The 144,179-nt window shown below is 47.0% G+C and overlaps 1 protein-coding gene across 3 annotated transcripts; it reads left to right on the top strand.

Moving 5' to 3' along the window:
* Nucleotides 1-80,820: 80,820 nt before the first annotated feature.
* On the top strand, nt 80,821-143,722 carry BMAL1 (basic helix-loop-helix ARNT like 1). Of its 3 annotated transcripts, none has more exons than XM_063946401.1 (19): nt 80,821-80,910; nt 118,287-118,384; nt 118,569-118,716; nt 120,354-120,374; nt 121,024-121,068; nt 121,924-121,959; nt 123,216-123,373; nt 123,531-123,610; nt 125,511-125,603; nt 127,495-127,612; nt 128,882-129,031; nt 129,701-129,947; nt 130,796-130,902; nt 134,590-134,740; nt 134,900-134,988; nt 135,565-135,673; nt 141,951-142,044; nt 142,257-142,359; nt 143,106-143,722. In XM_063946401.1, exons 3-19 carry the CDS (start codon nt 118,577-118,579, stop codon nt 143,264-143,266), a joined length of 1,902 nt encoding a protein of 633 aa, XP_063802471.1. In that variant the 5' UTR covers nt 80,821-80,910; nt 118,287-118,384; nt 118,569-118,576; the 3' UTR covers nt 143,267-143,722. The 3 variants fall into 3 exon arrangements, with proteins under 3 accessions (XP_063802471.1, XP_063802473.1, XP_063802472.1); XM_063946403.1 differs by lacking the exon at nt 143,106-143,722 and adding an exon at nt 141,805-141,871 and having other exon boundaries at nt 142,257-142,345; XM_063946402.1 differs by lacking the exon at nt 80,821-80,910 and adding an exon at nt 80,947-81,146.
* The last annotated feature ends 457 nt before the right edge of the window (nt 143,723-144,179 follow it).

Here is a 144,179-nt window from a genome sequence, read left to right as displayed (position 1 = left end):
GCATTACAGGGAAGTAGACGCACTCAATAAACTACAGCTCCCAGCAGCCCTTAGCGCCAAAGCATTCTGGTGCTAAGGCCTGCTGGGAGCTGTAGTTTATTGAGTGCATCTTCTTCCCTGTAATGCGGCGCGTTGAGACACCGGATATATCAGTGTTATTTCCAATTGTAAAGCGCAACGTAATTTGCTGCGCCATATAAGAAACTATTAATAAATATCCAAACTGTGATTACAGCAAATGTGTTCTAACGGTTCGGAATTTTATTCCTTCAGGTTCTTTGAAGAAGGTTTAAAATTCAGAAATGTTAGAACACATTTGCTGTAATCACAGTATGGATTATTAATGTATTGAAGTCAGTTTCAAATGCCGTTTCCCTATGTATTATCGCTGCTTCCAGGAGGAGAAGAATTACCTGCCCCTCCCCCACTCACAGTACCTCCGTGCCCCCTCCCCTGCACCCCCACACCTGCCCCTCCCCCACCCGCTGCACCCCCACCCGCAACCGCTACTCCCCCACCCGTGGCAACCAACCCAATGCACCCATCCCTCCCCCACCGGCAAGAACCAACGTACCTGCCCCTCCCCCATCCGCAGCACCCCCGGACCCCCTCCCCCATCCGCGTCTCCCCCGCACCCGCTGCTCCCCCAACCACAGCACCTACTATGTGATTCATCGGTCCATGCGGGCGCTGTTCACGCCGTCGCAAGGGGCTACTGCCCCTTAACCATCGCACGCCCTTTGTCCGTGCAGTATTTAACCACTCACAAAATTATGATTGGAGGTAATACTCCATATAATAAAAATATTGCACGCCTCAAGGGCGCACAAGGGTTAAGGGGGCGTAGCCCCTTGCGACGGTGTGAAGAGCGCCCGCAGGGCGCGATGAATCACCTAGTATTACATAATCTTCAAAGGTCAAAAATGTATCTGACAAAATGGCAGAATATAACCTTAACTAGGAATTTAGCAAGTATGACACAATGATTTTAACATGGTTTTATTAGAATCTATCATAAAAAAAAGAATGGAGAAAGAAGAAGAAGAAAAGAGGGGAGAAAGAAATTGGCTAACAGAAAGGGGGGTGTTGGAAGGTGGGGAGGTGTAGATCGATAAGAAAAACACTTCCATATTAATAAAAAAAATAAAGTTTGTAAATAGATGTATTAATTATGTTATGGATCCCAAGTGTAACTACTCGTATTGTCAAGTATGAGATATTAAAGTCTTAGGTAAGACAAGTATGTGGGAGATTCTTTAAATTCCACCCATGGCAGCCAGATTGCCAAGAAATTTGAGGTTTGCCCTAATGAGAACGTTACGTCCATCTCCATGAAGTCATCTATCTTCTTGAACTATCTTTGTAACAATCTTGGTTTTGTTACCATACTTTAACTAATGGAAATAATCAACCAATATATTTGATATTATATCAGCCTTTAAATTGGACCTTCCCCCGTGTGCTGACATTGATTAAGCAGGTTTTCTAGTGATTTTAGGACTATTATTGGTGGTAAATCATACATACAGATAGAGCCATCTTTATCTTGGCCTTTAATACGATTAATTGAGACAGGGCAGTCAGATTTAGGGGTCTATTTATTAACATTATTTTTACTAAAATAATGTGAAAAAGGGTGTTTTCTGTTTTCACACCCTTTTCACATTATTTTAGTATCACCTGAATGTATTAAAGGTCATTTGGAGCAGTTTTCATGAAAAACTGTTCCAAACCCTTTAATTCACTTTTTTTTTAGTAACCCACATCACATTCCCCCCATACTTATAATGGGAAATGTGATGTGGCCACATGTACTAAAAACACAAACTGAACACAAACACAAACTACTAAAAACACACTAAACGTACTAAAAACACAAAACACAAACTGATCACAGTGTAAAAAAAACTTAACCATACTCACCTGTCCAGGGAGCCAGTATCCGCTGATCCGGTGAGCGCTGCCGGGTGACGGGTCCCCCATATGCTGTGCTGTGACCCCAGTGCAGTAAAGTGACGCTGCAAAGCGGCAGCGCACTTTACAGCACCGGGGGTCACAGTGCAGAAGAAGGACCTGACGCCCGGCAGCCTCCTGAAGCAGGTGTCTATATTATCCTGCTAAGGGTGTCCACGGTGCGCGGGGGTAGTCGCGGCGGGGAGGGGGGGTCGACCGGGCGGCGTTGGTAGCGGCGATGTCGCCTGGGGAGGTGCATGCGCAGCAGGACATCAGGGTATTTTTTACGAAAAATACCCCGATGATGCTGCAAAGAGGCATCGCAGGGACAGAGCTCTGTCCGCAAGCTCTGTCCCTGCATGCGATAATTGATACATCCCTGCGATGTAATCAATTATCGCACTGCGAGTTGGGGCGATTTTATCACCTGTCATCCGCATCCTGGATAAATAGGCCCCTAAATCCCCTGCTGTAATGACTTAATCCCCTGCTGTATTGTTCTCTGTATTGTATTGTATTGAGAACAATAGATGAAAGGCTTATGCTAATAAACCTTGGTGCTCCTAGGCGCAGCATAGAAGCCAAGATGATCCTGGCTCCATCTTTATGAACATTTATCAGTTTGGTACCGGACTTAGCGGACTATGCAGACTAGACTGCGGCCTATTTTCGCCTTGCAGAGAAATAAGGTGGAGAGAGATAAAGTACCAACCAGTCAGCTTCTAACTGCCATGTTGAAAAATGACAGGAGCTGGTTGGTTGGTACTTTGGGGTCCATTTACTAAGCTTGGGTGCACATCTGACCGATGCGCAGAACAAGCAGCCGATCAAGGCAAGTCTACACACTTACCGATCATACCCTCGACGTGGCGATCAAGATCCCCAGCTGGGTGGGCATTTGAATTTGCCTGCCCAGCTGTGACATTAGCCCCCGCAGTAAGTGTACAGGCGGTCAGAGGCGTAGCTAGGGTTTTTGGAGCCCAGGGCAAGATCAATAATTGCGCCCCCCCCCCCCCTTTCCCCCCCCCAAAAAAAAAAACCTACAAAAGGAAAGTATGTGCACACGTCACCGGTGTCACTGTATATAAAGATGTCAGGGTGTGTATGTATAGATGTAGGTGCAGTGGTCGAAGTGGAATTTTTGAAGGGGGAATGAACAAGTGTAGACTGCACTCCGGAAAAGGGGGCGTGGTCACTCAAAAGGGGCGTGTCCTTCAGTGTAGTAGGACCCCTTATACTATCTAGTACTGGTGCCCCTTTCACATTATAGCACACGGTATGAGCCGAAATTCACAATACCCCACACGGTATGAGCCGAAATTCACATTATAGCACACGGTATGAGCCGAAATTCACATTACCCCACACGGTATGAGCCGAAATTCACATTATAGCACATAGAATGAGCCGAAATTCACGTTACAGCACATGGTATGAGCCAAAATTCACATTATAGAGTGAGGGAATCCTACCCCCTTAATTAACAAGGCCTGTGGGGCACTGTGGTGAGGGGATCCTACCCCCTTAATTGACTAATTGCAGAGTTTAGCAGCGGAAGGGCTGCAGCGGTTTCTCACCCCAAGCTGCAGCGCTTCTGCCACCTCCGACACTCCACGTCTTCGGCGCCACCCGGGATGCAGAGCACCGCACCGGGTATGCACCCTTTTCAGTGTGGTCTGCTGCACTCCGAAGGGGGATCTTCTCTCCTGCTGCAGGATCCCGATCTGCGCCGTCCTCCCCGCTGTTACTGCCACGGTAAGCATTAGTATCGTTTACCGCAGAGGCCATTTTCTGAGGCATATGTATTAAACCTCGGGAACTGAGATGCCCTTCTCACCGTACAGCTGTGTGGCCGAGCCAGGCGGGGGAACAGCCAGCAGCAGCAGCAGCATGCCGGATATCAGCAGCCATGGGTGCGGGCTGTACATACTTGAGACAGCTGGATATTCAACAGCTGCAGTACACCGGCAGAGGACACCCATCCCCCGAACCCTGCGTAGCCCAAAGCCGGAAATCGGCAGCATGTTCAACGCGGAAGCAGAAGCTGGTTGTTGCCGGTCAACATGCTGCCGATCTCCGGCGTTGAGCTCCGCACGTGCCTTACAGCCCGCACCCTCGGCTGCTGATATCCAGCATGCTGCCCCTGCTGCTGGCTTTCCACCCGCCCGGCTTGGCCACCCAGCTGGATGGTGAGTGAGAAGGGCATCTCAGTGCCCGTGGTTTAATACATATCCCTCTTCTGTAAATGGCCTCTGTGGTAAAGGGTACTAATGCTTACCGTGGCGGTAAGCATTAGTACATCCCGCCCACACACACACACAGACTGCCCCACCCCCTTACTTACACACACACACACACACTGTAGATTACACACACACAGACTGGCCACCCCCAAACCCCACACACACCCACTCAGACTACACACACATTCTCATACTTTCCCCTCCCCCACACACACTGGACTGCAAAAATTGACACACACTCACACTGTCCCACACACACAATTAACACACACGCACTCACACTGTCCCGTAAATTTGGAGGCACCCCGGATCCTACATTATGGCACTACAAGGATCAGCATACCCTCCAGCTACTGATCCCATCCATGACTCTCAGAAATTAAATACACAGAATGGTGGTTGCTCAAAGCAATTTTGTTGGTCCATCACAGATGCATGTAAGCAGGGCCGGACTGCTCATCTGGGTTGGTGGGCCGGTCCTGTCATTCAGAGTGCTGGGAAGGCCGTGTGCAGCGCAGCCTCCGGCTCTCTGTTGTGGAAGCCCTTCTGCCCGTCTCCATGGAATTGGAGGCGTGCCACGAGTCCACACCCCCTTCGCTAGTATCCGCGCGCCCCTGTTACGTGCGTGCATGCCAGTGCCTATTTCGGTCCCCAGTCTGTCCCGGCATGTAAGGAAGGGGTTAATCTAGACAAGAAAAACAAACCATAATGGGCCAGCAAAAGAGACATCTTATATGTTAACAGAAATGCAGAGATCTCAGTTTTTGCAAAGATATGGTAAACCACCAGCCATCTCTGCTCTGGTGGTTCTACACTACATGGTGATAGCACCCACTCTGGGTCATATAGAACATAAAATGGGGTGTAGTTAATATCCCAGTGCTCACTACCAGGATCCTGACTTTTGCCCGGGGCGCCGCCTTCCGGAGGGCGCCGCACCATGGCAAGATCCGCTACTGTGCCCCCCGCTGTGTCCCGCTGTGTCCCCCGCTGTGAAGGGAACTAGACGCTGCCCGTCTAGTTTCCCTTCGTGCAGAGGTCCTTTGCTGTGTGGTGCGCGATGACGTCATCAGACAGATGCTAGGGGTCATATTTGACCTCTAGTGTCTGTGTATGCTGTGCTATGGGAGAGACGTCATGATGTCTCTCCCATAGATCCGAGGAGAGGAGCGGCGCCGGCGGAGGTCTGCAGCGGTCAGGAGCGAAGATTGTAAGTATTATTATTTTTTTGTGTGTGCAAGCGGCACTATGCTACAGGGGGCACAAATAGGGGCACAACTCTACAGGGGGCATAACTGACCATGCCCCCTGTATGAAGCCACGCCCCTATTCTCCGCCTGGGGCGCCAAAAGACCTAGAACCGGCCCTGGATACTGGGGTTAGGTTTCGGGTCGGAGGGGACGGTTAAGATTAAAATACTTGCCAAAATGTTAAAAGTTGGGATGCCACTCTGCATTCTGACTGCGTGGAATATCAATACCAATTCCATAAAATACATGTCTACACCATCAAAAACTTATCTAAACATTATAAACAGATCTTCAGAGAAAACAATCTAATCCTGAAGTTTCATTTAATCTCCTTGGTGATAGAGTGTTGTAAGTGATGAAACCACTTCGCCTCTACCTGAAGCCGTAGCCTAGGGTGATTGCCATCTCCTTTAAATGACCGTATTGGTCATATGAGGCAATTCCGGGTCTGTTTGTATGATAGGCCACAAAGATGCAATGTCCTACCTGGTGTGTGGCTGGCTGTGTTATAAGTGTTCGTACAGGTCAGCATGGAAGATACATTCATAGAAACGCCAGGTTTAAGTGTACTTCTCTATCATGTAACTATCAGGATCACTACACATATTGAATAATGATAAAAGAAAAGTTCATTGTGAAGACAAAGTTCAGGACAATTGGCAAGTCAGTCATTTTTGTAGCTGTACTTGTGTGCTGTCTCTTTTATTGTGATTAAGGGGGACATTTACTAAGCAGTGATAAGAACGGAGAAGTGAGCCAGTGGAGAAGTTGACCCATCAACCAATCAGCAGCTCTGTATCATTTTATAGTAGGCAAATTATAGATGTTACTTCAGTGCTGATTGGTTGCCATGGGCAACTTTTCCACTGGCTCACTTCTCTGCTCTTATCACTGCTTAATAAATGTCCCCCATAGTCTCCAGAGAGCTTTTAGTTATGGGCAAAAGTGCTTCACACACAGCGCAGGTGACAGAAGTGACTTCAGGCTGTAATTAGCTACTACCTGCATGAAGTATTATACAGTACATGATACCTTTCCTTTATGTCGTTGAAGAGTCACTAATTGGATGAGCTGTGGTGGGAGGAGGTGTGTGTATGTGCTACAGGCCTGGTGTCCTCCAATTACATCACATACAAATCGTAAGACCTGCTTGTTGCATTTAGACCACTGAGCGGCAACAAGACATTTCTAATTACAAGTTGCCTCTTCAGGGGTGCACATGTTACCCAGGCAGAGAACCATCAGGGTCACATTGTGAAATGTGATCAACAGCAGGAAATATCCATGCAACCCAAATAAACGCTTCACGTCTATTTCCTTAGAGGCTACGCCAAGAAATACAGAGTAACCTAATCCGTGGGCCCTGCAGAAAAGAACAGCAAGGAACAGGGGGCAGATTTATTAAGCCTGGTGAAGTGATAAAGTGGAAGGTGATAACGCACCAGCCAATCAGCTCCTAACTGTCATTTTTCAAACCCAGCCTGTAACATGGAAGTTAGGAGCTGATTGGCTGGTGCGTTATCACCGTCCACATGATCACATCACCAGGCTTAATAAATCTGCCCCAGGGGGTATTATTCTGTCCATGTGCACGGATAAGAGGAGGGCTATATATCTTGCACCAGTGCAGAGCGTTTCCTCTCCTAGATAACGGATGCTACAGTAGTTGTATATAGTGGACTCAATGTATGCAGAAGTGTATAAAAGTATAGATTGCAGACAATAGCAGGCGTGTAGAACCAGAGGGGGGAATGCGACCTCAGATGAATCAGATGGGGCTCTGCGGGATGAGGGTAGACGTACAGAAAGTCTGATGTATACAGCCCCAGAACACTGGCACCAGCCCTGTGTACTTTTTCAGGGTCTGTGGCTGACTGGATCTGTCCGGGCCTGGTATATTGCTTTTGTGGTTCCATAGATGTACAGACATCAGCATATGAGCTCTAGGCTACCTAGGTGAAGTCAATAGTCTGATGTTGTTGTTGGCTGCTGTAACTTTTATATTCGTACTTCAAATAATTTCTAAAACAAGGGTAGATGACTGGAGATCATTGCGATTGTCGTTTGGATTTGTTTCCACATGGAATAGACCCAGCATAATAACAACGTATTGGATCACACTTTAAGCAATTGTGTGTCCTTTTTATTCACGTTTTTATTCACATGCTCTCGCGATGCACATATAAGATATAATCTCCAGACAATCAGAAATAAGCTGATATGCGTTAACTACAGATCAGTAACACTGGGTATATTCAATTGAAGTCAAAAGCTGCTGTCTGTCGAAAAGACGACAGCTTTCAACTTTTTTAGGTCGGAAGGGGTTCCGACCTATTCAATCTAACCCCAAATTATTCGACAAGTCGAAAAGCACTTGGATCGGCGGAATAGCTGCCGATCCACATGCTTGTGTCGAAAACGGTTTTGGCCCCCTTTTCGACCATCTCAATTCGACTTTAAAAAAGTTGAAGTGAGATGCGGGAGCAGAGACCAGGAGAGCCGGGGGCAGCCAGATGGGGAGATCAGCGCCGGAGGATGACACAGCCGTCGTTCGAGACTTCGCTTGCTGGAGCCAGGTGGACGTTGCCGTGAGCAGCGGCTGTGATGCGGGGACGGGGAGAGGAGGAACATGGAGAGGCAGAGAGATGGGGGGGGAGCCGCGGGCAGACGGTAGAAAGCAGCGCTACAGCAGCGGCTATATAGCCGCTGCTGTAGCGCTTCTCTCCCCCGTCTGTCCGCGGCTCTCCCCCGTCTCAGCTCCCGTATCTCAGTTCGACTTTTTTTAAAAGTCGAATTGAGATGACATTGAATAGCCCAGGTCGGATCCATTCCGACAAATTAATGTAGGAATGGATCCGACTTCAATTGAATATACCCCTTGGCAGTGGCGTAACTAGAAATTTTTCTCCCCCAAGCCAAAAAATTCTTCGGCCCCCATATCCCCTATAATTGGCACTAGTAAAGGGACAAACATGTGCGTGCTGCCAAAAAGGGGGTGTGGCTTTGTTTGAATGGGTGTGGCTACGCATAAAGGGGCGTGGCATTGCAGGAAAAGACTACCTTATACCCCAGTTTTGCAACCTGCACGCCCAGACGTTAGCCACCACAGAAAAGAACAATAATCCTGATTCATGCCCCTTACATTATTTGTCATTTCTCTGACGTCCTAGTGGATGCTGGGGACTCCGAAAGGACCATGGGGAATAGCGGCTCCGCAGGAGACTGGGCACAAAAGTAAAAGCTTTAGGACTACCTGGTGTGCACTGGCTCCTCCCCCTATGACCCTCCTCCAAGCCTCGGTTAGATTTTTGTGCCCGAACGAGAAGGGTGCTCACTAGGTGGCTCTCCTGAGCTGCTTAGTAAAAAGTTTAAGCATAGGTTTTTTATTTTCAGTGAATCCTGCTGGCAACAGGTTCACTGCACCGAGGGACTAAGGGGAGAAGAAGCGAACTCACCTGCGTGCAGAGTGGATTGGGCTTCTTAGGCTACTGGACATTAGCTCCAGAGGGACGATCACAGGCCCAGCCATGGATGGGTCCCAGAGCCGCGCCGCTGGCCCCCTTACAGAGCCAGAAGACTGAAGAGGTACGGAAAATCGGCGGCAGAAGACGTCCTGTCTTCAATAAGGTAGCTCACAGCACCGCAGCTGTGCACCATTGCTCTCAGCACACTTCACACTCCGGTCACTGAGGGTGCAGGGCGCTGGGGGGGGGGCGCCCTGAGACGCAATAAAAACACCTTATATGGCAAAAAATACATCACATATAGCTCCTGGGCTATATGGATGCATTTAACCCCTGCCTATTTTTCCTTAAAAAAGCGGGAGAAAGGCCGCCGAGAAGGGGGCGGAGCCTATCTCCTCAGCACACTGGCGCCATTTTTCCTCACAGCTCCGTTGGAGGGAAGCTCCCTGACTCTCCCCTGCAGTCCTGCACTACAGAAACAGGGTAAAACAAGAGAGGGGGGGCACTAATTTGGCAGATAAATCTATACAGCAGCTATATAAGGGAAAAACACTTATATAAGGTTATCCCTGTATATATATAGCGCTCTGGTGTGTGCTGGCAAACTCTCCCTCTGTCTCCCCAAAGGGCTAGTGGGGTCCTGTCCTCTATCAGAGCATTCCCTGTGTGTGTGCTGTGTGTCGGTACGTTGTGTCGACATGTATGAGGAGGAAAATGGTATGGAGGCGGAGCAATTGCCTGTAATAGTGATGTCACCCCCTAGGGAGTCGACACCTGACTGGATGGTCTTATGGAAGGAATTACGTGATAGTGTCAGCACTTTACAAAAGACTGTTGACGACATGAGACAGCCGGCAAATCAGTTATTACCTGTACAGGCGTCTCAAACACCGTCAGGGGCTCTAAAGCGCCCGTTACCTCAGATGGTCGACACAGACCCAGACACGGACACTGACTCCAGTGTCGACGGTGAGGAAACAAACGTATTTTCCAGTAGGGCCACACGTTACATGATCACGGCAATGAAGGAGGTTTTGAACATTTCTGATACTACAAGTACCACAAAAAAGGGTATTATGTGGGGTGTGAAAAAACTACCCGTAGTTTTTCCTGAATCAGATGAATTAAATGAGGTGTGTGATGAAGCGTGGGTTTCCCCCGATAAAAAACTGCTAATTTCTAAAAAATTATTGGCATTATACCCTTTCCCGCCAGAGGTTAGGGTGCGTTGGGAAACACCCCCTAGGGTAGATAAGGCGCTCACACGCTTATCAAAACAAGTGGCGTTACCGTCTCCTGATACGGCCGCCCTCAAGGAACCAGCTGATAGGAAGCTGGAAAATATCCTAAAAAGTATGGCCCTCATTCCGAGTTGATCGGTCGCAAGGCGAATTTAGCAGAGTTACACACGCTAAGCCGCCGCCTACTGGGAGTGAATCTTAGCTTCTTAAAATTGCGACCGATGTATTCGCAATATTGCGATTACTAACTACTTAGCAGTTTCTGAGTAGCTCCAGACTTACTCTGCCTGTGCGATCAGTTCAGTGCTTGTCGTTCCTGGTTGACGTCACAAACACACCCAGCGTTCGCCCAGGCACTCCCACCGTTTCTCCGGCCACTCCTGCGTTTTTTCCGGAAACGGTAGCGTTTTCAGCCACACGCCCCTGAAACGCCGTGTTTCCGCCCAGTAACACCCATTTCCTGTCAATCACATTACGATCGCCGGAGCGATGAAAAAGCCGTGAGTAAAAATACTTTCTTCATAGTAAAGTTACTTGGCGCAGTCGCAGTGCGAACATTGCGCATGCGTACTAAGCGGATTTTCACTGCGATGCGATGAAAAATACCGAGCGAACAACTCGGAATGAGGGCCTATATACACACATACTGGTATTATACTGCGACCAGCAATCGCCTCAGCCTGGATGTGCAGTGCTGGGGTGGCTTGGTCGGATTCCCTGACTGAAAATATTGATACCCTGGACAGGGACAGTATATTATTGACTATAGAGCATTTAAAGGATGCATTTCTATATATGCGAGATGCACAGAGGGATATTTGCACTCTGGCATCAAGAGTAAGTGCGCTGTCCATTTCTGCCAGAAGAGGGTTATGGACGCGACAGTGGTCAGGTGATGCGGATTCCAAACGGCATATGGAAGTATTGCCGTATAAAGGGGAGGAGTTATTTTGGGTCGGTCTATCGGACCTGGTGGCCACGGCAACGGCTGGGAAATCCACCTTTTTACCCCAGGTCACCTCTCAGCAGAAAAAGACACCGTCTTTTCAGGCTCAGTCCTTTCGTCCCCATAAGGGCAAGCGGGCAAAAGGCCACTCATATCTGCCCCGGGGCAGAGGAAGGGGAAAAAGACTGCACCAGGCAGCCTCTTCCCAGGAACAGAAGCCCTCCCCCGCTTCTGCCAAGTCCTCAGCATGACGCTGGGGCCTTACAAGCGGACTCAGGCATGGTGGGGGCCCGTCTCAAGATTTTCAGCGCGCAGTGGGCTCACTCGCAAGTGGATCCCTGGATCCTGCAGGTAGTATCTCAGGGGTACAAATTGGAATTCGAGACGTCTCCCCCTCGCCGGTTCCTGAAGTCTGCTTTACCAACGTCTACCTCCGACAGGGAGGCGGTATTGGAAGCCATTCACAAGCTGTATTCCCAGCAGGTGATAATCAAGGTACCCCTCCTACAACAGGGAAAGGGGTATTATTCCACGCTGTTTGTGGTACCGAAGCCGGACGGCTCGGTGAGACCTATTTTAAATCTGAAATCCTTGAACACTTACATACAAAGGTTCAAATTCAAGATGGAGTCACTCAGAGCAGTGATAGCGAACCTGGAAGAAGGGGACTATATGGTGTCTCTGGACATCAAGGATGCTTACCTCCATGTCCCAATTTGCCCTTCTCACCAAGGGTACCTCAGGTTTGTGGTACAGAACTGTCACTATCAGTTTCAGACGCTGCCGTTTGGATTGTCCACGGCACCCCGGGTCTTTACCAAGGTAATGGCCGAAATGATGATTCTTCTTCGAAGAAAAGGCGTCTTAATTATCCCTTACTTGGACGATCTCCTGATAAGGGCAAGGTCCAGAGAACAGTTAGAGGTCGGAGTAGCACTATCTCAAGTAGTACTACGACAGCACGGGTGGATTCTAAATATTCCAAAATCGCAACTGATTCCGACGACACATCTGCTGTTCCTAGGGATGATTCTGGACACAGTCCAGAAAAAGGTGTTTCTCCCGGAGGAGAAAGCCAGGGAGTTATCTGACCTAGTCAGGAACCTCCTAAAACCAGGCCAAGTGTCAGTGCATCAATGCACAAGGGTCCTGGGAAAAATGGTGGCTTCTTACGAAGCGATTCCATTCGGCAGATTCCACGCAAGAACTTTTCAGTGGGATCTGCTGGACAAATGGTCCGGATCGCATCTTCAAATGCATCAGCGGATAACCCTGTCTCCAAGGACAAGGGTGTCTCTCCTGTGGTGGTTACAGAGTGCTCATCTTCTAGAGGGCCGCAGATTCGGCATTCAGGACTGGGTCCTGGTGACCACGGATGCCAGCCTGAGAGGCTGGGGAGCAGTCACACAGGGAAGAAATTTCCAGGGCTTGTGGTCAAGCATGGAAACGTCACTTCACATAAATATCCTGGAACTAAGAGCCATTTACAATGCCCTAAGTCAGGCAAGGCCTCTGCTTCAGGGTCAGCCGGTGTTGATCCAGTCGGACAACATCACGGCAGTCGCCCACGTAAACAGACAGGGCGGCACAAGAAGCAGGAGGGCAATGACGGAAGTTGCAAGGATTCTTCGCTGGGCGGAAAATCATGTGATAGCACTGTCAGCAGTGTTCATTCCGGGAGTGGACAACTGGGAAGCAGACTTCCTCAGCAGACACGACCTCCACCCGGGGGAGTGGGGACTTTACCCAGAAGTCTTCCACATGATTGTGAACCGTTGGGAAAAACCAAAGGTGGACATGATGGCGTCCCGCCTCAACAAAAAAAAAAACTGGACAGATATTGCGCCAGGTCAAGGGACCCTCAGGCAATAGCTGTGGACGCTCTGGTAACACCGTGGGTGTACCAGTCAGTGTATGTGTTCCCTCCTCTGCCTCTCATACCCAAGGTACTGAGAATCATAAGAAGGAGAAGAGTAAGGACTATACTCGTGGCTCCGGATTGGCCAAGAAGGACTTGGTACCCGGAACTTCAAGAGATGCTCACGGAAGACCCGTGGCCTCTACCTCTAAGAAAGGACCTGCTCCAGCAGGGACCCTGTCTGTTCCAAGACTTACCGCGGCTGCGTTTGACGGCATGGCGGTTGAACGCCGGATCCTGAAGGAAAAAGGCATTCCGAATGAAGTCATCCCTACCCTGATCAAAGCCAGGAAGGATGTAACTGTGCAACATTATCACCGTATTTGGCGTAAATATGTTGCGTGGTGTGAGGCCAGGAAGGCCCCTACAGAGGAATTTCAACTGGGTCGTTTCCTGCATTTCCTGCAAACAGGACTGTCTATGGGCCTAAAATTAGGGTCCATTAAGGTTCAAATTTCGGCCCTGTCGATATTCTTCCAAAAAGAACTAGCTTCAGTTCCTGAAGTTCAGACGTTTGTCAAGGGGGTACTGCATATACAGCCTCCTTTTGTGCCTCCAGTGGCACCTTGGGATCTCAATGTAGTTTTGGGGTTCCTAAAATCACATTGGTTTGAACCACTCACCACTGTGGACTTAAAATATCTCACATGGAAAGTGGTAATGCTGTTAGCCCTGGCTTCAGCCAGGCGTGTCTCAGAATTGGCGGCTTTATCCTATAAAAGCCCTTACCTAATTTTTCATACGGACAGGGCAGAATTGAGAACTCGTCCTCAATTTCTCCCTAAGGTGGTTTCAGCGTTTCACTTAAACCAGCCTATTGTGGTACCTGCGGCTACTAGGGACTTGGAGGATTCCAAGTTGCTGGACGTAGTCAGGGCCCTGAAAATATATGTTTCCAGGACGGCTGGAGTCAGAAAATCTGACTCGCTGTTTATCCTGTATGCACCCAACAAGCTGGGTGCTCCTGCTTCTAAGCAGACTATTGCTCGTTGGATTTGTAGTACAATTCAGCTTGCACATTCTGTGGCAGGCCTGCCACAGCCAAAATCTGTAAAAGCCCATTCCACACGGAAAGTGGGCTCATCTTGGGCGGCTGCCCGAGGGGTCTCGGCTAAACAACTTTGCCGAGCAGCTACTTGGTCAGGGGCAAACACGTTTGCTAAATTCTACAAATTTGATACCCTGGCTGAGGAGGACCTGGAGTTCTCTCATTCGGTGCTGCAGAGTCATCCGCACTCTCCCGCCCGTTTGGGAGCTTTGGTATAATCCCCATGGTCCTTTCGGAGTCCCCAGCATCCACTAGGACGTCAGAGAAAATAAGAATTTACTTACCGATAATTCTATTTCTCCTAGTCCGTAGTGGATGCTGGGCGCCCATCCCAAGTGCGGATTGTCTGCAATACTTGTACATAGTTATTGTTACAAAAATCGGGTTATTATTTGTTGTGAGCCATCTTTTCAGAGGCTCCTCTGTTATCATGCTGTTAACTGGGTTCAGATCACAAGTTGTACGGTGTGATTGGTGTGGCTGGTATGAGTCTTACCCGGGATTCAAAATCCTTCCTTATTGTGTATGCTCGTCCGGGCACAGTATCCTAACTGAGGCTTGGAGGAGGGTCATAGGGGGAGGAGCCAGTGCACACCAGGTAGTCCTAAAGCTTTTACTTTTGTGCCCAGTCTCCTGCGGAGCCGCTATTCCCCATGGTCCTTTCGGAGTCCCCAGCATCCACTACGGACTATGAGAAATAGAATTATCGGTAAGTAAATTCTTATTTTTTCCTCCTTATAGTAATGCCCAGTATACATTATGCCACACATATACAGTATACATTATGGCCCTTAGACATTATGCCACACACAATAATGCACATGACACAATATGCACACACCGTAATGCCCCCGACACATTATGCCACACACTGTAATGCCTGTGACACATTATGACAGGAATCGCAATGCCCGTTATACATTATGCTACACACTGCAATGCCCCTGATACATTATAGCACATACAATGTCTGTGACACATTATGACACACACCGCAATGATTCTGAGACATTATACCACATACCACAATGCCCGTGATATAGTATACAACACACCGTAATGCCTGACACATTATGACACACACCGCAACGTCCGTGATACATTATGCCACACACTGCAATGACCCTGAGACATTATACCACATATCACAATGCCCGTGATATAGTATACAATACACCGTAATGCCTGACACATACCGCAATGCCCGTTATACCCTATGCCACACACCGCAATGCCCGTTATACATTATGCCACACTGCAATGCCCCTGAGACATTATACCACATACCACAATGCCCGTGATATAGTATGCCACACACCGTAATGCCCCCGACACATTATGCCACACACCGTAATGCCTGTGACACATTATGACAGGAATCGCAATGCCCGTTATACATTATGCTACACACTGCAATGCCCCTGATACATTATAGCACATACAATGTCTGTGACACATTATGACACACACTGCAATGACCCTGAGACATTATACCACATACCACAATGCCCGTGATATAGTATACAACACACTGTAATGCCTGACACATTATGACACACACTGCAATGCCCGTTATACATTATGCCATACTGCAATGCCCCTGAGACATTATACCACATACCACAATGCCCGTGATATAGTATGCCACACACCGTAATGCCCCCGACACATTATGACACACACCGCAATGTCCGTGATACATTATGCCACACACCGTAATGCCCATTACACATTAAGTTCTACAGTAAGGCTTCTAATTACTTTTAAATTACCTGCTCGTTGCCAGGGGTTTCATGCTCTTGGTTCCATGCACGGTGCCAGGGATTTTCATGCTCAGGGTGTCATGCTCGTTGCCAGGGGTTTCATGCACTGGGTGTCATGCTCGTTGCTAGGGGGTAGTGCTTGTTGCTAGGGTCGTGCTCCCAGTGTCACATATGCCCCCAGTGCCAGGTATTCCCCCACAGTGCCAGGTACTCACATGCCCCCAGTGCCAAATATAGCCCCCCCCCCCATGTGCCAGGTACACATATACCCCCCACATATACACGCTCGTCCGCATGTCAATCTGCGCTAAATCAGTGGCGCCCCTGCAGCCCTCGCCCCCAAGCCACCGCGAGGACTGCGGGGGCAGTAGTTACGCCACTGCCCCTTGGGCAGATGTATTAAGCCTGGAGAAGTGATAAAGTGGAAGGTGATAATACACCAGCCAATCAGCTCCCAACTTTCAAGTTACAGGCTGGGTTTGGGAAAAAAATGACAGGAGCTGATTGGCTGGTGCGTTATCACCTTCCACTTCATCACTTCTCCAGGCTTAGTACATCTGCCCCACTGTGTATTATATTATACTAAAAAGAGTATGCCTCTCAAAGACGCTTTATCCAGAAAAACCCCCCCATTATATTTCTCATCTTGTTACTTTTAAAATAGTGAGGTATTATAATGTTATCCTGATCTGCCATGAGACTTCTGGGTGCATGGGTCAAACAGGAATATGTACAGAGATCCCTCATAAAGCTAAATAATAATAAATATTAAAAATCTTGGAACTCGTATCAAAATGTTTTATTTCTTTTATATTTTGGGCTTCCTTAATTGTGCTATACTTTCAGCACAGTGTCCTACAGTCATTGTTACAGAAACAAAATGACCATTTGTTTTATATAGTTCTAGTATAGTTCTACTTCAGATGATTCTTTATCCTGTGAGGCTGATTATTTACACTGCTCTGTGACAAAGTTGGTGCTAACCTGCCCCCTGCTGGCTGATATACAGTAATGCCACTAAAGACGTCTTTTCTACATAGCTGAGACTCTCACTGGTTTCAGTAAAGATCATATATTTTTATGTGTGTCACTCCTGCTCTCTGCTGCATCTTGTTAATGCTTCAGGCCTTGACCACTGACCATCCCTTCCCCCCAACACTCACACAAAGGGATTTGGGGTTTGCTGACATAAGGCTCCCCAGGTCGCGGCCGTACAAGGTTTGTTTGTCTGGTCTGGTATACAAACAGACTGCGGATAAGCCTGGAGGGTAGCCAAAAGTGAATGTCAAGGCAATGCAGGTCAAAACCAAACAGATGAGGAAGCTGAGCCAAATCAGGAGACAAGAACGACATCAAGTATAAGCAAGGATACAGGGAATTATGGGACAGTCAGGCTATGGGGAACTAGGGAACACTCAGGCTATGGGAACTAGAGAACAGTCAGGCAATGGGGAGACTGGGCACAGTAAGACTATGGGGAACTACGGACAGTCAGGCTACAGAGGAACTAAGGAACGGTCAGGCTACAGGGGAACTAGGAAACAGGCTACAGGGGAACTAGGGAACGGTCAAGCTACAGGGGAACTAGGGAACTGTCAGGCTACAGGGGAACTAGGAAACAGGCTACAGCGAAACTAGGGAACAGTCAGGCTACAGGGTAACTAGGGAACAGTCCGACTACAGGATAACTAGGGAACAGGGTAACTTTCATTTTCTTTTCATCCAATCCATCTCTGTTTATTAATATCTACACATTAGCGCTGCTATTCTCTATTTGTTTTATGTTTTTCTGTTCTACAGGACCGACTAATCCTGTGTTTTTAGCAGCAGCATTAGAACAGTGATCCAGTCTGCTCCCAAGCACCTACCTTGGTTATTTCTTTCTTGCGGCTACAGGGGAACTAGGAAACGGTCCAGCTACAGGGGAACAGTCCTGCTACAGGGGAACTAGGGAACAGTCCGGCTACAGGGGAACTAGGGAACAGTCCGGCTACAGGGGAACTAGGGAACAGTCCTGCTACAGGGGAACTAGGGAACAGTCCGGCTACAGGGGAACTAGGGAACAGTCCGGCTACATGAGAACTAGGGAACAGTCCGGCTACAGGGGAACTAGGAAATGGTCAGGCTACAGGGGAACTAGGGAACAGTCCAACTACAGGGGAACTAGGTAACAGTCTGGCTACAGGGGAACTAGGGAACAGTCCGGCTACAGAGGAACTAGGGAACAGTCCAACTACAGGGGAACTAGGGAACAGTCTGGCTACAGGGGAACTAGGGAACAGTCCGACTACAGGGGAACTAGGGAACAGTCCGGCTACATGAGAACTAAGGAACAGTCCGGCTACAGGGTAACTAGGAAACGGTCCGGCTACAGGGGAACTAGGGAACAGTCAAGCTACATGGGAACTAGGGAAAAGTCCAACTACAGGGGAACTAAGGAGCAGTCTGGCTACATGGGAACTAGGGACCAGTCCGGCTACAGGGGAACTAGAGAACAGTCAGACTACAGAAGCACTGGGAACAGTAAGACTATGGGGAACTGCAGACAGGCTACAGGGGAACTAGGGAACGGGCAGGCTACAGGGGAACTAGGAAACGGTCAAACTACGGGGGAACTAGGGAACAGTAAGACTATGGGGAATTACGGACAGTCAGGCTATAGGGGAACTAGGGAGCAGTCCGGCTACAGGGGAACTAGGGAACGGTCCGGCTACAGGGGAACTAGGGAACGATCCGACTACAGTGGAACTAGGGAACAGTCCGGCTACAGGGGAACTAGGGACCAGTCCGGCTACATGGGAACTAGGGAACAGTCCGGCTACAGGGGAACTGGGAATAGTAAGACTATGGGGAACTGCAGACAGGCTACAGGGGAACTAGGGAACGGTCAGGCTACGGGGGAACTAGGAAACAGTCAAACTACGGGGGAACTAGGGAACAGTAAGACTATGGGGAATTACGGACAGTCAGGCTACAGGGGAACTAGGAAACAGTCCGGCTACAGGGTAACTAGGGAACGGTATGGCTGCAGGGGAACTAGGGAACGGTCCGGCTACAGGGGGACTAGGGAACGGTCCGACTACAGGGGAACTAGGGAACAGTCCGACTACAGGGGAACTAGGGAACAGTCGGGCTACATGGGAACTAGGGAACAGTCTGACTACAGAAGAACTGGGAACAGTAAGACTATGGGGAACTGCAGACAGGCTACAGGGGAACTAGGGAACGGTCAGGCTATGGGGGAACTAGGAAACGGTCAAACTACGGGGGAACTAGGGAACAGTAAACTATGGGGAATTACGGACAGTCAGGCTACAGGGGAACTAGGAAACAGTCCGGCTACAGGGTAACTAGGGAACGGTATGGCTACAGGGGAACTAGGAAACGGCCCGGCTACAGGGGGACTAGGGAACGGTCCGACTACAGGGGAACTAGGGAACAGTCCGACTACAGGGGAACTAGGGAACAGTCAGGCTACATGGGAACTAGGGAACCGTTGGACTACAAAAGAACTGGGAACAGTAAGACTATGGGGAACTGCAGACAGGCTACAGGGGAACTTGGGAACGGTCAGACTACGGGGGAACTAGGGAACAGTAAGACTATGGGGAATTACGTACAGTCGGGCTACAGTGGAACTAGGGAAACAGCCAAGCTAACAGAAACTAGGTAACAGTCAAGCTACAGGGAGACCAGGAACGCTGGAGCACAAGTAGAGCGTCTGAAACTCTGGTACAGATCTGTTCATAGAACTGCTTTATATAGGCAGAGCAGGTGAAATACAGTGTTTTTGGTGACACCAGCTGTCATGTGACAACCTGTGTAAACTAAATTCCTGTCCAATTTGCAACCTTATAGCGTGCTGGCTGTCATGGAGTTGGAGGAAGCTGCCAAAAGTGGGCCAGAGGCAATCCACCACAGAAGCATCCATCAGACCCAGTAGGAGATGACCAGTTGTCAGATCTGGCAGCTCCTGGCCATTTTTAATATTTATTAACAGTATTAATTTGCTGCTGTTCTCTGATATTGATGTATCGGATGCCCAGCATCACTACCAATAAAACAATGCAAAATACAGGTTGTCCTCTGCTTTCTTTGTTGAAAGATATTACACTTTTATACACAGAGGCTGTATAGTAAATAACTCTCTTCCCATGATTAGTCTCCTGATGGCAATATTCTTTTTTCACTCCCACGGACTGTTCGGTAATTGTGCCCCAAAAAGAAGAAAAAATAGGATTATTTGGAGCACTTATGTCTGAATGACAGACAATCTGACTCCCAACACCATTGTTCTGTTCCTCTGCACCCAGAGAATGGGCAAGTGAGATATTAGTGTGTCTCTCATATAGAGTGATCTCATTAAGGTGTTACATTTGTCTGCTCTGCTCATTGTGTGGAACATACTGTAATTCCAGCTCTAGGCCGAGTTCTAAGCCTATAACTATCTGCCCTGTTCAGTTCAGACAAGACCCCTTCAAAGCACATCTGGATTATCCCCTGTGGGTTCAATTAAAAGCTATCACTTCATATTTAAATACTTATTTGTAGTTCAGCTTCCTCAAAGGGTTTATTTGGAGAATTCTGCGTTTCTTGGCGACTTTACTGACAGTTAGCAAAGCCCGTCATAAATCCCGTCAATCTTCTCTGATAGCGAAAGTATAGCAGGTGATGAGGATTATGATGTAAAGTTTCACTGAGAGAACAAGTGTGGAGACTGCACAAATACTATGACTGTCTAGGAAAAGCATTCTTGGTTTGCATTATGTGTAAAGGTGACTGTGACCGTCCTCACTTTTTAACTAATATCATATTGATAGCACAACAGAATATGCTTTACTTCAATGTATTATTGAAACCTCACCGTGGTGGCTGTACGATACCGTGTTGCTGTTTATTACTGATATTAAATGTGGGCCTTTTGAATAGTAACCGCAGTAGGGGTCTACATGTGCATTGTTGTGGTCACTGGTAGCAAGATAGCTGTGCAGGGGAAAAAGGGTGATGTTGCCATATCAACCCAGATCCTAAGGAGAGGCATAGGGGGAATTCAATTAGCCTGAGGCTATCCAATTAGCCCTAAAGCCAGGAATTATCAGACTTTTTTTAACCAGCCTCAGTGGCTCAGGTAAAAAAAAATCCCCTCCAAAGTAGTGGGTTAATTGATGCTACGACCCTGTTAACACTCAAATCTGTAAACTTTTCACGAACTCTGTGCGATAACACTCATTAACCCGTGTTAATGCCCGTTAGAGTGCTACTTTAACATGCGTTAACAATGCTGTCAAGTGAAATAGGGAGTGCAATTGAATAGCCCCAGGTGTTAAACCCCCGAGGCTAACTCCCTTTTTCACCTGTGATTATTTACCACGGGTAATTGAATTCCCCCTATAGAGATCAGTCCAGTTAACGCCGAAAGGGGCGGGTTGTCTTTGCAGCGGTGCAGAACCGCCAACAACGGCACTACAATTCAACCCCCATGTGCCCCAATCTCACTCGGACTCGCAGATTTTTGTACGCAGCCCTATGGGACAGCAAACAAAACTCTGTTCATCGGGTGGTACCTAAGTGCAGCATTCAGCCGCACTCGCCCACTGTTTATAAATATGCTGATAAGAGAAGCCCCAGCTAATGAGTGGCGATGTACAGAACAGAATGAGGTACCACTGACGCTTAGACAGGGTGACTATAGAGAGGTGTGGTGAGGTGTCAGGACAAAAATGTCTGCCAGTATATTGCAGCCAGACTACGGGTGAAGAGGGGACAAAGCCACAGACGTCATAGGGAGATCTGTCTATTAACTGAGGGTGCTGATCCAGAAACCTGGAACAGGTCTAGTGTTGGAGGAACTCCACTCACACTCACACACATCATTCAGTGAGACACATCAATTGTTACAGCACCAATTTTGTTCTCTCCAAAGCTTGATACATTTCCCTTCCTAAGAGTTAATTCTGGAAAACAGCCTGCAGCAATTTATTCTAGGTATTTAGGTGCACTACTGAGTAGCTATGGAATAACAGGTTGTAAAGTCTAGGAACATTGGGGGTAATTCAGACCTGACCGCTGCTGTGCGTTTTTGCACAGCGAACGATCAGGCCTAAACTGCGCATGCGTATGCACCGCAAAGTGCAGGCGCGACGGGGAGCGACAGGATGGTGCGAGAAAAGCGATCGCAAGGTGATTGACAGGAAGAGGCCATCTGTGTCCGTTTTCAGGGAGTGGCCGGAAAAACGCAGGAGGGACCAGGCATATGAAGGGAATGTTTCTGACGTCAGCTCCGGCCCGATCATCGCACTGGTAGAGTAAGTCCTGGGCTCTGCAAAGACTGCAGAAACTTCTGTTTGTGCAGCTCTCCCGCACATGCAATCGCACCCCTGCACAGCGAATTCCCCCTCCCCCTGTAGGCGGCGACTACCTGATCGCAGGGATGCAAAACACGCACCCTAGCGATCAGGTCTGAATTAGGCCCATTCTTTTGACATTTTCAGTGTTAATGTATGTCCCAGGTCCAACTGACCTTTTCCTCATGTGCACCAGCAACTTTTGGCCAAGTTATACTGCAGTTACTACTATATTATTATTATTATTATTATTATTAACACATAACACATTGTTGAAGTATTTATTTATTTATGGGAGTTAAATGTGAGAGGTGAATGAGAGTTGATATTCAGCATATAGGTTTATAATATTTAATGTAGGCAATAAGAAAAGGATTTATGGGAGGCATATAGTACGACCTGGAATACTTACGGGAAATTAGGGTCATTCCGAGTTGATAGCTAGCTGCCGTTGTTCGCAGTGCAGTGATCAGGATAAAAATCGGCATTTCTGCGCATGCGTATGCTCCGCAATGCGCACGCCCGTCGTACGGGTACAAAGCCCGTTGTGGTTGTGCACAGGTTGTAGCGAAGTTTTCAGTCGCACTGGCGTCCGCAAGAAGATTGACAGGAAGGGGGCGTTTCTGGGTGTCATCTGACCGTTTTCAGGGAGTGTTTGCAAAAACGCAGGCGTGTCTGAAAAAACGCAGGCGTGGCTGGGCGTTCGCTGGGCGGGTGTAGGACGTCAAATCCGGACACGAATAGGCTGAAGTGATCGCAAGCGCTGAGTAGGTTCAGAGCTACTCTGAGACTGCACAAACTGTTTTTGCAGAGCTCGGCTGCACAAGCATTCGCACTTCTGCTAAGCTAAAATACACTCCCCCGTGGGCAGTGACTATGCGTTTTCAGGGTTCACTACGGTATGCCGGCGGTCGGGCTCCCGGCGACCAGCATACCGGCGCCGGGAGCCCGACCGCCAGCTTACCGACAGTGTGGCGAGCGCAAATGAGCCCCTTGCGGGCTCGCTGCGCTCGCCACGCTACGGGCACGGTGGCCGCTATGCGCGTCACGCTATTTTATTCTCCCTCCAGGGGGGTCGTGGACCCCCACGAGGGAGAATAAGTGTCGGTATGCCGGCTGTCGGGCTCCCGGCGCCGGTATACTGTGCGCCGGGATCCCGACAGCCAGCATACTGAAGACCACCCGCGTTTTCACGGCTGCTAAAAGTAGCGAGCGATCAACTCGGAATGACCCCCATTGTCCAGTGTTTATCAGGGTCTGGCTGGCCAGGTAGCAGGGGGGATGCACCTTCAGGGTCAGACAGCCGCAGGATGTGTTCAGCCTCCCTGCTGATCCTTTGGTGCAGTGAACGGTGAGGATTATGTACTCTGAATCTGAAGGGCTGAGCACAATCATGTGAGTTCTTGTGTTACTATCCGTGGCACATCACCTCAGTTGTCACTAGTACAGGAAGTGCTGCGAGACCACCCCAACACCCCTTTTTTTTACCTGGAGTCTCCTCTCTATTTCCAGAGGCAGCGACAATGGGGAGAGGGGGGCAGGTATGTTGATTAAAAGGGCCAGGCTTCTTAGAGGATCTTTTGGCGGGAGCCTGGTTTAGCTATTGACAATGGGGGTCATTCAGATCTGATCGCTGGGCTGCGTTTTTTGCAGTCCTGCGATCAGATAATCGCCGCCTACAGGGGGAGTGTATTTTCGCTGTGCAAGTGCTATGTGTTAGCAGAGCTGCCAAAAATCAGTTTGTGCAGTCTCTGCGCAGCCCAGGACTTAATTACTCTTCCAGTGCGATTAAATCCTGCTGATCCGGGTCAGACCTGACGTCAGACACCCTCCCTCAAAATGTTTGGACATGCCTGCGTTTTTCCGACCACTCCCTGGAAACGGTGAGTTGCCTCTTCCTGTCAATCTCCTTGCATATGCCCGTGCGAATGGATCCTTCGCACCATCCTGTCGCTGAACGGCGATACCCGTTGTAGCTGTCCGACGCGCCTGCGTATTGCGGTGCATACGCATGCGCAGTTTGGACCTGATCGCCCGCTGTGCGAAAACGCACAGCAGCGATCAGATTTGAATGACCCCCAATGTCCCCCTTTACAGTGCATGGGCTGCAAAATATTATTTAATTTTTTGAGAGGACATGGCCACCTACCTGATTCAGCCATGCGCCCCCCCCCCCCCCCCCCCCCCGACCTCTGGGCAGCCCAAGCATTTCCAGAAGTAGGAACAAGCATCCTGGGTGCCAGGACAGTAGCCCAGAGCTAGGACCGTCCTGCAGGATGCAGAGCTATAGCCAAGGAGACGGCTGTACAGTTGTACACCAGACTCTTACGGATTTTTGCCCTGTGTCATGACCCAGCGCACATGTACGGAGGAGATGCTGAAGTGTATGCACTATAGTCACATCTGCACTTGAGTTGGAGGGAATAAGTTCGGGCATACATCTCTTAATCAGCCTAAGTTCTCTAACACATAAACGGTATCCGTTCACATGGTCGACCATGTTATGGTCGACAGTCAGGTTGACCACTATTGGTCGACATTGACATGGTCGACATGGACACATGGTCGACACATGAAAATGGTCGACACGTGAAAGGTCAACACATGAAAAGGTCGACATGAGTTTTTTAACTTTTTTTTTTTCTTTTGGGGAACTTTTCCATACTTTACGATCCACATGGACTACGTTTGGAACGGTAAAGTGTGCCGAGCGAAGCGGTAGTGGAGCGAAGGCACCATGCCCGAAGCATGGCGAGCGAAGCGAGCCATGCGAGGGGACACGGTGCACTAATTGGGGTTCCCAGTCACTTTACGCAAAAAACTACACCAAAAAAAGTTAAAAAAATCATGTCGACCTTTTCATATGTCGACCTTTCATGTGTCGACCATGTGTCCATGTCGACCATGTCAATGTCGACCAATAGTGGTCGACCTAATGACTGTCGACCATAACATGGTCGACCATTCATACCGGAACCCACATAAACATAGACACCCACACAACTACACACTAAGGCACATTCTAATCAGCAGCCAATTTTACTCGGCCCTGTGATTTTGGCATGTGGGAGCTCACTGGAGCACCCGGGGTAAACCCACTCAAGCACAGGAGAGCCATACAGACTCCACACATATAGGGCTATGTTCAGGAATTAAACTCATGACCGGGTCGCTGTCCCTGCACTCCGGACGCGGCTCCGCTGCACACACAGACAGACACCTGCTGCTGAGGCTGGAGGAGGAGAGCGCCAGCCGCCGCTGCTCCACTACTGACGCCGGCCCCAGGAGCGCTGCTGCCGCTGTCTTCTACACAGGGTCCCTGACATGATCGGCAGCAGCAGGTGATGGACTACGGGGGAATGAAGGGAGGGGAGCAGCTTACTGTCCCGCCGCCTCGTATGGATGATTGGACCAGCGGATCCAGCACTGGATCCGCTGTCCAATCATTTCTGCCTTGCTGACAGTGATGTCAGCGAGGCACTTCTATAGGTGCCGCTTTGCCTATGTTTTTCAATGGGCTTTTACAGCCCACTTCTTGGCCCCACCCCCCGCTCGATCCCCGTTTCCATTATCTACGGGAGGCACTGCTATCAGTGCCTCCCAAACCTATTTAAAGCCCTAAAATTATTAGAATAACATAAAGAACATACTTATGACACAGAACATGTGTCATAAGTATCTTCTTTTTGTTATTTTAATAATTAATTAAAGGGGAGGCACTGCCTCCCCTGCCTCCCCTGACTGCACGTCCCTGCATGACCCCAGTTCTGTGAGGCAGTGATGCTAACCACTATGTCACATATTCAAACAAATCTGCATATGGGTGAATATACGCATTTATTTTTGTGCACGCAACGCTGGAACAACTACTGCCAGCGTTTCAACTCTGCATTGTCCCCAATGTGCATACAGGACAAAATGACGTATCCGCATTTCCTGAGGGGCCAATCTGTGGTTATAGTGACCAGTGGGAGCACACACCATCACTTTAATGTTCCAACAGGTGAGCAGGTATACTGTAATACAGAAAACAAAAATAGAAAGTGCTGGCAAGCTGTATATTTAAAAAAAAAAAAAAAAAAAAAAAAAAAAATTTTTACATTTATTCAATCCACTTTAAAAATCTTTTATACCAGAACATAATTATATTAACAAGGATCACACATTTCAGCTGATAATCATTAGTGAGTATATTTCTGGCTTGCAGAGACCAATTTCACCTCAGTACTATGAGGGTAATTCAGAGTTGATCGCAGCGGCAAATTTGTTAGCAGTTGGGCAAAACCATGGTGGTCATTCCGAGTTGATGGCTAGCTGCCGTTGTTTGCTGCGTAGCAATCATTGAAAAAAACTGCAAAGAGCAGCGTTGTTTTGCACTGCTTCTAGCGACGATTCCATTCGCACAGCAGATCACAAGGAGATTGACAGGAAGTGGGAGTTTATGGGTGGCAACTGACTGTTTTCTGGGAGTGTTTGTAAAAAAGCAGGCGTGTCCAGGCGTTTGCAGGGCGGGTGTCTGACGTCAATTCCGGGACCTTCGTCGCTGCAATCATCGGCTGCACAGGCGTTCGCACACTTGCAAAGCGAAAATACACTCCCCTGTGGGCGGTAACTATGCGTTTGCATGGCTGCTATAAGTAGCTAGCGAGCGATCAACTCGGAATGAACCCCCATGTGCACTGCAGGTGTGGCAGATATAAAATTTGCAGAGAGAGTTAGATTTGGGTGGGTTATTTTGTTTCTGTGCAGGGTAAATACTGGCTGCTTTATTTTTACACTGCAATTTAGATTTCAGTTTGAACACACCCCACCCAAATCTAACTCTCTCTGTACATGCTTACATCTGCCCCACCATGCAGTGCACATGGTTTTGCCCAACTGCTAACAAGTTTGAGGCTGCGATCAACTCAGAATTACCCCCAATGTTTCTTAATAAGATTTTTATGTATCTTATTTGTCTCTGATTTATAGAGATCAATTGAATTTTATACTATGTTTCTTTATAGAGCCTCTATATATCTTTCGGTCTCTGCGAGTCAGTAACACCCTTTTTCTATTAAAAGCTTAGAATACAATCAATCCACAATTGCTTTCAGATGTAATTATAACAATTCAGACATGTCTACACAAACAAACTATTAGTATATCTACAGTTTTTTTCCACAGTTTAGCTTATTAATGCTGGAAAAGTTTTTTTATCAGCAGTGTTTAAATGTTTGTATGGTTATTGCACCGACAGTCTGGACAAAAAGCAATTAGTTAGGACGTGTTTGATCCGTATTTAGCAAGTCAGCAGTCTGTTTAGATGTATACAAATAATTTGTAGCATGCTTAGATTCTTGATCAATATTTAAAACATGGCCATGTTATTACAGTAAAAGTGAGTTACCGTGTCCTCCCTCTCTGGATGGTTACTGGTTTCTTTGCTCCCGGCTCTGGTTGCTAATTCCATTAGAGAGCCATATCTGGAGATCCAAATGAGATTCCACAGCAATGCTTCACAGGTCCGGTAGGTAAAGAAGTCCACACTGGTAAACTCAGATAAAACGTGTTTCTCCGCCTAAGTACTTCTCAGCGGCTTCCTCAGTCAGTGGAATACAACAAGAAGATTGGCTAAACTACACAGCAGCGGCCAATCTCATTTTTCACACAGCAGATTCACTTTATACAGAAAGTAGTCTAAGCCAAGTTTTATATTGTGTAGAACATTAAATTACAGATTTTCAGCAAGTACCCTCTAATATGTCTGAATTTATCCCAGGTAACTTCCTCAAAGTGTTTTTATTTATTTACCTGTGATGGATGCACACTAGTACCCCTTTCACATCGCACAAATAACCCGGTATCGACCCGGTATGTTGCCAGGTCCACACGGGTCACTGTGCGGTGTGAAAGGGTCCCTTTAGAAATCCTGTGTCGCCTGGCCCGGTAATTCAACCCGAGTTATAAGAAGGGTTATTCCCAGGTTGAATACCGGGTCAGGGGCAGTGTGAACGGGTTGCCTGGTCGATGTAACCCAGGACCCATTCACTACATAGGGAGAGGTGGCGCGGGGACGAGCTCATATCCCAGCACCACCGCCACTATGGCAAACTGACCCAGCATATTGCCGGGTCGGGAGGGCAGTGTGAGAGGGGGTAGGGGGGGTAGGGGACGGCCCAACCCCACTAAGGGTTAATGGTCCCGTTCCACACTAACAGGACGTTAGCTCCTGAGGGAACTATTCGCAAGCCCCACCACGGCGAGTGTACATTCCCGCAGCATGCCGCCACCCCTAACAGAGCCAGAAGAAAGAAGAGTGGTGAGTACTAAGCCGGCATCCCAGTTAGCAGGTCACCGGCCATTATGGTGGCACAAGGGTACGGAGACGCACAGATTCTACACGGGGCGGAATGAGTTTCCAGACTTAGTACACTGTAGTGTACACAGTAACCCAGACTGGCAATACAGGCTTGAAAGGGGGCTTACTCCATTTTATGCACTCAGACACATAAAGCCAGTATAAAGAAGAGTGGGAAGACTGTACGCCATTGAAGGTTCGGGGCTTCACTATGAGCGTATCCAGCAGCTCACAGGTGCCGTTTTACCCTACTGCAGCTACACAGATGCTGACTACAGGGACGCGCAACTCCTCCGGAAAGCCTACAGATTACCTCAGCGGTACCAAGGGGTCATAGCAGTGGGGAGATATACTAGTGTACCAAGTCCCTAATCTAGGTACTTAGTCTGCGTCCCGGCCTCGGGAAGGGCTCTTTGTAGGTTAATTGTGCATATAATCTTTTCCTGTGTGTGTGCTGTCACTGCTGCAGTATGTCAGGCAAAGAGTGTGTTTCATGTAAGGCACAGTGTTCCTCTTCTCCAGGGGGTTCACTAGTGTGTACTCAGTGTAGTATCCCTTCTCAGGCTAGTGGGGCGGAGCCAGCATGGCTGGAATCCATTAGGGGGATGATTTCCACCATCTCTACTAAATTATCTCGTAATAAGAAAGAGACGCAATACTTAAGACAGTCTATGGCTGAGTTTATGCAAAAGGACTTCGTACTCAGATCAGCGTCTCAGTCCTCTACCATTTTTCCGCAAAAACGTACTTTGGCCCATATCCTGCTGTCAAAGTCGGAAAAATATCATGCTACATGTTGCCATATATCCACCCCATGCGCGTGCCTGCTGCACGTGCACATTCTCTCCCGTGCGTGCGGATACTCGCAGTTGCGTAACGGCGCCCCTACGGGCGTGCGCTCGAGCGCATGGTATGTGCATTTACGGTAGAGTTTGTGTGCGTCTAGCGGGCGACTCAATCGTTAAATAATAAAACCAAATGGTATGTTTTATAGGTATTGTTCCCCTTAATGATAACTGTAAGTTTGTTTAATGTGACTTGTTCACGGACTTGGGAATCCCTCTTTACGTGGTACAAAGGGTCTGATTAAGGTTGAACAGTGGTGTCTGGTACCTAACCGAAGAGTATTTTAACAGCAACAATCCGGTGTTGGTTAGGTAAAGATTAATCGCTCCTGCATATAGTTATGCCCATTAGTAGTTTCTGGACATTTCTCATATTTGCAGTTCATTATCCATGCGGCGGGAATCCGGCGATTCCCTCCCACCTGAGCAGTTTGTAATAGCCACAGCCCACCTGTTCAAATCCACCTATGACCTTTTGTTACAGTGCAGAGAGACATTCCTGTGTCCAATGAACAATAAGATTGTAGGGCCCTTTGTAGTACACTGTATGTTGTGTATATAAGGGTCACTGTCCCCAGACCGGCCAGTACTCTCTCTCTTCAACATTTATCTCTGATAATTGGAGGACTGGATTCCGGTTGCGCTTGCGAGTGTTCCCCGTATGGTATGTTTCTCTGTGGCCACTTTGTTACCCATTTTTATGTTAGCCATTCATTCTTAGTCGATGTATTTGTGTTTGCGATCGTTCGCTATTGTGTATATTTTTGTTTAGTTATTCTGTTAGATATTAATGTTAGCCTGTAGTGTATGAACTGTTCACTGTTTTCTTTTCCCTTTTACTTAGCTAAATATTGTTAGTAAAGGTGTTGGAACCTTAGCAAGGTATTGTGTGTTTATTGCATTGCTGAGGGTAATCGGAGCATCTCAATCGCTCAAACAGCTAGCTTACAGACCAAGGTTAAACAGCATTATATCATTGCAGTATCTCAACACTAAGATTTACAGTATAAGCATACTCTGTGTAAGGTTTAAAAAGGTTATTATCTGTGTGTACGCTCGCTGTGTGTATTCCGTACTCACAGCGCAGCGTGTGTACGTAACTAGCGTACCACGTGCGAGGTCTTTGTACGCAAATAGCATACAAAGTGCGTAGCACGTGCACGAGGGACAGCGGCCATTACGGCTTCACGATATTAATAAATAGCTTGTGTTCTAAGGTAAACAATCAGCTTTATCAATTGAGGGCTCGTCCGTCCTCCACATATCCGCCACTAGCGAGCACAGACTTTATCTGTCAGCAAAGGGCGGGAACGCAGTATCCCTTCGTATCCGTATTGGTGGTGAGGGATACAGTGGTGCTGACTAGATAAGCGTCTGTTACGCTACGCTGTAGGAGTGCTGGGGTGGAATCCGAAACCGGAAGGTAGGAAGGTAAGAACAAAACGCTATTATCTTTTAAAACTGTTTATTTCTGTATTGCGTATGCACACACGCACGCACACATATACATTGTTGCGACTCACTCTCTTGTTGCCATTAGAACCGATTATTAAGACACGTGCTGAGGAAATCTGGTGCTATTTAGTTGAGATTATAAAGGATAATTTTTAAGGGAATAATTGTAAAGGACACGCACACAGCATAGCAAATACTGTGTGGTGTACGGTAAGCGATTACAGTTGAACATCGTTTACATTTATAGAAGCGTGTTAGTTGCGTTGCTGTGGGCATATCTGGACTTTGTGCATACGTGTCTCGGGCAACGTGCGAGATTACGTACGCAACACAAAGGCATACGCACGTGGCGTCTTTACGCAACGGAGCGTACGGATACGCCCACCGAGACTCAAATCACACGATAACATTGTTTTAGTGGGGGCGGTATAGTATAGCCACCTGATAATAGCACAGGTTTGTTCAGTTTCCAAAAAAGCTTAGTTAAAAGAGAACCTTTTTCTATTACAATACTCAGGGATTGAACTACTGCCTGTATGAAAGGAATTTCTGTACAGAAAGATCAGTGTATATGAGTGAGTAGGAGTGAGTGTGGAAATAAAGGTATTATTTTTTGTGAACCCACAAATCGGGATCCCGTCGGAGACCACATCAGGTGAGTGGACACTTGGTGGCGTGGGACTGGCTTGCCCGTGTTAACAGTATACAAGGTAAAAGGAGCAAGTAGTATCCGCAGACAAAAGGACTGCGAAGGTTTAAGCGCAGCCCGGGGGGTTTTGCGTATTACCCATATAGATCGAGCTCCGGCTGAAGGTTTCGCAGCCTAAACAACTGATTCCGTTGGTCGTACAGCGTATAAATATTAAGTTACTTATACGCAGTGCGACTGGACCGCACGTAATTGTGTGCATTAGTTTGTTACCTTGATACCCATTAAAATTTACTGTGGGATCATAAACGCTATTTGTACATTCTAACGTGATTTGTGTAGGTTTTTGTTATTTTAAGGGAGTTTCGCTGTTCACTCAGGAAATCTCCAACAACCAATACTTACTGGGGAGGGTAGCATACTCCCACACGCCCCAGTAAATAGAGGTTACAAAAAGATCCCGCGGATTGGGTACGTCCAGTGGTGGGCACATTGCTGGAACTCGTACTGGCCAATTGGGGCGTAAAGTGAGTGAAGGCACTAGTTGAACTTTCACCGTCGCCTTACCGCGGGCAACTTGGTTTGTTTTGTAAGAATTTGCTGAGACAGCAATCTCTACAAACAATGGGGGCCAGTTGTTCAAAGAAGGGACGTCCAACAAGGGTTCACGTTGGTAGTTGTTGGCCCAAAGGGTCAGCACGGTATATAATGTGTGAAAAATACGGATCACACACACACAGGTATTTTGCAAAGAATGGGAACGAATGACAGAGGATGATGGGGAGCAGTTTCCCCGGGTAGGCAGTTTGAACCCTGAGGTATTGCAGAATCTAAAAAAAAGGATAGGTCTAATAAAATCTGCAAAGCAGAGGATTAGACATTATGATTGTTTACAGGTATGGCAACAGGAAAGTGAAATACAACAGGAATTAGCTCAGAAAGCAAATTCAAATCCTGGTAGGAGTCTGATAGCAACGGCACCACCACCGTATATAGTAGGGGACAGTGGCTGCAGAGAATGACATGCGGGTGTACGATAAGGGTGCACTTAACCAATGTAGTAATGATAAGAATAAAATGAAAGTTAATGCAAATGTTGCTACTAACGCTAACCCATGCAAGTTGTATCCCATTTTAAACTTCCCCCAGGAATACGACCAGGAAGATGAGCCCACTACGATTTCAGCTCTCTCTCTAGCGGCCACCATAAACGATACTTCAGTGGGCATCGCCCAACCAGTAAGAGTGGTATCAAAGGCACATAGTTCAGGGACAGGTGAGGTTGTATCTAGAGGTAAGTACGGCACTGTACAATATGCTGAAACTGTTGCACCACCCACTGTAGAATCAACCCAGAGTGAAGTAATTAATATTAATCCTGTTAGAGTGATAGCGGTCCCCAATGGGAAGACCGACACAAATGGGGTCACACCCATCAGGAATATTGCAATGCACTGTCCCTGGTCCCGAGCAGAATTAAGAACAATTTTGTCTGAATTTCCTGATCCCAGAAAAGATTTAGCTGCATGTCAGAGGTTCATTAAGGACCTGGGTAACTCCACTGAACCCAACAACAAAGATTGGCGGACACTACTGAGGGCATGTCTGCCCTCTAGTATTGATCTTGTGAAATTTATAGCTGACTGTAAATTAGATGAAGAAGTACCCCTTACAGATGAGTATAATCAAGATAATGTAATCAGGATCAATCTGCAACTGGGAATATACTTCCCAGCTGTGGTAAAATGGAGCAAAATTTTCTCCATCAAACAAACGGAAGGAGAAACTGCCTCTGAATATTTCCACCGGGCACTGGAGGAAATGGCTAAATATACTGGGATCGTGGAAATTGAGGCAAATGTACACCATAGAGAGGTAGCGGTGTCCGTCTTGATGGACGGTTTAAAGGAGGTATTAAGGAATAGGGTGCAAACCACTCAACCTAACTGGAGAGGTATGTCGGTGGCCGCCTTAAGAGAGACTGCTGTTGGGCACGACAGGAACATCACAAGACGCAGGGAGTCACAGAGTGATAGACTGATGGCTATAAGTATCCAAGCCCTTACAACAAGGCCGCCTCAGTCTAAATCTCAGACCCCTGGTGGTAAGCCACATACGGTAAAATGTTACAATTGTAATAGGGAAGGTCATTTTGCACGTAACTGCACCAGTAATCCACACAATGCATATAAAAACCCTAGACAACGACATGACATACGAGATTGGGATCAAGGACCGCAGAGACGGAGTTATGAGCCACACGCAGGGGAAACAAGGAGGTATCCCCCAAGAAGAGACTGGCAAGTCTCTGATAATTCCCATTTACCTCCTTCACAGGTAATAGCTGCCAGCGCAATGCAGGTAGTTCACCACGCACCATAGGGGTGGGGCCACACCTGTAGTCTGCAGCCAGTGAAATTAATTGCGAGCCTTGGAAATGAACCTGAGGTCACAATTGATGTAGCTGGTAAATCTCTAAATTTCCTTGTAGATACGGGGGCGGCCAAGTCAGTGATAAATTCGACCGTGGGCATGAGAACCACTGGTAAAAAAATTCCAGCCATGGGAGTAACAGGAGTAGTGCGACAATACCCTTTAAGCAAACCAGCAGAGATTACGATAGGGCCTTTGCATACCAAGCATTCTCTTCTGCTGGCTGCATCGGCTCCGACTAATCTCTTAGGGAGAGATTTACTGTGCAAAATGGGATGCGTCATATACTGTACTCCTGAAGGTGTGTTCTTGGACATACCCGAAAACCACGCTCAGGAAGCGCAGGATATGCTAGACTCCCCAACAAGATTAATGTCACACACTGTTGTTGTAAATAGGTGTCCGTCCAAGGTAGAGGAAATGATTTCCCAGATACCGGAATCACTTTGGACCAAGGATGGACAAGACACTGGATTGATGGCATACATAGCCCCAGTAGTTGTGCAAGTAAAAGACAGTAGGATAGCTCCAAAAACCCAACAATACCCTCTGAAGCCAGAGGTGGAGTTAGGAGTTTACCCTGTAATAGAGCGCTTGCTACAACAGGGCATTCTGGTAAGAACGTCCAGCACTGCCAATAGTCCCATCTTCCCTGTTAAAAAGAGTGGGGGGAGGGGTTACAGATTAGTGCAGGATCTAAGAGGGATCAACAAAATAGTTGAGAGTCAATTCCCCGTAGCGCCAAATCCAGCTGTCATCCTTATGCATATCCCTCCCACTGCCAAATTTTTCACTGTGATTGACCTCTGCTCCGCCTTCTTCTCGGTACCTCTGCACCCTGACAGCCAATACTTATTCGCATTCACATACAGAGGAGTTCAGTACACTTGGACTCGATTACCACAAGGTTTCATAGACAGTCCAAGTATTTTCTCACAGGCCCTACATGATTGTTTACAGTCTTTCCAACCAGAGAGTGGATCAATATTGATACAGTATGTGGATGATTTACTGCTGTGTTCAGATTCACTGGAAGCGTCCCTGAGAGATACGAAACAACTCCTGTTTCATCTTTCAGACACAGGACACAAGGTTTCCAAGGACAAGTTACAATTATGCCAGACCCATGTGAAGTATTTGGGACACTGTCTAACACAAGGACTGAGACACCTTACCGCTGATAGAATTCAAGCAATTCGTGACATGACCCTGCCACAAACCCAGCAACAGATTAGAACGTTTTTAGTAATGTGTGGGTATTGCCGTAACTGGATCCCAGGTTTTTCCATACTAGCCCTACCTTTGCAGGAGATGGTCTCCTCAAACAAACCTGATCGGATTTCGCACACAGACGAATCTGAGATGGCATTTGAGAGACTTAAACAGTGCCTAACGCAGGCACCGGCATTAGGTATGCCTGACTATGGGAAACCCTTTGAGCTGTACGGAAAAGAGAGTGCTGGGTGCGCAGCAGGTGTCTTAACCCAGAAGCATGGTGATGCCAGCAGGCCGGTAGCCTACTATAGCGCTCAGCTAGATACGGTAGCGCGATCTCTCCCCACATGCTTGCGAAGTGTTGCAGCAATAGCATTGCTAGTCACAAAGAGCGAAGATGTAGTGCTAGGACACAACCTCACAATTCATACACCACATGCAGTGTCAGCCTTACTGAATTCGGCCCAAACCAGACACGTCTCATCAGCGCGGTTTACAAGATGGGAATTGGCATTGATGGCCCCCGTAAACATCACCATAAGGAGATGCAGCGCATTAAATCCTGCAACGTATCTCCCAGGTGTGCCTGGACAGGCACAAAGGGTGGAGGATGAGAGTGATGGTGAAGGAGGATTTAATACAGGGGATGACACGCATGATTGTATGGAATATTTGACCCAAAATTTCACGGCAAGGCCTGACATCAGTGACAACCCACTGGAAGATGTAGATTTTACTTTCTACACTGACGGTAGTTGTCACAGACAGACGGACTCGGGAGACTTGTGTACTGGATACGCAGTCGTAGATGACCAAGGTACCATAGAAGCAGAACCGCTAGGCCAACCACATTCAGCACAAGTTGCTGAACTGGTTGCCCTAACCAGAGCATGTGAATTGGCTAAGGGCAAGTCAGCCAATATTTACACAGATTCTAGGTACGCCTTCGGAGTAGTCCATGATTTCGAAGCCCTATGGCGCCTCAGAAATTTCATGACGGCAGCTGGCACACCCGTAGCGCATGCAGCCCACATCAAAAGACTTCTAACAGCGATACAGGAACCCGACAGAGTGGCTGTTATCAAGTGTAAAGCTCACACATATAGCCAAGCCCCGGTATCACTTGGTAACAGCCGAGCAGACGAAGCTGCTAAATCAGCAGCTAGTAACCCCATACAAACAGATAGTACACGACTGATGGTATTTAATACTGTAAACACACAGAAATTGTGTGAAATGCAAAATTTGTGTTCCCCACAGGAAAAGGCAGTCTGGAGGTCAAAAGGATATGGCCAGGAGTCCTCAGGACTCTGGACAGATGGACATGGTAAACCAGTGGCACCCAGAGCATACCTTCCAAGTCTAGCGGAAGCGGCACATGGGCTGACTCATGTAGGCAAAGAAGGAATGTGTAAGCTAGTAAGAGCTTATTGGTGCGCCCCAGGATTTTCTTCCCATGCGGGTAAAAGAGCAATGACATGTCTCACCTGCTTGAGGAAGAATATCGGAAAGGCAATACCGAAAGAGCCATCCCATATCCCTCCGACAGATGGCCCTTTCCAGGTAATACAGATTGATTTCATACAATTACCACCTTGTAGAAATTTAAAGTATGTTTTGGTCTGTATTGATGTATTCTCAAATTGGGTCGAAGCATTTCCCGCGGCCACAAATACCGCTGTATTTACTGCAAAGAAAATTGTGCAGGAATTTGTGTGTAGGTACGGTATCCCTAGAATCATTGAGAGTGATAGGGGTACCCATTTTACAGGTGAAGTCTTTCAAACAATGTGTAAGTTGATGGGAATTAATAGTAAGCTGCACACTCCGTACCGCCCCCAGGCGAGTGCGAAGGTGGAAAGAGTGAACAGCACTATTAAAAATAAATTGAGCAAGGTAATGACTGAAACAGGACTGTTATGGCCCGAAGCTTCGCCAATTGTATTATACAGCATCAGAACCACTCCCAGGTCCCCTCTTAATCTGTCTCCTTTTGAAATTCTGTTTGGTCGACAACCCCATGTTATGATTAACCCCCAGGATGATTTGAAATGTAACAATGAAGTAACCGTAAAGTACTTGGTTAAGATGAGTAAGCAATTGAGGAATCAGAATGATAATCTAAAGTTGGTGACTCCTGATCTGCCAGACAGTAATTGTCATGACATTGAATCTGGGGATTATGTAATGATACGGAATTTTCTACGCTCAGGTTGCCTTATTGACAGATGGGAAGGACCATATCAAGTCTTATTGACCAGCACAACAGCATTGAAGGTTGCCGAGAGAGAGACTTGGGTTCATTCGTCTCATTGTAAAAAGGTCACTGACCCAGAGAGGTCCCGTGATAAAGAACAGACGGTAGAGGTTGTATCACTAGAGTGTCTGTTCAGGGAGGATTAAGACGACACCTGAGCGCTGAGAATAATAAGACCAGAAGCTTGTCGAGCCAGATTTCTTTTTCCCATTTGTTATTTTCTCCAGTTCCCACCTCCCTCCTATTTCCTTTCCCCTTTCTTATTTTTCTCCTTTTACTCCTCTAAGATGGACTTGCCCCAAGAGACAGTGATCCGGATTTTCCTGTTGACCATGATGTTGACCAGAGCAGTCTGTTTCGGTGAGAGTACCATGGAGGTCGAGAAAGGATCGGGAATGGGTTCTGATGACCAGGATGCAGGCGTAAATTTCCAAGAGCAACATAATCACCGAGTAAAGGCGAGTATCAGAAAACGATCTGGTAGCATTGACAATAGAAGGAATTGTGAAGGATTGTTAGCTGAAGAGAACTGCATCTGTAGGCATTGTGACAATATAGTTGAGGATGGGTGCATAAAGAAATGTCAGTCCAGTTTTAATGTCCACATGGACCGGCATCCATTGAGTGACTATCACTCCCTAGTGGGTAAAGTGTTAAACCAGACAGACTGTTGGGTATGCTCTCAAGTACCTCAAGGTCATAGCAAATCAGGACTAGTACCATTCCCTTTAACTATAAGAGAGGTACTTGAGCTAAGTGGTGGGAGGCCGGTGGACAAGAGGTTTAATATCTCTAGTCCTCCTAGTTTGAAGCTCCACCAATATCATGTGGATAGGTCCTTAGTGTGCTTTAACATTTCCAATCCCCGGAAGCCGGGAAATTGGGAAGTGTCATGGAGTAATCAAACCATGACCTTTTCATACAGAGCCGACAGAATGCCCATAGACACAGAACTTATACGCCAGATAGCCGACCATGGAAGATTTTTCCGGTATAGGTACACTCTGGGAAGTAAGACCATGCGAGTTGGAGAAGTATCACCAGGATACTGTGCACATATCGTACAAACAGATATGTGTACTAAACAGATGGGAGAATTAGGGTTAGGAGATTTCACATGGAAAATTTGTAACATGATAATGTCATACTCTGTCCCATTTGTTCTCCCCGATGATGCATATTTCATATGCGGGAGAAAGGCGTATAAGTGGCTTGCCCCAAACTCAGAGGGATTGTGCTATATTGGAAAAGTACTGCCTGAAGTAATGACTGTATCCCATAACAAAATGAAAGATATTCACCGCAGTGCCCAAGCTCCTTATACTCACACTCATTATGAGCACGTCGTTAAACGGCACCTGATAGAGAGGACAGAGCATTAAGCCTCTGATCTGATCCATGAATCCACCGGGATTCAATTCCTACTCGCGTTAGATATCACTCGTACCGCCAGAGGAGTGATAAATTATAAATATATATCTGCGCTTGCAAATTTATTAGACAATATCACCGAAATGTATGACGACACATTCAGGTACACTGGGAAAGAGTTACAAGCCTACAAAACAGAACTGGTTCAGCATAGGATGATTCTCAATTACCTCACAGCTGTGACAGGCGGGTATTGTGTTACCCTAGCAACTCAATATGGAATAAAGTGCTGCACGTACATTACAAACAGCACGGAGGACCCAGCCGAGATCATAGACCAAAAGATGGATGACATTTTACAATTAAAATGGGAGTTTCGAAGGAAACACAATCTCACACTCACTACTGTGGGTAATGAGCTGACCAGTTGGGTGTCATGGTTGAACCCACGAAATTGGTTCTCGGGTTTAGGAGAATGGGCCCAAGATATTATTATGGATGTAGGAAAATTTATTTTGTGTATTCTGGGGGTCGTCATATTGGTTGGCCTGATATTTAGATGCGTTCGGGTTTTAACAAAGAGTAAAAGCAATACCAGGGTGATGAGCTTAAGGAGCGAGGACACTGTAATAACAACAACTAATTTGATTTATGACCCAACGATAGAAACAATGTTGTGATGAAAATGTGATTCCACAGTCCGTTTCTTTCACCCGTTTCTCCTTTGTTTTCCTCCAAGGTACAAAGACATCCGCTTGGAAGAAGAATTTGACAACCTCTTTTATACAGACCATTGATGAACTATGCTACAAGCCCCATTTTCCCTAGTGACTTTAAATTTTACGATAGCCCAAATATTTTAGTGACTAACTTTCTGGACAATGGAAAAACTTTTGCCGTCATTTATAGCAAAAGCATCAGGAGACTACAGTCAACATGTACATCGAGACAAGACACAAGACAAGACCTCAATCGGCAAATGTATATTAAACTCACATAGTTTATGACTGCATTTACCATAATTGCTTCTTATCTTCATTTCTACAACCTTCAGGTAATGACACACATAGTCGATAGGGAATATAGATACAGGTATCAGCACTCACATATCCCCCCATTCATGTATCATCAACTAAATGTGCTCCCCCATTTGTTGCAACCAAAAGCCGAAAAGAGCTCGGTAAAGTTTGACAGCCCATCCACAGACCCGTAATACGGGATAAGAAGGAATTCAAATGTATACTTCGCAATACCTCGAAGCTTGATTTAAAACACGTACGGCACGATGATACATGACCCCTCAAACATGGATTCATACACACATGCTTCTACTATTTCACTAGGTCATACCTTTTTCCCACCTGCTCCTCTCCTCCCTTTACCCAATCATAAAATTGTATTTACATATGACATATATTTTTCTCTTTTTGAACTGTTTTAGGAAGTGGCAGTTATTGGTGACTGCCAAAGGGTGGACTGTCAAAGTCGGAAAAATATCATGCTACACGTTGCCATATATCCACCCCATGTGCGTGCCTGCTGCACGTGCACATTCTCTCCCGTGCGTGCGGATACTCGCAGTTGCGTGACGGCGCCCCTACGGGCGTGCGCTCGAGCGCATGGTATGTGCATTTACGGTAGATTTTGTGTGCGTCTAGCGGGCGACTCAATCGTTAAATAATAAAACCAAATGGTATGTTTTATAGGTAATGTTCCCCTTAATGATAACTGTAAGTTTGTTTAATGTGACTTGTTCACGGACTTGGGAATCCCTCTTTACGTGGTACAAAGGGTCTGATTAAGGTTGAACAGCGGTGTCTGGTACCTAACCGAAGAGTATTTTAACAGCAACAATCCGGTGTTGGTTAGGTAAAGATTAATCGCTCCTGCATATAGTTATGCCCATTAGTAGTTTCTGGACATTTCTCATATTTGCAGTTCATTATCCATGCGGCGGGAATCCGGCGATTCCCTCCCACCTGAGCAGTTTGTAATAGCCACAGCCCACCTGTTCAAATCCACCTATGACCTTTTGTTACAGTGCAGAGAGACATTCCTGTGTCCAATGAACAATAAGATTGTAGGGCCCTTTGTAGTACACTGTATGTTGTGTATATAAGGGTCACTGTCCCCAGACCGGCCAGTACTCTCTCTCTTCAACATTTATCTCTGATAATTGGAGGACTGGATTCCGGTTGCGCTTGCGAGTGTTCCCGTATGGTATGTTTCTCTGTGGCCACTTTGTTACCCATTTTTATGTTAGCCATTCATTCTTAGTCGATGTATTTGTGTTTGCGATCATTCGCTATTGTGTATATTTTTGTTTAGTTATTCTGTTAGATATTAATGTTAGCCTGTAGTGTATGAACTGTTCACTGTTTTCTTTTCCCTTTTACTTAGCTAAATATTGTTAGTAAAGGTGTTGGAACCTTAGCAAGGTATTGTGTGTTTATTGCATTGCTGAGGGTAATCGGAGCATCTCAATCGCTCAAACAGCTAGCTTACAGACCAAGGTTAAACAGCATTATATCATTGCAGTATCTCAACACTAAGATTTACAGTATAAGCATACTCTGTGTAAGGTTTAAAAAGGTTATTATCTGTGTGTACGCTCGCTGTGTGTATTCCGTACTCACAGCGCAGCGTGTGTACGTAACTAGCGTACCACGTGCGAGGTCTTTGTACGCAAATAGCGTACAAAGTGCGTAGCACGTGCACGAGGGACAGCGGCCATTACGGCTTCACGATATTAATAAATAGCTTGTGTTCTAAGGTAAACAATCAGCTTTATCACTGCATTCTGACTCTGATAATGAAGGGTCAGAAATGGAGGAAAGTGAGGTGGACTTAGAGGTAGGGGAGGGTATTCCGTTGCAGGGGGTAGAGTCTCTCATAGATTCTATCAGAGATGTCCTAAATATCCCTGATAAGGTGACAGAGGAGTGTGAGGAATCTTTCTTTAATATAAAGAAAAAATCCTCAGCCACTTTTCCTGTGTCAAAGGAACTAAATACCCTGTTTTGAAGAATTGTGGGTTAATCCAGATAAGAAATTTCAAATTCCTAGGCGGTTATTATCATCTTTTCCTTTTCCTCCTGAGGATAGGAAAAAATGGGAAAATCCACCTATAGTGGATACATCAGTCTCCAGGCTCTCACGTAAAATAGTACTACCTGTTCCTGGTGCAGCCTCCCTAAATAATACAGCTGATCGTAAGGTTGAGGCTACACTCAAATCTTTGTATACAGATGCAGGGGTGGCCCAGAGTCCCACTATAGCATGTGGGTGGATTACTCGAGCCATAATTTAATTGAGGGATTAGACACCTTACCTCAAGAGGAAATTGTTTTACTCCTGCAACACATACAAGACTCTGCAAATGTTATGGTGGAAGCCATTAAAGAGATAGGTTTGCTTAATGCACGCACTACAGCTATAGCAGTGTCGGCACGCAGAGGATTATGGCTTTGTCAGTGGACTGCTGACGCGGACTCCAAGAAAGGTGTGGAAAGCCTGCCTTTCACAGGTGAGGCATTATTTAGTGACGAACTCGACAAGTGGATCTCACAAGCTACTGCGGGTAAGTCCACTTATATACCTTCTGCAGCTCCTCCAGCTAGGAAGGCCTACTCAGGACCCAATTTACAATCCCTTCAGACTGCCAAGTTTAGGGGCAAGGCTAGAGGTTCTTCTACCGCTGCCAGAGGTGCTAGAGGTAAACCATGGAAACCAACGACTGCTGGTTCACAGGAACAGAGCTCAGGCTCTACCTCCTCAAAACCTTCCACATGATGGTGGACCGTGATGCCTGGGAGACAGGCAGGTGGAAGCCCAGCTAAAATTCTTCAGTCACATCTGGACAAGATCTTGCCAGGATCCTTGGGTCATAGACCTTATATCCCAGGGCTACAGACTGGAGTTCCAGGATCTCCCACCTCACAGATTTTTCATATCAGGCTTGTCAGTTTCACAAGAGCCAAGAATAACCTTACAGGGCACCATTCAGAAACTTTTACAGACCCAGGTCATTGTCCCAGTTCCACCTCATCTACAAAACAAGGGTTACTATTCCGGCTTGTTTGTAGTACCGAAACCGGACGGTTCGGTAAGATCGATTCTGAACCTCAAGTCATTGAACCCATACTTACGAGTGTTCAAATTCAAGATGGAGTCTCTGAAAGCGGTGATCTCAGGTCTGGAAGAGGGGGAATTCCTAGTGTCTCTGGATATCAAGGATGCGTACCTTCACATTCCGATCTGGCTGCCTCATCAGGCTTATCTACGGTTTGCACTGCAGGATTGTCACTACCAGTTCCAGGCCCTGCCTTTTGGTCTCTCCATGGCAACGAAGGTGTTCACCAAAGTGATGGCAGAGAAGATGATACTACTCCGCAAACAAGGAGTAAATGTAATTCCTTACCTGGACGATCTTATGATAAAGGCTGTGTCCAGGGACCAGTTGTTGGAGAACATTGGTCTCCCAACCTGATTACTCCTGGATCCATGGGTGGATTCTGAACCTACCAAAATCTCACCTAGAACCAATGTAGAAGCTTCATTTCCTGGGAATGATACTGGACACAGAGTCTCATAAAGTTTTCCTTCCCTTGGAAAAGGCAATGGTAATCCAGTCGATGGTTCGGGCCGTCTTGAAGCAGACCCAAATCTCAGTACATCTATTCATCCGCCTTCTGTGGAAAATGGTGGCTTCTTACGAAGCAATTCACTATGGAAGGTTTCATGCGAGACCCTTCCAGCTGGATCTGTTGGACAAATGGTCCAGATCGCATCTTCACATGCACCAAAAGATTTGTCTGTCGCTGAAAGCCAGGATCTCCCTCCTGTGGTGGCTACAAACTTCTCACCTAGTGAAGGGTCGAAGGTTCGGGATTCATAATTGGATTCTTTTAACCACAGATGCAAGCCTCAGAGGTTGGGGTGCAGTCACCCAGGGGGTACAGTTTCAGGGAAGATGGTCAAGTCAGGAAGTCGTCCTTCCAATAAGCATCCTGGAGCTCAGGGCTATATACAACGCCCTTCTGCAGCCCTCATCTCTTCTTCAGAATCAGGCCATTCAAGTCCAGTTGGACAATGTGACGGCGGTAACGTACATAAAACGACAGGGCGGAACAAAAAGAAGAACTGTAATGTCAGAGGTGTCAAGAATTCTCCTCTCGGCGGAAAAATACGCCGTGGTGTTGTCGGCGATCTTCATTCCGGGAGTAGACAACTGGGAAGCAGATTTCCTTAGCAGACACGACCTGCACCCTGGGGAATGGGGCCTCCATCCGGAGCTGTTCCAGTGTCTAACACGTCGGTGGGGGTATCCAAAAATCGACATGATGGCCTCTACAACAAGAAGCTCAAGCGGTGTTGTTCCAGGTTGAGGGACCCACAACCTGTAGCGGTCGACGCCCTGACAACGCCGTGGGTATACCAGCTGGTGTACTTGTTTCCTCCCCTTCCTCTGATCCCAATAATTCTCAAAAGAATAAAAAGGGAAAGAGTTCAAGCAATTCTCATTGCTCCGGACTGGCCGCGAAGGGCCTGGTATGCGGATCTTCTCAAGATGCTAATCGAAGATCCGTGGCCTCTGCCTCTTCGAGAGGATCTTCTGCAACAGGGCCTGTTCATCTATCAAGACTTACCACAGCTACATTTGACGGCATGGAAGTTGAACGGCTGATTCTAGCCAGGAGAGGGATTTCTGACAAGGTCATCCCGACTATGATCCAGGCTAGGAAGGGGGTAACATCAAAGCATTACCATCGAATCTGGAAAAAATATGTCTCTTGGTGTGAGAGCAGACATTATTCCATGGTGGAATTTCATCTAGGACGTTTCCTGCTTTTTCTGCAGTCGGGAGTTGACGTGGGCATACGCCTAGGCTCCATAAAAGTTCAGATTTCGGCCTTGTTTATTTTCTTTCAGAAACAATTGGCTTCCCTCCTTGAGGTCCAGACGTTCTTTAAAGGTGTTTTTCACATCCAACCTCCCTTTGTGCCTCCCACGGCACCTTGGGATCTAAATTTGGTTCTGACATTCCTCCAATCGGACTGGTTTGAACCGTTACAAGAGGTAGACGTAAAGTATCTTACGTGGAAGACCGTCGCGCTGTTGGCCTTGGCTTCGGCAAGGCGCGTGTCGGAGCTGGGGGTGTTGTCTCACAAGAGCCCCTACACAGGGCCGGTTCAAGGGCGCATAGCGCCCCGGGCAGGAAAGGGGCGTGGTCTAATACAGGGGGCGTGGTCAGTTACGCCCCCTGTACATTCTAGCGCCGCTTGAATGCTGAGCGATGCGCGATGACGTCATCGCGCACCGCACAGCAAAAGGTCCTCTTCACGAAGGGAAACTAGACGCTATGCGTCTAGTTCCCTTCGTGGAGAGGACCTTTGCTGTGCGGTGCGCGATGACGTCATCGCGCACCGCTCAGCAAAGTTACTCTCCACGAAGGGAAACTAGACGCATAGCGTCTAGTTCCCTTCACAGGGGACGGCAGCGGGCAGCGGGCATTTGAGGCGGACGGGGGACACAGCGGGCAGCAGTGGCGGATCTTGCCACGGTGCGGCGCCCTCCGGATGGCGCCAGCGCCCTCCGGAAGGCGGCGCCCCGGGCAAAAGTCCTGCTTGCCCGTGGCAAGATCCGCTACTGCCCCTACTTGATTTTCCATGAGGACAGAGCTGAACTCAGTATTCATCAGCAATTCCTTCCTAAGGTGGTGTTGGCGTTTCACATCAACCGGCCAATTGTGGTCCCGGTTGTTACTGACACCTCTGCTACTTCAAAGTCCTTGGACGTTGTAAGGGATATGAAGGTATATGTAAAGCGAACTGCTCGTCACAGAAAATCAGACTCACTGTTCGTTCTATATGATGCCAACAAGATTGGGTGTCCTGCTTCAAGGCAGTCAATTATTCGCTGGATCAAGCTCACTATTCAGCATGCTTATTCCACGGCAGGCTTGCCGATTCCAAAATCTGTACAGGCCCACTCTACTAGGGCGGTGGGTTCCTCTTGGGCAGCTGCCCGGGGTGTCTCGGCTTTACAGCTCTGCTGAGCAGCTACTTGGTCGGGTTCGAACATGTTTGCTAAGTTTTACAAGTGCGATACCTTGGCCTCTGAGGACCTTCAGTTTGGTCAGTTAGTTCTGCAGGAACCTCAGCACTCTCCCACCCGGTTTGGGAGCTTTGGTACATCCCCATGGTACTAAATGGATTCCCAGTATCACCTAGGACGTAAGAGAAAACAGGATCTTAATTACCTACCGGTAAATCCTTTTCTCGTAGTCCTTAGGGGATACTGGGCGCCCGCCCGGTGCTTCGTTCTTCCTACACTGTTACTTGTTTAACTACTGTTTGGTTCAGCCGTTGCTGTTCCGGTTTTCAAGTGTGGTCAGCATGGCTTTCCTCTTGTTCTGTGTGTGCTGGTTCTAAATCTCACCACTTTCCTTCTCTATTTACTTTTCTCAATGTATGCCCGTCTCCTCGGGCACAGTTTCCTAGACTGAGTCTGGTAGGAGGGGCATTGAGGGAGGAGCCAGCACACGTTATCAAACTTCTATAGTGTCCATGGCTCCAAGTGGACCCGTCTATACCCCATCGTACTAAATGGATTTCCACTATCCCCTACAGACTACGAGAAAAGGATTTACCGGTAGGTAATTAAAATCCTATTTTTGTACAGGTTTTATTTATTTCAGGTACATTAAACTTACTTGAAATTTCCTCTAATTCCCTGCGACCTTCATCTGATATCATTTGGTTTTTATAAACGTACAGTTTTAGAAGCCATAGATTAAACCTTAATGTTTGTAGCCATTAATAGTACTAGATGTAATTGTACTTTTTTCCTATACAATTTGCCCACCAGAGGGCACTGCTACATTGAAATATAAATGATCCTTCATTTTACTGTGGCTGGATAATTAATCTAGCTATTTTGGAAATTGGCAAGATTGATTCTGGACAGAAAACTCAATCTGTTCGACTGAACATTTATAGAAGAAGGAATGAGCCTTATTTAGAAGTAGGATTTGCTTTCCCTGTCATCTGAAATTGCACATGGCTTGGGATGGGAGAGTGGGGTGGATTTACTTTTTACACCACCTTGCCTGTCCTGGAAGTGGCACTGTATGAAGTCTGTCATTTTGTATCTTGTAATACTCAGAACTATTTCCACTACTGTAGCTTGGACATCTATTGTATAAACTGTGGTTGTGTCCATTTAGCAGTTTCGCCATCAGAGACAGAGAGGGTCTCTCCCCCATCCGGCCTGTGCTCTTGAATTTCAATACGAACTAGTACTGGAAATCTATTTGTATCTAGCAAAGCAGGGAGATTGTGTTACATTTAAATCAAAACATTTACGCTTACAGCCCATCTTTAAAGGACCCCAATCTATGCAAGTCAGGCAGTACGGATGGTGTAGTGGTTAGCAATTTAGTGATGTGCACCGGACATTTTTCGGGTTTTGTGTTTTGCTTTTGGATTCGGTTCCGCGGCCGTGTTTTGGATTCGGACGCGTTTTGGCAAAACCTCACCGAAAAATTTTTGTCGGATTCGGGTGTGTTTTGGATTCGGGTGTTTTTTTTCAAAAAACCCTAAAAAACAGCTTAAATCATAGAATTTGGGGGTCATTTTGATCCCATGGTATTATTAACCTCAATAACCATAATTTCCACTCATTTCCAGTCTGTTCTGAACACCTCACACCTCACAATATTATTTTTAGTCCTAAAATTTGCACCGAGGATGGCTAAGCTAAGCGACACAAGTGGCCGACACAAACACCTGGCCCATCTAGGAGTGGCACTGCAGTGTCAGGCAGGATGGCACTTCAAAAAAATAGTCCCCAAACAGCACATGATGCAAAGAAAAAAAGAGGCGCAATGAGGTAGCTGTGTGACTAAGCTAAGCGACCCAAGTGGACGACACAAACACCTGGCCCATCTAGGAGTGGCACTGCAGTGTCAGGCAGGATGGCACTTCAAAAAAATAGTCCCCAAACAGCACATGATGCAAAGAAAAAAAGAGGCGCACCAAGGTCGCTGTGTGACTAAGCTAAGCGACCCAAGTGGCCGACACAAACACCTGGCCCATCTAGGAGTGGCACTGCAGTGTCAGGCAGGATGGCACTTCAAAAAAATAGTCCCCAAACAGCACATGATGCAAAGAAAAAAAGAGGCGCACCAAGGTCGCTGTGTGACTAAGCTAAGCGACCCAAGTGGCCGACACAAACACCTGGCCCATCTAGGAGTGGCACTGCAGTGTCAGGCAGGATGGCACTTCAAAAAAATAGTCCCTAAACAGCACATGATGCAAAGAAAAATGAAAGAAAAAAGAGGTGCAAGATGGAATTGTCCTTGGGCCCTCCCACCCACCCTTATGTTGTATAAACAGGACATGCACACTTTAACGAACCCATCATTTCAGCGACAGGGTCTGCCACACGACTGTGACTGAAATGACTGGTTGGTTTGGGCCCCCACCAAAAAAAGAAGCAATCAATCTCTACTGAGATGACTGGCTCTACAGAGGCAAGATGTCCACCTCATCATCATCCTCCGATTCCTCACCCCTTTCACTGTGTACATCCCCCTCCTCACAGATTATTAATTCGTCCCCACTGGAATCCACCATCTCAGGTCCCTGTGTACTTTCTGGAGGCAATTGCTGCTGGTGAATGTCTCCACGGAGGAATTGATTATAATTAATTTTGATGCACATCATCTTCTCCACATTTTCTGGAAGTAACCTCGTACGCCGATTGCTGACAAGGTGAGCGGCTGCACTAAACACTCTTTCGGAGTACACACTGGAGGGAGGGCAACTTAGGTAGAATAAAGCCAGTTTGTGCAAGGGCCTCCAAATTGCCTCTTTTTCCTGCCAGTATACGTACGGACTGTCTGACGTGCCTACTTGGATGCGGTCACTCATATAATCCTCCACCATTCTTTCAATGGTGAGAGAATCATATGCAGTGACAGTTGACGACATGTCAGTAATCGTTGGCAGGTCCTTCAGTCCGGACCAGATGTCAGCACTCACTCCAGACTGCCCTGCATCACCGCCAGTGGGTGGGCTCGGAATTCTTAGCCTTTTCCTCGCACCCCCAGTTGCGGGAGAATGTGAAGGAGGAGATGTTGACGGGTCACGTTCCGCTTGACTTGACAATTTTCTCACCAGCAGGTCTTTGAACCTCTGCAGACTTGTGTCTGCCGGAAAGAGAGATACAACGTAGGTTTTAAATCTAGGATCGAGCACGGTGGCCACAATGTAGTGCTCTGATTTCAACAGATTGACCACCCGTGAATCCTGGTTAAGCGAATTAAGGGCTCCATCCACAAGTCCCACATGCCTAGCGGAATCGCTCTGTTTTAGCTCCTCCTTCAATGTCTCCAGCTTCTTCTGCAAAAGCCTGATGAGGGGAATGACCTGACTCAGGCTGGCAGTGTCCGAACTGACTTCACGTGTGGCAAGTTCAAAGGGTTGCAGAACCTTGCACAACGTTGAAATCATTCTCCACTGCGCTTGAGTCAGGTGCATTCCCCCTCCTTTGCCTATATCGTGGGCAGATGTATAGGCTTGAATGGCCTTTTGCTGCTCCTCCATCCTCTGAAGCATATAGAGGGTTGAATTCCACCTCGTTACCACCTCTTGCTTCAGATGATGGCAGGGCAGGTTCAGGACTGTTTGCTGGTGCTCCAGTCTTCGGCACGCGGTGGCTGAATGCCGAAAGTGCCCCGCAATTCTTCGGGCCACCGACAGCATCTCTTGCACGCCCCTGTCGTTTTTTAAATAATTCTGCACCACCAAATTCAATGTATGTGCAAAACATGGGACGTGCTGGAATTTGCCCAGATGTAATGCACGCACAATATTGGTGGCATTGTCCGATGTCACAAATCCCCAGGAGAGTCCAATTGGGGTAAGCCATTCTGCGATGATCTTCCTCAGGTTCCGTAAGAGGTTGTCAGCTGTGTGCCTCTTCTGGAAAGCGGTGATACAAAGCGTAGCCTGCCTAGGAATGAGTTGGCGTTTGCGAGATGCTGCTACTGGTGCCGCCGCTGCTGTTCTTGCTGCGGGAGGCAATACATCTACCCAGTGGGCTGTCACAGTCATATAGTCCTGAGTCTGCCCTGCTCCACTTGTCCACATGTCCGTGGTTAAGTGGACATTGGGTACAACTGCATTTTTTAGGACACTGGTGACTCTTTTTCTGACGTCTGTGTACATTTTCGGTATCGCCTGCCTAGAGAAATGGAACCTAGATGGTATTTGGTACCGGGGACACAGTACCTCAATCAAGTCTCTAGTTGCCTCTGAATTAACGGTGGATACCGGAACCACGTTTCTCACCGCCCAGGCTGCCAAGGCCTGAGTTATCCGCTTTGCAGCAGGATGACTGCTGTGATATTTCATCTTCCTCGCAAAGGACTGTTGGACAGTCAATTGCTTACTGGAAGTAGTACAAGTGGTCTTCCGACTTCCCCTCTGGGATGATGATCGACTCCCAGCAGCAACAACAGCAGCGCCAGCAGCAGTAGGCGTTACACTCAAGGATGCATCGGAGGAATCCCAGGCAGGAGAGGACTCGTCATACTTGCCAGTGACATGGCCTGCAGGACTATTGGCTTTCCTGTGTAAGGAGGAAATTGACACTGAGGGAGTTGGTGGTGTGGTTTGCAGGAGCTTGGTTACAAGAGGAAGGGATTTAGTTGTCAGTGGACTCCTTCCACTGTCACCCAAAGTTTTTGAACTTGTCACTGACTTCTGATGAATGCGGTCCAGGTGACGTATAAGGGAGGATGTTCCTAGGTGGTTAACGTCCTTACCCCTACTTATTACAGCTTGACAAAGGCAACACACGACTTGACACCTGTTGTCCGCATTTGTGTTGAAATAATTCCACACCGAAGAGCTGATTTTTTTTTGTATTTTGACCAGGCATGTCAATGGCCATATTCGTCCCACGGACAACAGGTGTCTCCCCGGGTGCCTGACTTAAACAAACCACCTCACCATCAGAATCCTCCTTGTCAATTTCCTCCCCAGCGCCAGCAACACCCATATCCTCATCCTGGTGTACTTCAACACTGACATCTTCAATTTGACTATCAGGAACTGGACTGCGGGTGCTCCTTCCAGCACTTGCAGGGGGCGTGCAAATGGTGGAAGGCGCAAGCTCTTCCCGTCCAGTGTTGGGAAGGTCAGGCATCGCAACCGACACAATTGGACTCTCCTTGGGGATTTGTGATTTAGAAGAACGCACAGTTCTTTGCTGTGCTTTTGCCAGCTTAAGTCTTTTCATTTTTCTAGCGAGAGGATGAGTGCTTCCATCCTCATGTGAAGCTGAACCACTAGCCATGAACATAGGCCAGGGCCTCAGCCGTTCCTTGCCACTCCGTGTCGTAAATGGCATATTGGCAAGTTTACGCTTCTCCTCAGACGCTTTTAATTTTGATTTTTGGGTCATTTTACTGAACTTTTGTTTTTTGGATTTTACATGCTCTCTACTATGACATTGGGCATCGGCCTTGGCAGACGACGTTGATGGCATTTCATCATCTCGGTCATGACTAGTGGCAGCAGCTTCAGCACGAGGTGGAAGTGGATCTTGATCTTTCCCTATTTTACCCTCCACATTTTTGTTCTCCATTTTTTAATGTGTGGAATTATATGCCAGTATCAATAGCAATGGCCTACTACTATATATACTGCGCACAACTGAAATGCACCCCAGGTATAGAATGTAGAAGGATAGTATACTTGACGACACAGAGGTAGGTACAGCAGTGGCCTTCCGTACCGTACTGCTATATATATTGGTGGTCACTGTGTCAGCAAACTGCACAACTGAAATGCACCACAGGTATAGAATCTAGATGGATAGTATACTTGACGACACAGAGGTAGGTACAGCAGTGGCCTTCCGTACCATACTGCTATATATACTGGTGGTCACTGTCAGCAAACTGCAAAACTAAAATGCACCACAGGTATAGAATGTAGATGGATAGTATACTTGACGACACAGAGGTAGGTACACCAGTGGCCTTCCGTACCGTACTGCTATATATACTGGTGGTCACTGTGTCAGCAAACTGCACAACTGAAATGCACCACAGGTATAGAATGTAGATGGATAGTATACTTGACGACACAGAGGTAGGTACAGCAGTGGCCTTCTGTACCGTACTGCTATATATACTGGTGGTCACTGTGTCAGCAAACTGCACAACTGAAATGCACCACAGGTATAGAATGTAGATGGATAGTATACTTGACGACACAGAGGTAGGTACACCAGTGGCCTTCCGTACCGTACTGCTATATATACTGGTGGTCACTGTCAGCAAACTGCAAAACTAAAATGCACCACAGGTATAGAATGTAGATGGATAGTATACTTGACGACACAGAGGTAGGTACAGCAGTGGCCTTCCGTACCGTACTGCTATATAAACTGGTGGTCACTGTGTCGGCAAACTGCAAAACTAAAATGCACCACAGGTATAGAATGTAGATGGATAGTATACTTGACGACACAGAGGTAGGTACAGCAGTGGCCTTCCGTACCGTACTGCTATATATACTGGTGGTCACTATGTCAGCAAACTGCACAACTGAAATGCACCACAGGTATAGAATCTAGATGGATAGTATACTTGACGACACAGAGGTAGGTACAGCAGTGGCCTACTGTACCGTAATGCTATATATTATATACTGGTGGTCAGCAAACTGTGCAAAACTGAAATGCACCACAGGTATGGATGGATAGTATACTTGACGACACAGAGGTAGGTACAGCAGTGGCCTTCTGTACCGTACTCCTATATATTATATACTGGTGGTCAGCAAAATTATGCACTGTACTCCTACTATATACTACACAATGCAGCACAGATATGGAGTGTTTTTCAGGCAGACAACGTATACTGGTGGTCACTGGTCAGCAAAACTCTGCACTGTACTCCTCCTATATAATATTATACTGGTGGTCCCCAGTCCCCACAATAAAGCAGTGTGAGCACAGATATATGCAGCACACTGAGCACAGATATGGAGTGTTTTTCAGGCAGACAACGTATACTGGTGGTCACTGGTCAGCAAAACTCTGCACTGTACTCCTCCTATATAATACTGCTGATCCCCAGTCCCCACAATTAAGCAGTGTGAGCACAGATATATGCAGCACACTGAGCACAGATATGGTGTGTTTTTCAGGCAGACAACGTATACTGGTGGTCACTGTCAGCAAAACTCTGCACTGTACTCCTGCTATATAATACAGCTGCTCCCCAGTCCCCACAATTAAGCAGTGTGAGCACAGATATATGCAGCACACTGAGCACAGATAAGGAGCGTTTTTCAGGCAGACAACGTATACTGGTGGTCACTGGTCAGCAAAACTCTGCACTGTACGCCTCCTATATAATACTGCTGGTCCCTAGTCCCCACAATAAAGCAGTGTGAGCACAGATATATGCAGCACACTGAGCACAGATATGGAGTGTTTTTTTCAGGCAGAGAACGGATAAAACTGGTGGTCACTGATCAGCAAAACTCTGCACTGCACTCCTCCTATATTAATATAAAGCTGCTCCCCAGTCCCCACAATGATATAAGCAAGCACAAATATTTGCATCAACTCAACAATGAATAAACGGAGAGGACGCCAGCCACGTCCTCTCCCTAACATTTCCAATGCACGAGTGAAAATGGCGGCGACGCGCGGCTGCTTATATAGAATCCGAATCTCGCGAGAATCCGACAGCGGGATGATGACGTTCGGGCGCGCTCGGGTTAACCGAGCCATACGGGAGAATCCGAGTATGCCTCGGACCCGTGTAAAATGGGTGAAGTTCGGGGGGGTTCGGTTTCCGAGGAACCGAACCCGCTCATCACTAGTTAGCATTACTGCCTCACAGCACTGAGGCATACTTACAGACTTTTTGGCTGCTCTCTCCAGGAGAGAGCAGCCAGGTTGGCTCGGCAGGGGGGCAGGCTGCGATGTGCGTGCAGAGGGGGGCGGGCCGGAGGCGGACCGGGGGTGTGGTGGAGGCGGGCCGGGGGCGTGACCACTGGGGGTTCGTGACGTGTAAGCCCCGCCCCCGCTGTGTAATGCCGCTATTACCGGCATTATACAGCAGGGGGCGTAGCTACGATGACGCGATTTTACAAGAATCGCGTCATCGCCTGCCCGGACCGCCCACTTTACTCGCTAAGTGGGCGGCCGGGCAGGGGGGGACCCCTGAAATCGGGAGACTTGCCTGCTCTTCCGGGGGGCCGGGAGGGTCACCCGATTTTCGGGAGCCTCCCGGCCATTCCGGGAGAGTAGGCAAGTCTGCACTGAGGTCATGGGTTCGATTCCCACCATGGCTCAAACTGTGTGGAGTTTGTATATTCTCTCTGTACTTGCGTGGGTTTCCTCCCACACTCCAAACGTATACTGGTCTGTTAATTGGCTCCCAACAAAATTACCCCTAGTGTGAATGTGTCTGTGTGTACATGTGATAGGGAATATAGATTGTAAGCTCCACTGGGGGCAGGGACTGATGTGAATGGCCAAATATTCTCTGTAAAGCGCTGCGGAATATATGTGCGCTATATAAATAACTGGTAATAAATAAATAATAATAAGTCCCTACACTAGCATATATGCCTAACACACCATTGCATTGCAGTTAAATGTATTCCCCTTTCATGTACCTCAAAATATGAGCCACACCCACAAGGTGAGATCCTTGCTATACCTGAATTTGACTATGCGATTTCCCTTGGACTCCCCCAGAGCCCAGATAGCACAGACAGTACAGATTTTGTCTATGTACGGTTTTGACTAAGTGCCAATCTTGACCATACTTTGTACTAGATCGTACACTAGATAGTCAAGATTGACTAGCCTGCACAGTCTATCTAGCCTTGCGATACTGACCTCGCGGGAGTGCGCATCGGGATCGAATCGGTATCTCAAGCTGCCTAACACCATTGAGATATGTACTAAGTTTCCATGAAATTTTGACTATATAGTCAAAAGCTTACAGATTTATCTCACCGTGTGTACACACCTTTAGAGAGGGGGGGATTCAATTCCAGAGCTATGCTGTTGACTGAATTGCATCTGGCAACATAGCCCGAGAGATGTGGATTCCTGTTTACACCTCAGGAGGGTGTGAGCAGAAATCCACGATAACTGCAGCCTCGCGGCTGGTTGTACAAATCAATTGAATAGTTCCCGGGCACTTTAGATGGGCGCTAAATTCAGACAAACAATTGAATCACCCTCATATAACAATAATTACAATGCTACGGACATTTTTGAAATACAAAGCAATATGGCCGCACTCTGGGTGCATTTAACTGCAGTTTGATGGTGTGTTGAGCATATACACTAGTACAGGGACTCGCAGAGAATGGGGGGGGTCCCTCTTTGACTGACTGCAAGTTTAAATGTTTAGATCAAAAGATAATCAAAATCCCCATGCCAGGGAAGTGCCGCATATGGGAATGGAAGACAACTAGGATTTCTTGCACTGGCACATAGAGGACAAGTGAACCAGCAACCGCGGGTTGTATTCCCACTCTGTGCGTGTCGTGGGAATAGTCCCTGTTGGTTGACATGCCAACCGTCGGGATTGTGAGGGGGCGGGATGTAGGGGGAGATATTGGGACCGCCGGTCACATAATTGTATCCCATTTTACAGAGCCTCTACTTGGGTAAGTCGTCACAAGCTATAACAAAATATGGACCCCATTGAGTAAGCTTCGGCTACTGAGAAGGGTTGCTACAGACCAGGGGCGACTTTCTACAGAGGAGGGGGCCCATGTGCACCTCCGAGTGGGCCCCCTCCACTGAACAGTCCTGTAGACTCTGGCTTTGTGCCGGAGTCTACTGCGCATGCGCAGGTCTCCGGAAACATGGCGCCCGCCATGATCCGGACACCAATTTGGCTACCGTGCATGCGCAGCGGCCATTTTGGCAGCGATTTCCACCGCTGCTGGACTCTGGTAAGGTAAGTATTTAAATGGGTGCAATGTGTGCGGAGTGGGCTTCCCCCTGGACCCAGGGGCCCATGTGCACCGCACACATTGCACCCATTATAGAAACGCCAATGCTACAGACATCAAAGACTGTTCCCTCGCTGATTGTTGGACTCGGTAATTCTAGTTTTCCAAAGCGGAACGGAATCTGCATCAACATCTGCATCAACAAAACGGAAGTGCAAATGTCAGGGGCGTAATTAGAACTTTGTGAGCCCCCAAGTAATATATTGAAGGGGCCCCTGTCTCAATGCTTCTTGAGAGACACCTCTCTGCAGCAGTTATTACTTTTATGCATCATAATAGTGCCCTAGTTCATTCTCTGAGCCATAGTAGTGCCCTAGATCATTCTCTGAGCCATAGTAGTGCCCTAGTTCATTCTCTGAGCCATTGTAGTGCCCTAGTTCATTCTCTGAGCCATAGTAGTGCCCTAGTTCATTCTCTGAGCCAAAGTAGTGCCCTAGTTCATTCTCTGAGCCATAGTAGTGCCCTAGTTCATTTTCTGAGCCATAGTAGTGCCCTAGTTCATTTTCTGAGCCATAGTAGTGCCCTAGTTCATTTTCTGAGCCATAGTAGTGCCCTAGTTCATTCGCTGAGCCATAGTAGTGCCCTAGTTCATTCGCTGAGCCATAATAGTGCCCTAGTTCATTCTCTGAGCCATAGTAGTGCCCTAATTCATTCTCTGAGCCATAGTAGTGCCCTAGTTCATTCTCTGAGCCATAGTAGTGCCCTAGTTCATTCTCTGAGCCATAGTAGTGCCCTAGTTCATTCTCTGAGCCATAGTAGTGCCCTAATTCATTCTCTGAGCCATAGTAGTGCCCTAGTTCATTCTCTGAGCCATAGTAGTGCCCTAGTTCATTCTCTGAGCCATAGTAGTGCCCTAGATCATTCTCTGAGCCATAGTAGTGCCCTAGTTCATTCTCTGAGCCATTGTAGTGCTCTAGTTCATTCTCTGAGCCATAGTAGTGCCCTAGTTCATTCTCTGAGCCATAGTAGTGCCCTAATTCATTCTCTGAGCCATAGTAGTGCCCTAGATCATTCTCTGAGCCATAGTAGTGCCCTAGTTCATTCTCTGAGCCATTGTAGTGCTCTAGTTCATTCTCTGAGCCATAATAGTGCCCTAGTTCATTCTCTGAGCCATAGTAGTGCCCTAATTCATTCTCTGAGCCATAGTAGTGCCCTAGTTCATTCTCTGAGCCATAGTAGTGCCCTAGTTCATTCTCTGAGCCATAGTAGTGCCCTAGATCATTCTCTGAGCCATAGTAGTGCCCTAGTTCATTCTCTGAGCCATTGTAGTGCTCTAGTTCATTCTCTGAGCCATAGTAGTGCCCTAGTTCATTCTCTGAGCCAAAGTAGTGCCCTAGTTCATTCTCTGAGCCATAGTAGTGCCCTAGTTCATTTTCTGAGCCATAGTAGTGCCCTAGTTCATTTTCTGAGCCATAGTAGTGCCCTAGTTCATTTTCTGAGCCATAGTAGTGCCCTAGTTCATTCGCTGAGCCATAGTAGTGCCCTAGTTCATTCGCTGAGCCATAATAGTGCCCTAGTTCATTCTCTGAGCCATAGTAGTGCCCTAATTCATTCTCTGAGCCATAGTAGTGCCCTAGTTCATTCTCTGAGCCATAGTAGTGCCCTAGTTCATTCTCTGAGCCATAGCAGTGCCCTAGTTCATTCTCTGAACCATAGTAGTGCCTAATTCATTCTCTGATCCATAGTAGTTCCCTAGTTCATTCTCTGAGCCATAGTAATGCCCCAATTTATGTTATGAACCACTGTAGTTCCCTAGTTTATATGACGTCACATTGTAGGACTGCCAGTACAAATTATGCCACACAGTGGCCCTCATTCCGAGTTGATCTCTCACTAGCTTTTTTTGCAGAGCAGCAATCAGATAGTCGCCGCCTATAGGGGAGTGTATTTTCGCTCTGCAAGTGTGCAAACGTTTGTGCAGCCGAGCGGGCCGAAAATTTTTTTTGCCGTTTCTGAGTACCTCTGTACTTAGTCAGCCGCTGTGATCACTTCAGCCTGTCCGTTCCCGGAATTGACGTCAGACAACCGCCGTGCAAACTCCTGGACACGCCTGCATTTTCTCTACCACTTCCTGTCAATCTCCTTGCGATCGGTTGTGCGAATGGATTCGTCACTAGACGCATTGCACAGCAACGATGCTGTTTGTGCCCGTACGACGCGGGTGCGCATTGCGGTGCATACGCATGCCCAGTAGTAACCTGATCGCTGCGCTGCGAAAAACAGCAGCGAGCGATCAACTCGGAATGAGGGCCAGTATCTCCAATTCACATATGGTGTCCCCAGTTCATATTGATATACAGTGCCCCCAGTTCATATTGATATACAGTGCCCCAGTTCATATTGAGATTACAGTGCCCCCAGTCAGTGGCGGAACTAGCGAGCGGTGGGCCCAGGTGCGACAAAATGCTTTGGGCCCCCATCCCATCCAAGTTCACCCCTGGAGAGGATCTGGTGAGGGGGGACCTGCTCAGGGAAGTGGATACCTAGCAACAGTGCCGTAACTAGACATTTTAGCACTGTTTGCAAGAAACGGCATCGGAGCCCCACCCCTGCATGCAAAACAGGGGCAGTGTGCGCCGTAGGCGGTCGCAAAAATATATAGTGGCGTGGCTTCGTGGGGAAGGGGTGTGGCCACAAGATAATACCAATTCATAAAACGGTGCGCAGTAGTCTCCATTATTCAAATTACGCCGCACAGTAACACCACTACACCAGGTAGAGACCCTTTTACACCTTACGGCGGACAGATTCCTCTTTTTACACATTACGGCAGACAGCGTCCCCTTTTTACACATTGCGGCAGACAGCGTGCACTTTTTACACATAACGGCAGACAGCGTCCCCTTATTACACATAACGGCAGACAGAGTCCCCCTTTTACACATAATGGCAGACAGCGTGCCCATGTTACACATAGTGGCAGACAGCGTACACTTTTTACACATAACGGCAGACAGCGTCCCCTTTTTACACATAACGGCAGACAGCGTCCCCTTTTTACACATCACGGCAGGCAGATTCCCCCTTTTTACACATCGCGTCAGGAAGATTCCCCTTTTTACACATCGCGTCAGGCAGTTTCCCCCTTTTTACACATCGCGGCAGGCAGATTCCCCCTTTTTACACATTGCGTCAGGCAGATTCCCCCTTTTTACACATCACGGCAGACAGTCCCCCTTTTTGCACATAAAGAAAGAAAGAAAGAAAGAAAGAAAGAAAGAAAGAAAGAAAGAAAGAAAGAAAGAAAGAAAGAAAGAAAGAAAGAAAGAAAGAAAGAAAGAAAGAAAGAGAATTATACTTACCCTCTCCGCTGGCTCAGGCTCCTCGGTGCAGCTTCTGGCAGAGATGGATCACGATTCCTGGGCAGGAGAGAAGGAGGAGGAGGGAGGTGGAGGAGGGAGCTGTGTGTTATTGGTGGAGGCGCTGCTGCCGCTGTCCCTCTGCTTCACTATAGGCTGTTCTCCGCCGCTGTGAATGGCTGTGATGCGCTTCACAGAGGGCGGAAGACAGCCTATAGTGAAGCAGAGGGACAGCAGCAGAAGCGCCTCAACCAGTAACAAAGCGCTGCTGCGGCTCCCTCCTCCACCTCCCCCCTTCTCCTTACCCCCGTGACCGCTGCGCTGCACTCCTCTCCTGTGTCCTGCGGGTGGCTGTGTGCTGCTGGCAGCGGTTGCCCGCAGCACACAGCGGCATGTAATGAGTCAGTTTGACTCATTACATGCTTTGGGCCCCTGGACAGTGGCGGGCCCCAGTGCAAAGCACTGGTTGCACTGGCGGTAGTTCCGCCTCTGCCCCCAGTTCATATTGATATACAGTGTCCCCAGTTCATATTGATATACAGTGCCCCAATCAGTGGCGCACCCAGGGGGGGTTTCCGAGTACCCAGAAACCCCCCTCCACTTAAAAAAAAAAATTTTTTTTTTTTTTTTTTTTTTTAGCTGCATGAGTATTATTAATGACTGTCTAGCGTCCTCTGCAGCCTGCTGTCTTACTGGTGGCACTTGCAAGTGCAATAAAAGTTTACTTTATTTTAATTATAGTACATATATATCCATGTGCCTACATATATACACATGTATATACATACATACATACATATAAACACACACACACACATATGATATATATATATACATGTGTATATATATGTGTACTGTATGTGTGTATGTGTATATATATATATATATATATATATATGTATGCATGTTTAATATGCTATGTATATGGGTTCACTACGATCTCCCGGCGACCAGCATACCGGTGCCGGGAGGCCGGCCGCCGGCTTACCAACAGTGTGGCGAGCGCAAATGAGCCCCTTGCGGGCTCGCTGCGCTTGCCACGCTACGCGCGCCACACTATTCTATTCTCCCTCCAGGGGGGTCGTGGACCCCCACGAGGGAGAATAAGTGTCGGTATGCCGGCGGTCAGGCTCCCGGCGCCGGTATGCTGGTCGCCGGGAGCCTGACCGCCGGCATACTGAAGACCACCCGTGTATATGTATGTGTGTGTGTGTATGTATATATATGTATATATATGTGTGTATATATGTGTGTGTGTGTGTGTGTGTGTGTGTGTGTGTGTGTGTGTGTGTGTGTGTGTGTGTGTGTGTGTAGATATATGTATATATATATATATATATATATATACAGACACACTAGTTTTACGGACCCAACATATACTGGGTCACCTCAGTCCCCACCCCCGTGATTGGCTCCGCCCAGTTCTGGAAACCCCCCCATGCAAATCCTGCGTTTGCCACTGCCAATTCATATTGCTATTGATATACAGTGCCCCCAGTTCATATTGATATACAGTGTCCCCAGTTCATATTGATATACAGTGTCCCCAGTTCATATTGATATACAGTGTCCCCAGCTCATATTGATATACAGTGTCCCCAGTTCATATTGATATACAGTGTCCCCAGTTCATATTGATATACAGTGCCCCCAGTTCATATTATACCACATTAGTGCCCCCAGTTCACATTGTTCCACATTAGAGTGCCATTATGCCATGTTAAGGTGCCCCAGTTCATATTAAGCCACACTATAGTGCCTCCATTTCATAATGTGCCCCATTACCATTATAACATCCCCCACACACTCCTCTCACTGAGAATGTAATGTCACACTATTCAGGCTGGGCAATTGATCAGACCCAGTTGCTTAGCAACTTAGGGGTCTATTTACTAAGCCTTGGATGGAGATAAAGTTGACGGAGATAAAGGCTCAACCAATCGGCTCCCAACTGCCATGTCACAGGCTGGGTTTGAAAAATGACAGTTAGGAGCTGATTGGCTGGTACTTTATCTCCGTCCACTTTATCTCTGTCCAAGGCTTAGTAAATAGACCCCTAAGGGCAGTACAGATGGTGTAATGGTTAGCATTACTGCCTCACTGCAATGAGGTCATGGATTCAATTCCCACCAAGGTCCTAACTGTATAGCATGATGTGTGGTGCAGTGAGGTGAGGCAGAGCCTTTTCTGTCTTCAGTATACGCTAGTAAAAAGTCTATGACAGGTGAGGAAGTTCCCCCCCGCCTTCCTTTTCTGCACATCTCTAATCAAAACTCACCAAATTTCCAGCAGTATATATGTGTATAATGCCTATATGTATATACTGCCGCACCTGTGTATAATGCCCACATGTATATACTGCTGCACCTGTGTATAATGCCCACATGTATATACTGCTGCACCTGTGTATAATGCCCACATGTATATACTGCTGCACCTGTGTATAATGCCCACATGTATATACTGCTGCACCTGTGTATACTGGCCGCATGTATATACTGGTACACCTGTCTACAATGTCCACATGTATATACTGTTGCACCTGCGTATAATGCCCATATGTATATACTGCCGTACCTGTGTATAATGCCCACATGTATATACTGCTGCACCTGTGTATAATGCTCACATGTATATACTGCTACACCTGTGTATAATGCCCACATATATACTGCTACACCTGTGTATAATGCCCACATGTATATACTGCTGCACTTGTCTACAATGTCCACATGTATATACTACCGCACCTGTGTATATTGCTCACATGTATATACTGCCGCACCTGTGTATAATGCCCACATGTATATACTGCTGCACCTGTGTATAATGCCTACATGTATATACTGCTACACCTGTGTATAATGCCCACATGTATATACTGCTACACCTGTGTATAATGCCCACATGTATATACTGCTGCACCTGTCTACAATGTCCACATGTATATACTACCGCACCTGTGTATATTGCTCACATGTATATACTGCTGTACCTGTGTATAATGCCCACATGTATATACTGCTGCACCTGTGTATAATGCCCACATGTATATACTGCTGCACCTGTGTATAATGCCCACATGTATATACTGCTGCACCTGTGTATAATGCTCACATGTATATACTGCTGCACCTGTGTATAATGCCCACATGTATATACTGCTGCACCTGTGTATAATGCCCACATGTATATACTGCTGCGCCTGTGTATAATGCCCACATGTATATACTGCTGCACCTGTGTATAATGCCCACATGTATATACTGCTACACCTGTGTATAATGCCCACATGTATATACTGCTGCACCTGTCTACAGTGTCCACATGTATATACTGCCGCACCTGTGTATATTGCTCACATGTATATACTGCTGCACCTGTGTATAATGCCCACATGTATATACTGCTGCACCTGTGTATAATGCCCACATGTATATACTGCTGCACCTGTGTATAATGCTCACATGTATATACTGCTGCACCTGTGTATAATGCCCACATGTATATACTGCTGCGCCTGTGTAAAATGCCCACATGTATATACTGCTGCACCTGTGTATAATGCCCACATGTATATACTGCTACACCTGTGTATAATGCCCACATGTATATACTGCTACACCTGTGTATAATGCCCACATTAAGCCTTGGGCTCATAAATTGTGTGTAAATATGGCTCTGGGACTAGCCAGTGCCTCCTGAGCCATTTAGCTGGAGTTGGTATATTCTCTCCATGCTTGTGTCGGTTTCCTCCTACAATCCAAAAATATACTGGTAGATTAATTGGCTCCTGACTAAAATGATCCCTTGTTGTAAGTGTGTGTATGTACATAGGCAGACTAGATGGGACATGTGGTTCTTATCTGTTGTCACATTCTGTGTTTCTATTAGCAGGCAAAGCTGAGAAATTGGTATACAATTACACCCCCCTCCCCACCCGGACCCTAACCCTGAACCCCGATACTCACCTTTGGGATGTTGTCTGTCAATGATACGGAACCGGTCTCCTGAGTGGCTAAACGCACCCATGTAAGACAAATAATTGCATGTAAATAATTCAGTGTATTCATTTTGATTAAAACAATGTATAGGAGATAAAGGTTTATGCCAATTCATTTGCACACCATTTTAACTCCCGCCTTCCATATAGCGCTTTTGTATGCGTTCGGAGCCAATAGGGCAATCTGTATTTAGTTAGTGTACCCCTATGTTTCTGTCCCTGTTTCCTCTCCATGATAATAGTCAGGTGTGCTGAGTTATGGAACCGCTGGCACCTGAAATACTGAATATACAGGAATAAACGTTATTATAAAGCCTCAGTGTAGTCACTGTGTCGCAGACATCATTTTATCACGTATAAAAGGAAGAATTTCCATTCTGAATAATTATTAGGGTGGGGAATAATCCATGTGAGTTCTTCAAGGGCAGAAATGAAAATATAAAATTATTATAGTTCTTTGTACAGTACTTGGGTAACTGTGTGACTGACATTTCATAGTATAATTGGTTTTACCTGCATTCTGTTCTTTATGTTCTCTCCTGGGTTTGGGGGATGTTTGCTTTTAGGAATAAGGTAAGTAACGCCATTTCTACAGTCTATTATAATAGATTTAGATTACATACATTGTGCTGATGTCAAGGTAATAATAGTAAATGCATTTTATTCTATTATGACTTTTACTGTTTAGAACAGTATGAGATACTTGGCAGGGAGAGATCTGGATATGTAAAACAGGGTCACTTACAAATACCGGTGCCCCCGTGAATGGTGACGTAGCCTCAGGGCAGCCATCAGGGGGGGACTGCGGGGACTGGAGTCCTGGGCCCTTATAGAGAAGGGCCCATCCCTGGCTCCTACCACAAATACCTGGAAAGCTACACAGGCTGCACAACAACAGCGGGCTAATGGGTTTGGAGGACTTAAAACAAGCCTTCCTTGCGCATCAGCTCTATGAATTGTTTGTGCAGGTTCACAATGCTCCACCCATATGTAACATCATGATGTGTGACATCACATAGGGGTGTAGTTTTTTGGTGGGGGGCCCTGTCTATTTTGTCAGTCTTGGGCCCCACAATTTCTGATGACAGTCCTGCGTAGCCTAGTGGCCAATAAGCAATTGGCTTAGATCAGTCTGGTGCAACTAAAACAGATTTTTGATTGGTTGGCATGGGATTCAAAGCTGTGCAGGTTTAACTTTGCACATATGATAGGTAACTGCCCCAGGACCCCTCTTGCAGCTAGTAGGAGGGTCTGCATAGTATACCAGTAGTTGGAGATGTACAGTATGGTGATTAGGGATTGGTCCCTCATCTGCAATTTGGCATCAGGCCACCATCAGCCTCTCCGCTTTATATTGGCGCGTGTTTCCCTGGAAAGCACATGCAGTGATGCATTTTTGTATTAACGGCTCCAATTTTGGTTAATTGGCCAATTTATCTGGAAACGTATAACCCAAAGGGTAGATTTGTGCTTATTATCTCGGCGGACAAGAAATGCAATTACCTGTCAAGGTATAATGCTGCATAATTGCAATATTACCAGCATTAATCCACCTGGGGCTCACCTGCCTGCCTTCCTTTAAGCTGTAAGACATAGCTTTCTAGTAATAATACTGCTACAGGAGAGACTGTGGCTTGTATGGGCCGAGCCCAGTTTATGAGGAAAACGCCTTTCTGTTATAATTCAGTGTTAGAGAGAAAACAAATGCTAAATAATTTTGGGTTCCTGCTCTTCCAGTTCATTTGTTGCCTTTGTTAAACTGTAAAAACGAATTATACAAAAATGTGCAAAAGTTTTAGGCAGGTGTGGGGAAAAAAATGCTGCAAAGTAAGAATACTTTCAACACAAGAAGTGTTAATAGTTTATCAATTCGCACAATGCACAGAAGAGAAATCTAAAATCAATAGTTGCTGTCACCACCCTTTGCCTTCAAACCAGCATCAATTCTTCTAGGTACACTTGCACACAGTTTTTGAAGGAACTCGGCAGGGAGGTTGTTCCAAACGTCTTGGAGAACTAGCTACAGATCTTCTGTGGATGTAGCTTGCTCAGATCCTTCTGTCTCTTCATGGCCCTCATTCCGAGTTGATCGCTCGCTAGCTACTTTTAGCAGCCGTGCAAACGCATAGTCGCCGCCCACGGGGTAGTGAATTTTTGCTTTGCAGGAGTGCGAACGCTTGTGCAGCCGAGCGGCAGCAAACACATTTTGTGCAAAACAAGGCTAGCCCTGTACTTATTCTGTGCGATGATTGCTGCGACGAGTGACACGGTAATGACTTCAGATACCCGCCCAGCAAACGCCCGGCCACGCCTGCGTTTTTCCAAACACTCCCAGAAAACGGTCAGTTGACACCCAGAAACTCCCACTTCCTGTCACTCTCCCTGCGATCGGCTGTGGGACTGAAAGCGTTGCTATAACCTGTGCAAAACCACGATGCTCTTTGCACACGTACGCCGCGCGTGTGCATTGCGGTGCATGCGCAGTTTTGCAATTTTGTAACTAATCGCTACGCAGCGAACAACGGCAGCTAGCGCTCAACTCGGAATGAGGGCCCATGTAATCCCAGACATTGTCAATGATGAGATCTGGGCTCTGTGGGGGCCATAAGTCCTCACTATAGGCAGCTTTGAACCTGGAAGCACATTTTCGGTTTGACTCTGATGTGACAGCAGTGGCCAGGTTTTCAAAAATCTGGGTGATAGAATAGGACTTGCAGTGTAATAGGGGTCCTTGATGTTGGGCTGCAAGCTTAAATGCATTGTACACAGGAGCGGTTCTTGGTGCGGGCAAGCAGTGCCTGCGCCTGGGGTGCTGCGGCCTGGGGGTGCGGCCGCAGTCACCCCGCAGGCACCGCCGCCTACCTGCACCCCGCTCCCCGGCTGCAGCAGACGCCGTGGGCTGGGTGGGCGTCCGCTGCAGCCGGCTCCAGTGACAGACACTAGAGGTCATTATTGACCTCTAGTGCCTGTGCGGCGCTGCTATGGGAGATACGTCATGACGTCTCTCACATAGAGAGGAGCCGCGGGAAGCCAGACGGAGCAGCAGCAGCAGCGGTCGGGAAACAGGAGCGGGGCAGTGGTAAGTATTGTTTTTTATTTTTGTGTGTGTTTTAAGCGGCTACCAAGGGGCACAGCGACAGGGGGCACAACTACTGGGGGCACAGCAACAGAGGGCACAACTACTGGGGGCAAACCAACAGAGGGCACAACTACTGGGGGCAAAGCAACAGGGGGCACAACTACTGGGGCAAATCTACTGGGGGCATAGCTACAGGCGGCACAACTACTGGGGGCACAGTGACAGGGGGCACAACTACTGGGGGCAAAGCAACAGGGGGCACAGCGACGGGGGCACAACTACTGGGGCAAATCTACTGGGGGCATAGCTATAGGGGGCACAGCTACTGGGGCATAGCTACAGGGGGCACAGCTACTGGGGGCACAGCTACAGGGGGCAAATCTACTGGGGGCACAGCTACAGGGGGCAAATCTACTGGGGGGCAAATCAACTGGGGGCACAACTACTTGGGGCAAATCTGGGGGCACAGCCACTGGGGGCATAACTGGCCACGCCCCTCGTATGAAGCCACGCCCCTATTTTTACGCACGCCTCCGGCGCTCACTAACTGTTTTGCCGCGGGAAGGGGGGGGGCGCCAGTGGAAACTTTTGCACTGGGCGCCACAAGGTGTAGAACCGACCCTGATTGTACAATCCATGAATTAAAACCCCATTATTTAAGTACTGATGTATTAAGGTGAATGAGCATACCATGGTGAGTGCTGGGCTCTCGGTATATTATATATGTATTATACATCCACTCCTCGTAGAGTACTTGGATACGCAGACTCCTTGACCTGACACTTCCACAGGCGGTTTTCCATCCAGTGTTTGTGTTTGGTGAAAGGTTCTGTGTGCCGTCTTAGCCGCCTGTTGTGTGCAGCTCTGTTAGACAACATGTTCTCTGCTTTTAAAATTATGTTTTGGGTAACTAATATAAATCTTATTTGGTGCAATGTAATAATGTTGATTTTCTTAATGCTTCTATTAACCCCTTCAGTTGCAGGTTTTCAATTTAAAAACACACCCTGGGTGGTGTGTTATTAAATTGCAGTGAGAGCGGGGGGGAAGGTGCAGGGGGGGCGAGCGATGGGGCAGGGCGAAGTAATCGCATAGCGATCGCCCGCGGCGTCCGGGAATCAGCATAAGCCATTTTACAGCTAAGCCCGCCCCCGGCCAATAGGACTCCAGGGGGCAGGCTAAACTCCGTAATGGAGCATACTGATTCCCGGGCGCCGGGCGCGCTGCCGGGGAATCAGTCGGTAGTATGCCCAGAAATCTTCTGGGGTTGCCAGCGCTGATTTCTGGGCATACCACTGAAGGGGTTAAAGTTTATCTGCATGTAACGTGAGCAGTGGTGCATCTATTCTTACATATCTAGGGCTGTATGCATCTCAAGATGATACGCTACTAGCAGGCATATATTTGCTTATGCCCAGGTCTGAATAAGACGCCCTTTGTGAGCTGTGCCTACATGAGAACGCCCCTTCAAGTGTAAATGCAATTAAAAATGTGTGTGACTCTGAATTGATGTACTTAGGGCAGCACGGATGGTGTAGTGGTTAGCATTACTGCCTCACAGCACTGAGGTCATGTGTTCAATTCCCACTGTGGCCCTGCTGTGTGGAGTTTGTATATTCTCCCCTGCGTGGGTTTCCTCGGGGTACTCCGGTTTCTTCCAACAATTTGCTGGTAGGTTATACTGGTTGATTGTGTCAACATTTTGTCTTTGTCATCATGATGAATGTCTATATTCTGCATGTTGACATTGTAAATATCGACACATCATAGCACATGCCTACATGGAACACCCTGTGCCTATCGAGCGCAGTGTAGGGATGGCCATCGGTGTGTTTTCCATCGATGGCGAAATTGAGAGTGGCCATTGTTGGTCTCTAGCTATGCTATAGGAGACCATCAATGGTTTCTCTCATCAATGGCCATCCCTGTTGCTGCTGTGAAAGGTCCGAGGGCCAATCGCAACCCAGGGGCGGGGCTTTGCAGATGTCAGGGGCGGAGCTATCCCGGCATCTTGTAATAAAAAATAAAAATATTCGTTTAGGACTAGCCATCGATGGAGGGAATCCATCTGGTACTCCCCCATCAATGGTAAAAGTATGCGACATCGGTCATAGACCATCGATGATTTTGAATCATCGATGGTCGGTGGCCATCCGTAGCGCAGTGGATTCAGCCCTGTGCACTGAGGCCTCTCCATCTCATTATCTCATTTCCGAAATCTCACCTGCCATACAGATGTGCCCTAACACATGTTTACGCTTTGTGGCGTATGGTGTCCAGAACATCTGTGCATAGACTATAATTGGTTATAATAACCCCCGCTGTTACCACGCTGTGCTTGCTCATGTTGCATGGCTCCCTCCACTCACTCCATGGTGCAGCAGGACCTCTGAGGTCACAGTAACACTTATGTGCTGTGGAAAAACTGGCTTTTCTGCATCAACCTTTTCATTCTGAATGGTGGGAACTGCACATTTTATGGGATCATTAACGTGTGATCTGTATGAATGAGCCCTCAGTATCTGCAGCCCGATAATGGTAAGAACGTCACCATCCCCTCCAGAGCTTCTCCTTCTACTGCAATGCCCACCTGTGCTTCCAGATCTGGCAGCAGGTATTGGGTTTGTGCTTTGTAGGGATGTACTATGCAGATGGACCCACATTTATCTTGGCCTTTAATAGGATTAACTAAGCCAGGGCAGTCGGACTTAATCCCCTGCTGTATTGTTCTCTCTGTATTGTATTGCAGCTGAGAACAATTGATTAAAGGTTTATGCTAATAAACCTTGGTGCACCTAGGCGCAGCAGAGAAGCCTGGATGAGAGTGGCTCCATCTGTATGTCTGTCCCTCTGCATATTGGCCCTCATTCCGAGTTGTTCACTCGCTAGCTGCTTTTAGCAGCCGTGCAAACGCTAGGCCGCCTCCCACTGGGAGTGTATCTTAGCTTAGCAGAAGTGCGAACGAAAGGATCGCAGAGCGGCTACAAAAATAATATTGTGCAGTTTCAGAGCAGCTTCAGACCTACTCAGCGCTTGCGATCACTTCAGACTATTCAGTTCCTGTTTTGACGTCACAAACACGCCCTGCGTTCGGCCAGCCATGTCTACGTTTCCCCAGGCACGCCTGCATTTTTATCTGGCACGCCTGCGTTTTTTCACACACTCCCCGAAAACGGTCAGCTGACACCCAGAAACACCCTCTTCCTGTCAATCACTCTGCAGCCAGCAGTGCGACTGAAAAGCTTCGCAAGACCATGTGTGAAACCGCATCAGCCGTTGTGAAAGTACATCGCGCGTGCGCACTGCGCCACATACGCATGCGCAGAAGTGCCTTTTTTTCCTGATCGGTGCGCTGCGAGAATGACCCCCATTGTGTCTGTGCTTTTATTATGGCTCACCTCCTTCCTGTTCTGTGTGCAGACTGTGTCACCCCTGCATCTCTACGCTTCACACCCTGCTTGTAAGCAAGCAGAGGAAGGAATGGGAGGCAGCAAGCAGATAAAAGAACCAAGAGCTGCAGCCATGACTGCTGTTTCTGGGGACAGGTTAGGGGGGTGAGTAGTCTGGGACCACGAGGGAAGGATGTATGATGGGAGCCCGGAGGCTGTATCACAAAGTTTCATACTCCTCCATGGCCCTCATTCCGAGTTGTTCGCTCGCTAGCTGCTTTTAGCAGCTTTGCACACGCTAAGCCGCCGCCTACTGGGAGTGAATCTTAGCTTAGCAAAATTGCGAACGAAAGATTCTCAAAATTGCGAATAGAAATTTCTAAGCAGTTTCTGAGTAGCTCGACACTTACTCTGCCACTGCGATCAGTTCAGTGCTTGTCGTTCCTGGTTTGACGTCACAAACACACCCAGCGTTCGCCCAGACACTCCCCCGTTTCTCCAGCCACTCCCGCGTTTTTCCCAGAAACGGCAGCGTTTTTTCACACACTCCCATAAAACGGCCAGTTTCCGCCCAGAAACACCCACTTCCTGTCAATCACACAACGATCACCAGAACGAAGAAAAAACCTCGTAATGCCGTGAGTAAAATTCCTAACTGCATAGCAAATTTACTTGGCGCAGTCGCAGTGCGAACATTGCGCATGCGCAGTTTGCGGAAAATCGCTGCGATACGATGAAAAGGAACGAGCGAACAACTCGGAATGAGGGCCCATATACGTACATAGACTTCCTACTGACCATATGGAGGGACACTTATAGCTGATCAGCATGGTAGTAATTAAATCGAAAAATTACGTTTTTCAATATAAAAATTCTAATTTCTTATCGCCACAGATGCTATGAGAAAATATATACCACCAAAATGTGTATACCCGCGGGGCCAGGATTTCTGAAAGGAGCCCATCCCTGCGATGTGTAAGGTTATCGTATCAGCGATCTCTTCACTCCTCTAGCGGGAATCCTGTGCCCTACTGAACACGATGACGCATTGCTGGGGAGGGTCCTGGAGGAACCCCTCCCAGGAGTTTTTGGTTACAGTAGGCTAATAGAAGGCATTAGCTACCAGGGCCAAACTCTGTAAATCTGACAGAAACCTATGGGGGCTGTGGCTGCTTTCGTAAATGGAGCGCGGCAGATATGGAGATACAGTATCTGCTATGGTCCCTCCATGGTACGTTCTGTAGATATTTAATATCTGTGGGATATATTGCAAATATTATTTGATAAATTAGCCCCTTTGTCATATACTGTATATACTGTATAGCGTCTTTGGGGCCAAATCAAATTGTTTTTTTTTGTTCGGCCTCCACTAGAGGGCGCCCAACGGCTTCCATTTTATTGTTATGCCATTTGGGCTCCCAGGTGTCAGAAAATAATGTGTTGAAACTGGACACTTTGGGTGTTTGGACAGGTGTTTGGACGACCCAAAGCAGGACGTTTCTAAACCCAGTCTGTTTGGGCGCTACATCAGAAGATTTTCCTATGTACCGGCCGCTCTAGCCACACCCATTGCGCAGGTTACGAACGCCCTGTGTACTGGCCGCGCTAGCCACACCTGTTGTGCAGGTTTATGTGTGTTTTATACTGAAGGGAGAATTTTTTATTTTTTACTTGTCTGAATAACAAAATGTTGGTATTGAGTTACGATAACGCAGTATTAGTAAACCTGTAGCTTCGCTACCTGCTGTCTAGCCTGCAGGGGTGGCTGGAACTTGTAGTTAACTGTAGAGGCACAGTTTGTGTTGAGAATGTTATAACACACCGGAGTTAATTTACTAAAGCTGTGCTTTAAAAACACGCTGTCTTTCTGGCGCTTTCAGCCTCTGGATTTAAAGGGACAATACTAAATACAATGCCAGCTGGGCTTCGTAAATTTACCCTAGTGCTGAAAGGCGATTCTTAGTAAATTTACCCTAAAAAGAGGTCAGAAGAGACATCAGATCGCCTTCTTAAAATGGAATAAAGGATGTGAGGACATTTCCACAGGACAAAAATATGTCTAAACATAAGAGATGGGCCACAGGCTGCTAATTAAAGCCTGTAATTGCGACCTCCCGTGACTCTCTTGGACTGAGATGTCCTCCTCCCACCCTAATTTATCCCTCCTAATCCCCCTTTCTGGTTTATCCCAAGTGTGTCTGTAACATTCTCATCGCCCTGCACAACTGATCCCAGCTTCTACTAGAGACTCTTAACATTTGACTGTTCAGTTTGTGTCTCAGATGTGAGTTGATGTTTGGATTATTATACAACACACTATGTGCCCTAAAGTTCCATCATACAAAGTAATGTTGGCCTATATGTACTTGTTATTTAATAATGATTAAATATGCCCCATTTTATATCTGGGAAACAAGAGAACAAATATATTGGGGAAGGGGCCTTCAAAATACAGGTACCCCAAAGTTCTAACAGGTTGATAATGGAAGTTGTGACTTCTACTGGTTACACAACAGTACTATTAGTGATGTGTAGCGTCATTGTGAAGGGAGAGACACAGCACAGGTTAGTCTTCTTTTCTGTGGGGTCTATTCATGAAGCAGTGAAAAGTGTGGAGAAGTGAGCCTGTGGAGAAGTTGCCCAGGACAACCAATCAGCTGCTCCCGACAGTTGTATAGTATGCAAATTATAGATGTTACTTCAATGCTGATTGGTTGCCACTAGCTCACTTCTCCACACTTTTCACTGCTTCATGAATAGACCCCTGTGTGTCTTACTCGGACGCGGTAACTATTTCCCCAGCGCAGCGCTCCAGATCTGGGGTTACAGCTCCGCCAGCCCCCATTATTCATCTGTCGCGGTCACCTCTGCTGGCTGCTGTCGCTGGCTAATGCAGTTCTCTCCTTATTGTGTGGAATAACTGGGTACTACTCATTTCCATCAGCCCTGCTAGGTAATATGCCGCCCACCTACTGTTCTAAGTATATTACACGTGTAATGAGGCAGTTTCTATTATTTTACTGTTGTAACCTGAATATTTTGTGTGGAATGAATTTCCTCTTGTTCATTTATCATTTCCACGTCTTTCTCTATCTGAACCTTAGATAGAATACCTGTAATAGCAGCGTAAGTCACTGCTACAGTGTTTGGGGATATATGCATCATGTGATAGAAAGTATAGCGGGTCCGCGCCCATACTATAACCCATATGTGTGCCGTCAGCTCCCGGTATCAGAGATCACTTGGGAGATGTCACCTAGGTGGCCTCAGTCATACAGGTAATTATACACCCATAGCGGGAACACTGGCTGCACATAGAGGGGGGAATTCAGTTGTTTATCACGCCGGCAGCGTGCCTCCAATCTCCTGTCTAAAGTGAGGGGAGACCGTGGGGCGCAGTTCATTAGTTGTTTTTTTTTGCACTTGTCGCGCCCAAACACACCGTGATTAGCCACGTTGAAATGGCTAAACACAACCAAAGTGCCGGGTGCGATGTGAAAAGTGCCGATTGGGCGCCCTAACGGGTCACTTTTCGCTAATTTCAGCTCGCCACCTCCAGGGACTGTGAGCTGAAATGCAGGCGCCATCTAGTGGCTGCCATCACCATAAACAATTGGATTACCCCAGAGATTTACAGTACATGCAAGTTAATGCTCTTCATTAGTCTTCATAAAAAGAACTATATAGTGACACGTATGTATGTTTTTAATACAATATTTAAATATATTTTTAAAAATACATTTTAAGCTTTATTAAATAAAAAATAAATTCCTAAAAATAAATTTTAAACTTTCTTAAATAAAAAAAAAGTCTGACAAGTTTTTGGGGAAACGTTTATCAGTTAAGTGGTTACATGTAGCGGTGAATTCAGTGACATCTCACTACTTTGCGTAACTCACAGCCTATTACGTATGGCCCCGATAAAAAGATGTACTAACTTGCCTTATAGGGTATAGGGTTTATATGGTCCATATATAGGTTGTTACATCTGTTATAAAAATAATAATACACTGGGGTCGATTCAGTTCACCGACAGTTGAATAGCACCGGGAATTAGCTCCCGGCACTATTCAATTCAGCTCAAGTTAAGTCAGCGAATGCCCGTTCTCCCGGACTTAACTGGTTGATTTGTCAGGAGAACGGGCATTCTCCGACTTAACTCTCCGCCGCGATGCTGATTCCCGTCAGAATCAGCCTCACGCCGGCCGCGCGGCAGCACTTTTGTCGGATTTCCTCTTTCATCCCCCGGGGTTGAGAGTAGAATTCCCGACAACTGAGTGTCACTTGGCGCTGTATTGAATAGCGCCGGGAGCTAATTCTCGGAGCTATTCAACTATCGGTGAAGTGAATCGACCCCATTATATCATACAGCGCAATTGTCATCTTTATAATATTTATATATATATATATATATATATGTATGTATATATCTTAATTATTATACTTATTTATTATACTATTGCAGTCATTAATCTAACAGGAATAATGGCTGTGATATGAATAGGCCCTGCTGATTATTGAGAAGACTGGTGAGTGCACCCCTTATTGACCATTCTATTTGGTGCATGTTACGATTTTACACAGTGACGCGAGTGTGGACTTAATGGAGGTAACCGCTGTCTCCGCAAGTTCATTCCCCCGGCATTTTGGAGGAGTCTGTGAACAACTATTCATATAATGATGCAGAAACTGCAGTTTCTACATAATTTTTTATGACTAAAACGCTTAATAGGCCCCAACATTTGATGTAAACCTGTTACTGCAGATTTTGTGAGGAAAACCCAACTGTCATAGAACATAACCTGCGTCAAAAATCCCTGTACTCCCTGCTATCAAAATGTAATGTTATGGCTTGTTATGACCTCAATGTGCCACAAGGTGGCGTACCAGAACCATGACTACACAAAGATGAGCTACGGTTGCTTGTAGTCATGGGGGTGATTCCGAGTTGTTCGCTCGTTAGTTTTTTCCGTTACGGAGCTATTAGTCGCAAACTGCGCATGCGCAATGTTCGCAGTGCGCCTGCGCCAAGTAAATTAGCACAAAAGTTTGGTATTTTACTCACGGCGTAACAAAGTTTTTTCATCGTTCTGGTGATCGGAGTGTGATTGACAGGAAGTGGGTGTTTCTGGGCGGAAACTGGCCGTTTTATGGGAGTGTGTGTAAAAACGCAGGCGTTTCTGGGAAAAACGCGGGAGTGTCTGAAGAAACGGGGGAGTGTCTGGGCGAACGCTGGGTGTGTTTGTGACGTCAAACCAGGAACGAAACGGCCTGAGCTGATCGCAGTGTAGGAGTAAGTCTCGAGCTACTCAGAAACTGCTAAGAAATTTATTTTTGCAATTCTGCTAATCTTTCGTTCGCAATTCTGCTAAGCTAAGATACACTCCCAGAGGGCGGCGGCTTAGTGTGTGCAATGCTGCTAAAAGCAGCTAGCGAGCGAACAACTCAGAATGAGGGCCCATGAGCGTTGTGGGCACATGGGGGTAATTCCAAGTTGATCGCAGCAGAAATTTTTTTAGCAGTTGGGCAAAACCATGTGCACTGCAGGGGGGGCAGATATAACATGTGCAGAGAGAGTTAGATTTGGGTGTGGTGAGTTCAATCTGCAATCTAAATTGCAGTGTAAAAATAAAGCAGCCAGTATTTACCCTGCACAGAAACAATATAACCCACCCAAATCTATCTCTCTCTGCAAATGTTATATCTGCCCCCCCTGAAGTGCACGTGGTTTTGCCCAACTGCTAAAAAAATTCCTGCTGCGATCAACTTGGAATTACCCCCATGAATCGGACATGAACCACTTGGGGCAAATGTATCAATTATCTGGTTTCAGACCCGATAATTGTATTTGGTATTACCGCAATTATAAATAATTATTACTGCCCGAATGTATCAAAGTCACACGCGGGGACAGGGGCAGAGGGGTACATTTACTAAGCAGTGATAAGAGCGGAGAAATGAGCCAGTAGAGAAGTTGCCCATGGCAACCAATCAGCACTGAAGTAACATCTATAATTTGCATAATATAAAATGATACAGAGCTGCTGATTGGTTGATGGGGAAATTTCTCCACTGGCTCACTTCTCCGCTGTTATCACTGCTTAGTAAAGGAGCCTGTCTCTGCGATGTGTTCGGAGTGACGTGACCGCATTAGTGGCCCCTTTATTCCCCTACCAGGACTCTGCTGACCACTGGTGTGCGGTGCCCTGAGCCAGGGAGGGTTCCTAGTAAGTTGTGAAGTGGGCACTGAAAATTCATTTGTTCATCATAGCGTACCCTTCCACCATATAACTTTGTTACCCGGTCGCTCGGCCCACCCTCCTACCTCAGTCATTCAACGTCGCCTACCTCCTGCCCCCGGGTCACCATCCACATACTCATGTCATCTGTCAGCCCCCCTCCCCCCCCCCCCCAGATTGTAAGCTCCTAGGAGCAGGGTTCTCCTCCGTCCTGTTCTCACAGCCCTCTTCTCTAGCACTTCACTGACAGCCATCACCTACTCAGTGGCCATTTAGTAGCCCGGAATTCCTCTCGCTCACAGCTGTTCATCTCTTCCAGAGGCTCTGCTCCTGCTATTCATGCCGTCACTATTGGCGACGGGTTCCTCCCTACACTGATTACTCCCTCACTCATGTGACTTCCCAGCTATACAATTCTCATTACACTATTGTATAATGAGAATTGTGGTGCTAATTATTACCTGTTCTCTGTTTATATCTTGCTTACGGTAATGTTATGCAATGTTCTGTGTACCCTGTCCTGTCCTAGCTATAATAATAGGCTGCAGCAGCACAACTCCTCCTCAGATAGCGTTAGCTGCCGGGACCAAAGCATTCCGGAGCTTGGGAAATGGGACCTATGGGGGACTGCGGCTGCTGTCGGAAATGGAAGGTTGGGTATGAAATCCCGGTGATCGGAATCCTGACGCTGAGAATGCCGACTTCTTCCTGGCAAGTATTTTACCCCTAACATTCCCCTCCTGCGGCTTAACCCTTAACACCACCACTGCAGCCTAATCCCCCCTCCATCCCCCACACACAGACTTACCCTAACCCCCCCTCCCCCACAGACTTACCCTAACCCCCCCTCCCCCACAAACTTACCCAAACTGTTCCCCCTAGTGCCTAATCCCAACCCTCATACCTCAGGGATTTGTCTGCATTCTCAGCGTCTAGATCCTGACCACATCACGTTCTCATTCATTGAGTGATAATTAATATTAACTAGTTTTCCCATAAAACGTGTATTTGGGAGACATGCCACAAATATTAAATGATAAATAAGCCCCTTGGTGACCAGGGCCCCTTTCTGTGCAGACCGGTATTTACATATCGGAGATGTATTTGTTCCACCACCTTCTTTTTATCTCTTAGTCCTCCCAAATGAAGCGCACTTTCACTTTCCCCCCCCCAGAACAGTTTGGGGGCTTCTTACGGGAACATATTGGAATACATATTTTTTATTTTTAAATACCCTTTATGGTCTTTATGTAGGATACAAGTACTTTGTCATGGTCATTCTCCAAAAGATTTTTAGGACTACGAGGAGTGATTGGTAAGTACCCGTGTTAGGCAAGAAAAAAAAAATTATTGGAAAAATGTTGATTTATTTTTCAACATAGTCCCCTTCTAGCTCGATACACTTGGCCCAACGATATTCCAACTTTTTCAAGCCCTCCAAAAAATAGGATTTGTCGAACTATGCAGAATAGGCTTCAGTTTCGTCGATGACCTCCCCGTTCGATGCGAATCTCTTTCCGCCGAGCCATTTTTGCATGTTTGGAAACAGGAAGAAGTCGCAGGGGGCCAAATCTGGAGAATACGGCGGATGCAGCAGCAATTCGTAGCCCAATTCCACCAATTTTGCTGTGACGACGTGGGACGAGTGTGCCAGCACATTGTCGTGGTGGAACAGCACTTTTTTCTTCGCCAAGTGGGGCCGTTTTCTCTTCAATGCTTCGTCGAATCTGCCCAATAATTGAGCATAATACTGCCCTGTGATCGTTCTTCCCTTTTCCAAATAGTCGATGAAGATTATGCCTTTCGAATCCCAGAAAACGGTGGCCATGACCTTTCCGGCCGATGGAACTGTCTTTGGTCCACTGTTTTGACTGTTCCTTCATTTCTGGAGTGTAGTGATGGATCCATGTTTCAACAACAGTCGCGAAACGGCGAAGAAACTCCTTCGGATTGCACTTAAACAGGTCCAAACACTGCTTGGAAGTGGTCATTCGATTCCGCTTGTTGTCCACAGTGAGCAAACGTGGCACCCATCTTACCGATAGCTTTGTCATGCCCAAATGTTCATGTAGGATATTCTGCACACGTTCAAATGAGATGCCTACGATCTCAACAATCTCTCTTCACTCGCCGGTCTGCCAATACGATATCATGGATTTTGTTGACCATTTCATCCGTAGTCACCTCAATTGGGCGACCTGGATGCTCTTCATCGAGGACGGATGTACGACCACGCTTGAATTCATTGAACCAATATCTGATGATTGTCATCGAAGGTGAAAGGTCCCCATAAACGCCTTCTAACTCTTGTTTGATTTCCTCACACGTCTTCCCATTCAAAAACAAGAATCTAATCACCGATCGGTACTGCACTTTCTCCATAATTAGAAAAAACTAAAACTTGCTCACTTCCAACAGCTACCAAAACAAAAGTACACAATGAATTAATTTATCTGAAATTCTGAAAGTCGTTGTTTGACAGACGACACTAAACGATGATATACAGGTTTGACGTCAGCGGCGCCATCTGTCTTCAAACACGGGTACTTATCAATCACCAGCCTAGTGTAACCCATATATTTACCCCTTCATTGGGACTAATTCAGACCTGACCGCTCCTCTGTAAATTTGCAGAGGTTTGCGATCGGATAGTCGCCACCCAGACAGGGTGAAAATCCGCCCGTGCAAGTCTGCGTACGCCGTACGAAAATCTTTGCAAACACCGGCACAGCTGCAAATCCGTTCACAACTCACTTACCACTTTACGGTTTTTCCAGTCTGTGCGTAGCCCAGGACCTACTCCTACAGTGCGATAGAAACAGGCTGATCAGGCCGAAGCTGATGTCACACACCCTCCCTGAAAACGCTTGGGAACGCCTGCGTTTTTCCTTTCACTCCCAGAAAACGGGCAGTTACCACCCCCAAACACTGGCTTCTTGTCAATCAACTTGCGTACGCCTAGCGATCAAAAAAATTGCTGGATTCTTTTGCAGTTTGGCCTCGCATGTGCTTACTATGACCCATACGCATGCGCAGTCTATCGATAATTAGCTGCCTTGCAAATTCACACAACAGCGATTTGGTTTGAATCGGGCCTATTGTACGCATCTAGCTCTTCCGATTATAGCCCTGCGCAGTCTGTACTTTATACAAGCTGTTATACACTTTGAGGGAGCAGAATTGTGTATGTCTTGGTTATACAACTTTTTGATAACTTGACAGTATATCGACAAGTTTCCATGTGCACAAATCCTTAAGGTGGGTGTGTGGCCTGGACTGAACGAGGAGACATTTTCTGTAGGTTAGTGACCACACCCATTCTATGTGACGTTCCCTCAAATTGCTCCAATGTAGTAATGTCCTCTCTCCTTCAACCCCCACCCTTGCAATGCCACAGCTTCTGTCACCACGGTGAGCCTGTCATGGCTGACAGATGACAGAATTATATGGGAGCACTTGTGATACCTGGATGTACAATAAACACAACGTCTGTCAGCCACCACCAACTCCCAGAAACGCTGTATAGAAAAGTAGCAGAGTATGTGTACTCTTACTAGTTATTCCTCAGGAACTATTTTGCTGTATTTTCCTGTATTAGAAAAAAAAAATATATATATATATATATATATATATATATATATACACACAGTTAAAAAGAAAGAGGTGTAACCAGGATGCAAGCAAAGCTTTGTCGGCTGGGTGCGTGTGTGACAGGGGACTCCATGTGTTATTGGGGGACAGTTTCTCACAGTTTTGCTGGATTCATTCAGTGATTAGGAGGAAAGAGTTAATACTGATGATTGCTAATACTATTAAGTAACTGTCTTCCTCTGAGAATGGCTCCGTCACCGCTGCACACCATTTATCAAGAGGTAAACACCGTAGTGTCAGATTTCCCTGGTGGGAGTCCATTAAATGCGTCTGCTTCACCCGTCAGTGGGGTCCAGCACTATTGGCCTCCGTGCGTGCCCATAGTACTTCCTCCTCCAGCGTCGTTAGGCTGCTGGTGCAGAGCGAGAGTCCTCATCTGGTAAACAGTAGCAGTACATCACTATGGGGCAGATGTATTAAGTCTTGGGGAGAGATAAAGTACCAACCAATCACCTCATCGCTGTCATTTTTCAAACACAACCTGTAACATAGCAGATTGGAACTGATTGGCTGGTAATTTATCGCTCTCCACTTTTATTTCTCTCCAAGGCTTAGTACATCTCCCCCTTTGTACCATACACAATGACAGATACCGCTAGCCCACTGCATTCAATTATAAATAAACTAAGATGGGAGTTCTATTTAAGATGGGATGTTGCCCATAGCAACAATTCAGAGTCCATGTATTATCTTCTAGAAGGTGCTAGATAAATGAAAAGTAGAATCTGATTGCTTGCAATGGGCAACTTCCCATCTTAGTAAATTTACCCCCCTAGAATCCGTACTGTGAGAACTAGGGTCAATAATAAATATAAGATTATGCCAACTTCACTCCTTTTTATAGTGGTAATAGTTTCTGCCACCTGAATGATGCTTCATATCCAGCCCAGGTTACTGTACTTGCAGTGTAGGTGTGAAAACCAGAGACAGGTGATTGTTATTAGTAACATAAGCCTAGCTGTCAATAGGGCTTTTTAATAACTTATTACACTTTTAAAAAGAGTCCTATTAGCAGCTATGTTTATTATGCTTGTCACTAATTAGGTGTGAATGTGTCAGTGCAGAACTCTGTGACCATTCCCAGTCTTGCATAACAGCTGCTCTGCTGGTTACCTTGCATGTTTATGTATATATTACTGTCAGTGAGCCCACAAGAAAGATGGCGGCCGGAGAGCTCCACTTCTCCCCACCCACCTCTAGAGCGGTGAAGCACCTGATTGGAGGAGGCGGGCAGTGGCGCAGGTGGGAGGGACGTCTACCAGGTGCGGACTCCCGTTGGCCGGCTGGCCTCGGGGAGCGCGCTGATTGGTTGGCACAGGCAGCCGGGCCGCCGCCGCACGTCATTGGCTGGAAAGTAGGTTAGTGGTGCGACATTTACAGTGAGGGCAGAAAGTAGGTCACGGACGCGGCTGTTTATGTGAGCTCGGTGTGCGCGGCTGACGGGTGAGTGACAGCGCCTGCCCTGGCCCCTGCCAGCTGCCCTGCCCGGGGAGGCAAGTGCCAGCTCTTGTGGCCAGCATTTACCAGCAGCTGGCATCAGTCCATCACTCTGAGCCCTGGGGCTGCAACCTGATGGGGGCCAGTGGGTTCTCCAGGGACGCCTAGAGTGCAAGCTTAATGGGCAAGAGATGATGCTGATGAGAATTGCTTCTGTACCCTGGGGCTTTTCTTATTTGTGTGTATGTATGTGTGTATATAAATATATATATATATATATATATATTTGTAAATGTTACTGTTTACAGGAAAGCCTTGAAGGTGCTGGCAGTGATTGGGTTAAATATTTTCCCTTTGCAAGTCATTCTAACATGCGTCTTTGACCTGTGTCCCTCCACTTGCTGTGGAACTACACATCCCAGCATGCCTTAATAGCAAAACTGTGGCAGGGCATGCTGGGATGTGTAGTTCCACAGCAGCTGGAGGGCCACAGGTTGAAGACCCATGTTAGAGGAGATTGGGTTTGTTGGCTGTAGATATCGCACGTCTTGGCAATTGTCTCCCCCCCCCCCCCCCCCCCCCCCCGATTTCATTTGCATGGGGCTGATACATGACAAAACATGCTGTTTCAATTATTATTGCATACTGTTACTACATTGTGCAGACGCACTGGTGCTGCTCCTACGTCGCTTGCCATTACAGTTGGTGCTCGTACACCTGGCGAGCAGGTGGGTTTGCGAGGTTGCTGGGCCAGGTTGGCAAATTGTTCTGTGTAATTACCCATTTTATTTTTTGCATCTTTAATGAACGACTGTAAGTAAGTTTGCAGTAAAACTGTATTGAGGTATCTGTTACAGTAATAGCCACCATTGTGTAGTAAATGTTCTTTGTACTGACCAGTGCGATTAGCGCTTTGCTGCTAGGTGACACAGCTTTCGGGGCAGGACGCAGGCAAACGCTTGTATACAGCCCCCTCCTCACCCCTATTATTAAGAAACATCCCAGTAAGATGCTTGTTAGATACTCTCTGCCGCAGAGTGTAGCTGACCCGTCATGCCATAGAAGATGGATACTATATGTGCAAAATGTAGTAATATTATCATATCTAATCCCTAAACCATTTCCAGGAGGATTCATTTCTCTGAACAATTTCCTTAGAAAAAATATTTACAAAGACTAGCAGCCCTCTGCTCCATGCAGCTTATCTCGCATGTAACGATTCATGTAATTAGTGCAGTATACCTGCGGCCTGATCTAAACTGGAGAATATGTAACAAGAACGGTCTGAGTCCACTTTTATTATTATTTTGCTCTTATACCTAGTGCAGGTAAGTGTGTAGGCCGTGCTTTGTCATTGTATGTAGTGTTAGAGTACAAGCATCAGTTATAAAGAGTTTAGTTTACAGAAGTCACAAAGCAAACTAGTGCTATTATTCTGTCTCTGTGTGTTATGGTGACATTACTGCCTGTGCAGGGATGCGTTGCTGCAATGTTGATCTCTTGGGTCTTTTGCTGCGTTAACCTTTGCTCGTTCATCTGCCGCCATATACCGTGTGTGTGTGGGCTGGCTTTGCGAGATAGCTAATAAGCCCTGCACGCCACCTCATCTTCATGAAATGACTTATGTGACTGCAAATGCAGCTCACATGAGAAATTAGTCTGGTGGGCCTGGGAGCTTACACTCCAGCGGCCGGTCAGCTCCGCGACACTGTTTTGAGATGTCACCAAACTCTGTCCTAACGTTCCTGTATATTTCACAGAGCGGTACGTGATGTTTAATTTGTGTCTGGTGGTTATATCAGGCTTCCAGGGAGGATTGTCTCATCCTTCATTATCAGATTTGAGATCTCCTTACCGCGCTCTAGCTCTGTCTCCCCTGTCCAATACATTTAGGTCAGTAGGTTAATGTCAGAGCGTGGGCGAGACACTGGCAGTCTTACATGACAACCTCTTTCAGAGCGCACAGGCAATACACAGATAAAAACTGATATTCCTGCGGATTTTCATCTGCGACTGGTGCGCGCTGCTTTGAAGACGTTACCGTAAGAAGTGACAATATTGTGTCTTCCAGTAGCTGTGCTCTTCTGTGCCTCATCCCAGAGCCTTATTAGCCGGGAACGTGACTCACCCCTGCTTTTCTGAGCTTACAGAGGCTGTGAAAGGCTGCTGTGAGTAGGAGATGTTTGTGTTCTTTCCAGTTATGATGTCACGCTTTAAATAATGTCTTAGAAAGTCTCTCATTCAGTGGGGATAACGCAGCCCACTTCATGTTTGTGTCGGCGCTTCTACAGAAAAATACCTGGATCGAGAGAATGGGGATTTCACTGCTGCCTTCTGCCAGGCTTTGCAGTGAGTGGTCTCCGCTACCTCTAAGGAGAGATTTAAAAGAATGCAAGTGGCATCCATATTGGCCCCTAATATATACAAGCTTTCTATTTCCCAGAGCCTTTGGAGGACGCCATGTTGGTTATACGTATGTACCTTCTCTCTCTAAGGTCTATAAGGATGGTACCTGTCTGTACTAAAGCGCAGGCAAGCACTAAAAGAGGGTGCGTCAGTCCTTGCACACTCAACATCATGGGTATACACAAGGGAAGGACTTTGTAGCAGCATTTGCTTAACGACGCAGACAGGCGACCGACAATAGACTTCTGCGTGAGAATCAGAATGTGACGCTATGGGGGGAATTAAATTGTTTGAAAAGTCGGTTGAACGTCTGTATTTTTTCCTGTCTATTAGAAAAAAAAACAGAAATCCAACTGACTTTTCAAACCATTGAATACCCCCCTTTATGTGTAGTGAGTGACTGATTGACGGCTTTTCAGACTTGCTTTGCAGAAATGCACCATAGGGATTGATTAATTCATACACGGGGACGGGGAATGGTGAAATGTTTTGTTTTTTCCATCCTGTATCATGACACAGTTGTTGGGCAGTGCTGGGGGAGATTCATCAGCTGTAAGTTGCAGTATTTTATCGGCTTACTTCACAAATACTTTTTGGGGTTTGGCGGTTCTCCTGAAGAAGCCTCATTGGATAAATGCTGCTGTTTTGATAACGTTATGTAATTGTGGAACAGTCTAAACACATAATGTGAGTGGCTAGTACGTCACGTTGGGAGAGCAGGAACGCCAATTTAAAGCTGTCGTTTTTATTGTGCATGAAATATCTGTAATGGGTTTTATCCTACGTGGTCTTATTACTGGTGATAACCCGCTCTATTTTTCTATCTAAAATAAGTTGTATATAAATGTTTATGTGACCATGTATTTGTATATATTTTGTTCGGACACAGTGTGTGCATCTTGGCTACATTGTAAATATGAGCAGTATTCCATTACTGCTGTTCTATTATTCCTATGGTGTCTGTAGCGCCTCATAGAGAAAGTTGTATAAATACACGTCCGTGCCATAGGAAAAGATCCGAACAGCCCCAGGAGAAAAATCAAATAGCCAGACGATAAGACGAGTGAGTGACCATTATTACCAGTATAAGTCAATGTCCCAGTGCCCTGGGAATAGCAGATGGAAAGTATCAGAGTCTATTAATGTAGGGTGGAAACCAATAGAGTCCAGGAGGGGGACGGAGAAGAATTGAGTGCTGTGAGATTGAGGCTGGATTATGTAGGGGAAGGGGGAGGTAGTGACAGAGTTAGAAGTGAGGTTGATCAGAGTGGCGAGATACAGTAGGAAGATGAGACGGGAAATGAAGACTAGAGAAGGAGGTTTCAGTAGTCCAGGCGGGAGATGAAAAGAGCACGAGACCTTTTGTTGTACATACGTGTATTTTACAGTTTGGTCCCTCTAGTGATATCCCTGCCAAGGGGTCGTTCTACGGTATCCGGACTCCAGGTTAACACTAGGTCGACATGAGTTTCCACATTTTTTTTACTTTTTAATACTTTATGATCCACGTGGACTATAATTGGGAACGGTAACCTCTGCCGAGCGCAGCGGTAGCGGACGGAGCGAGGCACCTTGCCTGAAGCATGGCGAGCGAAGCGAGGGGACACTGTGCACTAAATGGGGTTCCCGGTCACATTACGGAGAAAACAACACCAAAAAAACTCATGTCGACCTTTTGTCCATGTCGACCTTATTGGTGTCGACCCTGAGTCTCATACCCCGTTCTACAACATACCCTGTCACGCCGGCTGATTCGCTCTTGCCCTGTTATGTGACCAGTGCTTGAAACACGTTTCCTGACCACAGTAATGTAGCAGAAGTAATTTGTGCAGGGCCGGGGTGAGTTTCCTTCTATTCCGAGCGCAGTTCTCAGTGTTAGAAAGAGTTAGGAAACGCTTATTGTTATGTGCTACATGGCGCCACAAGGGGCCCGCAGTACCGTACAGTGATGCTATTGATGCCTGTATATATCAGTAAAGGACGAGGGGTGTTTAGTTATTATTGTCCACATTGACAATGATGTTATTCCTACCAAGCTCTGACCACACATTCCCAGGGAACTTCCTACAGCGCCATGTGTGCGTCGCACACGAGTATAAAGCTACAATGTTCATAAACCTAAATTGTTTTTATTCAGTTTTTTTTTTCATCTACTAGAACAATATTACTGTCTCTTTTCTGAAGTCGGTCAATTGGCCTAATTCAGACCTGTTCGCTCGCTAGCGTTTTTCGCTGCGCATCGATCAGGTAACTACTGCGCATGCGTAGGCACTGCAATGCGCAGGCGCGTCGTACGGTTACAAAGCGGATCGATGCTGTGCACTGGTTCTTGCGAAGAACCCATTCGCACAGCCGATCGCAAGGTGATTGACAGGAAAAAGGCGTTTGTGGGTGTCAACTGACAGTTTTCTGGGAGTGGTAGGGAAAACGCAGGCGTGTCGAGGCGTTTGCAGGGCGGGTGTCTGACGTCAATTCCGGACTCGAACGGGCTGAAGTGATCGCAGCGGCTGAGTAAGGTCAGAGCTACTCAGAAACTGCACAAAATGTTTTTATACCGCTCTGCTGCACAAGCGTTCGCACACTTGCAAAGCTAAAATACACTCCTCTATAGGCGGCGTCTATCTGTTCGCAGCACTGCAAAAAATAGCTAGCGAGCGAACAGATCTGAATGAGGTCCAATGTGTTAATTTGCAGTTGTAATAATTTGTGTAGGACAAAGTTGTGAGTCCCTGTTTGTGATACATCCTGTTACAATGTGCGTTTTTCTGGCTGTGTCCTGTGTTTAGCACGGTCTCCGGTGATTCTCTGGAAAAAGACTTGTGTACCAAAATTAATATTACTGTATTAGTAGTTACCTGGCAACCAGCTGCAATTGCGTATCATGCATAGTGATTAAACGTTCCGTCTCCCAACAGCCTGCTATTGATTATCCAGACATAAACCTGCACTGTAGGAAAGGAGTGCTCACCCCACAGGGATGGACCCTTGGCCGAAGGGCTGTATGGAGACCTGGTGGTGCCAGGACATTTTATAGTAGGAGCTGCACGGGCCACATGGCTAACAGAAGTATCACTGGAGTCGATTCAATTCAGCAACAGTTGAATAGCGCCGGGAATTAGCTCCCGGCGCTGTTCAATACAGCGACTAATTACCCTCAATTGTCGGGAATTCTTCTCTCAGCCCCGGGGGGTGAGAGAAGAAAACCGACAAAAGAGGGAATCCGCATCGCCGCGGGTAGTTAAGTCGGAGAATGCTCATTCTCCCGACAAAACTACCTGTTAAGTCGGCGAGAACGGGCATTCTCTGACTTAACTTTAGCTGAATTGAATCGACCCCACTGACGTCTTATCCGTGATCCGGTCTGAAGATAGACAGTGTCTAGGTCGACAGTCACTAGGTCAACATGTTTTCAAGGTCGACAGGGTTTCTAGGTCGACGGGTCAAAAGGTCGACATGAGTTTAAAAAAAAATCTTTTTACTTTTTCATACTTAACGATCCACGTGGACTACGATTGGAACGGTAACCTGTGCCGAGCGCAACGGTAGCGGAGCGAGGGACCTTGCCCGAAGCATGGCGAGCGAAGCGAGCCAAGCAAGGGAACACGGTGCACTAATTGGGGTTCCCGGTCACTGTACGGAGAAAACGACACCAAAAAAACATGAAAAACTCATGTCGACCTTTAGACCTGTCGACCTAGAAACCCTGTCGACCTTCAGACCCTATCGACCTAGTGACGACCTAAAGTGGTGGACCTAAACCTCGTTGATCTAGACACTGTCCATCTAATGATCCACACCCGTCTTATCCATGTGGCAGGGGGACAGCGCTTGTGTGTTGTTCCTAAGAGACGTAATAATGATCAAATGCTTTATTGCCTGTACTTGGAAATCTTGAGTAGTCTTCAATAGTCCTTGTTACTCAGATCCATGTATTTGTCTCATTGGTGTGTAATTATTCTGTACATGTCCACGGTGTCCCATAAGAGCCTGGTGATTATGCTTTGTTCTCGCTCACAGGCCTGAGATACAGATTAATTAGTGATAATGGCCTGAGAGAGAGAGACGTTTCAGAGTTAATCAAAATGCAGAGACATTAATGGCGAGAGTATAATGGTAACATATAGCCGCTTCTGCATGATGCTCTCCTAGTCTGTACTGGGCGCTTCCCTGAGCTACAGATGTATACATCTTACCTCAATACGCCACGTAATGCAAGATGGCCGGCGGGTGTGAGCCGTCAGGTCCCGTGCCTTACCTCAATACGCCACGTAATGCAAGATGGCCGGCGGGTGTGAGCCGTCAGGTCCCGTGCAGCTCTGCTAGCGACCTGGCACGCCAATAGGTGCGACTCAGCAATGATGTATGAGGACACATCTGTAGTATTCATCCTTTATCCAGCAATACAGTAACTCCTTCCATTATAGTATTGTAATGCATCTGATATTACATATTAACGGAACTCTCTTGACCCTTCTGATATCTCGGTTATACCACTTTCAGACAGAAGCCAGGGCTTGGAGCCTGCTATCTCCTGGGTTATGGAACATGGGTAAGGACCTGGGTCTTGGCTCTTATACCCTTTTCACACTGCACCTTGGTCACAGGGTATTCCCAGGTGGACCCCTCTCACACTGAACCCGTGTCTGCCCTGCGTGTCACTCTAGACGCTCTCTTGAGGCAGGCCTCCAGTTACACAGCAGTCAGCAGCTCTGAAAAGTAACCCGGGATGAATAACACAGGCCGCACCATTTATACCCCTTTTTTATGCGTTATTGCTGGGTCTGCCCAGGTCATGGCTCAGTGTTAAAGGGTCCTTTCAAAAAACAACCCAGGTCCAGTGACCCGGGAATCTGACCCTGGTGTCTACCGGGGTCAGACCCGGGTAAGTATGCAGTGTAAACTGTGCTTGGTGCAGCCTTCGTTATCCTGCCACTGTATGACCGCTGCTTATTGCAGCCTTCGTTATCCTGCCACTGTATGACCGCTGCTTAGTGCAGCCTCCGTTATCCTGCCACTATGACTGGTGCTTAGTGCAGCCTCCGTTATCCTGCCACTGTATGACTGGTGCTTAGTGCAGCCTCCGTTATCCTGCCACTGTATGACCGGTGCTTAGTGCAGCCTCCGTTATCCTGCCACTGTATGACTGGTGCTCAGTGCAGCCTCCGTTATCCTGCCACTGTATGACCGCTGCTTAGTGCAGCCTCCGTTATCCTGCCACTGTATGACCGCTGCTTAGTGCAGCCTCCGTTATCCTGCCACTGTATGACCGCTGCTTAGTGCAGCCTCCGTTATCCTGCCACTGTATGACCGGTGCTTAGTGCAGCCTCCGTTATCCTGCCACTGGATGACCGGTGCTTAGTGCAGCCTCCGTTATCCTGCCACTGGATGACCGCTGCTTAGTGCAGCCTCCGTTATCCTGCCACTGGATGACCGCTGCTTAGTGCAGCCTCCGTTATCCTGCCACTGGATGACCGCTGCTTAGTGCAGCCTCCGTTATCCTGCCACTGGATGACCGCTGCTTAGTGCAGCCTCCGTTATCCTGCCACTGGATGACCGCTGCTTAGTGCAGCCTCCGTTATCCTGCCACTGGATGACCGCTGCTTAGTGCAGCCTCCGTTATCCTGCCACTGGATGACCGCTGCTTAGTGCAGCCTCCGTTATCCTGCCACTGGATGACCGCTGCTTAGTGCAGCCTCCGTTATCCTGCCACTGGATGACCGCTGCTTAGTGCAGCCTCCGTTATCCTGCCACTGGATGACCGCTGCTTAGTGCAGCCTCCGTTATCCTGCCACTGGATGACCGCTGCTTAGTGCAGCCTCCGTTATCCTGCCACTGGATGACCGCTGCTTAGTGCAGCCTCCGTTATCCTGCCACTGGATGACCGCTGCTTAGTGCAGCCTCCGTTATCCTGCCACTGGATGACCGCTGCTTAGTGCAGCCTCCGTTATCCTGCCACTGGATGACCGCTGCTTAGTGCAGCCTTCGTTATCCTGCCACTGTATGACCGCTGCTTAGTGCAGCCTCCGTTATCCTGCCACTGTATGACCGCTGCTTAGTGCAGCCTCCGTTATCCTGCCACTGTATGACCGCTGCTTAGTGCAGCCTCCGTTATCCTGCCACTGTATGACCGGTGCTTAGTGCAGCCTCCGTTATCCTATCACTGTATGACTGGTGCTCAGTGCAGCCTCCGTTGTCCTGCCACTGTATGACCGGTGCTCAGTGCAGCCTCAGTTATCCTGCCCCTGTATGACCGGTGCTTAGTGCAGCCTCAGTTATCCTGCCCCCTGTATGACCGGTGCTTAGTGCAGCCTCCGTTATCCTGCCACTGTATGACCGGTGCTTAGTGCAGCCTCCGTTGTCCTGCCACTGTATGACCGGTGCTTAGTGCAGCCTCCGTTATCCTGCCACTGTATGATTGGTGCTTAGTGCAGCCTCCGTTATCCTGCCACTGTATGACCGGTGCTTAGTGCAGCCTCCGTTATCCTGCCACTGTATGACCGCTGCTTAGTGCAGCCTCCGTTATCCTGCCACTGTATGACCGTTGCTTAGTGCAGCTTCCGTTATCCTGCCACTGTAGGACCGGTGCTTAGTGCAGCCTCCGTTATCCTGCCACTGTATGACCGGTGCTTAGGGGGCCTCCGTTATTCTGTGTATCAGCCACACATTTGTGGTGTAACTTTTGTAGCTAATGTACTATTTTACAGATTAAAAACTAAGATGTCTTTGGACACTGCTGTGAATGCAAAGAATTATATGTTAAAGTTGTAACCAGGAGCCACATGTTGTCTTATAGATGCCACTGTGGGCATATTACTAGCGGCATAGGAAGTTCCTGTTATACAGCTATATTTTTATAATGGAGATCACGTTGTCTGCAGGTTCTGTGCAGCGTGGAGCCAGGCGAGGGGTGCATCCAGGGAGATCGGTAGGTTACCCTGAGTGGTGCTCACCTGTCCAGGTTTGCTCTGCCGATCTCTTCCTGTCTGACGCCTCCTAGAGTTGGGGAATCCGGCCCTGGTGTCAGATTTGTGGCAGCACGGAGCGGAGGCTGCAGGTGATGAGTCACCGGGAACATCATCGCGATGAGTCTAATCCCTGGCTAGCTTTGCCGTGTACCAGCACTGATCTAGCAAATCAGCCGCTATAGTGATTTGTAGCCGGCGTGAATAAGGTACGTCAGGCAGACTGGCAATTACATCTCAGCATGTCTGGCTTCATTAACCTGTTTCCTTCGGACACCCGTCTAGAAACATCCTGATTGCTAATCGGTAGAAGACGGGGAGTAGGAGGGCGCTGGGGGTTGCGGTGCTCTTTGCAGCCGTTTCCAGAGCAGGATGAATATATAACGCAGTGCTGGGATACTATGGGGCATGCACTATGTAGATATCGCATAGAACACAGCTCTGGTCAAAAACAATACATAGGCGATGGAGGGGTATGGGCCGTTAGGTCGACACAACTTAGGTCGACATGCATTGGGTCGACAGGTCAAAAGGTCGACGCGAGGTTGTTGTTTTTTTGTGTGTCGTTTTCTTTGTAAAATGACGGGGAACCCCAATTAGTGCACCGTGTCCGCTCGCCAATCGTAGTCCACATGGATCATAAAGTATGAAAGTCCAAAAATTGAAGAAGAAAAGAATCTGAAAAATTGATGTCAACCTTTTGACCTGTCGACCAAATGCGTGTCGACCTAATGGCCATATCCCGCGATGGAGGAAGGGAGAGCTGTGCACCCCCCAGATGCACCTAGGGGCTGGTTTCAAACGGCACGCAAAGTGGCTTTATCTGCAGGTGGGCGCAGAAGCCAGATGTACTACCTTATGCTAATGCCGTCATCCGTAAGCGGGAAGCCATGCTGCCACCGCAGCTGTCATCGTTAGTAACTGAGCTTGTACCAGTTTCCTACTGGGTGCACGCGATCCGTCAGAGACCGTCTTCCCCTCTCTGTATCACGAATTGGAAAGTTAATAGCAGTTATTTTGCATTAAAATACTGTCACTTAATTTGGGCTTTATTAACCTTTTATTTTGAGATAATTTGAGGCCATATTTATTCACACCTATTATGATATGTAATTATTGGACTAATTGAAAACTTCCGATTACCTAATTGGTCAATGTGAGGGCAGGGGGGGTCCAAGGGGTTCTGAAGCAGGTCCTGACATTTTTTAACTTTTAAAATAGGGATTTTCCCTGAGTTTGCAGCTGCTCTGGGGCTACTAAAGAAAAAAAGAGCGCTAATTCCTATAGAAATTACCCTGGCTGAATTTCTCCCCAGCAATTCAACAGGAAAAAATGCGCGGCTGCAGTGTTTTGAAAAATGTAGCTCGCAATTGAATATGCCGCATAGAATGACAATATTTTGGCAAATGGGAAATGTGGAACCTCATAATGCTAAATACTGGACTTGTCCCTGTGCAGCAAAGTCTCTAATCCAGCCTCCGAAGCGGACGTGTACCGACCTCAGGACTGCATGTTACTGCTTATGTTGTGTATCAGCCAGTGTCTAACCAGAATTATATCACCTGGGAACTACCGCCTAGCCATAAGGGAATAAACAGGAATATAACATTGAAAAACAAGTTTCCGCCTAAATTAACTAGTGCATGTTTATGTGTACCTACCTCTAACATCGTACTGTAATAAACCTGCTTGTGGGAGGTGGTGCAAATCAGTTCTCTGCAGTAGCCGTAGATAGGCCCTCATTCCGAGTTGATCGCTCGCTAGCAGTTTTTAGCAGACGTGCAAACGCTATGCCGCCGCCCTCGGAGTGTATTTTAGCTTAGCAGAAGTGCGAACGAATGTATCGCAGAGCGGCTGCAAAGTTTTTTTTGGTGCAGTTTCAGAGTAGCTCAAAACCTACTCAGCGCTTACGATCACTTCAGACTGTTTAGTTCCTGTTTTGTCGTCACAAACCCGCCCAGCCACGCCTGCGTTTTACCTGGCACGCCTGCGTTTTTTCGAACACTCCCTGAAAACAGTCAGTTGCCACCCAGAAACGCCCTCTTCCTGTCAATCACTCTGCGGCCAGCAGTGCGACTGAAATGCTTCGCTAGACCTGTGCAAAACTACATAATTCGTTGTGCCCGTACGACGCGCGTGCGCATTACGCCGCACTGCCGGTTTTTAGCCTGGTCGCTGTGCTGCGAACAAATGCAGCTAGCGATCAACTCTGAATGACCCCCCTAGTACTCCTTCCGCCCCCCTCACTCTCCTTCATATTGAATGTTCTATATAATAATATTGTTCCCTGGCCTCCGGTGTGTCAAACCTCTGGTATAACTTGGTGCTTTATCCCTTTCTCCACCCTGATAAACAGTGGAAGTAAAATTATCTGTATCTTCTTTCCAGAATTACTTTCTTGTTGTATTTTCTATACAGAGCACACATTTATTTACTCCACATATAGTGTTGCAGAGCTTGCATGTGCTGTGTAAATGTCAGTAATCCAGTGTACAGTGTATCTCCCCCCCACCCCCGCCCCCGAACCACTGGTGATGACCCTGAACCTCAGGAGGTGGCCACGGGGCACCCCCAAACCCCTGGTGATGACCCTGAACCTCAGGTGGTGGCCACGGGGCACCCCCGAACCCCTGGTGATGACCCTGAACCTCAGGTGGTGGCCACGGGGCACCCCCGAACCTCTGGTGATGACCCTGAACCTCAGGTGGTGGCCACGGGGCACCCCCGAACCTCTGGTGATGACCCTGAACCTCAGGTGGTGGCCACGGGGCACCCCCCAACCTCTGGTGATGACCCTGAACCTCAGGTGGTGGCCACGGGGCACCCCCGAACCCCTGGTGATGACACTGAACCTCAGGTGGTGGCCACGGGGCACCCCCGAACCTCCGGTGACTGCTCCGAGGCTTGTGGATAGTTGCGTCACTGTCTATGACTTATGTGAGCCTTGTCACTGCTCTCCGTTCTCTTGTCTTAGTTACTATGCAGCGCAGCAAGTATAGTTAATGAGCTATAAACCGTCAAGAATAATTAGTGAAAGATAAGTCAAGATGGCTTCATGTTTTAAATAGCTTAAAAGACCATTAAATGTAAAATTGCTTAAAGGGATTGTATGCCTCAGACAGTTTCAGCAGCCGCTCTCCGCCTGACACAGTGCGTCCAGAAAATGTTTGATTCAAGGAATTGATGATTGCGCGCCTCCTGCAGCTCCTAGCCAATCACTGGCTGCCGTCTCTGACCCTCTGAGCAGCCGCTTCCTCCTTATTATAATGCTGTCTGGGATGCACAGTCCTTTGTAATATAAAAGTACTGCTTCTATGCACAAATATGAAGTTTCAGGCGCCTATCAGAATAAAAATTCAATCCTCAGGAATTATTTTTGATTAACGTTCCCATAGAATCCTGGTGCAACGGACTGCTGCAACTTGCAGGCGGGTTGACTTGAATAAATATATTTGAATACTTGGAATTGCATCATTAATTCATTAGAATATACGGCACAGTATGTTACGTTTACACTCGTCACTCCCTTCTTAGAGTTTCTCTTTTTTCCTTTAATTTGTTTTTTTTCGTGACCTGACCAATCAGTCTTAAGGAGAGGCTGTGAACCAAAAACCCTGCAGGCAGATTGCAGCATCTTACCTCTCATGTGATTGTTCCTAGACATGCTATGTCCTTGCTAGGAGTATGTCAGGAGGTGAGGCTGGGACCGCTGCCGGGTGGAACACCATAAGATACAGGTTAAATATCTCATATCCAAATATTCCGAAAAACGGATTTTAAATACAGAAATGTCGTCCCTCTGAAAAGTATAACCATGCATATGTGCTCAGTACTTGGTTTGGGCCCCTTTTGCATGAATTACTGCCTCAATGCGGTGTGGCATGTATTCTATCAGCCTGTGGCACTGCTGAGGTGTTCTGGAAGACCCGGATGCTTCAATAGCGGCCTTCAGCTCTTCTGCATTGTTCCGTCTCATGTCTCTCATCTTTCTCTTGGCAATGCCCCATAGATTCTCTTTTATCTTTAGCCGAGGTAAGACGGTTCTGACGTTGTTTGTTATTCAGGAGCGGCTTGGCAAGAGGAATACGACATTTGAAGCCCATGTCCAGGATCCGTCTGTGTGTCAGACCACTCCTTGTGAAGCTCCCCCACACATTTGAATGGCCTTTTCCCGACAAGAAAAAAAGAACTGGTTTGTTGCTCAGTGGTCCAAAGTCCTGTTTTCTGATGAGAGCATCTCATTTGGAAACCAAAGTCCCAGAGTATGGAGGAAGAATGGAGAGGCACACAATCCAAGATCCAAGAAGTCCAGTGTGAAGTTTCCCCAGTCTGTGTTGATTTGGGGATCCATGTCATCTGCTGGTGTTGGTCCACTGTGCTTTATTAAGTCCAGAGTCAACGCAGCCATCTACCAGGACATTTTAGAGCACTTCATGCTTCCTTCAGCAGACAACCTTTATGGAGATGCTGACTTCATTTTCCAGCAGGACTTGGCAACTGCCCACACTGCCAAAAGTACCAAAACCTGGTTCAATGACCGTGGGATTACTGTGCTGGATTGGCCAGCAAAATCGCCTGACCTGAACCCCATAGAGAATCTATGGGGCATTGCCAAGAGAAAGATGAGAGACATGAGACGGAACAATGCAGAAGAGCTGAAGGCCGCTATTGAAGCATCCTGGTCTTCCATAACACCTCAGCAGTGCCACAGGCAGATAGAATCCACGCCACGCCGCACTGAGGCAGTAATTCATGCAAAAGGGGCCCAAACCAAGTACTGAGTACATATGATTATTATACTTCTCAAAGAGCCGACATTCCTGTATTTAAATAATCTTATTTTATGTAATACTAGCTGGAGTACCCGGCGTTGCCCGGGATTTAAAGAATTTCTGTTTACAAAAATAAATGTAAATATTAAACACACAGTATAATAGCATTGTAGATAGCTGAATACCTGCGAATGATAGTCGTTCGTTAATTTACTGTACGTTGGTTGGAGATCTAGTATATAGGCATATCTTCCTTCCCTGATGCACTTTGTGTAGTGGCCAGACCCATTTTTGGTCCTCCAAGGGACCCTGCTCTTCCCACTATATAACTCTCAGTCTGTGGCTTCCTGCTGCCCCCATTCTCCTCCTCACATCATGTCACTGCCCCTGTCACATGTAGCCCTGTCCTCACTGACACATCACTCATCTCCTGATATACTCTATGCTGCTGGGGGACCCTGCTCCTCCCACTATATAACTCTCAGTCTGTGGCTTCCTGCTGCCTCCATTCCCCTCCTCACATCATGTCACTGCTCCTGTCTCATGCAGCCCTGTCCTCACTGACATATCACTCATCTCCTGATATACTCTGTGCTGCTGGGGACCCTGCTCCTCTCACTATATAACTCTCAGTCTGTAGCTTCCTGCTGCCTCCATTCCCCTTCTCACATCATGTCACTGCCCCTGTGAAATGAGCATTTTTTTTTTAGTTTCTTATATAACGCAGCACATTATGAATCTCCTGATATACTCTGTGCTGCTGGGGGCCGTGCTACTTCCACTATATAACTCTCAGTCTGTAGCTTCCTGCTGCCTCCATTCCCCTCCTCACATCATATCACTGCCCCTGTCACATGCAGCCCTGTCCTCACTGACCTATCATGCATGTCCTGATATAGTCTGGGCTGTGGCCCACCCCTAGGGGTGCTAGTGGTGTGTTACACCCACAGTGTTTGTTCCTAGAGTGTACTGTAAGTCATGTGTGGCAAGTTTGGGTATGTTGCTCCAGGCATTCCAGAGTTATGCTGTCTGCTGAAAACCTCTGTGCTGCTGCCTCACCCCTAGGGGTGCTAGGGATGCAGTTTGTTCCCAGCTTGTAAGTCGTTTGTGTACCAAGTTTTTTTGTAAATTGGTCCAGGCATTCAGGAGTTATGCTGTCTCCTGAAATACTATGTGCTGCTGTCCCACCCCTAGGGGTGCATAACCCCCACAGAGTTTGTTTCCAGATTGTAAGTCAGATGTGTAGCAAGTTTGGTGTAAAGTGCCTGTTCCACAGTTATGCTGTCTGCTGAAATACTCAGTGCTGCTGCCTTACCCCTAGGGGTGCCTGACCTCCACAGTGTTTGTTTCCAGATTGTAAGGCATATGTGTACCAATTTTTGAGTACATGGGTCCAGCAGTTCCTGAGTTATGCTGTCTCCTGATATACTCTGTGCTGCTGTCCCGCCCCCTAGGGGTGCTAGGGATTTTTCTTTTCTTTTTTTTTTTAGTTGCCTCCTGCGTGTTTTAATACGCTCGTATGCCAAATTTCACAATTTTAGCTTGTAAACTGCGGATTTGTATAGATTGACAGAAGGACAAATTTTCACTTTTATATAGTAGATTATCATTTTCTGAGATTTTGGATTTGGCGGGATCTTAAGCTGTCATCAAAATTATACCAAATAAAGGCTTGAAATATCTCACTTTGCATGTAATGAGTCTATAAAATATATTTTCACCTTTTAAGTTGAATTACTGAAATAAATGAACTTTTGCACAATATTCTAATTTTCTGAGTTTCACCTGTATATGAAACAGAAATGCATTCTGTGCTTAGACTTGGGTTCCGTCGCCATGCTATCTCATTATAGCATGCAAATATTCCAAAATAAGGAAAATGCCGATATCCAAAATACTTTTTTCTCTTTTTGGCCACATTTGACATCTTCTCTGTCCTAATGTAGAGTTGTCAGCGTCTAATGTAAGTTAGTGTTCATCCTAATTCCTTGCACCTGCCACAACCCATGCAGCTCCTCTTTCCTGCCCAGGGTGTCACTCAGCTCTGGTGCTTCTAGCACACTCTGTTCTGTATCTCAGTGCTCAGATACAGACCAGAGTGTGCTAGAAGCACCAGAGCAGAGAGAGACACCTAAAGGCAGGAAAGAGGTGCTGCAAGGGTTGCGGCAGGTGCAGGGTGCTAGAACGAACACTATATAAGTACCTTCGTTCTATCCCAAGCTCCATTCTTAGGTCTTTTGGCTGATATGGGATGCATTCGATATCCTGGCTGTCTGGATACTGGCACCGGGATACCTACGTCTATTCTCCCTCTTGGGATGTCCATAACACTCCTATAGGGAGAATAAATAGCGGCGCGCCACTGTGCCCACAGTGTGGCGTGCAGAGCTAGCCTGCCAAGGGGCTCTTTTTTTTTTTTTTGCACTCACCCTGCTGCCGGCATTCCGGCGCTCGGGATCCCAGCACCAGTATCCCGGCAGCCGTGATATCGATACCATCCCGGCTGATGTGGATATGGTTGCTGGTGTTTGCAGAGCGGTCCTCGTCTCGCAAGCGGTCGGCCCCCTAGAAATGTTATGCTTGAAGAGGGGAACTTGGAGGAAAGCAGCAGGTTGGGAAATTTTGCACGATGGACCATTTGGACATTTTACAACTGTCTTGTTGCATCTTATCCTCTTTGTAAAGAGATTTCTGCTCTTAAATCTCCAACCTGTATCCAGTCTCTTAAGCCCAGTACTCACGGGCCGATCAAGGAGAGATGCGTGCTGAGCGAACCGCTCAGCACACATCTCTCCTGCCGCTCAGCACAGCGCGATCTGTGCTGAGCGTGCGGGGGGAGACGGGGGGGCCGCTCACTTCACCCAGCGGGTGAGGTGAGCGACCCGCTAGATTGGCCTGCATGCAGGCCAATCTAGCAGCGGCGATAGCGATGTGCGGGGCCGCGCATCGCTATCGCCGAGGGGGCTACACACGGAGCGATCCTGCCGATATTCTAAGCAATCTAGTCAGATTGCTTAGAATATCGCTCCGTGAGTACCCCCCTTTATAATGCAGCTTCCTAGCTAACAGGGGGCAGATGTATTAAGCCAGAAGTGGTAAGCAGAAGGTGATAACGCACCAGCCAATCATTACGGATTTGAAAAATTACAGTTATTAGCTGATTGGCTGGTGCGTTATCACCTTCCACTTATCACTGCTTTATCCCTTCTCCTACTGCTTTATCACTTCTCCCACCCACTGCTTTATCACTTCTGCCACTGCTTTATCACGTCTGCCACTGTTTTTCTGCCACTGCTTTATCACTTCTGCCACTGCTTTATCACTTCTGCCACTGCTTTATCACGTCTGCCACTGCTTTATCACTTCTGCCACTGCTTTATCTGCCACTGCTTTATCACTTCTGCCACTGCTTTATCACTTCTGCCACTGCTTTATCTGCCACTGCTTTATCACTGCTGCCACTGCTTTATCACTGCTGCCACTGCTTTATCACTGCTGCCACTGCTTTATCACGTCTGCCACTGCTTTATCACTTGTCTGAGCTTAATACATCTGCCCCAGGGAAGGTTTATGTTACATTGGAGAGGTAGACTTTCATAACGTGCCATGTATAAATATATAGGGGGGGAATATAGCACTGCGAGTTCAGCTTCGGGGCAGTTACAGACATACTGGAGCCCCCCTCCAGGATGTGAGATAATATTGCAGGTGGATTTTCTGTGGCTGAAGCTAGGCTACGCTGTCCAGTTGTTCGTCCCGTGGGGACAAAACGCCAGAATGGCACACAAATAACTTTTAGTTGTTTTTTATATTGTTACAATGATCATAGGAAATGTCTGCGTCTCAGTAACCTTGACTAATTCCTCTCAGCGGAGGTACGTTAATCCTTTTTTTATTTCGCTTTTCAGAAGAATTCATTGTTCTTGGCACAGTCGTGTGTTACGCGTCTTTTGTTTATCTCTTCTTACATGACAGCTATGTACAGCTTTTGTGCTTTCTCCTGCCGTCTGATTGGCTGCGTTTTATTGTATTTGTCTAATGGAAGTATTATGGGATATATGTACTGTATAAGGCATACACGTATAAAGAGTTTGTTGTCACATTACTGTATCTTTCTCGATCATCCATAGGGGACACTGGCATGCTGTTTGCAGTGGGGTATAGATGGGGTTCAGGAGCCAGTGTATTTAAATTATTTGTGTGTGTGTGTGTGTGTGTGTGTGTGTGTGTGTGTGTGTGTCTGGCTCCTCCCATCCTATGCCTCTCCCAGCCCTCATGAGCCCACTTTTAGAAAAAGAGCCCTCCGAGCCGGTCACTTCTCTGTAGGATAATGGTGCTAGCAGTTCTGCTTGGAGAGCTTACCATGCAGTGGAGATGCTATTGTTTGTCTTCTCTTACAGGTTTTTTTTATTTTTTTATTACGATTTCCTCCTTAGTGTTGCCTTGTCCATCTTTAAGTTGCAAGGGCGACCTTAGGACCAACAGATGGGTGATGGTGATGACCCCAAGTGGGGAAACTTTCATACTACTGTCTTTGGACTGATTACTGTGACAGTTAATCCTTGATTTTCGAGTAGACCGATCTGTATTAGTGTGACTGAGGTTTGGCTCATAGAGTGTAAATAAACCCTCTTTCCTGTGCTGTGCTGTGCAAAAGTTTTAGGCAGGTGTGGGGGGAAAAAAATGCTGTGAAGTAAGAATGCTTTCAAAAATACAAGCGCTAATAGTTTCTTTTTATCAATTAACAAAATGCAAAGTGAAGGAATACAAGGCAGGTACTTATACATCATGCAATACCATCAGGGCGGCATCCGATTGGCTCCAAATTTATTCTGCAGCAGGACAATGGCCACAAACATACAGCCAATGTCATTAAGAACTATCTTCAGCATAAAGAAGAACAAGGAGTCCTGGAAGTGATGATATGGCCCCCACAAAGCCCTGATCTCAACATCATCGAGTCTGTTAGGGATTACATGAAGAGACAGAAGGATTTGAGCAAGGTACAGCCACAGAAGATCTGTGGTTAGTTCTCCAAGATGTTTGGAACAACCTCCCTGCCGAGTTCCTTCAGAAACTGTGTGCAAGTGTACCTAGAAGAATTGATGCTGGTTTGAAGGCAAAGGAGCGGTCACACCAAATACGGATTTGATTTAGATTTGTCTTTTGTTCAGTCACGTTGCATCGTGTGAATTGATAAAAATAAACTATTAACACTTCTAATTTTGAAAGCATTCTAACTCTGCAGAATTGTTTCCACGCCTGCCTAAAACTTTTTTGCACGGTATTGTATTTAATTTGGTGGTGAGTTTTGACTATAACAATGATTAGAATAATGCAAAGATGATATTTATAAGTGTATAAATATCTTCTTTGTATTATTCTGATAATTTAACACTCGATCCTCTGAAGTATGACAGGTGAGTCTCTGCCTACCCTGCCTGCACATCGCTACGGCCTTCGTGGTAGACCACATAACTAGGGGGACTGCAGTAGACTTTAGTTTTGTGTCGGAGGAGAATAGGATAAATAGACATTTCAATGCACCGTTATGTCATCGTCCTCTGTAATGGGCTATTTATGTAGACAAGGACGCCTGCACAATGTAACTGAGTATTTGTTCCCCAAAGTGCCTGATTTAATACACAATGGGTTGCATGGTTTAAATTCTTATCGCTGTCTATTTTAAGCTTCCTAAATCGCCAGCAATTGACTGAAAACTGACGCGTTTCACCGTTTGAGCCCTCGCCACTAGGGATTCCTGGGGCAGTGTTAGGTAGCATTAGTTCCCTGCCTGGTTCCCGGGGTCTGTGTATAAAGCTGTACATTTACACCTACAACATAAGCATAGAGGCATCAGCCTTGCTAGGGCGCTGATAACTGCAATAAGAGCATGTAGATATTGCAATTTTGTCAAGAGAAAAAGTCCCTTTTATAGTTAATATGTCCCCTGTCCGTTGGGTTTGCTGCAGTGTATAGCTGATGTTTTTTGTAGATGTTGCCACCGCAAAGCTTGTAGTTACTCAACGTAGCACTGAGCTACTTACAATCGTGGTTGTAACAATTTCGTTTAGCAATAAACATCCTCTATTGGGCATCAATAGAACTTCAAAACCTCTAGTTCAGCCAGAACAACTCTTGTCGCATAGAGGCCACAGTGTACTAAATGAAGCACACAATAGCGAAATGGGAACGGAGAAAGCCACTACCAGTGTCGGCGTATTCACAAACCGCGATTAGTGTATGGCTGGCGACCGTCACTATATATTCACATCTGACCGTCTGCAGATAATATGGCTCTCTCAGGCCTACATACAGCTCAGTGTCCTGGTCTACATGGTGACCGTCACTATATATTCACTTCTGATCGTCTGCAGATAATATGGCTCTCTCAGGCCTACATATAGCTCCGTGTCCTGGTCTACATGACGACCGTCACTATATATTCACATCTGACATCTGCAGATAATATGGCTCTCTCAGGCCTACAAACAGCTCCGCGTCCTGGTCTACATGGCGACCGTCACTATATATTCACATCTGACGTCTGCAGATAATATGGCTCTCTCAGGCCTACAAACAGCTCCGTGTCCTGGTCTACATGGCGACCGTCAGGGCCCAGAGTCCTGCAAGCTTTTATCTGTGTGCATCCTCCTCCTTCATAAGCCCCACAGTGTTTAGAGTTTTCTTCTTTGGTATCCGGACTCCATGTCGACACCAGAAATAGGTCGACGTGAGGTCTTTTTTGTTTTTGTTTGTTTTTTTCTTTCATTTTTTGAAAATTCATTTCTGGTGTCGACCTTGAGTCCCAGACCCTCTTCTTTAAGGATCGTGACATTTACAAAGAAACACTAAGCACCTTGAATGGGCGTAGAAAAGCTTGCGCATTCAATTCAACACACAATCTTAATTTCTCTGACGTCCTAGTGGATGCTGGGAACTCCGTAAGGACCATGGGGAATAGACGGGCTCCGCAGGAGACTGGGCACTATAAAAGAAAGATTAGGTACTATCTGGTGTGCACTGGCTCCTCCCACTATGACCCTCCTCCAGACCTCAGTTAGATTTCTGTGCCCGGCCGAGCTGGATGCACACTAGGGGCTCTCCTGAGCTCCTAGAAAGAAAGTTTATTTTAGGTTTTTTATTTTACAGTGAGACCTGCTGGCAACAGGCTCACTGCATCGAGGGACTAAGGGGAGAAGAAGCTTGCAGCTAGCTTGGGCTTCTTAGGCTACTGGACACCATTAGCTCCAGAGGGATCGACCGCAGGACCCGTCCTTGGTGTTCGTTCCCAGAGCCGCGCCGCCGTCCCCCTTACAGAGCCAGAAGCACGAAGATGGTCCGGAAAATCGGCAGCAGAAGACTTCAGTCTTCACCAAGGTAGCGCACAGCACTGCAGCTGTGCGCCATTGCTCCTCATGTACACCTCACACTCCGGTCACTGATGGGTGCAGGGTGCTGGGGGGGGGGGGGGGGCGCCCTGAGCAGCAATAAAAACACCTTGGCTGGCAAAATAATCACAATATATAGCCCCAGAGGCTATATATGTGATAAATACCCCTGCCAGAATCCATAAAAAAGCGGGAGAAAAGTCCGCGAAAAAGGGGCGGAGCTATCTCCCTCAGCACACTGGCGCCATTTTCTCTTCACAGTGCAGCTGGTAGACAGCTCCCCAGGCTCTCTCCTGTAGTTTTCAGGCTCAAAGGGTTAAAAAGAGAGGGGGGGCACTAAATTTAGGCGCAATATTGTATATACAAGCAGCTATTGGGAAAAATTCACTCAATATAGTGTTAATCCCTACATTATATAGCGCTCTGGTGTGTGCTGGCATACTCTCTCTCTGTCTCCCCAAAGGGCTTTGTGGGGTCCTGTCCTCAGTCAGAGCATTCCCTGTGTGTGTGCGGTGTGTCGGTACGGCTGTGTCGACACGTTTGATGAGGAGGCTTATGTGGTGGCAGAGCAGATGCCGATAAATGTGATGTCGCCCCCTGTGGGGCCGACACCAGAGTGGATGGATAGGTGGAAGGTATAAACCGACAGTGTCAACTCCTTACATAAAAGGCTGGATGACGTAACAGCTGTGGGACAGCCGGCTTCTCAGCCCGCGCCTGCCCAGGCGTCTCAAAGGCCATCAGGGGCTCAAAAACGCCCGCTCCCTCAGATGGCAGACACAGATGTCGACACGGAGTCTGACTCCAGTGTCGACGAGGTTGAGACATATACACAATCCACTAGGAACATCCGTTACATGATCCCGGCAATAAAAAATGTGTTACACATTTCTGACATTAACCCAAGTACCACTAAAAAAGGGTTTTATGTTTGGGGAGAAAAAGCAGGCAGTGTTTTGTTCCCCCATCAAATGAGTGAATGAAGTGTGAAAAAGCGTGGGTTCCCCCGATAAGAAACTGGTAATTTCTAAAAAGTTACTGATGGCGTACCCTTTCCCGCCAGAGGATAAGTTACGCTGGGAGATATCCCCTAGGGTGGATAAGGCGCTCACACGTTTGTCAAAAAAGGTGGCACTGCCGTCTTAGGATATGGCCACTTTGAAGGTACCTGCTGATAAAAAGCAGGAGGCTATCCTGAAGTCTGTATTTACACACTCAGGTACTAGACTGAGACCTGCAGATAGTGCTGCTGCAGCGTGGTCTGTGACCCTGTCAAACAGGGATACTATTTTTGCGAACATAAGAGCATATTAAAGACGTTGTCTTATATATGAGGGATGCACAGAGGGATATTTTGCCGGCTGGCATCCAGAATTAATGCAATGTCCATTCTGTCAGGAGGGTATTAGAGACCCGACACTGGACAGGTGATGCTGACTTTAAAAGGCACATAGAGATTCTGCCTTTATAAGGGTGAGGAATTGTTTGGGGATGGTCTCTGGGACCTCGTATCCACAGCAACAGCTGGGAAGAAAAATTTTTACCTCAGGTTTCCTCACAGCCTAAGAAAGCACTGTATTATCAGGTACAGTCCTTTCGGCTTCAGAAAAGCAAGCGGGTCAAAGGCGCTTCCTTTCTGCACAGAGACGAGGGAAGAGGGAAAAAGCTGCACCAGTCAGCCAGTTCCCAGAATCAAAATTCTTCCCCCGCTTCCTCTGAGTCCACCGCATGACGCGGGGGCTCCACAGGCGTAGCCAGGTACGGTGGGGGGCCACCTCAAAAATTTCAGAGATCAGTGGGCTCGCTCACAGGTGGATCCCTGGATCCTTCAAGTAGTATCTCAGGGGTACAAGCTGGAATTCGAGGCGTCTCCCCCCCGCCGTTTCCTCAAATCTGCCTTGCCGACAACTCCCTCAGGCAGGGAGGCTGTGCTAGAGGCAATTCACAAGCTGTATTCCCAGCAGGTGATAGTCAAGGTGCCCCTACTTCAACAAGGATGGGGTTTCTATTCCACACTGTTTGTGGTACCGAAATCGGACGGTTCGGTGAGACCCATTTTAAATTTGAAATCCTTGAACACATACATAAAAAAAAAAATTCAAGTTCAAGATGGAATCGCTCAGGGCAGTTATTGCAAGCCTGGAGGAGGGGGATTACATGGTATCCCTGGACATCAAGGATGCTTACCTACATGTCCCCATTTACCATCCTCACCAGGAGTACCTCAGATTTGTGGTACAGGATTGCCATTACCAATTCCAAACACTGCCGTTTGGACTGTCCACGGCACCGAGGGTCTTTACCAAGGTAATGGCAGAAATGATGATACTCCTTCAAAAAAAAAGGGAGTTTTAATTATCCCGTACTTGGACGATCTCCTTATAAAGGCGAGGTCCAAGGAGCAGTTGTTGGTCGGAGTAGCACTATCTCGGGAAGTGCTACAACAGCACGGATGGATTCTAAACATTCCATAGTCACAGCTGTTTCCTACCACACGCCTACTGTTCCTGGGGATGGTTCTGGACACAGAACAGAAAAAAGTGTTTCTCCCGCAGGAGAAAGCCAAGGAGCTGTCATCTCTAATCAGAGACCTCCTGAAACCAAAACAGGTATCGGTGCATCACTGCACACGAGTCCTGGGAAAAATGGTAGCTTCTTACGAAGCAATTCCATTCGGCAGGTTCCATGCAAGAACCTTTCAGTGGGACCTCTTGGACAAGTGGTCGGGATCGCATCTTCAGATGCATCGGCTGATACCCTGGTCCTTGGAGACAGGGTTATCTCTACTGTGGTGGCTGCAGAGTGCTCATCTTCAAGAGGGCCGCAGATTCGGCATACAGGACTGGGTCCTGGTAACCACGGATGCCAGCCTTCGAGGCTGGGGGGCTGTCACCCAGGGAAGAAATTTCCAAGGACTTTGGTCAAGTCAGGAGTCGTCCCTACACATAAATATTTTGGAACTGAGGGCCATTTACAATGCCCTAAGTCTGGCAAGGCCTCTGCTTCAAAACCAGCCGGTTCTGATCCAATCAGACAACATCACGGCAGTCGCCCATGTAAACCGACAGGGCGGCACAAGAAGCAGGATGGCGATGGCAGAAGCCACAAGGATTCTCCGATGGGCGGAAAATCACGTCTTAGCACTGTCAGCAGTGTTCATTCCAGGAGTGGACAACTGGGAAGCAGACTTCCTCAGCAGACACGACCTACACCCGGGAGAGTGGGGACTTCATCCAGAAGTTTTCCAACTGTTGGTAAACCGTTGGGAAAGGCCACAGGTGGACATGATGGCGTCCCACCTAAACAAAAAACTAGATATTGCGCCAGGTCAAGGGACCCTCAGGCAATAGCTGTGGACGCTCTAGTGACACCGTGGGTGTACCAGTCGGTTTATGTATTCCCTCCTCTGCCTCTCATACCAAAGGTACTGAGAATAATAAGAAAACGAGGAGTAAGAACGATACTCGTGGTTCCGGATTGGCCAAGAAGAGCTTGGTACCCAGAACTTCAAGAAATGATATCAGAGGACCCATGGCCTCTACCGCTCAGACAGTATCTGCTACAGCAGGGGCCCTGTCTGTTCCAAGACTTACCGCGGCTGCGTTTGACGGCATGGCGGTTGAATTCTGGATCCTAAAGGAAAAGGGCATTCCGGAGGAAGTCATTCCTACGCTGATAAAAGCCAGGAAAGAAGTAACCGCAAACCATTATCACCGTATTTGGCGAAAATATGTTGCGTGGTGTGAGGCCAGGAAGGCCCCAACAGAGGAATTTCAGCTGGGTCGTTTTCTGCACTTCCTACAGTCAGGGGTGACTATGGGCCTAAAATTGGGTTCCATTAAGGTCCAGATTTCGGCTCTGTCGATTTTCTTCCAGAAAGAACTGGCTTCACTGCCTGAAGTTCAGACATTTGTAAAGGGAGTGCTACATATTCAGCCCCCCTTTTGTGCCTCCTGTGGCACCTTGGGATCTCAACGGGGTGTTGAGTTTCCTAAAATCACTTTGGTTTGAGCCACTTAAAACTGTGGATTTGAAATATCTCACGTGGAAAGTGGTCATGTTATTGGCCTTGGCTTCGGCCAGGCGTGTGTCAGAATTGGCGGCTTTGTCATGTAAAAGCCCTTATCTGATTTTCCATATGGATAGGGCAGAATTGAGGACTCGTCCCCAGTTTCTCCCTAAGGTGGTATCAGCTTTTCACTTGAACCAACCTATTGTAGTGCCTGCGGCTACTAGGGACTTGGAAGATTCCAAGTTACTGGACGTAGTCAGGGCCTTAAAAATTTATATTTCCAGGACGGCTGGAGTCAGGAAAACTGACTCGCTTTTTATCCTGTAGGCACCCAACAAAATAGGTGCTCCTGCTTCTAAGCAGACTATTGCTCGCTGAATTTGTAGCACAATTCAGCTGGCGCATTCTGCGGCTGGATTGCCGCATCCTAAATCAGTAAAAGCCCATTCCACGAGGAAAGTGGGCTCGTCTTGGGCGGCTGCCCGAGGGGTCTCGGCTTTACAACTTTGCCGAGCTGCAACTTGGTCAGGGGCAAACACGTTTGCTAAATTCTACAAATTTGATACCCTGGCTGAGGAGGACCTTGAGTTCTCTCATTCGGTGCTGCAGAGTCATCCGCACTCTCCCGCCCGTTTGGGAGCTTTGGTATAATCCCCATGGTCCTTACGGAGTTCCCAGCATCCACTAGGACGTCAGAGAAAATAGGATTTTACTCACCGGTAAATCTATTTCTCGTAGTCCGTAGTGGATGCTGGGCGCCCATCCCAAGTGCGGATTGTCTGCAATACTTGTATATAGTTATTGCCTAAGGGTTATTGTTGAGCCATCTGTTGAGAGTCTCAGTTATATTTCATACTGTTAACTGGGTATAGTATCACGAGTTATACGGTGTGGCTGGTATGAGTCTTACCCGGGATTCAAAATCCTTCCTTATTGTGTCAGCTCTTCCGGGCACAGTATCCTAACTGAGGTCTGGAGGAGGGTCATAGTGGGAGGAGCCAGTGCACACCAGATAGTACCTAATCTTCTTTTAGAGTGCCCAGTCTCCTGCGGAGCCCGTCTATTCCCCATGGTCCTTACGGAGTTCCCAGCATCCACTACGGACTACGAGAAATAGATTTACCGGTGAGTAAAATCCTATTTTTTTTATTTATTTATTTTTTTTATATAAATGTCACCAGAATATCGGGTGGTTACGTTCAAATGTTATCAATGTAATATTACATTATCGCTGCAGTGGCTAATTCTAGTTTCTTTCCCGTTTTTGTTAACTGCCATGTAAGGAAAGTGCTGCAGAAATATTTATATTTTGTATAGTGCGCACCATACTGTCCCTCTCTGGGTGTTGTACGGCTAACCTTTATTTTTTTTTTAATATCATATTTTTGTAGTGTGGAGTTATTTTGTTGCTGTAGGCCTTATGTCGCTCACACACGGCGCTATCTGTGCTAGGTGCGATTTGCGCTATACGATTTGTACTTTAGCGGTATACTATTTGAACTACATGCGATTTGAACTACACCCGAATTTGACTACACTACATTATGTAATGTATGCGATGTAGTTCAGAAATGCCTGTCTGCACATACTATTTTGCCTTGCGATATTGACTACACGGGAGCGCGCATCGTAAGGGACAATGCGCACGGTGCGATTTGAACTAGACGCAATGCTATTTGAACTAAAAAGATCAAATAGCACGCGAGAATCGCACTCTGTGTGGGCACCAAAAGGAGATTATTATTTATTTATTGGATTAAACACCGCTTGTTTTGAATATCCATGAGTCTGTCTGAGTGCCACTGCATGCTAGGAATTGATCTATCTATCTATCTATCTATCTATCTATCTATCTATCTATCTATCTATCCACAAACACGAGGAACCACTGCACTCACTATTCCCAGGGGTTGGGGTGCGGTGGGCTGTGACCACCGAACTCAAATATACCAAACAGAAAACCCAGCACTCTCCTAAGCAGCTTCATTCACCTTAATGCTTTAATGTTACATCTAAATAAACAATGGGGTTTTGGTTTATGAATTGTACAATGCATGTAAGCTTGTGGAGTGGGCCGCAAGCTTTACATGCATTGTACAATTCATAAACCAAAACCCCACTGTCTATATAGATGCAACATTAAAGCATTAAGGTGAATGAAGCTGCTTAGGAGAGTGCTGGGTTTTCTGATATATATATATATATATATATATATATATATATATATATATATATATATAATTTTAGCTAAAGGAAAGCTAGTAACAGTGTATCGCCAAATAAATAACGTTCTAGGTTCCCCACCATGGCTCTACCTGTGTGGAGTTTGTATATTCTCCCCGTACTTGCTTGGTTTTCCTCCGGGTACTCCGGTTTCCTCCCACAATCCAAAAATATACTGGTAGGTCTACTGGATCCCTACAAAAATGAACCCTAGTGTGAATGTGTGTGTACATCTGGTAGGGAATATAGAGTGTAAGCTCCACTGGGGCAGGGACTGATGTGAATGACCAAAATATCCTCTGTAAAGCGCTGCGGAATATGCGTGCGCTATATAAATAACTGGTAATAATAATAGGTTAGTAACTTTTTCTCACCTGTGTGCGCGTAACGTCCCTCAGTCTCGTTTCCTGTTCTGTTTGCTTTGTTTTTGTCCCTCTTGTGTGTGTGTGTGTATAACTGTATTAAGACAATTTGCAGCGCATTCTGTATATATAAGCAATGCCACATTCCTGATTTCTGCCCACGGAGCTGGTGATACATATGTGCAGAGCCCCAGCCGCAGCAGGCAAGGCAGCGCTGTGTGATTTCTTCATCATCCTTATTCGCCGTTACTGAAACAGATCACGTAAAGCGTTGGAGCGATATTAGAGCGATTGTCTCTTTTCACCCCAACAAATTCAGCTCTGTAAAATATTCTGCTTTGAGAATTATTGTTTGTGCTTTTTAGAACGTTCAGATCATTTGTTATTAGTGAGCGTCTCAGTTGTGTTGCTACAATAGGTCTATGTTATAGCTATGGAATAAGGCAAAGGAAAGCTTTTACAAGGACAGTATGATAAATGTGGTCTCGTAGTATTGTTCTGGCTCAGTACACAGAGTACAGCATTGTTTGTTTGTCTTATATTTTTTTGGGGATTGTTGCCATGGCCTAAAAGAGGGAGAAAATGGTTTTAATATAAACATTTGTGTACATTCACGGACGCTGTCTCTTCTATTTTGTTTTCTGCACGATCAGAATGCTTGCAGGGTTTTATTTATTAACGGTTACATAAATTAGCGTCCGCATTCTGCATTGCGCTTTTATAAATGGGAACAAAATAGTAATACAAGGCAGACTGGGTTAGAGGGCCCTGCTCACATGCATGTAGTCTATAGGGAAATAGGAGTGTGATACGTGAGAATAGGTGCTACACGTTGCAAATTGATCCAGCCAGATTGCAGAGGTTCTCGGTAGCTGTACGATCCAGTTACACAGCAATGTTGTCCTGGATGTCGGCAGGATGTGCAAGTTGTAGAAAGAGAACACATGTAAGTTTTGTGTGAACTGTGTAGAGGGAAGGTAATCCAATAAAATAGCATTGGTAGGTTCTGTATGTAGCTCAGGAATTTAATACGCTGCCTGAAGAGGTGAATTTTCCTCTAGTGTTACAGAAAGTACCGGTAGTATCTCTGTGTGGGATATATCTTCCTCAGGCTCCATAGTATAATTATGGCAAAGGCTTGGGGATGAGCGGCTGCCACTGGATGCATGTATACTCTGCGTCCAGCTCTCCCACTTTCCGGAGAGAGAGCAGTGAAGCTTCACTGTGCCCATACCTGCTACCGCGGGTTTAGACGGAATGTCTGCCCCTACATCGCCCCGTAACAGCCAGGTGGATGTCAGAAGTTGTGCCGCGGTCTGTCTTTTGTATGATAATCTGTACAATGTGTCTGAGGGTGATTCCGTAGTCTCGCTGCATGTTCTGTATGCATTAAACAGCTCATTTGTGAGTCTGAAAGCTGATTAGCATGCAGTGTGATGTGTTTGACAAGTGCTAGATGTCATTAGCTGTGCTGTCAATGTAATCTGGTAAGTGATACTCAGCCTTAGGTGTAACCTCAGCGGGTTCTGGTACGTTTATCCTGTTTTTATACTGTTCTAGAGGTTTAGAGTTCATTCCTGCCACACTCCTTTTTTTTTTTTTTTAAGAAAGTAGAAATTCCATATGTACCTGTTAATTTTTAACGTGTGCCCCCCGGGAGTAGGAACTTACTGGATCACCTCCACCTGTCTCCTCATCTACCTTCCTTCCAAACTATTGCACCTGTCCGTTCAGGTGTACATTTCACCACCCATTCCCCACGAGCTCCAACCCTTGCTTCTGGTGAAGTGGTCATTTTATATGGCAAGGTTTGGGGTCCCTGTGGAGTGAGCCCACTAGAATTCCTCACACAGCAGTTGCTAGCGGTGTTGGCATGAATTAGCTGATGCCGTTCTGTACAGCCCATGTTCTGTGAGCCAAGCTTACTTAAAGATGGCCAAACACGCCGGCTTCAGGCAACCATCAGTCGGGCTGTAAATAACCGTATGTACGCACCCAAGAAGACCATCAATATCATGGACAGAAGGACAAGATTGTCAGCAAACGTGGTGGTACAATGTTTCCATGTCTCGCCGTACTGCTGTGCTAACGAGATCTTGTTTGTGTATGTAGCAAGATCCTGGATCACCCTTTAGGACTGCTAGTGCAAGGCCTAGTAGAGAAAACATGGTACTGCATAACTAAAACAGAAAATCATTAATGCGGCATTTAGTCTGTAATACTTATTACGCACTCTGCATTTAACTGCACTCTCTGAAGCAACGAATACGCACATAGAGAGATCCTGCGAAAGGTTGATCCTGAAACGCGTTGGAAATTTCTGACTGCTGCGTTTCGTCATGAAAGTTGGTGCGTAATATACCTGATCATTGTGCATGGCTGCGTCTCACTGAAGCCATTTTCTATCAATCGGACACTTATTCCTGCAGTTTGTCGATTCCTTTTTGTCAGTGTGACTATAGAGATTGTGTTATCGTTGCAATTATTGTCTTACAGCGGCAACCCTGCATTGCCATGTTTTGCAGTATCGGGTGAAGAGGATCTTGCTTGCATAAGTGCGGATTAGTCTGATTTTGCTGCGTCCCTGAGCACTAACTGGCTGACCCCCAGATGCATCTTTGACAAAATAAAATGTAGAAAAACAGATTTTCGCTTCCGACCGATATCTGGAAATCATTAACTAAACGATCCGCACTGGGGACAATTGTCCATAATATGGGCATTGCGTGTCCTTTTGTAGTGGAGCGGCCCCCGTGCCATGTTGCCAGTGCCCCCTCTGTGTCCGGATGGTGGGGGCGTATTGTATAACGCGAGGACAGCACCGTGGTGCACCCTGTGTGTATCTAGGTCCTGATTGTGCCGGGTGTCTTAGCTGAGTCAGCTGACCTAGTTTTTGCTCTGACCTTGATTCGCTCGGAGAGGTGTTAGTGTGCACATGACTTAATCATGCAGTCAGGCCAGTCATGTGACCGCCGGCAACAGAAGGCAGATATGCACAGTCCCTCCATCACCTCCGTACATGCGTGTGCTTAGTATGTGCACGGCTCATAGGCCAATGGGCCTAATTCAGACCTGATCGCTAGGCTGCGTTTTCGTACAGCGGGCGATCAGGCCTAAACTGCGTATGCACCACAATGCGCAGGCGCGTCTCGCACGGGTACAAAGCGGATCGCCGCTCAGCGATGAGTTTGTGCAAAGGATCCATTCGCACGGGCGTTCGCAAGGAGATTGACAGGGCGGGAGAAGGCGTTTGTGGGTGGCAACTGACCATTTTCTGAGAGTGGTTGGGGAAAAAAACGCAGGCGTGTCCAGGCATTTGCAGGGAGGGTTCCTTACGTCAATTCCGGTCCCGGAGAGGCTGAAGTGATCGCAGCGGCTGAGTAAGTCCTGGGCTACACAGAATCTGTTGTTTGTACAGCTCTACTACACATGCGTTCGCACACTTGCAAAGTGAAAATACACTCCCCTATGGACGGCGACTATGCGAACGCAGGACTGCAAAAAAAACCTTGTGAGTGGTCTGAATTAGGCCCAATGTCTCTACCAGGAGGGATATAAGCATATTATTCCGGTTTATGAAGCCCCCCGATGTTCCCCAACACCCCGGACGGGTTGGCACAGCCAAGATAATGAGAACTATACATTTTACTTATTATTTGCCCACTCCACCCAAAACTAAATTCAGGTGTGTTTGTATATATCTTATAAATATCTTCTCTTTCACCCAGTAGGGGACACTGGAGCATATACACAATGGGGGTATAGACGAGTGGATAATTGGAGCCTGGCACTTTCATTTTTTTTCAGGAAGCGTAGCTAGCTCCTCCGCCTCTATATCCCTCCAAGCCCAGTTTAGATTAGTAAATAAACTGCAGATCACAAGAGTTACCTGGTGGGTCTCCTAGCGATGGGAGTCGTCTTGTGTGCTGACCAATAGTCCACTGACCGGGTGACCTCAGTGGTGCATGTTACAAAGAATGTTAGGGGGTCCGGTATAGATATTTCCACATTTACTACATCGATGGTCATTATGTCAACATTGTTAGAATGCTGACATACCATTTTTCCTGTCCGTACCACTAACCCCTAAGGAGAATGAGGGCAATATGGAGGGAGGCTGGCACGGGGACATGGCTGTCCTGTCTGTTGTGGGGTGTCTTAGTGTTAGCTAATAAATACAACAATAATAATAATAATAATAATAATGTTTGTATATACATATAGCAGACTGTTATAGTAGAGGATAGAAATGAGATCAGATGGGGTTTATGGGTAATCTGGTAAACACGGCCAGAGAGAGAGATTTGGCAGACACACACGTTTATAGTTCGCTGGTCAGGTGTATGGTCGGACGTGTAAGCGTATAGCTTTCCCAGTCTCTGCTTTCTGTGGTGTCTCTGCCTAATAATGCTCTGGCAGCAATGCGGCTTACCTGCTGTAACAGGTGACCAAAGGGGGTGTGGCCTGGCATGTCAGTGGTGTGGCCTAGCCTGTCGGGGCGGGTGTGGTAAAATAGAATATTTTTCTTTAACTTTATATTACCCTATAGGAAACGTGTATATGTGATTATTTACAGGTTTTGGGATTTTCGGATCCTGAAAGAGAAATCTCTGTTGCTCAATGAGAGTTTAAGAATCTTAATTAACCAGTACACTGACCCTTTTTTTTCATGTGTGTATGTATTTTTTAGGCCTACGTAAAGCACGTACATTTAAAAATTTGTTTGAAAACTGATAAAAATGTACACACTAGGGCTAATGACTTGGGTCCATATAATAGAGGAATGTAGATTGTAAGCTCCAGTGGGACTGTTGAATATATGTGTGCTATATCAATGACTGGTGATGATGAATAATAAATTGCATTGGGTGCCTTGTAGTTTAACCACACGCTGTGTACACTGATTTATTAGGACATCCCCTCAGCAATAAGTTGGATTGTATTGAAAAACCTATGCGCTAAATCTGCGTTACACAGTGAGTAACTGCCCTGCACCATCTCTGACCTACAGGCACCGCCATATCTCATGTGTATGTAGCCTGCCATATCCGCAATAGCTTTCTTCCTGTGACCTACAGGCACCGCCATATCTCATGTGTATGTAGCCTGCCATATCAGCTATAGCTTTCTTCCTCTGACCTACAAGCACCGCCATATCTCATATGTATGTAGCCTGCCATATCAGCTATAGCTTTCTTCCTGTGACCTACAGGCACCGCCATATCTCGTGTATGTAACCTGCCATATCAGCAATAGCTTTCTTCCTCAGTGACTACAGGCTCACGCCATATCTCGTGTATGTAGCCTGCCATATCAGCTATAGCTTTCTTCCTCAGTGACCTACAGGCACCGCCATATCTCATGTGCATGTAGCCTGCCATATCAGCAATAGCTTTCTTCCATTGACCTACAGACACCGCCATATCTCATGTGTATGTAGCCTGCCATATCAGCAATAGCTTTTTTCCATTGACCTACAGGCACCGCCATATGTCATGTGTATGTAGCCTGCCATATCAGCTATAGCTTTTTTTCTCTGTGACCTACAGGTACCGCCATATCTCATGTGTATGTAACCTGCCATATCAGCAATAGCTTTCTTCCTCAGTTACCTACAGGCCCACGCCATATCTCGTGTATGTAGCCTGCCATATCAGCTATAGCTTTCTTCCTCGGTTACCTACAGGCACCGCCATATCTCATGTGTATGTAGCCTGCCATATCAGCAATAGCTTTCTTCCATTGACCTACAGGCACCGCCATATCTCATGTGTATGTAGCCTGCCATATCTGCAATAGCTTTCTTCCTGTGACCTACAGGCACCGCCATATCTCATGTGTATGTAACCTGCCATATCAGCAATAGCTTTCTTCCTGTGACTACAGGCCCACGCCATATCTCGTGTATGTAGCCTGCCATATCAGCTATAGCTTTCTTCCTCGGTGACCTACAGGCACCGCCATATCTCATGTGTATGTAGCCTGCCATATCGGCAATAGCTTTCTTCCATTGACCTACAGGCACCGCCATATCTCATGTGTATGTAGCCTGCCATATCAGCAATAGCTTTCTTCCACAGTGATCTACAGGCCCACGCCATATCTCATGTGTATGTAGCCTGCCAGATCAGCAACAGCTTTCTTCCTGGGACCTACAGGCCCACGCCATATCTCATGTGTATGTAGCCTGCCATATCAGCAATAGCTTTCTTCCTCTGTGACCTACAGGCCCACGCCATATCTCATGTGTATGTAGCCTGCCATATCAGCTATAGCTTTCTTCCTCAGTGACCTACAGGCCCACGCCATATCTCATGTGTATGTAGCCTGCCATATCAGCTATAGCTTTCTTCCTGTGACCTACAGGCACCGCCATATCTCATGTGTATGTAGCCTGCCATATCAGCAATAGCTTTCTTCCTCGGTGACCTACAGGCACCGCCATATCTCATGTGTATGTAGCCTGCCATATCAGCTATAGCTTTCTTCCTCGGTGACCTACAGGCACCGCCATATCTCATGTGTATGTAGCCTGCCATATCAGCAATAGCTTTCTTCTTGGGACCTACAGGCCCACGCCATATCTCATGTGTATGTAGCCTGCCATATCAGCAATAGCTTTCTTCCTCGGTGACCTACAGGCCCACGCCATATCTCGTGTATGTAGCCTGCCATATCAGCTATAGCTTTCTTCCTCGGTGACCTACAGGCACCGCCATATCTCATGTGTATGTAGCCTGCCATATCAGCTATAGCTTTCTTCCTCGGTGACCTACAGGCACCGCCATATCTCATGTGTATGTAGCCTGCCATATCAGCAATAGCTTTCTTCTTGGGACCTACAGGCCCACGCCATATCTCATGTGTATGTAGCCTGCCATATCAGCAATAGCTTTCTTCCTCGGTGACCTACAGGCCCACGCCATATCTCGTGTATGTAGCCTGCCATATCAGCTATAGCTTTCTTCCTGTCACCTGCAGGCACCGCCATATCTCATGTGTATGTAGCCTGCCATATCAGCTATAGCTTTCTTCCTGTGACCTACAGGCACCGCCATATCTCGTATGTAGCCTGCCATATCAGCTATAGCTTTCTTCTTGGGACCTACAGGCCCACGCCATATCTCATGTGTATGTAGCCTGCCATATCAGCAATAGCTTTCTTCCTCGGTGACCTACAGGCACCGCCATATCTCATGTGTATGTAGCCTGCCAAATCAGCAATAGCTTTCTTCCTCATGACACGTCCCCAATTCGTCACTTTTGGGACATGCCCATACTTACTTAAACAGCAGCTTTTATCCACCCTTCGGACACTGCGTCCTATAGGTGGGGACGGCACTGGTCAAACTGTTTTAGCTGGGCGCCGCGATTAGGGCAGGGGACATTTTTGCCACTTTAAAATCGGGCAGGGTGCCAGTCCCTGCCAAAACAGCACTACTTACCATGTGTATCTGGCTGTATCTGCATGTTCCACCACAGCTAAAGCATCACTGCAGGCTTTACACCCACCACCTTCAGAGTTTATTTAGTGACGTCTAATGATGGGGGGGGCGGGGGCACATTTTGACCTTTTACATTTTTATTATTATCTGAGCAATTCTTTTGTCATTTCTGTGCAGAATTTCTGTATCATTACGCGGTTCGGTTGTCATGACCTATATTTGCACACAGCCTACACATTTTACATCACATTACAATGAGAACATACAATAGGGTTTGCAGACATCCCGCTATACACAGAAATGTCACTTACATTCTAGTCACTGAGATAAAATGATAAGATGGCTGTCACCGCTGAGATCTCAGTTTTCTATTGTGCAGCGCTCTGTGGAATGAGAGGCCTAATGTAAGACAGACATCAGTCACATTCCTGCACCAACACTGTAAGCAGGGCAGTAAAGCCCGTATAAAGGGGAAATGACCTTGCGTTTGTGGTACTAAGGGAAGGAGCGCTTGCAATTTGTGCAGAAATGCGTCGTCCGGAATTCCCCAGCCGGTAAATCTGCGAGGCCGGTGCCCTGCTTCCATGAAGGACACTGGCAGGTGGGGCTTAGCGTTCATTCTAGCCCCCTGCACCTTTCAAAACAAGTGCAGTTCCACTTTCCTGCCTGGGGTGTCGCTCTCTGCTCTGGTGCTTCTCAGCACATTCTGGGCTGTATTTTAGTGTTGTGATACAGAGCAGAGTGTTCTGAGAAGCACCAGAGCAGAGAGTGACACTCCTGGCAGGAAAGAGGAACTGCATGTGTTTTGAAAGGTGCAGGGTGCTAGAATGAACACTAGGGGCTGGAGCTTTATCTAGTTTGGACACACCACTCACTGGGGGCTTTTAATGCGGACAGATTATGGCCAACCGTATTCCGCCTGTCCTGATCTATGGCTGAATGGTCCCCGTCATGTGGTGATGAGGGCCGGCGACAGTTCTCCATCTTGAGAGCAGTCACTGTGGCACCCCCTGACCGGATGACCGTGTTACTGCATAATGTTTGGCCCACCTGACGATCCTCCCTGGGAGGTGAGAATCTGGCAGAACAAAGAATCTGATTGGACGGTGACATATTTTAGTCATTCATTCCATTCAAGCGGTGGAGGAGGTATTTTGGAGATGCCTGCTAACCTTATCCTGGCTGGATCCTGTTTAATTTATTTCTTATGTATTTATTTATTTATTTATTAACCGTTTCTTATATAGCGCAGCATATTCCGGTGCGCTTTACAATTAGAACAACAGTAATAGAACAAAACTGGGCAAAAACAGACAGACATAGAGGTAGGAAGGCCCTGCTCGCAAGCTTACAATCTATAGGGAAAATACGATGCCACCTACCAGGGGACAGGTTCCCAACACAAAAATGGGTCATTTCTGTGTTCCCTCATTGATCTTGCTGACATTTACTCACACAGATACGTTACAGCATCAGAGCCACCTTATTTTGTGTACATACCCAATTTAATTAGCACTATGTATATATATATATATATATATCTCTGGAAGAAGAGTAAATACATGGATTTGTCCGGTTAGGAATCTTGTTTCAGTGATGGGTCACAAAGCTAAGAGAGTAATCGGTGAAAAAAAAAATGATATATATAATATGAGAGAGAGATGTGTGTGTGTGTGTGTGTGTGTGTATATATAGATGTATGTGTGTGTGTGTGTGTGTGTTACTGTGTACTATGTTGTGATACTGTGCAATCTTGCATTTTGCCTTTTCTTCGTCGTCCTCACTCCCAGTTCTCGTCTTCTGCTCTAGTGACGGACAGAAGACCATGGTTAGTAGGTGACCGCATGTACCCGCCTCCAAGAGGGTTCTCGCCTCTGGTTCCTATTTCACCAAGAGAGATCTTTTAGGTAAGTGTTCCCCTGGCTTGTTTATTGTGTTGGGATTTTTCCTCTTCCTGTGCCGGCTCATGGCGTATAGTTTATATAACCTGCCGTTACTTGTATCCCCTACACGGGATGTGTAGGGAGACGGAACGATGTGTATAAGGGACTTGCTCTGTGTTCTCACCGTTCTCCTGCATTCCATCCTCAGATGTGCCAATGGCTGACCAAAGAATGGACATTACTTCAACTATCAACGACTTCATCTCTCCGGGTCCCACCGACCTCCTCTCCAGCTCGCTCAGCACTGGGGGAATGGAGTGTAACCGCAAGAGGAAAGGGAGCCTTACAGATTATCAGTAAGTGATATTCCTGCTTAGTAAATACAGTAGATGGGGTCTGCAGATGTTCCATAGCTAGTCTCCAGACTCCTGTGTCTGCTACATGAGGGGGGTTCTGATGATTGTCACAGGCTATCCCTCAGCTATTCAGTTAATTAAAAGGTCTTGTAACATTCCCAGATTTAGTATGTATGTTATATAGATAAACTTCCTATTCTTTGGGCACAGGAATTCAGGCTTACTATAGGCAGTTACGAGTCAGCGTTCCCCCCCCCCCCCCCCCCCCTTATATATCTGTTCATGTTTCACAGTTTTCCAGGTTCATGTGGCTACCATAGCAACCACAGTCGCATGCCATTTGATGAATTGAGCAGAGAGGCTTCGGAACACCCTTCTTGTCCTCATACTCATTCACAACACCCCTCCCCCACCCCATTTCACCTTCTTTTATGCATAGTGAGCAGACTCGGACATAAAGTGATAGTCACCCTCCCCTTGGTAACCCGTGACCCCAATCAGCAAATAAGGCATCTCTCCCGTTCCTTGGCACTCTGGTAGCCGTTACCTTGGGAAGCCTGTATTGACATTACACTTTGGCATAGACACTATTATATATGTTTAATATTCCTGGCAGAAGTGATTGGACAAATCGGGCTTTAGGGGAAGTTTGATAAATAAATGCGGGGCCTGGCCTTGGCTCAGCGAGGGGTTAAGGTAAATGCATCCACTGGAAATGTATGGGAGGCAATGTTTTTTATTTTCAGACTTTATATAAGTTGAGAAGAGAACCCTCAGGATAATGCAGAATGTCACATGATCCAGCGTATAATAGTCATTATCCGCGTTCACTGGGAAGATGCAGGAAGGGAGCGGATGGACAGTGAGGGTGCAGTGTATTGACTGCCGCGTTTGCGTCTGTGTTTTTCTGCCGTTTCCATAGTAACTACAGTACCATTGTATAGTGTGATGTAGGGAACACATGGTAATAACCCTTCCTGCCTGAGAGTGATAAGAGGCCCATGTTTACTTAATGGTGTGCCCCTATGATGTGTTCCTATATTCCCTCTAACCCCATCCAATCACCTGAAGAAGCTTGTAAGGTCCCCCAGCGCTTTACATTTTACTTGTTCCATAAATAGATGTTAAGTGACTTAAAAGCGATCTGTGATAAATCTCTACAACCCGTCATCGTTCTAATAAACTTGCTATTTAGTCCACGTTGAAACATGTACTTTTTAATGGCACATGCCGGTCTCGCATGCACAACGGTGGCAGCCATATTGGCTACGTGAGGGCGGAGCCTATCCCCTGGACCTGCGAGGATGCGTTTTCGTGACCACAATCACACTGGCTCTAAATTTCCCTTTTATTTAATCTAAATGTGGTCCTGTCCCCAGAGTGACTTTATCTGGTATTATAACAAATAAAGACACAAAATCCCCCTTTCCACGAGGAGAGTGACAGAGTATGCAGATTGCATAGCCGGAGATCCAGGAGCAGTGATGCTGCAGTTCCGTACCCTGTCCTGGGGGGGGCAGTAGTAACCCCACATCAGACAGACGCCGATAGACTCTCATCACCCTCTGCTCCATTCAGCACATTATTACTCAGTCACTATTTAATGCAATGTCTTTTGTTTTGTCTCCATCTTCTAGGCTTGATGGCTTTTCATTCGAGTAAGTATATTTCTGTCATTTCGGATAATATAGTTTCCCTGTCCTGGTTACTGCTGAGGGCTCCTGTTGAGCGTTATCGCCTCGGTGACCTCTGTTTAACCCCCATTATTTCATGATGGAAATTTAATGTCTTACATCTCCCGTTGGCCTCAGTCCTTGCAGTGTAATATGAAGTGTCTAGTCGCCAGGCCGTCAAAATGACGGCACATCATAACAGTAATGTCGGCCTCGGCGACTGTGTGCCCAATCGGAGCGGAGAGCTCTGTCATGTGCCATCTAGTGGCTGCCTGCGCGCAAAACACTTGAATTTCCCCCATAGAGGTGAGGAGCAGCGTTAGCCTTTCATTCTAATGTATAATGATTGCGCTGCAGTAATTATCCCGCGGGCTCTGAAAGCGTCACTGCCTGCAGGATCCGTGTGTTAGTCTGACATATAATCCCCCCGTATTCCTGTGCAGGGGTCACTTACACGCAATACGTTGCTGTGTCCCCAATGCTTCATTCTGGGTGCCAGATGCAATGTGTAGACACCGGACCTGGGCGCAGTGATTGTTGGCGGCCGGTCATTGCCCAGTGTGTAATGTGCAGATGTGTCTGTGTGTAAGCCTGTGCTACGGCAGATCCTGACCTGCTCCATCTTTCCCCCTAGTCACGGAGAAGGCATGGATACAGACAAGGACGATCCTCATGGGATGTGAGTACCCTTTACTTCTACATTACATTCTGCTACTCTGAATGCTCCATCTGCAATTTAAAAATTAACCAAAAATGAAATAATGAAAACGTATGATTTTTTGGTGCAGATTTCTATATTAAATAGATTGAGGTTCTACTAAAAGGTAAAAATGGAGCAGAGCCTTACCACCGCCATCTCCGACAGAAGTATGGCGGAGCAAGAGGTAGCCTGTCCGTATTACGTTCGGTGCAGCTTTGCTCCGCCATGACTCCTCCTCCTCTCAATAACACCCACCCCCGCCTTTTTGCTTTATGGGACCGTTTGAAGTCAAATATTGGGGCAGATGTATTAACCTGGAGAAGGCATAAGGAAGTGAATAAACCAGTGATATGTGCAAGGTGGTGCACGCACCAGCCAATCAGCTCCAATATGTAAATTAACAGGAGCTGATTGGCCGGTGTGTTTATCACCTTGCACATATCACTGGTTTATCACTTCCTTATGCCTTCTCCAGGTTAATACATCTGCCCCAATTGATACTAAAACTAGAACATTGCACTATTTCCACCAAAGTCCCCTAGTGCAAGATCATTGTTAAAGAAGTAGTTTTATTTTTGGGTTGTTGTTGTTGTTGTTGTTGTGTGGTTTTTTTTTTTGTTTTTGTTTGGGGGGGGGGGGTTTATTTACTTTTTGCTTTTAATGAAGTGTCTTTACAATTCTGTACATTAAGGTGATAGGTGCTCTTTAGGTATCTAAAGTACAATGCAAATGACAGTGTCCTATGCACGCAGCTTGGAGCACGCTGCCGGTTGTGTAGTAAATGCCATCTCCGTCCACACACTTACACAGACTTGTTTTTATTTTGTTTTTTAGGCTGGAATACGCGGAAGGCCGGATTAAGAATGCACGGTATGTTTCCCTGTGATAACGTATTATCCAGCTGCCAGAGAACTCTCTAAACGATATGTGAATATTTATTAGGGGGTGCAGCTTATCCGCACATTGTATATTCCTGCACCAGGGAGGAGCTGTGAGCGAGCGGAGGAGGGTAACGCAGCGTGACCATCAATGTTAGGCTGAAAGGACTGTATGACGTGATCTAAAGCTCTTGACTATATGTAAAACTCATACGTAAACCATTCTCAGGCGCCGTACCGTTATAAACTACAATGGTCTCACAGTAATAAGGAACTTGGAGAGGAGTCGGGGAGGGATTTTCAAAGCATGGGGAGAGATAAAATGGAGAGAGATGAAGCTCCAACCGATTTAGATTCTAACTCTCATGTTACAGGCTGTGTTTGAAAAAGGACAGTCCGGAGCTGATTGGTTAGTGCTTCTTCTCCACTTTCACTCTCCGTGTCTTGTTAAATACCCCCCTTATTCCTTCCTATGCAGAGGGTGAGCGGAGACCAGCAAATCAAACTTGTTGTGTACTCTGCGTCCGTGGCCTTATTAACTGAATATCTGACAATGTATGTTCAGTATGTAAATAGCGGATACAGACGCGGAGGGGGGGGGGGTCTTTACCCGCTATCCCTGATTAAATCAACCTTTATTTTATCATTTTTTTATCTCTTTTTTTGTTACATTTTATGAGATAATGTTCTACCAGGATCATGAGAATACTATTCTGAAATGTTAATTACAAACTCTCTCTCCACCTGCCAACAATATCCAAAAGAACCCGCAGTATACCATTACTTGTGTGTGTGTGTGTGTGTGTGTGTGTGTGTGTTGGTTTAGGTTTTTATATGTGATAGTAAATAAGGGTACTAGAGAATATTCTGCGGCAGGTACCAGACCAGTGGTCCCCAAACTCTCTCCTCAAGGCACACTAACCGGCCAGGTTTTAAGGATAGCCATGGTGAGCACAGATGGTTAAATCAAATTGACTGAGGTACCTTTTTAAGTCACCTGTGCTCAAATATGGATACCCTTCACACTTGATCCGTTAGGGTGCCTATGAGGGTATTAATGCTGGGCAATACTATATCACTGGGGGGGTGCTAGGTATCTGGGACAGTCTTCCGGTAGAAGGGGAAATAATGTATATTCTTATGTGCGTACCTCATATACTGTAAGCATTCTGTAAGTTTAGAGAAATCAGGAACTGTAGAGGGAGGGGTGCGGCAACGTGTGTAATCCTGTGTGTGTGTTTATAACAGGGAGGCTCACAGTCAGATCGAGAAGCGACGCAGGGATAAAATGAACAGCTTCATCGATGAGCTGGCATCTTTAGTGCCCACGTGTAACGCCATGTCTCGGAAGCTGGACAAGCTGACCGTGCTGCGGATGGCGGTGCAACACATGAAAACTCTACGAGGTGAGAGATGTTCTGCAGGTCAGTGGGTGTGACGTTGTGTACTGGTGTGTGTTACATGGAAGCCTCTTCCACACTGCTCAGAGAACCATCACTGGTGAGCTCACCTGAGGACCGCTCATGGCCGGTTTATGATGTGATCTGTTCCTCCCCTGTGCAGGTGCTACAAATCCATACACAGAAGCAAACTACAAACCAACATTTCTATCAGATGATGAGCTGAAGCACTTGATTCTCAGGGTATGTGCCACGCTGCTGATACCGGGACTGTGGTGATGGGTGTACTCCTCGCGGTGTGTTGTCTGTTGATGGGCGTGCTCCTCGTGGTGTGTCGTCTGATGGGTGTGCTCCTTGTGGTGTGTCGTCTGGTGATGGGCGTGCTCCTCGTGGTGTGTCGTCTAGTGATGGGCGTGCTCCTCGTGGTGTGTCGTCTGGTGATGGGCGTGCTCCTCGTGGTGTGTCGTCTGGTGATGGTCGTGCTCCTCGTGGTGTGTCATCTGGTGATGGGCGTGCTCCTCGTGATGTGTCGTCTGTTGATGGGCGTGCTCCTTGCGGTGTGTCGTCTGTTGATGGGCGTGCTCTTGCGGTGTGTCGTCTGATGATGGGCGTGCTCCTCGTGGTGTGTCGTCTGGTGATGGGCGTGCTCCTTGCGGTGTGTCGTCTGTTGATGGGCGTGCTCTTGCGGTGTGTCGTCTGATGGGCGTGCTCCTCGTGGTGTGTCGTCTGGTGATGGGCGTGCTCCTTGCGGTGTGTCGTCTGTTGATGGGCGTGCTCTTGCGGTGTGTCGTCTGATGATGGGCGTGCTCCTCGTGGTGTGTCGTCTGGTGATGGGCGTGCTCCTCGTGGTGTGTCGTCTGGGGATGGGCGTGCTCTTCGTGGTGTGTCTTCTGGTGATGGGCGTACTCGCCGAGGTGTCTTCCTTGGATGGGTGTATGCATCATAGTGTGTATTGTATTGGCGGATACTTATCATGGTGTGTCTCTTATTGCTGGGTCACAAGTAATGTTAGGGCTGTGGTAGTGGACAGATATAGGAGAACATTTATGAGAATACCAGTAACAGAAGAAATGTGCGAGCACCCAGGTTCTGTGTTACACCGCTGGCTACTGGGGTGTACAGTCCTTACACAGCAGTCCATGATCCCCCACCAGTATGACGACTTCTGCAGCTATGTTAGTGCTCTCTCTCATTCAGAAGTATAGTGGAAATCCACTGCGCCACCAATAGCAGCTGGTAAACGGGTCTCAGTCCCTGTAGTAAGTAGCGTTACAAAAATATATAGAAAACATCAGCACTGTTGCTTAATAAATCTCAATAGTATACCAAAAAAATGGAGGGATAGGATAAAAAATGTAAAGCATGAATTTATTAGACAATGAAGCGGCAAAATGACGCTCTATTTGTATCACCCCCACTAATGTCCGTGTGATGGTATTAGGACTTATAAAATCTCCCAGACTGTTTCAACCAGTTAGATTGATGGACTATTACCCACATACGGGTGGTTTGTGGTAGTCCCTTTGGCAGATGATGAGGGTTCCACTTTAGATCCAGTGGGTGGTGGCAGACTGGTGTAGCTGGAGATGGGGCTCTGTCCAAAAGGCAAATAAAGGGATTTCCAAAGGTATTCCAAATCAAAGTGTAAATGAGTTCCCATCACCGACTGGAGTGGGTTTGCTGGTACAAGCTTGATGCGTTTCTCCAGGCAGGTGAACACCCATTTCCTCTGAAGCATGTCACCTCAGAAGCCTTATGCTTCTGAGGAAACTGGGTCACAGCTTGTACGGACTCCAGTCACCTCCTGGTATTCTGTCATTTATGGATTGTACAGGGCGGCATCAGTCAAAGTGATTCTTGGCAAACAATGACTTGTGTGTAAGCGGATAGTTACCGGTATAAACTGGGCGTGTAGCTGTCAGTGTGAGGATGGGTACACGGTGTCCCTGCATGGTATATCCAGCATACAAAGGAAATGATATAATATAGTGCAGCTGCCACTGATGAGTCACTGGGTGTAGCCAATGTCTGCAGCCGCTCGCTACGTCTCTCTCTGGCCAGTGTGTGTATATAGCCATTGTGTATGTATATCCGAGTTATGTGGCGATATAATACCCAGAGCTTACCGTGTTCTCCTTCACAGGCAGCGGACGGGTTCCTCTTTGTGGTTGGCTGCGACAGGGGGAAAATCCTGTTTGTTTCAGAATCCGTTTTCAAGATTCTCAATTACAGCCAGGTACAACGGTGTGATGTTTCCTCCTTCAGATACACGTGGTGTACTGCAATGCTAATATATTTCTGCCCTGAAGAGCTGGCAATCTACAGAAAGATCTGTGCAGGTGGAAAGCTGATATTGGTCTAGACACCATAACATATAGATACAGAATAAATCTATAGAAATGGAGCACAGACTCCGCATACAAAAACGTCATCTTTCCCATCGTTTGCAAGTTGGGCAGCCTTTAGGAAGATACATGATAGCAAGCCTCCTGACACACACACACACACACACACACACACACACACTCTCTCTCTCTCTCTCTCTCTCTCTCTCTCTCTCTCTCTCTCTCTCTCTCTCTCTCTCTCTCTCTCTCTCTCTCTCTCTCTCTCTCTCTCTCTCTCTCTCTCTCTCTCTCTCTCTCTCTCTCTCTCTCTCTCTCCTGCCCCCTGCAGGCTGTTTCTCAGATATGTGATAGCAAGCCTCCTGACACACACACTCACACCTGTGAGCTCTGCTGCCCCCTGCAGGCTGTTTCTCAGATATGCGATAGCAAGCCTCCTGACACACACACACACACACACACACACACACACACACACACACACACCTCTGTGAGCTCTGCTGCCCCCTGCAGGCTGTTTCTCAGATATGTGATAGCAAGCCTCCTGACACACACACACACACACACACACACACACACACACACACACACACACTGTGAGCTCTGCTGCCCCCTGCAGGCTGTTTCTCACACACACACACACACACACACACACAGCTGTGAGCTCTGCTGCCCCCTGTAGGCTGTTTCTCAGATATGTGATAGCAAGCCTCCTGACACACACACTCACACCTGTGAGCTCTGCTGCCCCCTGCAGGCTGTTTCTCAGATATGTGATAGCAAGCCTCCTGACACACACACACACACCTGTGAGCTCTGCTGCCCCCTGCAGGCTGTTTCTCACACACACACACACACACACACACACACACAGCTGTGAGCTCTGCTGCCCCCTGTAGGCTGTTTCTCAGATATGCGATAGCAAGCCTCCTGACACACACACACACACACACACACACACACACACACACACACAGCTGTGAGCTCTGCTGCCCCCTGCAGGCTGTTTCTCAGATATGTGATAGCAAGCCTCCTGACACACACACACACACACACACACACACACACACCTGTGATCTCTGCTGCCCCCTGCAGGCTGTTTCTGGTATCCATTGGATATATTTTATATAGCACCAGCATATTAAGCAGTTTACGGCGTATCCTTTTCTAAGACACATCAGTTTGGGCAGAAAGCCACCTACCCCAGTATTGTACCAGTAGCTGTTGGACTATGGGAGGAAACCAAGGCAGCTGGAGTGCAGCCACACAAACGTGGAGTGGGCACACATAGAATCCGCTGCCTGTAAGGTCACTGTGCCGCCCTGTATACATTATACTGTACTCTACAATTGATGTGTATTTTTGATCCACTTTTCCTTAATACATCCAAAAGCTCTTTTAGATAGAAAAGAAAAAGGGGGGGAACTTTCTTTAAGTTTCCATTTCTCCGTGTAATTTCTTTATTTTACATAACGTGTTTTGTGGCCAGTTTCATCCTACTATGGGAAACATGTGATGAGCCTCAGTGAGATTTACACACACATCCGTCACATTATCCGACCACCTCCTATCTGGCCAGTATCAGTACCGCGGGTATAATCCACCGCAGGATCTATAACTGTTCAGGATTAAGGGCAGTTGCTACCCCCCCCCCCCCCCCCCCACTTCCAACCCTAGCATGTGTTACACAGAAGCCTGATATCTAAGTAAACTGGTTTCCAGTCTCTGCAGATCATAGCTCCTGGGCAGGCGACTGAATCATGACCCAACCACTTTCCATTGCAGAACGACCTGATCGGACAAAGTTTGTTTGATTATCTACATCCGAAAGACATTGCCAAAGTGAAGGAGCAGCTGTCGTCCTCGGACACCGCTCCTCGGGAGAGGCTCATCGATGCAAAAAGTAGGTTTGGGCTCTTACAGGGGGTCACTCAGGAGAACCGTACATTGCGGGGGAGGGTTTTCTTGCAATAATAAGAAACGTGTCCACAACCTTCAGAAGCATTGTGTTGTATGGATCTCTGAACAGATGCAAAGTGTGATCCATTCACCTGCTCTTCCAGAGGGGAGATCCTGAAAACATTGCCTGCATGGAGGTATAATGGGGTATTCAATTACTGTCGGAAAGACGGCAGTTTCCGACTTTTTTAGGTCGGAAACGGTTCCGACCTATTCAGTGCCCCTGCTGTTTTTCTGACAAGTCGGCAAACACGTGGGTCGGCGGAATAGCCGCAGATCCACGTGTCTCGTCGGAATCGCAGCCAAATCAGCCCCGTTTCCGACAATGTCAATCTGACTTTAAAAAAATAAACAAAAAAAGTCGGATTGACACTGTCAAGAACAGCCGCTCATTGAATACTACATTGTCGGATCCTTTCCGTCAGAAAGGATCCGACAAGCATTAAATTCCCCCCATAGTGGTAATCTTCAGAATCCACACAACGTGTTAAGTCTCTAACTTGGATACTGATTGTCCGACCCGGCCACATCAGTCGTTGGCCAGCAGTCAGCATCGAGTTTATCTCCCTGCTCTGTACCGTCGTATGTAGCAACGCGCCACAAAACTAAACAAGAGCCGGTATCATGGAGTAAAGTGGGGGGTCATGTACTGTAGCACCAGATTTGTATTTTATTTGTCGTTTTGTTGAGATTATTATTTGTCACCTCAGGCTACAAGGCTGCCCCATAGCAGTATATTATTAAGCCATGTTTTTTGGCATTCCTGATGAGGCCTGGCTGCTCTGTGGCACTATGGCCAGTTGGGGGCACTGTTCCATTAGAGTCTACAGTATGACTGCTCCTATTTATAATGCAGTAACTATGGACTGTGGGCATGCTTTATACAACATTTCTCATAATAAAGGAAATATCAAACAGGAATACAGACAAAATGTTGCCTTTAATGTAATATAACTACCTTTATAATGCCTTCGTCTTTCACCACCAGGTAAGTTCTCACTACCAACGTTCAGGTGTATGTCTGCCGTTGCAGATGTCCACCCTATAATGCCAGTATTGTCCTGTGTATATAATAATGGTGCTGTATATCAGATGGGGGAGGCAGGGTTTAGGCACAAAGTGTTTCATGTCAGTTAAAATACTGATTCATGTATAAAGCATATATAACAATGTCCGGTAGATAACTCTTACCTTTATGTCTTATCTTGTGTAGCTGGGCTCCCCGTCAAGACTGACATTACCCCCGGACCATCGCGGCTGTGCTCGGGGGCCAGGCGGTCGTTTTTTTGCAGGATGAAGTGTAATCGACCTTCAGTCAAAGTAGAAGACAAAGATTTCCCTTCAAACTGCTCGAAAAAAAAAGGTTTGTGACTCCTTCCTACCCACATGATGAGTAACCTGCGCCAAGCGAGGGGCGGGGGAACGCATGTGGGTTTTTCTCTTTTTCATCTTACAGGCTAAGTTCTATCATCGACCTAAAGTTCCCCCAAACATAGTATGTATGCTGTGGGAGAGCCTCTTAGGGGTGTAGTATGGTATGCCGGCGGCCGGGCTCCCGGCGACCAGCATACCGGCGCCGGGAGCTGGACCGCCGGCATACCGACAGCGTGGCGAGCGCCAAGGAGCCCCTTGCGGGCACGGTGGCGCGCTGCGCGCACCACGGTGTTTTATTCTCCCTCCAGGGGGGTCGTGGACCCCCACGAGGGAGAATAGGTGTCGGTATGCCGGGTGTCGGGATTCCGGCGCCAGTATAATGTGCGCCGGGATCCCGACATTCGGCATACTGAAGACCACCCCCTCTTAGTACATAACACTCTAGCAGATCCTGACCAAACGGCCTCCTGTCTTCTGTTCCGCCACCATGGGCATCAGACCAGTCACTGCTTCCCAAAGAGGTTGGATCTGCCCAATTTGAGCACCCATCTGACCAACATAGTAATGTATCATGGTTGTAGGGCCGCTTGGGGCAGGGAAGGTGGAGTAGGGTCACCTACAGTAATATGGTTCTCACAATGATTATTTTGGATTGCAGGAGACAGGAAAAGCTTTTGCACTATACATAGCACTGGATATTTAAAGAGCTGGCCGCCGACAAAAATGGGCCTGGATGAGGATAACGAGCCAGACAGCGAGGGCTGTAATCTTAGCTGCCTTGTCGCCATCGGGCGTCTGCACCCGCACATAGTACCGCAGCCTGCCAACGGGGAGATCAAAGTGAAATCCACAGAGTATGTCTCGCGGCACGCCATCGACGGCAAATTTGTGTTTGTAGATCAGAGGTAAGACGTCGGTATGATTCTGTTCATCCCATATACGTACCTGTACCCCTTAGTGTCTGACAGCTGCCAGTAGAAGAGCTTACTGCGTCGTACATCCTACAGCCACTGGTTTACCTCTGACACTGCTGCGGATTAAGGGAAGCTGTGGCTCCGCTGCCGTTATAGAACTAAAAGTAACAGCATGCTCTGCCAGTCGGTGGCTGGCAGTCTGTGCTGAGACTTGTAGTACCACGCCAGCTGGAGAGCCACAGCGCCCAACCTCCTCTCCCACCCAGTCTCAAGGGCTTTCTGATACTTCCCATGTCTGTTTCCTTTGTAGCATTCATGAATAGTGTCAGACAGTGTAAGCCATCCGCGCCCTAATAGAGGGCACTGCAGGGCCAGTGTTGGAGCGCTTGGGAGCAGCTGCACTCCAAATAAGGAGGAATAGGTTTTCTAACGTAGCATTGTAACAGCAAAACTAAATATCACATTTTCCACGCAGTTCTTCTGATTTATTTTTATTTTTTTCATGACACAAAATTTGGCGACTGAATTCACATATTAATTGTGGCCAATATATTTCCTAAAGGACAAAGTCAGATTAATGGCCCAGTCTCTGTGTAGATGGTCCTATGATTTAGGAATGGGATAGAAGAGAGAGACAATTGCCCCCCAGCTTTCTGCACCAGCTGCCCATTAGGGGAGAATGCCCGGTGCCCCACGGACGCTTCTCCCGTGTTTTTGTAGCTGCTTGATCCTCCAATTACTGTCCTCTCATCTGCGGGTTCTCTATTTAAAATAAGATGCGAGATGCACCAGCGCCCTCTGTTGGCTAGTGTTGTAACTACATGTGTTTTATGTTACAGGGCAACTGCAATTTTAGGGTATTTACCGCAAGAACTATTAGGGACATCTTGTTACGAATATTTCCATCAAGACGACATTGGGAACCTCGCCGAGTGCCATAGACAAGGTATGAACGCTCAATGCATTACTTCAATCTGTACCGACACAAATCAGAACTGCTCTATATTAGATCAGTGGTTATCAACCCTCAAGTCCCCCCCAACAGGTCATGTTTTCAGGATTTCTCTTTGTGGAAGCAAGTGGGATAACAACTAACCCAGCAAAATAGAATCTTACCTGTACCTGATTACTGACATCCACAGAGAACCAGAGAATTTGACTGCAGATAAAACCCATGTATAGCTCATCCAGTCTGCCCTTTAGTGTTAATTTAGAAGATTGGGATAGGGTATTTGGGATAGGGTATCCGTGTTGGTTTAGTGGTTTGGGGTTGGTTTAGGGGCTTTGTTTAGGGTATTAGGGTTGGTTTAGCAGTTTGAGCTAAGGATTTCAATATTAGAGTTGTTTTTAGCGGGGATAGTTAAGGTATTATGGTTAGAGATAGGTTTGGGGTTAGTGTTTGGTTAGGTATTAGGATTAATGTTTAGGGCGAGGGTTAGAGTCGGGATGCTCCGCATCCCGGATTAACGGGATTGTACCAGATTGAGGGTATATGCCCCAGCTCGCGGGAATAGTGGTGGCAGAGAGGGTGGCTTAGTCGTCCGGTGGTCAGTAGGCTGCAGGGAACAGAGCCTTGCCCCTACAGCAGCATCGGGAAGGGTGTCAAGGACAAACTCACAGCCAGGACATTGAGTTCCAGCTGGGGAGTGTGTCCAGGATGGAGTGCAGGAGCCTTAGGGAAAATACTAAAAAACCATCAGGAGTTTACGAAGCAAGTGTTGTCTCCTTGCGTTGTCCAACCTGGGTACCCGGCAAGCAGTGCCCATGTGTTTGAATTGGAGCTAGGCCAAAAAGCAGTTTTCTCAAAGTAGTTTTGCAGTAGAGATTTCAGGTAGACTATCCTACTGTTTCCTCCTGTTTAACTCCTGTATAACTCTTAATAATGCTTTAATTGTAATAACACTTGGAAAAAAAAAAAAACACTTTGAGAGAGATTCAGATGTGTCCGTCCCCCCCCCCCCCCCCCCAAACCTGCACCTGTTCACGCCCGCCAGCAGCGATTCAAATGTTTCTGCCAACGGGCATGATATAATTTTAGCTTGCTAACCCCGAGGGTGGCGAGCTGAAATGCACGAAAAGTAACCCGTTTGGGCGCCCAAAAAGGCTTAGCCACTTTACGCGCCTAAACCCGACTGCTATGGGCGCAATATTCACTATAACAGAGGACAATTGAATATCAGCCCGCGATTAGCTGGGAGATCGGGTGCAATATATCAATTGAATATCACCCTTTGTCTAATAAACACAGCAGCCCATAAAATAATAAATAGTGCCCCCCTCAAATTCCCTCTTCCCACTATAAGGCTAGCAATACATTCCACAGCCAACATAGCCTGAGTAGTATCCCGTGTACCTAGGCATTAACTAAAAGCCATGCCTTAAATCAGACTAGAGTTTGCAGATGGTCATTAATGACAATTTACCCCAAATAACATGCAAGAAAGTACTTCTGCGCCAATAACGTGCCTGGTGCAATAGTGTTCTACCTGTTCCTGTTGGTGGGACTTGAGGACCAGAGCTGAGAATCCCTGAATAATATAATGTAGGATTATTCTTTTGTGCTGTATTCATGCAAATCCTTGATATATCGGCTCTTTGGGTGGCATGTAAAGCCCTCCGTGTGGGTCTCAGCTGCCAGTGTAGAATAGAAGGAGAGGTAGTGTGCTAGAATTCTGCACTGGCAAAGTGAAAAGGAAATCATCGTACACTACACTAGCTCTCATTGGGCGTAATTCAGACCTGATCGGTGCGGTGTGTTTTCGTCCAGCAGCCGATCAGGTCTGAACTGCGCTGGCGCATGCCAGACAGCCGACTGCTGTCTCAGCCCTGCGATCGCCTCTGCCTGATTGATAGGCAGAGGTGTTCGCTGGACGGGAGGAGGGCATCCGGCAGCGGCGCCGTCTCACGCAGCCGCCGCGACCCTTACAGCGACGAGTCACGTCACGCGTATAGCAGCCATCTTGAAGTCGCCCATCTTTGATGCAACTCGACTACCATCCCACTTAATGAAAGTAATGTGACATATCAAACAGATGCAGAATTTCATAAGAAAAACTGTTTTTCGTTTTAACGTATCTTTATTAATTCTTGAGTTTTAACTGAGTTTTCTTTTGCAGGTACTTCATGTTAATACTCTACAATTAAATAAAGATACGTTGTTTTTCTTATGACATTCTGCATCTGTTTCATATGTCACATGACTACCTTCCCAGTTAAAAAAGTAGAGTTGCATCCAAGATGGCTGACCTACCCTAAAAAGTTTCCCCCCCCTCTCCCATATTGTGTGTAGACACTGGATTAATATTTTCTTTTTATAAGAGTGTCTCCCCACTTATGGACCAGCCTGTTTATATAATATTATTGCCGTTTCTGGGCCACACATGCTGACTAACATTGAGGACGAAAGACAAAGTGTTTTTCACAAACCATTTCACTCCTGGGCTTTGCCGCCTTGGCTCAACTAATTTTCTAAAAGAAAAATACCTGTATGTTTTATTATACAGCATATGTTGGTGCATCAGCTCTGTCAGTAACGTTGGCCAATCAGCTTGCTGCAGCCTTCGGTCAGTATTGCTGAATGTATGAACCATTGTCAGATTGCCATTGCAGAATTGAATGTTGATGATATAAATACCACTGCCCCAAATTTATGATTTTACCTGTTTTTGTCCATTTTTAGAGAAAACTAAAACAAATCACAGTGATTTCCCAAATGCAAAACAGTTGTCTGCACATCTTCACTCATACATAGAATCCTGATGCCCCCTTCTGGTAGTGCACTGCAAGTGCTACAATGTTAGGTCTGCAGGGTGCCTCAAACATAGATTAATGGGCTACTAAAAACATATCTATAGAAATAGTAAATGCTGGACATTTGGGGCCTTTTCATGTGTTTTTGTTTTGTTTTTTTATAAAACTATGTTAAAAGAATATGCAGTTTCTGCATAATATGAATATTTGCTATGTACTAATAGCCTAATGCAGGAGATTTCACTGAAATATCCTGCAAAAGGCGAATTAGCACTGAAGACCGCAGTTCCCATTATTAGGATCTAACCCCTATGCACCAAACTCCAAAAATCCTATGGAGGCATTGGTCCTAATTCAGGCCTGATCGTAGCAGCAAATTTGTTAGCAGATGGGCAAAACCAAGTGCACTGCAGGTGGGGCAGATGTAACATGTGCAGAGAGAGTTAGATTTGGGTGGCTTATATTGTTTCTGTGCAGGGTAAATACTGGCTGCTTTATTTTTACACTGCAATTTAGATTTCAGTTTGAACACACCCCACCCAAATCTAACTCTCTCTGCACATGTTACATCTGCCCCACCTGCACTGCACATGGTTTTGCCCATCTGCTAACAAAATTTGCTACTGCGATCAACTCTGAATTACCCCCCATAGAAGGGGAAATTGAGGTAAAACTAAAAAAACTCTGTTGCAATACAGACTATTGACAATTACAAGAGAGCCGTAATGAAGATACATAACACTAAACATAATTGCTCTGGCGCTCCATCAGAGTGTACGGTCGTGCTCTGCAATGTGATTGCATGGCCTCGCTCTGCGTCAGAGGAAGCGCTGTCATTACTAGTGTTGGTGCGTTTGCAGTAACATCACTTTCTCTCTTCCAGTGTTACAGAGCAGAGAAAAAATAACAACGAATTGTTTCAAGTTTAAAATCAAAGATGGTTCATTCATTACCCTGAAAAGTCGCTGGTTCAGTTTTATGAACCCGTGGACCAAAGAAGTGGAATATATCGTCTCTACCAACACTGTTGTATCGTAAGTTGTGGATTTGGTTTATTGTCTTTATAAAATCTAACATTGAATGCACATTTATAATAACAGAAGGACATATAATGTGCGTCGGCTTCATTGCTGCGTTACAGAATAGTTATTATTTTGTGTTTATGGAGATTGTGCTTTTTTTTTTTATTTCAGAACAAACGTAATTGAAAGCGGAGATTCTGCCTTTTCCCAGCTGACGGCCTCCCCGCTCACCATGGACAGTGTCCTGCAGTCAGGAGAAGGTAATTGCAGCACTCTGGGCTTTCCTGTAATATCCGTCCTGAGTAATGTCATTTTATGGGTTTAGCGCCATTAGTATAACGCAGTCCGGAAAGTAACAGCTCACAAACAATACACTCTTATGGGCTGCTTGGTAAATGCGGGCAGATGGTAACCCGTCACCCGCTCTGTGTGGTCCTGCCAATCATATAAAAATGCTTAGCCCGATTTCTAAGTGACCATATTGATGACATGTGTGTCATGTGACCGTGAGGAGGAATTATAGCTGTACCACCGGGCTCATACACCGTATCCAGATTTACCTCCTACCTGGCCGCATTGATCCCTATGTTCCAGGAATGCATTAAAAAAAAAAAAAAAGAGGGTTTTCTTGGTTTAATATTTTTCCTTCCCCGGACACCGAATACTCCCAGGGACTGTAGGCGGACGCAAAACTGCTACCAGGGACTGTAGGGGGGAGATGCTGATTGCTCCCTGTGATTGTAGGGATCTGCATCTTACAGTACACTGTCCTCATTTTTATGTAATTGGAAGCAGCTGGTGATGACTTAAGAGGTTCCTCTGACTTGTTGTTTAAGGTGGCGCAAAGCGGTCCCATCCGACAGTGCCAGGTATTCCAGGGGGAACGAGAGCGGGTGCCGGAAAGATTGGCAGAATGATTGCTGAAGAGATTATGGAAATTCACAGGTGAATATCATGTTATATACAGCCTGGCAAATGTTATATACCTGTTCCCTGGTGAAATTCCTCCACACAGATTTAGTGGAGATGTATAAAGATACAAATCTGCATTTATAGTGGCAGTATTATAATGTGGCTTTTCTCTAACGTCCTAGTGGATGCTGGGGACTCCGAAAGGACCATGGGGAATAGCGGCTCCGCAGGAGACTGGGCACAAAAGTAAAAAGCTTTAGGACTACCTGGTGTGCACTGGCTCCTCCCCCTATGACCCTCCTCCAAGCCTCAGTTAGATTTTTGTGCCCGAACGAGACGGGTGCAGGCTAAGGGGCTCTCCTGAGCTGCTTAGTGTAAAAGTTTAAAGTAGGTTTTTTATTTTCAGTGAGACCTGCTGGCAACAGGCTCACTGCACCGAGGGACTAAGGGGAGAAGAAGCGAACTCACCTGCGTGCAGAGTGGATTGGGCTTCTTAGGCTACTGGACATTAGCTCCAGAGGGACGATCACAGGCCCAGCCATGGATGGGTCCCAGAGCCGCGCCGCCGGCCCCCTTACAGAGCCAGAAGACTGAAGAGGTCCGGAAAATCGGCGGCAGAAGACGTCCTGTCTTCAATAAGGTAGCGCACAGCACCGCAGCTGTGCGCCATTGCTCTCAGCACACTTCACACTCCGGTCACTGAGGGTGCAGGGCGCTGGGGGGGGGGGGCGCCCTGAGACGCAATAAAAACACCTTTTTTGGCAAAAAAATACATCACATATAGCTCCTGGGCTATATGGATGCATTTAACCCCTGCCAATTTTTCCATAAAAAAGCGGGAGAAAGGCCGCCGAGAAGGGGGCGGAGCCTATCTCCTCAGCACACTGGCGCCATTTTTTCCTCACAGCTCCGTTGGAGGAAGGCTCCCTGACTCTCCCCTGCAGTCCTGCACTACAGAAACAGGGTAAAACAAGAGAGGGGGGGCACTAAATTGGCATATAAATATATACAGCAGCTATATTAGGGAAAAACACTTATATAAGGTTATATATATATATATATATATATATATATATATATATATATATATATATATATATAGCGCGCTCTGGTGTGTGCTGGCAAACTCTCCCTCTGTCTCCCCAAAGGGCTAGTGGGGTCCTGTCCTCTATCAGAGCATTCCCTGTGTGTGTGCTGTGTGTCGGTACGTTGTGTCGACATGTATGAGTAGGAAAATGGTGTGGAGGCGGAGCAATTGCCTGTGTTAGTGATGTCACCCCCTAGGGAGTCGACACCTGACTGGATGGTCTTATGGAAAGAATTACGTGATAGTGTCAGCACTTTACAAAAGACTGTTGACGACATGAGACAGCCGGCAAATCAGTTAATACCTGTACAGGCGTCTCAAACACAGTCAGGGGCTCTAAAGCGCCCGTTACCTCAGGTCGATACAGACACGGACACTGACTCCAGTGTCGACGGTGAGGAAACAAACGTATTTTCCAGTAGGGCCACACGTTACATGATCACGGCAATGAAGGAGGTTTTGAACATTTCTGATACTACAAGTACCACAAAAAAGGGTATTATGTGGGGTGTGAAAAAACTACCCGTAGTTTTTCCCGAATCAGATGAATTAAATGAGGTGTGTGATGAAGCGTGGGTTTCCCCCGATAAAAAACTGCTAATTTCTAAAAAGTTATTGGCATTATACCCTTTCCTGCCAGAAGTTAGGGCACGTTGGGAAACACCCCCTAGGGTAGATAAGGCGCTCACACGCTTAACAAAACAAGTGGCGTTACCGTCTCCTGATACGGCCGCCCTCAAGGAACCAGCTGATAGGAAGCTGGAAAATATCCTAAAAAGTATATACACACATACTGGTATTATACTGCGACCAGCAATCGCCTCAGCCTGGATGTGCAGTGCTGGGGTGGCTTGGTCGGATTCCCTGACTGAAAATATTGATACCCTGGACAGGGACAATATATTATTGACTATAGAGCATTTAAAGGATGCATTTCTATATATGCGAGATGCACAGAGGGATATTTGCACTCTGGCATCAAGAGTAAGTGCGATGTCCATTTCTGCCAGAAGAGGATTATGGACGCGACAGTGGTCAGGGGATGCAGATTCCAAACGGCATATGGAAGTATTGCCGTATAAAGGGGAGGAGTTATTTGGGGTCGGTCTATCGGACCTGGTGGCCACGGCAACGGCTGGGAAATCCACCTTTTTACCCCAAGTCACCTCGCAGCAGAAAAAGATACCGTCTTTTCAGGCTCAGTCCTTTCGTCCCCATAAGGGCAAGCGGGCAAAAGGCCACTCATATCTGCCCCGGGGCAGAGGAAGGGGAAAAAGACTGCAGCAGACAGCCTCTTCCCACGAGCAGAAGCCCTCCCCCGCTTCTGCCAAGTCCTCAGCATGACGCTGGGGCCTTACAAGCGGACTCAGGCACGGTGGGGGCCCGTCTCAAGAATTTCCGTGCGCAGTGGGCTCACTCGCAAGTGGACCCCTGGATCCTGCAGGTAGTATCTCAGGGGTACAAATTGGAATTCGAGACGTCTCCCCCTCGCCGGTTCCTGAAGTCTGCTTTACCAACGTCTCCCCCCGACAGGGAGGCGGTATTGGAAGCCATTCACAAGCTGTATTCCCAGCAGGTGATAATCAAGGTACCCCTCCTACAACAGGAAAAGGGGTATTATTCCACGCTGTTTGTGGTACCGAAGCCGGACGGCTCGGTGAGACCCATTTTAAATCTGAAATCCTTGAACACTTACATAAAAAGGTTCAAGTTCAAGATGGAGTCACTCAGAGCAGTGATAGCGAACCTGGAAGAAGGGGACTATATGGTGTCGCTGGACATCAAGGATGCTTACCTCCATGTCCCAATTTGCCCTTCTCACCAAGGGTACCTCAGGTTTGTGGTACAAAACTGTCACTATCAGTTTCAGACGCTGCCGTTTGGATTGTCCACGGCACCCCGGGTCTTTACCAAGGTAATGGCCGAAATGATGATTCTTCTTCGAAGAAAAGGCGTCTTAATTATCCCTTACTTGGACGATCTCCTGATAAGGGCAAGGTCCAGAGAACAGTTAGAGGTCGGAGTAGCACTATCTCAAGTAGTACTACGACAGCACGGATGGATTCTAAATATTCCAAAATCGCAGCTGATTCCGACGACACGTCTGCTGTTCCTAGGGATGATTCTGGACACAGTACAGAAAAAGGTGTTTCTCCCGGAAGAGAAAGCCAGGGAGTTATCCGACCTAGTCAAGAACCTCCTAAGACCAGGCCAAGTGTCAGTACATCAATGCACAAGGGTCCTGGGAAAGATGGTGGCTTCTTACGAAGCGATTCCATTCGGCAGATTCCACGCAAGAACTTTTCAGTGGGATCTGCTGGACAAATGGTCCGGATCGCATCTTCAAATGCATCAGCGGATAACCCTGTCTCCAAGGACAAGGGTGTCTCTCCTGTGGTGGTTACAGAGTGCTCATCTCCTAGAGGGCCGCAGATTCGGCATTCAGGATTGGGTCCTGGTGACCACGGATGCCAGCCTGAGAGGCTGGGGAGCAGTCACACAGGGAAAAAATTTCCAGGGCTTGTGGTCAAGCATGGAAACGTAAATGGCACTTAGTTCCAGGATATTTATGTGAAGTGACAATACCCTAAGTCAGGCAAGACCTCTGCTTCAGGGTCAGCCGGTGTTGATACAGTCGGACAACATCACGGCAGTCGCCCACGTAAACAGACAGGGCGGCACAAGAAGCAGGAGGGCAATGATGGAAGTGGCAAGGATTCTTCGCTGGGCGGAAAATCATGTGATAGCACTGTCAGCAGTGTTCATTCCGGGAGTGGACAACTGGGAAGCAGACTTCCTCAGCAGACACGATCTTCACCCGGGGGAGTGGGGACTTCACCCAGAAGTCTTCCACATGATTGTGAACCGTTGGGAAAAACCAAAGGTGGACATGATGGAGTCCCGCCTCAACAAAAAACTGGACAGATATTGCGCCAGGTCAAGGGACCCTCAGGCAATAGCTGTGGACGCTCTGGTAACACCGTGGGTGTACCAGTCGGTGTATGTGTTCCCTCCTCTTCCTCTCATACCAAAAGTACTGAGAATCATAAGAAGGAGAGGAGTAAAGACTATACTCGTGGCTCCGGATTGGCCAAGAAGGACTTGGTACCCGGAAATTCAAGAGATGCTCACGGAAGACCCGTGGCCTCTACCTCTAAGAAAGGACCTGCTCCAGCAGGGACCATGTCTGTTCCAAGACTTACCGCTGCTGCGTTTGACGGCATGGCGGTTGAACGCCGGATCCTGAAGGAAAAAGGCATTCCGGATGAAGTCATCCCTACCCTGATCAAAGCCAGGAAGGATGTAACCATACAACATTATCACCGTATTTGGCGTAAATATGTTGCGTGGTGCGAGGCCAGGAAGGCCCCTACAGAGGAATTTCAACTGGGTCGATTCCTGCATTTCCTGCAAACAGGACGGTCTATGGGCCTCAAATTAGGGTCCATTAAGGTTCAAATTTCGGCCCTGTCAATATTCTTCCAAAAAGAACTAGCTTCTGTTCCTGAAGTTCAGACGTTTGTCAAGGGAGTACTGCATATACAGCCTCCTTTTGTGCCTCCAGTGGCACCTTGGGATCTCAATGTAGTTTTGGGATTCCTAAAATCACATTGGTTTGAACCACTCACCACTGTGGACTTAAAATATCTCACATGGAAAGTGGTAATGCTGTTAGCCCTGGCTTCAGCCAGGCGTGTATCAGAATTGGCGGCTTTATCCTATAAAAGCCCTTACCTAATTTTTCATACGGACAGGGCAGAATTGAGGACACGTCCTCAATTTCTCCCTAAGGTGGTTTCAGCATTTCACTTAAACCAGCCTATTGTGGTGCCTGCGGCTACTAGGGACTTGGAGGATTCCAAGTTGCTGGACGTAGTCAGGGCCCTGAAAATATATGTTTCCAGGACGGCTGGAGTCAGAAAATCTGACTCGCTGTTTATCCTGTATGCACCCAACAAGCTGGGTGCTCCTGCTTCTAAGCAGACGATTGCTCTTTGGATTTGTAGTACAATTCAGCTTGCACATTCTGTGGCAGGCCTGCCACAGCCAAAATCTGTAAAAGCCCATTCCACACGGAAAGTGGGCTCATCTTGGGCGGCTGCCCGAGGGGTCTCGGCTTTACAACTTTGCCGAGCAGCTACTTGGTCAGGGGCAAACACGTTTGCTAAATTCTACAAATTTGATACCCTGGCTGAGGAGGACCTGGAGTTCTCTCATTCGGTGCTGCAGAGTCATCCGCACTCTCCCGCCCGTTTGGGAGCTTTGGTATAATCCCCATGGTCCTTTCGGAGTCCCCAGCATCCACTAGGACGTTAGAGAAAATAAGAATTTACTTACCGATAATTCTATTTCTCATAGTCCGTAGTGGATGCTGGGCGCCCATCCCAAGTGCGGATTGTCTGCATTACTTGTACATAGTTATTGTTACAAAAATCGGGTTATTGTTGTTGTGAGCCATCTTTTCAGAGGCTCCTTCTGTTATCATGCTGTTAACTGGGTTCAGATCACAAGTTGTACGGTGTGATTGGTATGAATCTTACCCGGGATTCAAAATCCTTCCTTATTGTGTACGCTCGTCCGGGCACAGTATCCTAACTGAGGCTTGGAGGAGGGTCATAGGGGGAGGAGCCAGTGCACACCAGCTAGTCCTAAAGCTTTTTACTTTTGTGCCCAGTCTCCTGCGGAGCCGCTATTCCCCATGGTCCTTTCGGAGTCCCCAGCATCCACTACGGACTATGAGAAATAGAATTATCGGTAAGTAAATTCTTATTTTTACAACTCTTTATATATCTGTTCCCCTTATTCGTAATAAATACCTGTTCTCACAACAGTAAGAATGCTTAGTGACCCTAAATAATTATTCACAGTAGATTATACAAATTTGCCAAGTTGTTATACCACATAAATAAAAGTAACAAATTGAAGAAGAAATGACATTAATTTGGGGGAATATTTAGCATTTATGGGGTTTATACAAATCCTCTACTTGCTTAATTTAGTATTGTAGTTTTATTATGCCCAACATTTAAAGACTCCTTAAAGGAATTATCTGTATGGTTCTTTATTTTTTTTCCAGGAATTTTGTTTCTGAATTTAAAAGCAGACAAGGACAGGAAGGGACACAAAACCACAGCACTATAGTAGTGAGCGCCGTATACAATGTCTTATAGAACCGTACCATGTTATTGGCCCCGCGTCTAATGTCAGCTGATATCTTTACAGAATACGAGGCTCCTCGCCGTCAAGCTGCGGGTCCAGTCCGCTTAACATCACCAGTACCCCCCCTCCGGACACCTCCTCCCCTGGAGCCAAAAAGGTAAGTTCTCCCTGCACCACCTCCAGCATCAGACTGCTCCCACAGTCCAGTGAAAGTGTAGTAGCAGTATTATTAATTATAATAAATCTAACAAGACCAGGTCTTTGCATGTGTGGTAAAGCCGCGGCCGCACTTTCTAGTCTTGCGTTGTTTAAACATATAAAGGGGACGTGACTTTTGTTAAAATGCTTCTATCTAAAATTCTCTTCCAGATTTTAAATGGTGGCACCATGGACCTCTCAAGTTCCGGATTAGGAGGCGGACAGATCCAGGACAATTCCGGCTTTCCGTATTCAGACGGCTCCTCCATGCTTGGTAAGGAACATTTTGGAATTTTGACGATCGGGGTCTTAAAGTTAATTGGTCTGAGCCAGTAATTGTATCGTACGTCTGTGGTCTGAACGCCACTCCTAGCCGCTGTGGTTGGTCCGGCCTCACTGCCCTTATGTGTTCCTGCTGGACGGCTTTCAGATCACAAGTGAGACTTGCCACTCCTTCTGGTGCTATGGGGGGTTATTGCGACCCGTTCGCACGCTGCTGTTTTTCGCAGCGGTGCGAACGGGTCGGTTCTGCGCATACACAGCGGCTGCAATGCACAGGCGCGTTGTTGCCCAACGACAAGAAGAACGAAGAAAGCGATTGCAAGAAGATTGAAAGGAGGAAGGCGTTCCGGGGCATCAACTGAGTTTTCTGGGTGTGGTGCGGCGAACGCAGGGCGTGTGTCGGACGTCAGTTCCGGGACCTGCAACGCTGGATTGATCACACAGGGTAAGTAACTGTTAACCTGGTCTTGTTCTACATAAAACTTTTTTTGCACAGCAGGGCTGCACAAGCGATCGCAGCCTTGCTATGTAGAAATACACTCCCGCATAGGCAGCGTCTAATTGATCGCACGGGCAGCAAAAAGTTGCAGCGTGCAATCAACTCGGAATGACCCCCAACCATCCTACTCACTTACCACCGATTTCCCATCATGATAACAGCTGGGGAATCCTCATTGTGAATCGCCAGGCTCCCCCTATCCCGCAGGTACATACACTAACGCTGCCTTCTTTCCGCAGGTGAGAATTCACAAATGGGAATTGATATGATAGAACCGGACCACGGCTCGAGCAGTCCCAGCAACGATGAAGCAGCAATGGCCGTAATTATGAGTCTGCTGGAAGCAGATGCAGGACTTGGCGGCCCAGTGGATTTCAGTGACTTACCCTGGCCGTTGTGAGTTAGCCTGGTCTGACACCACAAGAGTGACAAAGTGCATTATGGGAGCTACGACGACTCAGTGCCACTTGGGCCTGCAAATCCTCGCTGTGGGGTGCGCACTCTACCGCCAATGAAGATGACGCAAGATCGCTTTTCTGTCTAAACTGTTAAAGCCATATCAGATCACCGCGCTCCAGTGTTAGAATCCGCTCCAGTGATGTATAGAGCTTTGCATTCATTGTATATTTTGAAATCTTTTTTAAAAAAAAAAACACGAAAAAAGTCATTGTGCAAATAGGCACCCGTGTCGGCAGATCATCATTTCAGACAGATGTTGTGTGTACACTACAGAGCTCCCCCAATGGATATTTCTTATTACTTGTATAAAAGATGTTTTATTGTAAGAATCCTCTATGCTATACATGGTAGTGTCATAGTTACATATTTTTTAAATAAATTGTTTAATTGTTCTACAGACCATCTCTGAATTATTCCCTTAGCCTGAAATGATTGCATGGGTCACCAGGGGCTCACTTGTACTTTACTAATTGGGGAGGGGGGATTCAATTAAGCAAGAACACCCACAGATTTTTATTCATTGTCCCTTAGGGCTGAGAGTAAAAATGTGCGACAAGACAGGTCCATGACGAGGGGTAGTTGCAGCAGCAATTCACACCCCCCGCGTGTAATATGATTGAACCCTTAAAATAAAAGAACTTGAAATACTCCAAAATTTTTTGAAAGCAGCTGGTAAGTGTCTCTCTCTACTCACCTCTAGCCTCCCTGCCCGTTAAACAGCCTTTCTAGTTAAGCTACGCTACAAAGTAGCGGCATGGCGTATTTTCAGTCGACTTTTTCCATTAAAATGCGTCTTATTCAGAAACCGGTGCGAATAAGACGCACAAGCAGCATATGCTGAATAAAATGATGAG

Source organism: Pseudophryne corroboree, chromosome 11, assembly GCF_028390025.1.
Source record: "Pseudophryne corroboree isolate aPseCor3 chromosome 11, aPseCor3.hap2, whole genome shotgun sequence".
Lineage (NCBI taxonomy): Eukaryota > Metazoa > Chordata > Amphibia > Anura > Myobatrachidae > Pseudophryne > Pseudophryne corroboree.
Note: the sequence above shows the minus strand (reverse complement) of the source record. Positions and strands in the feature narration are given on the sequence as shown.

Excerpts from the sequence above, each read along its gene's own strand:
- BMAL1 (XM_063946401.1), top strand. The coding sequence starts at position 118,577 with ATGGCTGACCAAAGAATGGACATTACTTCAACTATCAACGACTTCATC. Across the intron at positions 121,960-123,215 it reads GGCCGGATTAAGAATGCACG|GGAGGCTCACAGTCAGATCG; the intron begins GTATGTTTCCCT and ends TGTTTATAACAG. Across the intron at positions 125,604-127,494 it reads AGATTCTCAATTACAGCCAG|AACGACCTGATCGGACAAAG; the intron begins GTACAACGGTGT and ends TTTCCATTGCAG.